At 40.5% G+C, this 101772-nt stretch overlaps 3 protein-coding genes across 8 annotated transcripts; 2 read left to right on the top strand and 1 right to left on the bottom strand.

Moving 5' to 3' along the window:
- Nucleotides 1-1369: 1369 nt before the first annotated feature.
- On the bottom strand, nucleotides 1370-3453 carry LOC139166665 (tigger transposable element derived 5-like). Its single transcript, XM_070750506.1, has 2 exons — nucleotides 2438-3453; nucleotides 1370-2016 (listed from the first exon to the last, which is right to left on the bottom strand). The coding sequence occupies exons 1-2, from the start codon at nucleotides 2844-2846 to the stop codon at nucleotides 1409-1411; spliced, it is 1017 nt and encodes a 338-aa protein (XP_070606607.1). The 5' UTR covers nucleotides 2847-3453; the 3' UTR covers nucleotides 1370-1408.
- Nucleotides 3454-3496: 43 nt separating this feature from the next.
- Nucleotides 3497-32979, top strand: RRP1B (ribosomal RNA processing 1B). The gene is made up of 16 exons (XM_070750504.1): nucleotides 3497-3750; nucleotides 4083-4165; nucleotides 7672-7729; nucleotides 8603-8688; nucleotides 11214-11275; nucleotides 13576-13705; nucleotides 20040-20104; nucleotides 20452-20618; nucleotides 23335-23426; nucleotides 24654-24751; nucleotides 24924-24943; nucleotides 26537-26662; nucleotides 28641-29338; nucleotides 30529-30663; nucleotides 31003-31069; nucleotides 31983-32979. The coding sequence occupies exons 1-16, from the start codon at nucleotides 3606-3608 to the stop codon at nucleotides 32171-32173; spliced, it is 2223 nt and encodes a 740-aa protein (XP_070606605.1). The 5' UTR covers nucleotides 3497-3605; the 3' UTR covers nucleotides 32174-32979.
- Nucleotides 32980-43539: 10560 nt separating this feature from the next.
- PDXK (pyridoxal kinase) lies at nucleotides 43540-95571 on the top strand. Of its 6 annotated transcripts, none has more exons than XR_011559012.1 (12): nucleotides 43540-43905; nucleotides 61177-61231; nucleotides 69754-69858; nucleotides 75392-75475; nucleotides 79493-79539; nucleotides 80610-80695; nucleotides 82531-82576; nucleotides 84977-85088; nucleotides 86176-86312; nucleotides 86820-86886; nucleotides 87987-88306; nucleotides 89663-95571. XR_011559012.1 is itself a non-coding variant. In XM_070750507.1 (11 exons), the coding sequence occupies exons 1-11, from the start codon at nucleotides 43813-43815 to the stop codon at nucleotides 88097-88099; spliced, it is 945 nt and encodes a 314-aa protein (XP_070606608.1). In that variant the 5' UTR covers nucleotides 43540-43812; the 3' UTR covers nucleotides 88100-95571. The 6 variants fall into 6 exon arrangements, 2 of the variants coding, with proteins under 2 accessions (XP_070606608.1, XP_070606609.1); XR_011559014.1 differs by having other exon boundaries at nucleotides 93051-95571; XR_011559013.1 differs by having other exon boundaries at nucleotides 87987-88282.
- The last annotated feature ends 6201 nt before the right edge of the window (nucleotides 95572-101772 follow it).

Here is a 101772-nt window from a genome sequence, read left to right on the forward strand (position 1 = left end):
TTATGGTGAATCATAATTACAAACAAACAAACAAATGAAGCTAAAAAATAATGCTTATTTTGAAGGAAATACAGTAATCCCCTACCAAAAAAGAACTTTGTATCCTGCTTTTATTAATGTTACAAATAACTGAAAGTGGCAAACATATTCAATACATCTTCCTTTTCCAGTTTCCCACAACTACACATTGGTTGTTGATATTTAATAATTCTTTGAAAACGGAAGTTTTGGATTGAGCAGCATATAAAATTTTATTCTCTATTTCAAATATTTATCCATATGGTATCCCAACTCAATGCATGATTAGAGTTTGTGTTGTACAAATTGAGAAATATTTAATCAAATCACTATAAAAAGCATTAACACTTCTTTTTCATAGGCCCATATGAAATTGTACTACATTATTTTTTATATACTGCTTTGAAAGTACAGTACTGTATATGGTTATTATAATACAAGAGGGATTTTTTTAGTTTAGATGTTTCTTATTTTGCCTTTTATCTAACTGTAATATATTGTTTCATTTATTTTATTCTGCAAAAGTCCTGCTCTTATAATTGCACAATTGAAGTACAGTGATCCCTCGATTAGCGCGGGGGTTACGTTCCAAGACCTCCCGCGCTAATCGATTTTCCGCGTTATAGTGGTGCGGAAGTAAAAACACCATCTGCGCATGCGCGCCCTTTTTTCCATGGCCGCACATGCGCAGATGGTGGAGCGACGCAAGTTCGGAGGCTGGCAATGGTGATTTTTCCGGGCTCCTCGCCACTACCCCCCGCCCGCCCGATTCGCCCCTCTCACCGGCTTTCTTGGGGCAGCGCTGGCGGCAATGGCAATGGCTTCCTTCCCTCCTTCCCTCCCTCCCTCCTTCCTTCCTTCCTTCCTCTCACCGGCTTTCTTGGGGCAGCGCTGGCGGCAATGGCAATGGCTTCCTTCCCTCCCTCCTTCCCTCCCTCCTTCCCTCCTTCCCTCCCTCCTTCCTTCCCTCCCTCCTTCCCTCCTTCCCTCCCTCCTTCTTTCCTTCCCTCCCTCCTTCCTTCCTTCCCGCCCTCCTTCCCTTCTCTCCCTCCCTTCTCTCCCTCCTTTCTCAAAAAGCACTTAAATACTGTACTGTACTGTGTAATGACAGAATAAAACCCCCCAGCCCTCACCTGTGTTTGAATTTCATTCACTCAGTCATTCATTCATTCATTCTTCTGTACAGTATGTACAGTACTGTATGCCACTCAGTCCCAACACTTTTAACCCATAAATTACCATTTCCCATCCCCTTAATTACCATTTCCCCTTCCCATTACTGTACCTCTACCTGTACCTGTACACATTGAATAAGACTCTTAAGTTATGAACAATAAGATATTTATTTACATTTTTTGGGGTGGGGTGGGGGTTAGCATAACTGGGATAACTAGGGATCTTCTTCTATCACCATTTCTACAATGGACGCTGCAGGTGATGGTGTGACAGACCTCTTGGTTTTCGTGACAAACATGGTCATGGGCAGTTGTTGGCGCCGTTTCTTTTTCTGGGCTAACATGGATCTGTATGGTGCAAAGATGTTGTCAAGGGAGGCGTTAAACTGTATAGAGCGAGTCATGTTGGGATCCCAAAGTTCCACCATGCGTTGTACATTTGAAGTAGCTCTGTTCAGTTCTGCAAGCCGCTCAAGCGTTAGGCCAACATCTTCTTCTTCCTCAGCTTCTTCAGCTCCCTCTTCCTCCTCTTCTTCACTCGCTGACCTGGTCAGCTCCTCCAGATCTCTGTCTGTCAGCGGTAGGCCATGCTCATCAAGCAAACCATTGACTTCCTCTGGTGTCATGTCAATGAAGCCTTCTCCACCCAGTGCCTGTGCCAGCTTCACAGAGGTCTGGACTGCAGCATCTTGGATTTCTTCAGGAGCAAATCCTGTACCTGTATCTGCTGAGGCAGCTTCTCCATGCAATGACACATTCTTCAGGCCATAGCGCCGTTGAAATTTCTCAAACCACCCTTTGCTTGCTGTGAATGTGGCTGGGGCTGAAGAAGCAGAAGAATGACAGGAAAGGGAGAGAGAAGTGACTTGAATGAAAGCATACAGTACAGTACTGTATGGTAAATGCCCACCTCCTTCCTTTCCTCCTTCCCTCCTTCCTTCCTTCCCTCCCTCCCTCCTTCCTTTCCTTCTCTCCCTCCCTCCTAACATCCCTCCCTCCCTCCTTCCATCACTCCCTCCTTCCATCCATCCATCCCTCCCTCCTTCCATCCCTCCCTCCTTCCATCCATCCATCCCTCCCTCCTTCCATCCTTCTCTCCCTCCCTCCCTCCTTCCATCCCTCCTTCCATCCTTCCCTTCTCTCCCTCCCTCCTTCCTTCCTTCCATCCCTCCTTCCCTCCCTCCTTCCTTAAAAAACACTTAAATACAGTATGTAATGACAGAATAAAAAACCCCAGCCCTTACCTGCGTTTCCCTCATCTGCATCGCCTCCTTCTGTGTCTTCAAGACGGTTGTACAATTGCTGTGCCTTGGTCCTTATGGTGTTGGTATCCAAAGCAATGCTCTTTTTGCAGCAGTCTTGTACCCACACGGACAAAGCAGCTTCCATCTTCATAAGGCGTTTGTTTCTAGGTGTCACCATTCTTTTTGCAGCCTTGTTGAATGCCATCAGAGAACTTTGCCTTATCTTTTTCTCGTCTTTCCGAATGGTTCGCACACTCGATTCGTTGATCCCATACTGCCGACCAACATCTGCATAAGAGCGTCCCTCTTTCAGCATGTCCAAAATGTCAATTTTCTCCTTAATTGTGAGTATCCTCCTGCTCTTTTTAGCGTCGCCGCCTCCACTCCGTGTGCAACGTTTAGGAGCCATCTTCCAACAAGTCTGAACAAGTTCCAACAGTTGCAAAGCTTTTTTTTGCGTTTGCAACGATTGGTCGAGATTTTGGCCAATCAGCAATGGCCAGTCAGTTTGGTGATGACGTATGACGTCATCGGGCGGGAAAAACCGTGGTGTAGAAAAAAAAACCGCGGACTTATTTTTTAATTAATATTTTTTGAAAAACCGTGTTGTAGCGTTTCGCACTAATCGAGACCGTGCTAATCGAGGGATCACTGTACAGTATTATTACTATTTACCTGAAAATATTTTCTCCAAAATTGAATTTCAAAACATAAGACTAATCTTTGGGACAATAAGGTACAGATTTCTTCCTAATCTTCTGACAAGAAATACTTAAGTCAATTTCAAATAAACAGTACTGGCATACTTCATACTTTTTATCTCCATTGTAAGCTACACCGTCTGTTAAGATAGTAAATATTGGCGCGAAACAACGAGGTATAAATCCCTGCAGTTTAAGAGTAACTACCAGCTCCTAAAAACGACACTGCCTTTGCAAATCGCGGGGCAGACTGCAGATTGCGGGGCACTTCTTCACTTCTCTTGATTTGCTAGGCTTATTTTTACGACTCATATCTTCAAGCCGCCTGGCTACTATTAATGTTACGTTAAATATGTGCGACACATTTTTGTCCGTGACGCCATTCACGAGCGCCAGAGAGCGTCTGGCTTCAGGCCGATCTAAGCGTGCCTCCTGTTCGGAAAGAAGGACGTGGTTGTTGGGGGATTATGGCTCCTGTGGCTGTCGTCCCTGCCGGGCACCCTCCTGAGATCCAGTTTGCTCAGAGGTTGGCCTCGAACGAGAAACGGATTCGGGATCGGGCGCTGAAAAAGCTACGCGGTTACATGACGCTCCGGAGCCAGAGTCAAGAGGGTAAGAAGTGCTAAGGGTGGAGAAGCACGTGAGACAAAACGTCGCGTCAGGCCAGTGGTGAAGACGAAACAACAGCGTGTTATTGATAAATATGAGAAAGATCTTCTCCAAAGCCTTGGGAGCAAAAGGATGCATTAATAATGATGTTGATATGAATAACAAGTGACATACCTACTACATTTTAACGCCTAATATGACAAACGGATATTTCTATGATTGCACTTAATTATACACAATTCTTGGCTAATGTGGGTATTTTCCCATCACCTGAGCAGTTGTAGGAAAATTTCGATTTACTTTTTAAAAAATAATAGTTTCTTTTTGTGCTATAGGTTGCTTCAGTCAAGAAGAATTGTTAAAAATATGGAAAGGATTGTTTTACTGCATGTGGATGCAGGATAAACCTCTCTTGCAGGTATGTTATATGGAGTTGGAAAGGATCACATGGACCATTTAGTCTAGGGGTTTTTCATTGGAAAGTCCACAACCCTTTAAGGGTCCATGGATAGATTTCACAATTTCTGTGAATTTATATGGGGAAAAATACAATTGTATGTATGTATAGTGGTATTACATGTTTTTTTAAAAATATTTGAGCATTGTATTTTAATATAATTGATCTCCATAGATTTCACCAGACTCTCAGAGGCACAAAAAATTAACAGCTTCCTATCTTACTATACAGCTTTTTGAAGGCCTTAAGAGATGGATGCTCCACAGATCCACAGATTATACATCCAATACAGATCTTACGAATAGGAAAATTTCTCTTACACTTAGACAATGAGCTGTAACATATATCCATTATCAGACCTAGTTTCCGTGTAATGTAAAACTTATTCTTTTGCTTGTCTGATTCTTTATATCAGTTTTCTTTTCTCCAGGCTGAACATCCCTGTTTTTTTTAAGTCTGTCCTTACAGGCATGTCATCAAGTCCCTATATCACTTTTGTTGCCCTCCTCTGAATTTGTTATAATCTATCAATGTCCTTCTGAAATAGGTTTAGAATCATACATGCTGCTAGGATGTAGTGATATCAGTGCAGAACTCAAGGGGGATAAGGACTTCATTACATCTTTGCTACAGTATTTCTTCTGATGCATCCCAGAACTGGGTCACTGCTTCTAGAGATTGCTTTACACTACTGGCTTATCACTTGTTCTCAATTCAGCATTTGCCTTATATTTTATACTCATTAAATAAAAAGGTCGTTCTTAACTTATAACCATTTGTTTAGTGACTGTTCATAGTTACAGTGGCGCATTGCCCTGGTCATGTCATCAAAATTTGGGTGCTTGTGTTTATTTCTTTTATAGTATCCTGGGTACATGTGAGCAGTAAGAATGCACACAAGTGGCCTGCTTTATTTGGTCTTATATCTTCCCAGGTATAACTGGAAAGTAATTACTCTTAATTAATCCCATTTAGAATTTCTGAGAATTTTTTTTAAAAAAAATTCATGGTCATGAAATTTATTTTTAAAGCTGTGCTGTGTGGTATTGTTTTTTTTTATTTTGGGAAGCCAGGGAGAAAAAAAGAAGTCAATGAATCTTAATTGCTTTATAGAGGTCATCCTCGACTTACCACTTTGGGACCAGACTTTCCATCATAAATTGTTCCAGTCATCCTGTGACTACTGGATTTTTTAACCATTCTAATGATGGCCATAAGTCAAGTTACATAATCACAAGTGCAAATCCAGCTTAACTACTGGTGGTTTTGCCGCTTTTTATCAAAAACCAGGAAAAACTTATAAAAAATTGTGCTGACGTGTCACATGACCATGGGAGACTGCATCTGGTCGTAAATGTGAGCTGGTTGCCAAGCACCTGGATTATAATCACATGATCAAAGAGCAGGGTGATGGTCGTAAATTCAAATTTAGATTGTAATTTACTTTGGAGGCTTTGTAATTAAACAATGGCTGTAAATTGAAGAATACCTGCAAAACCTTTTTGTTTAATTTTTTACAGTTAATGCAGGATATTGCATAATAGATGCTCATCTGTTAGTCATTTATAAATGTGAGGGAAGTATGTGTTCATTGGTATTCATAATAACTTACTTGCATTCTATGCCACCTATTCCATGGATTTCCAGGCAACAATAATATTGATGGGCTCAATAAATAGGTATTATCCAAACACTTTCACTTCCACGAACTAAAATAGATGGAATTTTTAATGTCAAAACATTGAATTCATACTTGAAATAGTATTCTTCTTGAACCATAATAAATTTGTCAGCTTTTTCAGACCTACTATTTTTCAGTTTTGTTTAGGAAGCAGCTCTTAACATCCTAGTTGGCATAGCTAGTGCCAATTTGGAAAGGCCCTCTGCAGTTGAATTATTAAAAGTATGGTTCATACATTTAAGCCATTTTATTTTTGTTTTTCTTCTTTAAAATGATTTTCTAACTATTTGTATAATAAATTATTTATTGATTCTATCATAATCTGTTAGCAGTTTTTAAAGTCGATAACCATTTTGGTATATTAATATCCTGATATACTAAAATCTGAAATATAAACAGTCTCTGAAGACTTTTCCACAGACATATAAATTAAGAGTCTCATAATCACATATGTGGTTGTTTAATCTACTGTGTTTCCCTGAAAATAAGACCAAGTCTGATTTTTGAGTGTGGGCCTAATATGAGCCCTACCCCAAAAATAACCGCCAAGGAAGGGGATGGGCATGGCTAGCACAGAAGACAGTGAACAAACACGGGCCAATGGTGTCTAGCAGTAGCACATGCAGCATAGGTAAGATGATTCCCTGTCCAAGGAGAAGAGAGATGGAAGACCCGCAATCTGGACAGGCCACAGGAAAGCCAAGAGTCAATGGGCCAGAGTAGCAGACGGCTGCAGGAAGCTCTTCTTTGCACGGTGGCACCAGCAGCAGATGGAGACAAAGGCATGAGGAGAAGGCAGGCAATCTGGATGCGCTGTGCGGGCCACAGGAAAGCTGAAAGTTGGTTGGCTGCCACAAAACGCTCATCTTCACATATTAACTGCAGCCTGCACAGTGCATCCAGTTCACCTGTCTTCTGCCTCATGACTCTGCTGCAGTCTGCTGCTTGGACAGGGAATCGGCTCACTTGTGCTGCATGAGCTGCGCAATTCCAGAATGCGCCAACCAAGGAACCATCGGACTGCAGCTGCTGCCAGATACCGTCAGTTCCCGTGTGCTTGCCACCTCTTGTGCACACGCCACTCTCAGCCAGGCTGATAACCTTGAAATTGATCACCCTATTGCGAATCTTTTTTCCCTCGGGTGCCGAAAGATTGTGCGCGCATGCTGTCGCACATGTGCGAGTGCCCACACCCATAATTCAATATCTGGGGAGAGTGAAAACAGTTTCCCCCACCTGTTTCCCAATTTCTGGTGGGCCCAGTAGGCTTGTGTTTCGCCCTTGCCAGGTTCCAAAGGCTTCCCTGGAGCAAGGGTAGAGTAAAAATGCCCCTCCCAGAGCCTCTGTGTGAGCCAAAAATCAGCTGGCCAGCACACACATGCACTTTGAAGCTGAGCTAGGGCAACAGCTTGTGTGCCAGCAGATATGGCTCCACGTGCCACCTGTGGTACCAATGCAATAGATGCCCTATTATGATCTCAAAAAATAAGCCCTAGTGCTAGGAGCTCCAAAAAATATAAGACCAGGTCTTAATTTCAGGGAAATAGGGTAGGAAACTTCTGCATGTTCTACCTTCAGTGTTAGGTTGTCTTTGCGTTTAACTATGACAGAGTAGCTCAATCAAGTTCAAATTGCATTGGTGCTTATATTATACCCATCATCAGTTTTCTATATTTAGAGAAGATCTGATAGCAAGGTCAGCTTTCTGAGGGGAATTTCCTGAATATTATACTGATGGGAATCTACTTTTGTGACTTTATTACTAAATAAAATTCTAAATTTCCAGGAGGAGTTGTCAAATAATATATCACAACTAATCCATTTAATCGAGAATATGGATACTCGTAAGTCTCTTTATTTTTATTTATTTTATGTTTGGGAGCTTGTAGCCAAGGCTTTGTAATCCAGATGGAAACAGTGCAAGGAAGAATAAGTTATGGAGCCAGAAGTTTATTTCCTGGACATTTATTAGAATTCTTAAACAGCAGCAGCAGCAAATATATTTCTAATGCATACAATTCTGCAGCAGAGTACAGAACAGCAAACTAATATTTACTATGGGGCAGTATATTACGGTAGTATTAATACAAAGGATTAAATGGCAACCAAATTTAGATTCTTTATAGCTTAATGGTCTGGCATAGCTGGCTGGAAAATTCTGGGAGTCCATAAGTCTTAAAGTTGCCAAGTTTGAAGACCTCTGGTCTAGAAAGAGCAAACAACAAACCTCAAATTTGGATGTTTTTAAAAAGGGCTTAAATATTGTAAGACAAAATTATTAGCTGCTGTTAGTCATATCTTTATAAGGATGCAGATCTGAACATGAACTGCTGAGGAGGATTCTGTTGTGCTTTTATTCTCCCTCTCCGTACTTTACTACCCACGGGGGCCTGGTTAATTGTTGTGGAGGTGGAATAGTAATCTGGACAGGCCTTTGGTGTAATGTTTTCTGAGAATAGATGACAAGAGAGAATACATTCTCAGCTTTGGCACTATCTATGCCAAGATTTCAGCTCAGGTGGATCAGCCCTAAGAGAATTCAGTGTTTAAGATAACCTCCCTCCCCCCAAAAGCAGGCTATAGATTCCCAGCCCTTTACTTCCTTTGGTGTGTCAGCTGCTGAGATTTTTAAAGATTAATTTATCACTTATGAAAGGTGACTGAAAATATTAAAGAAGAAAATATGGAATTTAAACATATTTATTATCTCAAAACAGGACACTTGTTCATTCAGACTTTCTGGCAAACTGTGAATCGTGAATGGAATGGATTAGATCGATTGCGTCTAGATAAATTTTACATGGTAAAGTTAAATTATTTTTCCCTTTTTAAACGTTCCTTGGAAAAAAGAGAACACGTAGAATCAGAAATCAGAATAGAGCTGGAAGGGACCTTGGAGGTCTTCTAGTCCAAACCCCTACTCAAGCAAAAGACCCCATACCAGTGATGGTTAACCTTTTCAGCACCGAGTGCCGAAAGTGGAGCACCAGAACCTGGAAGAGAGCAACCAGAACCTGGAAGAGAGCAACAGCCAGTTGGTCTTCTGGGTTCTTCACACATATGTGTGCTGACCAGCTGTTCTCTTCCGGGTTCTGGTGCACTGATGCGCTAATCAACTGTCCAGTGTGCATGCATACACTGAAACCCGGAAGAGCACCTGGTGATAGCGCGCATGCCTACAGACAGCTCTGATTGCCACCTCTGGCACGTGTGCCATAGGTTCACCATGATGGCCCTATACCAGATAGGTTTGAGTCCAGTCTTTTCTTAAAACCTCCAATATATCAAGAGATATATTGTTCCACAACAAAAGGTTCACTTTCAGAAATAGGATTGGTAATAAAACAAATTAATATCAATTTAAAGTGCATTTTCTCATTTAAATCTGCTATTGCTATATGTTTATATCCTTATAAAATAAACTTTCTAAGCAAAAGTACAACTTTGTTTGAAAATAACTTCTAAATCATAGTTAGCACATGTTGTTAATTTTAATCCAGGTTTCCATTCCCTTTATTTACTTGAATAATTAATCTACAATACATTTTAAAGTAATGTAACTTGGTTGTTGGGCTTTCAGTATTTTATTATTTAGTGAAATTATGTTTAGATTTTATTATTTATTGGTATGCCAAATATTTGTATTATAAATATTAATGCATTCATAGTTAATGTAGTATAAACCATTATGAATCTTTGGTAGGTTCTAAGATATAAAAATTAATATTCATGCCCTGCTGCAATTAAATTATTAATATTTTAGTCAGAATCAAGAAAAATTATGTAAAGTAGCCTACACAATTAAAATGTCTATTATAATCCTTCAAATAGGATTCCTAGTTCTTAAATGCTTGTTCTTCAGATATAGCAAGATAGATAATAATTTAATAATAATTTATTAGATTTGTATGCCGCCCCTCTCCAAGGACTCGGATCTGGAGTTATGATAGCTAATTCAGTGACCGTTATTACAATGGTACTGAATGAGGGAGACTTACACCATTATGTTGCAGTATCCCCAAGGTCACATAATTGCAATCTGGGTGCTCAGGCACTTGACTCGAGATTAGGACATTGCAGCAAACTACAGTCACAATTGCCTATTTTGACCTTATCTACAGCTTCCCATTAAAAAATCAACCGGGAAGCTGGCATTGAAGATCATAAATTGCTCCTGCCACCTTTTATCCCAAGGACCCCAAGGACCCCACTAAGGAATATGAGATTTCAAGAACTTCATCCTCTGTAGCATCTCCCATGCTCCATTGCATGCACCACCTGCCAGTTCACCTGTGCTCCCTGGTATCTGTTTATGGCTCTTGTTAGATCAACACTGGAAGTTTTTAAGAAGATGTTGGATAACCATTTGTCTGAAGTAGTGTAGGGTCTCCTGCCCAAGCAGGGGGTTGGACTAGAAGACCTCCAAGATCCTTCCATTATTATTATCTGTGCTCCCTCTTGGTGCTTGCAAACTGTATGTGCTCCTTGCCTGAGACTGAGGCCTATTGTTTTGCAAATAACAAGTTATTTATCAAAGTCATGGTAATGGGAATTCTAAACAAATGCTTAATTTGAGCCATAATGTTCATATGACTGCTGTGTAGTTCTGCTTTTTAGAGATAATAGGAATTATAGTCCAATGTATCTGAAGATGACAAATTTGAGAAAATTGGCCCAGTCAATTTCATAGACAGATTTTAGTGATACTTAGAGAAGTGTTATAAAACATGTCACCTAGAGCCCTATGCTATATCTCAACCTCCACATCATTAGTAAATTTAGCAGTTGGTAAAAAATACTTATTTGAGGGAATGGATTTTTATAACAACCATGTGATTGCTTAATGACCACCTGGTTCACTTAACAACCATGATGGCTGATTTTATGGCTGTCATAAAAAGTTACATGATTGCCCACTTAATGACTACAACATGTATGACCAAGAGTCTGGGCCCTGTTGTGGCTCTCAAGTGAGAACTACCTGTACCTCCTTTCCAATTGTAAAAAATCCTGTATTCAGTGAATGAACAAAACATTGGACTTGTCTTTTTTACTCCTGCTTTCTCACTTATGGACCACAACCAAGACATTTATTCCACTCAGAAACAGTGGCTGCACAGAAATTCACTGTTCATTCAGCCAACATAGCATGGAGTACTAACCTCATAACATGTGAACATACAGTTCTTCCATGAGGGGTAGAATTTAGCTTAAAATGTGTACAGAACATCTCTGTTTTGTTTTAAGTTCTTTTAATACATCAAGCGGTGTCCTATAAACTTAATAACATGGTTGGAAAAACTCTGTGTACCTTTTTTCCTAACCTAGTTGATCCGCATGATGCTGAGACGGTCCTTTGAAGTTCTGAAAAGAAATGAATGGAATGAAAGGTGGGCCATATCTGTTGTTTTTATAGTGTGCCTGTCTCGTGAGCTTTTGATTTTTCTCATCATAAATACATCACCATCGTGTTTGTAAATCATGTTTTATGGTGCACCTAGTTTTGTAAATCAGATTGTGGCTTAGTGTGATAGATATACGCATTGATTTCTATGAGATTAATATTTACCTGCTTAACTACCAAACAGCATTTCATCTATTAAAAATGATGTTGACGTGAAGTAAGTGTTCTATGAGCATCAATCATCTGCTCATTGATTTAATCTCATCTGATCTACAGGTAGTATTCATCTTATGATCATTCGGTGACCATTCAAAATTGCAATAGTGCTGAATAGAATAGAATAGAACTTTATTGGCCAAGTGTGATTGGACACACAAGGAATTTGTCTTGGTGCATATGCTCTCAGCGTACATAAAAGAAAAAGATACATTTGTCAAGAATCATGTGGTACAATACTTAATGATTGTCATAGGGGTCAAATAAGCAGTGAAGAAACAATATTAATAAAAATCTTAGGATACAAACAACAAGTCACAGTCATACAGTCCGAAGTGGAAGGAAAAGGATGATAGGAATGATGAGAAAAACTAGTAGAAATAGAAGTGCAGATTTAGTAAAAAGTCTGACAGTGTTGAGGGAATAGTAGAGTGATGGTGTTTAGGAAAAATGAGAAGTGGAAGGAAGCACCACTGGATTGCTCATGTTCTCAGTCCACAGTCTAGCTTGAAGCAGGTGGCAGCACAGCTCACATTGCCCTTTCCAAGCCCACTGTCGGTGAAGCTGGGTGCTGGTGAGGACTGGCTTTTTGCCTAGCTTTGTCCAGGTGTTGTAGGGGAGCCTGGGGCAAACTAGAGTGGGAAAGCTGGCTGTGAGAGGGCAAAAAGCTGGGTGAGCTGGACCCAGACGCTTCCTGAGTCCCCGAATCCCAGTTGCAGCAACCTCAGGGAAAAGGGAGTGGCGTTCCTGCATGCTGCCTTTTCTGTGTGCTAACGCTGCTATTCCCTGCTCGGGGATCCCATGCAAAGAAGGGAACAGCAGCATTAGCACACAGAAAGGGCAGCACACAGGAATGTCGCCCCCTTCTCCCTCAGGTTGCTTCTTCAGGGACTTGGGAAGCATCTTGGTTTGACTCATTTCTCTCCCTCTCACAGCCAGTTTTCCCAGTATAGTTGACTCCAGGCTCCTATCTGCTCCCCCCCCACACACACACACACAGGCAGGTACACAAAGCTAGGCAAAAAGCCAGTCCTCACCAGCACCCAGCTTCACCGACAGCAGGCTTGCAAAGGACAATGTGAGCTCTGTTGCCGTCTGCATCAAGCTAGACTGGAGAAGGAGAATGTAGGCAAGCACCGAGGAGACCATGGAGGAGGAAAGCCAAGCCAAGCCAAGGGATATCTGCAGCATGCCAGATCTGGCAGATTTTCTAAACCCACCTAAAGCAGGGAAGGAAAGCGGGGAGGGGGAAGGTGTTCCCAATCTAACGTGTGTGTGAAAGAGAGAGAGAGATCTTCCAATTTCGGAGAGTTATATCAGGGCTGCTGGTGGTGTTCTCTCTCTCTCTCTCTCTCACACACACACACACATACACACACACGCCCACCCATCTTGGATTTTACTTTCCTCCCATCCACCCCTTCTGCCCCATCCACCAGAGACCCCAGGATTCCCTCCGCAACTCTGCCTGCCTCATGCAGGTACCACCCACAGGCCTGATGTAGAGTTGGCCACGCCCATGCACCCACATGACCACCACCCCAGCCACGCCCACTAGGTGATTAGGAAGAACAGTTTGGCCCTTTGTGATAAATAAGTGGGGTTTGGGTTGCAGTTTGGCCACTCGGACCCGAAAAGGTTCGCCATCACTGCTCTATATCAAAGAAGACACAAAACTGAAACCAAGCAGGGAAGTTGCACTAATTGTACCATTAAAATGTACAACTGTATTTATAAAATACAGTATCTCTTCAATTTTAATTACGATACAGATACTAGTCAGTGAAATTGTGATACAAGACCTAGGATTGCCTTTTAAAATGAAGTTATAAAATCAGGTCTCCTCAGCTAACACTTTTCAAACAAGTGTATACTGGTGAGACATTTGGATCTTTGGATCAGGCACATGCACTTTTCTTATTCCTACACTGCATGGAGATGAAACCATTTGGTCTATGCTTTGCTAAATGTATTTAGATGAACACTTTTTGGACCTGACAAAAGATTTTATGATGTAATGCAACTGAATAGAATAAATGTGACTAACATTTTTTTTACTTTTCTTTCCAGTTTAATTGAACAATTTCTGAACATGTTGATAATGGAAGTTATGCATCCAGACAGCCATGCTCCCATTGGTGTTAAACTGCATTTCATTGATATCTATCTGGAAGAACTGGCTAATGTTGGCGCTAAAGAGGTCAGTAGCAAATTGTATGACATTTAGGCTTCTCTGTGCTGGCCCCAACACCTGCAAAGTATCAGGTTAGGGGAAGATTATTATACTTTACTTCTTTATAAAATATATGAAAATCAGTGGTGTCAAGTTTTTACTCTGTGATGCTTTAAAGCTCAGTTTATTTTATTTTGTGAACAGAACCCTGGTTTCCAATTAGTTTTTTTAACATGAAAGGAATAAAAGCAAATAAGTGTATAAACAGAAAGTACAAAAAGAAACAAATGTGAAAAAGAAGTTTGAAAAAAGTTAACTTTACCCATTAATTCCAGTATGTAAAAAAACATTTAATAGTTTGTCACCCTCCCTAAATATTCTCTTTTTCCTATTGTTTATCTTTTAAATCAAAAAATACAAATCCACAGGTTTCACCAAACAAACCTTCTCAGCAAAAGGTGTTCACATTGTCAAGTGTGTCAATGCCCTGTTTTTTATCACTATAATACTATACAGTATTTTAGTTTAAATTTCAAGTCAGTTTATCTGACAACAATATACAAGTGAAACTCAAAAAAAATAGAATGTCATGTAAACTTTCATTTATTTCAATAATGTAACTTAAAGGTGAAACATAATATATGAGAGATATTCATAACATGCAAGACAAGATAGTTCAAGCTGTGATTGTCATAATTGTGATGATTATGGAGTACAACTCATGAAAACTCCAAATTCCCCATCTCAGAAAATTAGAATATTACATATGATTTAAGTCACCATAAAGCTTGTATGCCTATGAACTTTATGGGGATGGTGACTTAAATTTTCCAGCAGGAATTGTCACCTGCCCACACTGCCCAAAGCACCAAAACCTGCTTCAGTGACTGTAGGATTATTGTCCTTAATTGGCCAGCAAACTTGCCTGACCTGAACCCATAGAGAATCTATGGGGCATTGCCAAGACACAGATGAGAAACATGACATGGAACAATGCAGAAGAGCTGAAGGCCACTATTGAAATATCCTGGTCTTCCATAACACCTCAGCAGTGCCATAGGCTAATAGCGTCATGCCATGCCACATTGAGGCAGTAATTGCTGCAAAAGGGGCCCAAACAGAGTACTAAGTACATATGCATATTTATACTTTTCAGAAGCCCAATATTGTTCTCTGTACAATCCTTTTTTTAGTGATTGCATGTAATATTCTAATTTTCTGAGATGGGGGTTTTCATGAGCTATATCCCATAATCATCACAATTAGGACAAATAATGGCTTGAACTATCTTGCCTTGCATGTTATGAATATCTCCCATGTATTACGTTTCACTTTTTAACTTACATTACTGAAATAAATGAACATTTGCACGATATTCTAATTTTTTTAGTTTCACCTGTAAATAACTATTTAAAATGTATATTTTCTGTATTACAAAGCTATGCTATTAATTTAACCAGTTCGTCTTTATTTTGGAACATCTTATGCCAATAATCAATATTTTCTCTGCTGGTAATGCTTTGCCCTTTTTGTCTACTATATATAAAAATAAGCTCCAGTTGTGCATGGAGCAACAGTAATAGAAATGTCTTTTCCATTTTTTCTGGTTTTGAATGTTTATATTTGTTCTGTCGAGCTCTCTGGTAGACTCCTCCCAAAAATTCACAGGTACAAATTTCAGACACACACACGTTTGAAAATTCAAAACATTGTTCTTTATAATGAAAATTCACTTAACCCTGCTGTTCTGTTTAAGAAAAGTAACAAATCTTCTGTTCCCGGGTCACCCTGACCCGGACCGAAAACTCTTCATTTGCAGTGCTTATGTTTGGTCAATTTGAATACTTTTTTCACTTGGAAAGTAGTCTGAACATTTCTGCACACAATGATATGAAAATTGAACTGAAGAAATTAATCCTTATTGGTTTATTTTGCACATAAATATGCCTCCCCCCCCCCCGTTTTTGTTAATTTTCTTTAGGTTTATTGATAATTATGCCTGCAAAATACATTCTATTTTACTAAAGTTGGTATGGGATTGGTAGCTTGAACATTTCTGAACATAATGATATGAAAATTGAACTGGAATAATTGATGCATATTGGTTTATTTTGTTGATGAAATGCACGCCCCCCCCGTTTTTTTAAAATAGTCTTCACTTTATGGATAGTTTTGCTAGCAAAATACATTCTATTTTACTAAAGTTGGTGTGGGATTGGTAGCTTGAACATTTCTGAACATAGTGATATGAAAATTGAACTGGAAAAATTGATGCATATTGGTTTATTTTGCACATAAATGTATGCCTCCCCCCATGTTCAATTATTTCAATTTATATAAAAATTATGCTGTTAATTTCAAACTTACATACTTTTTTTTAGTAAAATGGATTTGTTTCATAAAATTAGTTCTCTGGCTACAATGTGGTTGATTTTCAAAAGGATATTCCAAATATTTCTAGACAAATATGTATAAACAGTGACAATAATGGCACATAGCAAGGCCGGGGGGTGGGGGGTGGCCCTTTTGTGGCAAAAATAAACCAATAAGAACCATTTTTTTCAGTTCATTTATATTTTTCTTATATTCAGAAATGTTCAATTTAGTATATCAAACCTTTTGGGGGGAAATTCCTTAGGGATTTGTAGCCTTAAAAAATAGAAATTGACACGAAATTTAAAAAGGATGCGGGGAGGGTTTTTTTGATCAAAATAAAAATATAAGTCTCAATTTTTCCAGTTCAATTTTCATATCATTATGTTCATAAATGTTCAAACTAGTTTTCCAGTTGAAAAAGTTTTCAAAAAGATCAAATTCAAGTACCTAAAAAAATTATTTTTGGTCCGGTCATATACGAACAGAAACAGACTCGAAGTTATGATTTTTTTTTGCCCAGAAAACAATTAGCCACCACCCCAAAAATATTTTTTGATGATCAGCATTGTTAAATTGAGTAAATGAATGCCTAAGATTTTAAAGAATATTTCGGATTTGGAGCATAAAAAAATAAAAAGTGAAAATGGTTGCAAGCAGCCGAGGGGGGGGGGGAGGCCTTATTTCTGATATTAAAAAACCAATAAGAATCATTTTTTTTAGTTCCTTTATATTTTTCTTATATTCAGAAATGTTCAAGCTACCAATCCCACACCAACTTTAGTAAAATAGAATGCATTTTGCAAGCAAAACTATCCATAAATTGAAAAAAAATTCACAAAAACGGGGGGGGCGTGCATTATATCCGCAAAATAAACCAATAAGATTTACTTTTTTCATTTCAATTTTCATATCATTGTGTGCAGAAATGTTCAGACTACTTTCCAAGTGAAAAAAGCTTTCAAAAAGACCAAACTGCAAATGAAGAGTTTTCGGTCCGGGTCAGGGTGACCCGGGAACAGAAGATTTGTAACTTTTTTTGCCCAGCAAAAACTAAGCCCCCCACCCCCCAAAAAAAATTCTCATAGAGAGAACCCCTGAAATGATGAAAACTCATGAAATTTCAAGTTTCAGATATGCAGGGAAAATTTTTTACAGGGACTCAAAGTTGGCTTCGGGTCACATACGACCCGAACAGAACAGCAGGGTTAAACTAAGCCCTCTTTTGGTATAGCAAAGAGCACTCGTCTCCAAACAAACTAGTAATTTGTACAAGTCCCTTATCAGTTCTGTGATACTTAGCTTGCAGCTGTGAGGCAATTCACAGTCCTTCTTCTTTCACAAAGTGAAACACACCTTGCTCTGGTTTAGTTTTAAAGCAGGGAAAAATCAACACACAGAGGTCAAAGTCAGTAAAGCAGTTACCAAACACAAGGATCAGATAATCCTCCACAATGGCCAAACCCACAGGCTGCTCTTTATAGCAGCCTCACTAATTACCACAGCCCCAACCAACCACAGGTGGCCTCATTTTCTTTGATAATCTCTCAGTTGTTGTTGCCTATGCATCACTCTCCGCATGCATGGCTGTATCATTAACTCTTATTCTGAATCCAAGGAGGAGCTAGATAATTGATCTCCTTCTGAGCTGTCTGCCACGCTCTCCTCCTCCCTGTCACTCATGTCTTCTTGGTCAGAGGAGTCTTCATCATCAGATTCCACAGGGGGGGGGGAAACAGGCCTGCAGCATGTGGATGTCTCCCCCACATCCACAGTCCTTGGGGCAGGAGCTGGGCCAGAGCTAACCACAACAATATTCAAAGTAGTAAATAGTCATTGCAGTACTGATTATATCTATATGAACTCTGGAAACAGCAGGATTTAAAAAGGAACCTTTTATTGAAAGGAAATGATTGCAAGACAAAGGCAGAGCAGGCTCTAAGGTCCCCTTAGGTCAGTGTTTCCCAACCTTTTTTGAGCCGCGGCACATTATTCATATTTTCAAAATCCTGGGGAACATTGAACGGGGGGGGGGGGGGCAGCTAAAGAAAAGTTTGGACAAAAAAAAAATCTCTTCCTCCCTTTCGCTCTATTTCTCCCTCCTTCATTCTCTTCCTTCCCTTCTTTCCCTCTCTCCATCCCTCTTTCTTTCTTTCTTCCTCTTTTTTGCTCTCTCCCCGCCCTCCTTCCCTCCCTCTATGTCTTTCTCTCTCCCTTGCTCTCTCTCTCTCTCTCTCTGTCTCTCTTGCTATCTCTCTCTTGCTTTTTTCTCTCTCTCTCACTCTCTTCCTTCCTCTCTCATCTCTCTTTCTTTCTTTCTTTCTCTCTCTTTCTCTCTCCCCCTCTTTTTCTATCTCTCCCCCTCTTGCTCGCTCTTTTTCTCACTTTCCCTCTCTTGTTTTCTTTCTCTCTCTCTTGCTTTCTCTCTCTTTCTCTCGTTCTCTCTTGCTATCTCTTTCTCTCCCCCCTTTCTCTCTCTCACTTTCTCTTGTTTTCTCTCTCACACTCTTTCTCTCTCTCATTCTCTCTCTCTTGCTATCTCTTTCTCTACCCCCTCTTTGCCTCTCTCTTTCTTTCTCACTTTCTATCTTGCTCTGTCGCTCTCACTCTCGTTCTCCGGAGGCTGGCGAAAGGGATTTTAAATGTCGGGCTTGCGGGCCGGCACGCACTCTCTCCCGATCCCCCTGCCTGCCCGCCCGGAACATTCAAAGTAAGAAAAACCTTCGCCGGCTTACTTTGAATGTGGCAGGGAGAGGGGGAGAGCGCACGCTGGCCCGCACGCCCGACATAGAAAATCACTTTCGCCAGCCTCCAGAGAACGAGAGAGATCGCCTTCGCCGCCTCTCCTGCAGCCCCCTCGCTGAGAGCCCGAGACAAAAGTGCTTTCGGCAAAGGCAGCAGCGAGTAGCCAGGGGCGCGAGGGGGCTAGAGGCGTGGAGGGGGCGGCCGCGGCTTCGGGTGCGCCCTTGGAAAAGGGTGCGCGGGGGGGCGTTTTGGGGTGCGCTGGCGCAGGCGTGCGCGGCCTGGCACCCTCCTGCTCCCACCACCAGTGCCCTCCCTCCGGGCCCCAAAGGACATTGGTTGCCGCCCCCGCCAGAGAAGCTCCAGCTGGGCGGGGCGCTGCTGGTGCCTCCGCCCTGGAGCTCTTGCCACCGCCATCCCCCGGCTACTACCAGGTGCCGCTGCTGATGGCGCCCTCCTCCTCTTGCTGCCAGTGCGAAGAATGAAGCTCTCCTTTTTTCCCGCCTTCCTTCTTTGGGGCCCAGCAGGAGAGCGCCGGCAACAGCAGCATCGGGCAGTAGCCGGGGGGCAGCTGCGAGTGGGAGCTCCAGGTCGGAGGCACCGGCAGCGCCCCGCCCAGCTGGAGCTTCCCTAGGAGTTTCGCGGCACACCTGACCATGTCTCGCGGCACACTAGTTGGGAAACACTGCCTTAGGTAATTCTATTCGGATATAGGAGTTTGAAACCCCTCCTCTCAGTCTTATGTTGAATGAGCCAATCCACAGGTGTGAAGGTGTGATAAAGATGGATATCCTGGGAAGGAGATAAGGGATGGTTCAGAACTGAGAAAAATCAGATGGCCCTCCCCCTTTACACATTCTCCAATGGTAAATTAAAGCAGATATCAGAGCTAGAGTTATAAATTAAGGGGTTGCAGGAAATGTAGGAAAACGGGAAGAGAGTAATAAGTGAATAAATGATCCAGCACTCCACCCCACCCCCGCTCCCCACAGAAATGGCAATATCACAATAGGGATCTGACAATGTCAATGCTAATAACTTTTGAAATACAGTAACTATTGTACAAGATTTGGTCAAACTTCTGAAAGCATTTCAGTTGATTACGTAATCATTCCAAATAAGCTCTAATTTCTCATTTCTTTTTTATTCTGAAATAAGTTACAGTATTTCAGTTTCAGGTAGCTCTTGGATTTTGGATAATGATTTTGGAACTGACTGAACTAATTTTTGTATTTTATCTTTACAGCTCACAGCAGGCCAGAACATTAAGTTTATTGAACCATTCTGCAAAATCATTGCCAAGACAAAGGAGTATGTTAAAATATTGACAATATTTATGATCTACTGTTTTAGAAATAGTAAATAAAAATCTGAATGGAGGTGCAGAAGAAAGGAAAAGCTACTGTGAAGGATAGCAATATGCTATGAAAAATATTTTTTTAAATGCCTGAAAGTAGAAGTATTTGTAACTATAGCAACAGTTTCTATGTAGCCATTATAGAAATGATTGTTTTTGATCCTCCTGCAAAAATTAGAGAGCTATAATCATGCAATTGTCTGGTTTTTTCCTTTCTTATTTTCTGAATGACTCAGAACTTATTTAAGAGTTAGACTACATACAAAGAAGTTGTATTAACCACATTCTCCTCAATGTTCAGTCATCTTATGCTGCAAGCCATAATCTGTGGCATCTTTGAAACCATTGTGGATCAGTCCCCATTTGCCATAGAAGATTTAATGAAAGAACTAGAAACTGGCAGTGATATTGACAGTTCCTCAGAAGATGAAAAATGGAATGACAGAGAAGATACAGAAATGACCAGAGGTGAGAATCTCATTTCTCTGACACTTGCTTTGGAAAATTCTAGAAAAACTCTTCCAGTGTTTTCTGCACAGAGCTTTATTTTAGCACTTTTGTGAATCCAGAAGGAAATTGAAATTAGAAGAATCCATTATTGTAAAATATATTTCCTGGCACATTTATTTTCTAAGCAGAATTTAAAGTTTTGTTTTGTCTTCTAGTATTTATAAAAGACTGTTCTGTTTTATTTCCTCCAGCTCTTAACACTGATTTTAGATATACAGTGATCCCTCGAGTTTCGCGATCTCGAGTTTTGCGAAACGCCATATCGCGAGTTTTCAACCCGGAAGTAAACTCCACCATCTGCGCATGCGTGCCCTTCCACGCATGCGTAGATGGTGGAGTTTCCCCGCCGGGCAGAGGCTTCCCTGGGTCTTCCCCCTCTTGCCCTGGTAAGACAGCATCGGCGCGAGCAACGGCGTGGGCGGGCGGGCGGCACGCGCGCGGGAAACCCCACCTCCGCCTCCCAGCTGGGAAGCGGAGCCAGCAACAGCGTGGGCGGGCGGGGCGGTGCGCGCGAGCCTGGGGACACCCTAGCTCTGCTTCCCAGCGCGCGCGCGTTGCTGGGGAATGCGCGCGCGCTTGGGGACTCCCTAGGTCCGCTCCCCAGCTGGGGAGGGAGTCCCCACCCCGCGCGCGTTGCTGGGGAAAGCGCGCGCGCTTGGGGACTCCCTAGGTCCGCTCCCCAGCTGGGGAGGGAGTCCCCACCCCGCGCGCGTTGCTGGGGAAAGCGCGCGCGCTTGGGGACTTCCTAGGTCCGCTCCCCAGCTGGGGAGGGAGTCCCCACCCCGCGCGCGTTGCTGGGGAAAGCGCGCGCGCTTGGGGACTTCCTAGGTCCGCTCCCCAGCTGGGGAGGGAGTCCCCACCCCGCGCGCGTTGCTGGGGAAAGCGCGCGCGCTTGGGGACTCCCTAGGTCCGCTCCCCAGCTGGGGAGGGAGTCCCCACCCCGCGCGCGTTGCTGGGGAAAGCGCGCGCGCTTGGGGACTCCCTAGGTCCGCTCCCCAGCTGGGGAGGGAGTCCCCACCGCGCGCGCGTTGCTGGGGAATGCGCGCGCGCTTGGGGACTCCCTAGGTCCGCTCCCCAGCTGGGGAGGGAGTCCCCACCCCGCGCGCGTTGCTGGGGAAAGCGCGCGCGCTTGGGGACTTCCTAGGTCCGCTCCCCAGCTGGGGAGGGAGTCCCCACCCCGCGCGCGTTGCTGGGGAAAGCGCGCGCGCTTGGGGACTTCCTAGGTCCGCTCCCCAGCTGGGGAGGGAGTCCCCACCCCGCGCGCGTTGCTGGGGAAAGCGCGCGCGCTTGGGGACTCCCTAGGTCCGCTCCCCAGCTGGGGAGGGAGTCCCCACCCCGCGCGCGTTGCTGGGGAAAGCGCGCGCGCTTGGGGACTCCCTAGGTCCGCTCCCCAGCTGGGGAGGGAGTCCCCACCGCGCGCGCGTTGCTGGGGAATGCGCGCGCGCTTGGGGACTCCCTAGGTCCGCTCCCCAGCTGGGGAGGGAGTCCCCACCCCGCGCGCGTTGCTGGGGAAAGCGCGCGCGCTTGGGGACTCCCTAGGTCCGCTCCCCAGCTGGGGAGGGAGTCCCCACCCCGCGCGCGTTGCTGGGGAATGCGCGCGCGCTTGGGGACTCCCTAGGTCCGCTCCCCAGCTGGGGAGGGAGTCCCCACCCCCGCGCGCGTTGCTGGGGAAAGCGCGCGCGCTTGGGGACTTCCTAGGTCCGCTCCCCAGCTGGGGAGGGAGTCCCCACCCCGCGCGCGTTGCTGGGGAAAGCGCGCGCGCTTGGGGACTTCCTAGGTCCGCTCCCCAGCTGGGGAGGGAGTCCCCACCCCGCGCGCGTTGCTGGGGAAAGCGCGCGCGCTTGGGGACTCCCTAGGTCCGCTCCCCAGCTGGGGAGGGAGTCCCCACCCCGCGCGCGTTGCTGGGGAAAAGCGCGCGCGCTTGGGGACTCCCTAGGTCCGCTCCCCAGCTGGGGAGGGAGTCCCCACCGCGCGCGCGTTGCTGGGGAATGCGCGCGCGCTTGGGGACTCCCTAGGTCCGCTCCCCAGCTGGGGAGCGGACCTAGGGAGTCCCCAAGCGCGCGCGCGCTTTCCCCAGCAATGCGCGCACGGTGGGGACTCCCTAGCTCCGCTTCCCAGCTGGGGAGCGGAGCTGGGATGTCCCCAAGCGCGCGCGCACCCCAGGCGCGAGCAACGGGGTGGGCGGGCGAAGGGCGGCCGGCAGTGGAAGCAAAAACACCATCTGCGCACGCGCAGATGGTGTTTTTACTTCCGCACCGCTACTTCGCGAAAAATCGATCTTCGCGAGGGGTCCTGGAACGGAACCCTCGCGATGATCGAGGGATCACTGTACTATCTCTGCTGAAAATGTTACTTATAGACTGTCTTCATTAAAAGAGAAGGGTTAAAGGAGAAGAGGTTTTTTTGGTCATATATCAGGATTTCCCCTTATTTCCTCACATTACATACTCAGATGCTCTCTAAAGGTCCTCTAATAGATTTGGTCATACAGTGAAAAGACTTCACAAGATAAATTATGCAATCATTTTCCTGGAGATGGAGATACTCAGCTTCATTGACTAAATGAAGGCAGGAAATATTTCCCCCATGATGAGCAGAATGTGTAGGACTGAAGTGGATAGGGCCATCCATTTAATCTCTGACGCCTTATTTTTGTTTTTTATTCATAATATAGGCAGGAGCTTGTCAAACAAACAGCCACCAAATTCAGAGGCACATGATAATATTTCAGAAGATATAGATGCTAACATTGGACCTGTTCTTCAGGTAGGCTCAACCTTTATCGAACAATGCTGGTTGTAGAACTCTTATGGGACTTGTGGGACCAGATTGGAGAAGGCTGATGCAGAGTTTGAAAGCTTCTGATTTTTCCCTGGCTACTTTATTTTCAACACCTGAAAATTAAATCAAGCTATCAATTTTTCCCCCAGTACAATATTGGGCCGGGTGGTGGTGGTGATTGACATTTATAAGTTGTATGTACTTCAGTCCTGAGGAACATCAGTTGCCATTTAAGCATTTCGCCGTATATTGACTCTCAAACAGTGATGGTCCAAGCCTTCCTGAACTGTGCCTTTATATCTTACTGTGATTTTTTAAAAGAGAACACTTAGCGGTTCATCAAACCGAATGTGGTGGGGACCTGGTAGGAATTTGTGTGGATTTAGACTGGTGAGAAAAAGTGAATATTTTGGATGGTAATTTTAAAAAAAAGAAGGGTACAGTGGTACCTCATGATACGAACCCCTCGTTGTACGAACAACCCGAGATACAAACCCGGGGTTCAGAAAATTTTTGCCTCTTCTTACGAACTTTTTTCTTCTTACGAACTGCCGCCGCCGCCGAGAAGCCCCGCCGCCCGGCTGTCGCTTTTTGAAACAGCCGGGGGGCTTCCCGGCAGCCTCCCGAACCCGGACGTTCGGCAAAAGTTCAGGTTCGGGAGGCCGTTGGGAAGCCCCGCAGCCCGGCTGTCGTCTTCTAAAACAGCCGGGGGGCTTCCCAGCGTCCTCCTGAACCCGAACGCCAAACCTGAACTTCCAGGTTCGGCGTTCGGGAGGCCTCCGAGAAGCCCCCTGGCTGTTTTAAAAGGTGACAGCCGGGCGGCGGGGCTTCTCAGCGGCCTCCCGAACCCGAGCTTTTGCCGAACTTCCGGGTTTGGGAGGCCGCCGAGAAGCCCTGCCGCCCGACTGTCACTGTCGGCGTTCGGGAGGCTGCTGGGAAGCCCTCCGGCTGTTTCAAAAGGTGACAGCCGGGCAGTGGCATTTTTTTTGCAGCGTTTTTTTTTGTTGTTGCACGGATTAATTGACTTTACATTGTTTCCTATGGGAAATAATGTTTTGTCTTACGAACTTTTCGTCTTACAAACCTCCCCCGGGAACCAATTAGGTTCGTAAGACGAGGTATTACTGTATTATGATATTAACATTTTAGCATTTTTGAATGATATGATTTGTAAAACTGATCTAAATTGCTTTTTCTTTCTTTCTTTGACAGTTTGATTATGCAGCAATTGCCAGCACAGTCTTTGAGTTGAGCAGCAGAAAAAACACGCCTGCTTTTAATAGAAAGCGCCTCTACAAATTGGTTAAAAAGTATGTTTCCTGAAATTCTTATGATTTCCCTGGGTAATCTTTTTTTTTCTCTTAACAATTAAGTCTTTCCATTTTTTTACTTTTTTTCCACACAAATAAATACAGTACTTTCTGTTATAGAAGGTTTGCAGATGAGTAAAACAATATAATTTCTTTTCACTTCTTTTTCCAGATTTCAAGATCTTGCAGAAGGTAAGGACTTCATCATTTTGTTCAAGCTTTTGAGAAACCATAGCACGAGTAGAAAATAGACACTATTGCTGAATGTATTGTCCTTTGAAGGAATAAGTATGATTTTCCATTTCAATGCTTAAGTGAATGTGAAGTATTTTGAGTTATTTTCTAATTCAGATGGCTTTGTGGTCATGTCCATACAGTGTCATGGGAACAATATGGAAGTATTTGCCATGCCATTTTCTGAGATAATTTTGGAATTCTCAGACAACTCTAGGGTTTCCTGGTGGCCTTTCAAGTCATGCACAAACCAAGTCTGATCTTTCCTGAATATCCTGAACTGGACTTAAATTATCACGTAAATCAGATTATATTACTCTTTACAGCTGGAATTTGAGAACCTTTTCTCTTCCTTCATGCAAAACCACATAGTTGTTACATTTGCTGGAGTCAGTACCAAAGGCCAGCCCCTTTTCCCTCCACTTATTATTGTTTCTATAAGATGAAAATCACTGGCAGTCTCTTGTATTGTATAAAACGCAAGTAGTAGATTATATTGCTTGTGTGCAAAGATAATTGTATAGTACTGACTGCAGTACTGCATTAACATTCTAATGATTTAGATAAGGCGTCACCAACCTTTTGGACCTCAGGTATCACCAAATTCATAATTTTAAATCCCATGGACCACTAATAGGATCAGTCTAATGACTGATTGGGTGGGCTTGGCCAACCTGATGCCACTCACGTCAAGGGGCGCCTTGCCTGCCTTTATTCGCCCTTGCCCTCTTCTCCCAGCTTCTCTTTTCCTGTCCGCCGGGCTCCTTAGGACCTCAATTGTTGTTGGAGCTAAGCAGCCACCATGAGAAAGAGTTGCAAAATAGCTGGCTCAATTTAAATTGGATCTGACTGAGAAGAAGGCACAGCAGAAGCACCTCACTGAGGACTATGAGCATGGGCTTTTCAAACAGAGGGAAGACCTGCGGGAGTGCAAGGTTAGGTACTGGCGCCTGGAGGCTCAGCAGCCTAAAATGGTCAGCCAGTTCCTGGCTGTGATACAGTCTCACTGGAACAAGGCCCTCTGGCTCTTTGCCACCAGCAGCGCTTCCCTCCAGCCTTTGCCCAAAACTCCGCACCAGGAGGCTGAAGGAGACCCCAAGTCGGAATTTCTGCCCCCCTGCAACCCGTACAAAAAGACATCAAAGGGGAAGAGTCTTTGCAGCAACAAAAGCGTCCATTGCATATATCCGGCCAGGAGCTGTACTTTGAAGACTCCCTGATTTAGTGCAATACAAAAAATGCAAATATTTTTCTGTGGACCACCAAAAATTTCTCATGGACCACCAATTGGCAACCGCTAATTTAGATAACACATTTTTTCTTTTCTTTATTTTTATCTTTAAAGACTCTTTGCAATTAAGCCTGGATCCCTGATTACCTATAACTGATTTCAATTTTACTTCTTCCCTTCTTATTCAAGTAAATGCATTATTTACTATAAAATGTTCATGATAGAATACATGCATAAGTAAAAAAGGCATGGATGTTAATGTGGGTGGCGAATCTTTCCAAGAATCTTTGGCTTATGGCAGTTCTTATTCCGATTTTCAGGGAGTTTCCCTCAAGATGATTTCCCTGAAGATGTCTCTACAGATGAGGACGATGATACCTTCAGCAGGAGCAGATTAAAAAGAAAATCTGGCAAACCATTAGATAAAGCTCAGTCGGGGGAAAAAGGTAGGAAAAAAGAGATGTTTGTTTCCTGATGGCACTATAGCAGTAGCACTTGGACTTATATACCACTTTGTAGTGCTTTTACAGCCCTCTCTAAGCAGTTTACAGAGTTAACATATTGTCCCCAACAATCTTGGTGATCACACTAAACAATTATTTTTAATTACAGTTTGTTGAATCGGCCAAAGAGGTCTGGTTTGTACATAGCATGAAAATAAGCACTAGCCTGATTTGGGTGAGGACTAATATAGAACCTGCCCCCAAAATAAGCCCAGGAGATGGGCGTGGACAGCATAAGAGGTGGCAAGCGCATAGGAGCAGCAAAGGCAGCCTACCATCCCCTGGGTGAAACGAAGATAAGTCCAAGCAGGGGACAGAGGTGGGGGAGATAGATGATCCAGATGTGTGCACGGCTGCCAGGCTCACAGGAGGGTTGCCTAGTGGCACTGGCATCGGGGGGGGAGGGGGGAGAGGTGATTCTGATGCCCTGCATAGGCAAGCTGAGATATGATAGGGTACATTTGGATTGCCTGCCTTCCCCCTCCCCCCGTCCCTCCCAGCTCTGCAGGGCAGTTTTCACCCAGAGGGAGACGAAACTGTCTGCTTGCAAATGGGGTGCTTGGAAACAGAGATAATCGCTCTGTTTCAAAGTTTTCCATTTGCAAGGAGACAAAGCTTCATCTACCTCTGGGGAAAAGTGTTTGGGCACCTATGGGGTACTTGGGAACCAAGCAATTTGCTCCATTTCCAAGTGCCCCCAAACACTTTTCACCCGGATGGAGAAATGACAGAGACTCAAAGCTTAGCGATTAGCTCCATTTCAAAACGCCCCATTTGCAAGCAGATGTCTCACTCTGGTGAAAAGTATACGATGGAGCCAGGCGGAGGCAGAGGAGAGGAGGCAGGCAATCCCAACACATGTAGTTTTGTTTCAAAGCATCCCATTCGCAAGCAGATGAAGCTTCAAGTGTTTGTCATTTCTCCATCTGGGCGAAAAGTGTATCAGACCTGGAAGCCATTATGACTGCAAGGCATAAAGGAAGGCATGGGCCCAAAATTGACAATGTAATATAATTTGCTAATTTAGGCTGCTGGTATAATTATTTTCATGGAAGGAAACCCTATTGAACTAAGTATGATTTTGGTAACAAGCAGGCAGTAATAACTTTATTGTCAATAATAATATTTTATATTAAATTTGACTGAGTGCCCTCAGAAGAGGGCAGAAATTGTTTTCCTATTCAACTGTAAGTATTGGCTGAAACCCACAGAGCTGTATGGATAGACCTGGAACTTTTCCATAAGTATAAGGAGTTCAGATGTAAAAGTAATTCATTATAATGATCATAAACATAAATCATAAAATGCTCTCAAACAGTTTTTTCAAAACAAATAATTCCCTCAACACTGTCAGACTTTCTACTAAATCTGCACTTCTATTCTACTAGTTTTCCTCATCATTCCTATCACCCATTTCCTCCCATGTTGACTGTATGACTGTAACTTGTTGCGTATATCCTAAGATTTTTATTAATATTGCTTCTTCATTGCTTATTTGACCCCTATGACAATCATTAAGCGTTGTACCACATGATTCTTGACAAATGTATATTTTATTTTATGTACGTTGAGAGCATATGCACCAAGACAAATTCCTTGTGTGTCCAATCACACTTGGCCAATAAAATTCTATTCTATTCTATTCTATAATCATCCACAACTGCCAAGATCCTTGCTAACACAGCATGCTACTTATTAAAAGCATGACATTTGCCATAGAGGGTTCAAATGTTGTCTGTCTCATCTTTTCCCCAAATCGTTAACAAACTATCTGAAAATACGTAAGTGAGAATTAATGGCAGGATTAATCATGGCTTTTATAATCAGATATATTTTTCTCTTCATTTCAAAGTAAAATTGTCTTACCCACGTGTCACAGGAGATGCTATTCAACTTAATATCACTTATCTTTTCTTGACAGACAACAATCAAACGCAAAAGAATGATAATGAGGAAGAAGAGACCAACACAGGGCTACAAAAAAAGAGGAAGAAAAGAAAGAGAAAATCCAGTCAGAAAGCTGGTACTTGCACGTCCTCTGGAAATAATGAGAATAAACCAGTCAGTGTTGAATCCAAGACACCAGATGCAGCTAACGATTCCTCAGATATCAGGAAACGGCAGAAGTCTTCAAGTATAGAGAACAATGAAGTTGCTTCAGTGATTCCTTTTGAAGGACTTGGTGATGATTCTTCCTTGAAGTCACTTACTTGTTTAGCCAATGGCATAAAGAAGCCTTCTCCACACAAAAATGAGAGCCTGCCAAAAGTTCCTATTAAAATTGTGTGCCAGAATGGACAGAATTATGACGGTGAAGAGGATCCTACAGGAGGCCACACTAGTAAAATTATGAAGAGGCAGCAAAAATCAAAGCCAGGAGTCACTGGAAAGCTTTTGTCTGAAGAGAAAGTTAATCTGCCAGAGAAAAAATGCCTTGTAGAGTCAGAACCTATTGTGCTCCAGAAAGTCAAGTTGAAAAGAAAAAAAATGTTGGGAAATTTGGGGAGGATTATATGTTCCAGACAGAAAGCAACTGGCTTGAAAATGCAAAGAAAAAGCAAGAAACCCCCAAATTCTACAGAAAGAAATAAACTTGAAAACAAGAAGAGGAAGAATGAAGTAGGTGGATATACTCTGTTGAATTTTTCAAACTAAATCATTTTCTAAATTTCTTAATCTATTTTCTGAAATAGAAAAGAGAGCATTCTTACTCTAGTCAATTGGTTAGTGATAAAACAGTACAAGAATTGAGGTCGTGCAGTGGTTAGAATGCAGTATTGCAGGTTACTTCTGCTGCTTACTTGCTGCCTGAAGTTTGGCAGTTCAAATCTCACCAGGCTCAAAATAAAATTAAATAAAGGCTCAAGGTTGACTCAGCCTTCCAACCTTCCGAGATGGGTAAAATGAGGACCCAAATTGTTGAGGGAAACATGCTGACTCTGTAAACTGCTTAGAGAGGGCTGTAAAGCAGTATATAAATCTAAGTCCTATTTCTGTTGCTATCAATCTAATGCTATAATTTCTATATTCTTAGGCTAATCAATTGGCTAAATGAAAGGAAAATTGTTATTTAAGGCTAGGCCTACTAAGGCATTTTTCTGAATCACATGACAGCTAAAAGAAAATAAACAGATAAACAGATAAAGCCTATGTAACATGATTCTGCCCAATTTCTTCTTCTATTTAGCTGAACACTCTTAAATATCTCCTGCAAGTTTTATCTGATGTGCACAAAGGTCTAAAGGAAGAGCAAGCATTTAGGGATATTGAAAATGTATGTGTCCACCTCCTCTCTTATTTATCAGGGCTTCATTTAAGCCTTTCATCTGTTAAGCAAATGTGAATGGTTGGAGAAATAAGGGCGTGTGTGTTAAAAATAACATTTTAAATTGAACAACTTTTGTATGCCCTTAAATGTAAATCATTTTATTTGGAAATCCTAAATAAAATTGTTTTGTTTGGAAAAAGAACATCATTTTGCTTTTCAAAATACTTTTCTTGTATTCTTTAACCTCCCTAAAACAGACTATGCATGTTATTTCTTAGGTCTGTTCCCATGGAAAGATATTGATAGATTGGTAGCTGTTGATAGATTTATAAACCTCTCAACTTTGATTTAATATGGCTGTCCAAAAACAAAATGGGGATGGAGGGATATATTATCTGCTATTTATATTATTGAGTCTTCGGAGAGGGGCGGCATACAAATCTAATAAGTTGTTGTTGTTGTTGTTGTTGTTGTTGTTATTATTATTATTACTGTATTATTATTATTATTATTATTATTATTATATTCTCTGTTCTTGCAGGAAACTGGTGATATTGCCCTTCCGATAAAGAAAACCAAGGCAAAGGTGGAGAATGATTTTGTCCAGTTTGAAAAGACAACTTTACCAAAGCCAACCTTCTTTAGAAAAGCTAAAAGAAGCATTACCGCCATGCCGGTATGATGACCTTTCTATGGTTTATATCTTGAAAATGTTTAGAATAGTTGTTTGGCATTTTTCAAGATAGGATTGTGATGAATCATTGTATAGGAGACCTTGTTCTAAATTGCTTGTTTAGTTTAGTTCTGAGACTATTCAATTCTACAAACTTACTGCTTTTAGAATGGCTTTTGCAATCTTAACTGTGGGCCATCTGTCCACTTGCAGGACATTGGCAAATTGGATGATAGTGTATGTTGGCTGATGCTTTCTAACTATTCTAATAAGTATACTGAAAAATACTTTAAGCTATAAAGAATTAATTGGCCCAGGAAAACAACTATATTTGTCTTTTAGTTAATCAAGCTACAATCTTCCAGCTCCAAAAAGGTTACCTTTGGATTGAATAAGAATATGACTGCTGGTAAGACATTTTCTTTCTTGTCTGAAAGGCCTGTGTTGTTATATCATTTGTGTGATAAACTGAATGTTTAAAAAGTTTTTTTGCTTCCCAAAGACTTAACTTCATTTGAATTATTAAATACACATTGGTGTTGTTAAAATGGTAGTAATGCATGTACTTTACTAGAAACTTAAAAGCATATTTTGCTCTGTTGAGATCCCCATTTATTTCCAAGTAATATGTGAAAAATAAATTGGTTTAAAAATAATTTTAAACATTAAATCATTTTTGCAATCTGAAGTCTTTTGCTTCACGTATTTTGGGAGTATAAGATGCACCTTTTTCCCCCCTAAAAGAGGGTGGAAACGTTAGTGTGTATTATACACCGAATGCAGCCTTTTTTCTTTTTCTTTTTGCTTCCCGGAGCCCTGTCCCTGCACCCCATTTTTGCAAAAATTAGGTGCACAGAGGGTTTTGGAGGCCTGCAGTATGCTCCTGGGTGCTGGGGGAAGGCAAAAATACCCCAATTTTTCACAAAACAGGCTGTTTTTTTGCAAAAAACCCCAGAGGTGTTCTTGCCTTCCCCCAGCTCCCAGGAGCTCTCTGCGGGCCTCCCAAACCCTCTGCCCACCCCATTTTTACAAAAACCAGGAGAAAAATGGGTCCATTTTTGCAAAAAATGGGGTGCACCGAAGGTTTGGAAGGCTTGCAGAGTACTCCTAGGGCCGGGGAAGACAAAACCTTTTTTTCTTACTTACCTTAATGAGTCTTATATACCGTACCTATGTGTCTTAGTCCGAAAAATACAGTAGATATATATATAAAAGCACCTATTAGAATGATGTAGTTTTACTCCCTTCGCTTACACATAAGTACTTTACATGGGGTAACACAAGACATGTAATGTTTTTCTTTCTAATCTTTTGCTTTACAGAATTTAAGAAGACAGACAAAAGTATCTTAGTCAGTCCAGAGGGAGTCTCCCGGGTGGCTTTCAATCCTAGGCAAAAACCACCCCATGGGGTCCTGAAGTCTTCCTCTAGCTCTTTGATGGAAACCCCTCAAATAAAGAAGTCTCTTATAACTCCAGTTAGGAAGAGACCAACTGCTATGGATTTCTTCTAAGCCCAATAAGTGGGAGAGAATTTATGAAATGTTCTGATCATTTCAACATCCAGCTATTTTTGGAATAATTTTCAGAATCTTATTTTTCCAGCTAATATGATACTATACATACGGTTTTGATCATGTGGCCTCTGGTTCTTCAAAAAAACATCTATTTGGCTGCAGATTAGAACTGCTTTGTATATATTGTTAGCAATATATATATGATACATATATGTATATGATACACACACACACATATATATATACATATATATATATATGGAGTGACCTCATGTTTGAAAAATCAGTTTTTCTAAAATCAAGATATCTGATGAATATTTTTATAAAGCTTTATTTGAAGCTACTTTTTGATGTACACTTTATTATTTTAATCTGTTGTTTTCTACCCAGTGTCATTCCTCCCTCCCCGACACCTTCCATCTTTCTATCAAACCCTTTGGGTTAAAATAACAATATTTATTGAAAACAAATGTTTCAAAGAGAAAAGAAATCTTATAGTATACATTATAACTTACTATTCAAACACATGGCACACTTTGTATATACTGTAGTGCTTAAGCATGTTTGGTAATATTCTTAGCAATTTAAGAACTGCTCCTCTTTTCATAAAATGTGTGTATTCTAATCTGATGCCCCTCAGGTATGTTGTGACTAAAATTCCAAGCCAGCATGATCCATATACTTATGTGGAAGATACTGTATATTTTCCCCTAATAAATGCTTGTTTACGCAGTTTGCCTTCACAAACATATTCAATCAGGGCATTGTTCTTCTTCTATTAAAATGAACTAAATATCACTTTTGCAGAAGCCTCTGTGCCTTTTGATTACAGGGTAAAGATTAATAAGGCTATGTGAATCCAAAAGGGGATGGGAGTGAGATTCACTATATTAAAGTCCTGCTGATGCCAGCAGGATGCAAATAGTATTTTGCTGGGAATGTTTCTCCCATTTTCAGAGTTCCTGTCTTGTCAATTTGCCATACATGGAAACAAATAGATTTTACTGATTAGATTCGTCCATAATTTGAGATTAAGCTGAGGAACAGAAAGGTTTCAGTTGCCACTGTTAGAATTGTGTCACCAGTTTCTTCTTAAATGAATGGGGTTTTGTTGTTGCTGCTGCTGCTGCTTGTATTGGAGTTTCAAGGATAGATTCCCCCTTCTCCATCTTACAGAATGATTCAAAAATTTTATATAGAGTATTGAATAACGTCCCAGGAACCAGTGTATTCAGAATGTAATACAATGATGTTACCATGCCTCTCTTCATTTTGATGTTATGAAATTATTTTTACATCAAATAAGTTATTTCATTAAAAATCTTTAATCAACATAGTATAAAACATAGTTCAGCAAACAGTTCATAAATTGGAGGGGTGGATTAAAGTTTTGTAATAAAAATGTTATTCCTTTTTTGTATTGAAGTGAGTTGGCTTTGGTTGTGTCACAGTTTTAAGTAATGTAACTCAATTAAGAATTAAATAGAGGATTTTTCTACCATTTATATCAGATGCTGAATATATTTCTTGACACTTTCATGAAATATAAAATAAAAATGTGTTTGTACATTGTGTTAACACAATCTTATTAAATTGATGCTAATATATAAAATCAAGAAGATTAAGAAATTACTTTAAAAACAACTCAATCGAATGTGGAATTGGAAAGAATTCAGTCTAAAGTATCTATGGGACTATAATCAATTATATTCAATAAGTTATAGATCATTTTTGTATACAGGGTGTTGCAGGGCAAACCTTTGGGCCAGCACCAGCAGCTGCATCCATAAACAGCTGTCTGAACATTTCATACTATTCCACTGACTAGTTGGAATAGTATGTTATTTAAATCTAGGCACTGTTAGTACAGTATTTCTAAGAAAGCTTCTATTATACAGTATTTTACAGGCTACTGCTCAGTGGAAAAACATAGTGGATATCTAGGACATTGGGAAACTGTTAGATAAGACTGTCAAGGACCATGTGGGGGAAGAAGCTATCAAAATAGGCACTTTACATAGGCAGTTTTTAAACCTGGAGTTGACCAGGACTAACAAGATAACGTTGGCCATTGCAGTTCCCATAATGATTATAAAATTGAAAACAAGATAAATGCATCATCATGCTGTCTTAAACAGTATATTTTTTTTCTGTCCAGTTTACTTTATACACAAACATTCCATTTTGCAATAACTTTTCTGAAAATTTAACTGAAATACAAAAATATAACTTACATTTTATAGCTGTATTTAAAACTTTTTAACAGTATCGCTAATGGTTTCATTATCTCCAACTTTGAATTACAACAATTTCTACATGAACCTTGTTTCAGAATGTCATTTTTGACAGAATTAAAAGCAATATTTATACATTCTGCTTGTTGACAGAATTAAAAGTAATGTTGATACATTCTGTGTTAAGATACTTATTCTTTTTATGCAGCAATTTTAAACCTATTTTGCAACAAAATGTTTTCAAAATGCTAGTCAAATTAATCCATGGACTTTGTGATGGCTGTCCATGTATTCTCACAAACATCCAAAGTCATTGTAATGGGGTTTTGATAAAAGAAATTGAAATTAGAAGTTGATTTAGTTTTGTTTCTAATTGGAAGTTGTTGCCATAAGACTGTGATGGCAAACCTATGGCATGTGTGCCAATAGTGGCATGTAGATCACTGGGCATGTGCGCTGGAAACTGGAAGACCAACTGGCCTGTGCGCACATGATGCATCATGGAACTTTTTCTTATCAATACAAATTATCCCTCAAATTTAAAGATATGTAAGATGAGGCATTCTTCCAGCCAGGCCCAAGGGAAGAAGGGTGATCTGAGAAGATGTTTCCCCCTTTTTTTTTTGCCCTTTCTTATTTCTAAAATGGGCATAACTGGGGATTAGAAATAGTTGAGTACATACCTGTTCGAGCAACATGGTAATTTACAGGCATACACAATTAGAAAACTTAAAATATTCTGTAGTAGAGGGAAAAGGTTATCTGCAAGACAATTTAAAAAGTCAAATGACATTAAGTGAGCACTGGCAGTAAGTAAGTACCGTATTTTTGGAGTATAAGACACATCTAGATTTTAGAGGAGGAAAACAAGGAAAAAATATTCTGAACCAAATGGTGTAGTAATGTATTGTTTAATAAAATGCCAGTGTAGCAGAATGCGTTTTACAACCATGTGCACTTTTTACAAACTTCAAATTTGACATCTTTAAGACTAGTGGACTTCAACTCCCAGAATTCTTCCTCCAATCATGCTAGCTCAGGAATGGGAGTTGAAATCCACAAGTGTTAAACTTGCCAAGTTTGAAGACCCTTGCACTCCTAACCCAGGGTCTTCAAATTTGATAGCTTTAAGACTAGTGGATTTTAACTCCCAGAATTCCTCTTCCAGTCATGCTAGAATTAGAAGGAAAAAAACACCCCCTTTTTAATCTTTTTTTTTTTCACAAAAATGGGGTGGGCAAATTGTCTGGGAAGCCTACAGAGAGCTCCTGGGTGCTGGGGGAGGGCAGAAATGCCCCCCATTTGTGCAAAAATCGGGCCATTTTTCATCAGTTTTTTCCGCAAAAATGGGGTGGGCAAAAGGTCCGGGAAACCTATGGAAAGCTCCTGGGTACCAGGGGATGGCAAAAATGCCACCATTTTTGCCGAAATGAGCTGTTTTTACTGTTTCCCCCCACAAAAATGGGGGCATTTTTGCCTTCCCCCGGTCCCAAGGAGTTTTCTGCAGGCTTCCCAGGCCCTCTGTCCACCCTATTTTTGTGAAAAAATGGGCCCATTTTTCGCAAAAATGGGATGCGAGGGCGGGGCTTTGGGAGGCCACATATGGCTGTACTCATTCTATAAGACGCACCAACATTTTCATCTTCTTTTTGGGGGGGGGAGGTGCATCTTATACAGTCATGATCAGTAATACCTAAGAAAAATGGTATTGGAATGAACATGAAGAGCCATGGTGGTGCAGTGATTAGAATACACTATTACAGGCTACTTCTGCTGACTGCCAGCTGCCAGCACTTTGGCAGATAGAATTTCCCCAGGCTCGAGGTTGACTCAGCCTTCCATCCAAAGGTCAGTAAAATGAGGACCCTGATTGTTAGTGGCAATATGCTGACTGTGTACACCGTACACTGTGTACACTGTAAAAGCACTATGAAACAGTATATAAGTGCTATTGCTATAAGCATGTGCTATTACTATAATTATAGGTAGTTCTTGGGGCACCTCAGGTGGCCCATAGTACACTGCTCTTCCACAAACTGAACTAGCTGCTAGTTTGTTTCCAGGTACTATACTTGAATAGTGGTTATTACTTTTAAACCCCTTCATGGTATTGGTCCAGGCTATCTCACCCCAGTAGGTTTGGTCCGCCCACCCATGCCAGTAGAACGGACATGCCGTGGACCTCATCAATCAAGGGATTTTGGCTTGTTAGGTCCAGCAGGAGAGCCTTTTCTGCCATGACTCCTGCCCTTTGGAACATCATGCCTCTTGAGGTAAGATCCACACCTATCCTTCTGACTTGCCATAAGGGTCTGAAGACCTGCTTCTGCCAGTTGGATGTAACATGCCACAGGTGGCTGATGATTAAGAAAAGACCCCACCTTCCCCTATGTGCATCTTGATTCCTTCTTCCCCATCGGTTAATAGAATAGAATAGAATAGAATTTTTATTGGCCAAGTGTGATTGGACACACAAGGAATTTGTCTTGGTGCATATGCTCTCAGCGTACATAAAATGAAATATACATTTGTCAAGAATCATGGGGTACAACATTTAATGATTGTCATAGGGGTCAATAAGCAATGATGAAGCAATATTAATAAAAATCTTAGGATATAAGCAACAAGTTACAGTCATACAGTCAACATGGGAGGAAATGGGTGAAAGGAATGATGAGAAAAAGTAGTAGAATAGAAGTGCAGATTTAGTAGAAAGTCTGACAGTGTTGAGGGAATTATTTGTTTAGTAGAGTGATGGCGTTCGGAAAAAAACTGTTCTTGTGTCTAGTTGTCTTGGTGTGCAGTGCTCTGTAGTGACGTTTTCAGGGTAGGAGTTGAAACAATTTGTGTCCAGGATGTGAGGGGTCAGTAAATATTTTCCCTGCCCTCTTTTTGACTCGTGCAGTATGCAGGTCCTCAATGGAAGGCAGGTTGGCAGCAATCGTAATTGTAAATTATTATTAAAATTATTTATGGCTTCAGTGTTTTATTGGCTTTTAATATTTGTAAGCTGCCCAAAACCACTTCTTAGTGAGATTGTAAGCAAACAAATCAAATAAATCTGGAAATAACTAGGCAGAAACCTCTAACAGTTCTTGGTAGCAGAATTTCAGTTAATGCAATCAAATTTCTTAACAAGAATATATATTTTAAAAAGAATGAAAAAGAATTTGTGCACCTCAGTTCAATGAAGGTGGCACAATGCTAAGTATTAAACAAAGGATATACAAACCCTAATTTGACTTCCTAACAGAAGTCTGTGTGTGGGCATGTGTATGCATATGCAAGCAAATACAAGGGACCAAATGAACTGAATTATGGCAATTATGGAGAACATAATGTTGCAGGATAAAAAAGCAAAACTGAAGCTTTGAACTTAATCTTTAAGACAAGATGAACTGTATGATAAAAGTGCTCAATTGCTTTCCATTGGCCACTGTGTCACAGAATGCTGCACTATGGGAACCCATGACTTACATTTCAAAGGGAAAACATTAATTTGAAAAACTGTCTTGCCAGAAATTAGACTTAGGTTGGTATTTTAGAAAAATAAAACAAAATTATTCAATTGCTTATTCTTTTCTTCAGAAAAGATAAATAAGTTATCAATATCCAAAATTAATTTTAAAATGTATTACAAAGGAAGCGCATTATTTCAGCTTGCAACCACTAGTTATACTAGTGTTAAACCTATTTAATTTTTCCCGGATCCACAATTTTAAATGTTGCCAGGCATGGGGGGACTGATTCCCCCCCCCTGCCTTTGCTGATTATAGCACTTGAGAATGGTATGATTGTGTGGTACTGATTGTTTTTTAATATTAATGGATTTTAACTTCAGTTTTACTAATATAAGATCTGTACCACTGTTTATTGTATTTTATTATTGTGAGCCACCCCGAGTCCTTGGAGAGGGGCGGCATACAAATCTAATAAATTATTATTAATTATTATTATTATAAATCATGTAATAAGCTGCTCTCAGGAAATTATCTGCTATCCAGGCAGTAGAGTGGGTAAAGGAAGCATCCGTTAACAAAAAGAAAAGAAAAGGCAAAGCAAGCAAGAAAATTAATACAGGCAATAGCAGGATAGACAATCTTGAAGAAATATCTTGAAGAAAACTAATTGAGTTGATAAGTTAGTACAATCATTATATTACTCAATTTGATAAGTTAGCACAATCATATTATTCAAAACTACTTCTTATCTGCTCTCATGATATATATGTCTATTCGGTGTACAAATGTAAGGAATCCTCAGAAAACCAACATACACATATTTGTGTAATTTATTAATTACATGAAAATCAGTTACATTATTATGTAAAGTGGATAAATATATAGTCTGCTCTTGTTTCTAGCAAAGTACCTTTTTTCTTTCTGCAGAAGTGCCCATTATCATTGTCCATTTTTTATAGAATAGAAATGCACTTTATTAACTCTTTCAAGTGCTTTGGTTGCTTCGCTTGGAATATTCCCCTAACAAAGGACCTTTGATAAAATCCACAGAATACGCTCCACTAATTAAAACTCTGATTACTTTAATTGTTATTTTAATTGCTTTGCTTATTCCACATTTAATTTTACAGTACTTGTACACACTTAAACAGAAATATAAAACCTGTCTTAATTTTAGCTCTATCATTACCATAAATAATGATGCCATCAAAACCTCAGATCGTGAGCTACCTTTAAAAGTTTCTGGGCAACATCCATTCTTTCATCCAAACCAAACAAGAAGCAGCAGAATACAATTTCAAATTTGGTAAATCCAATCCTCCTTAACACATTCTTTTTAATTTTGTTTCATGCCTTAATATAATTGTTTTGAATTAACATGCAGTTCACATTTGTCATAATGATAACCAAGCATCTGAGGATGGAATAAGAAGCAATGGGTGGAAACTTAACAAGGAGATAAGTAACTTTGAGCTAAGGAGAAATTTCCTGACCGTCAGAACAGTTGATCAGTGGAACAGCTTGCCTCCAGAAGTTATGAATGCCCCAACACTGGAAGTGTTTAAGCAGATGTTGGACAACCATCTGTCTGAAGTAGTGTAGGGTTTCCTACCTATGCAGGGGGATGGAGAAGATCTCCAATGTTATTATGGTTGTTGACTATTAATCTTTAAAAAATGGTTAACATACCAATTCTGGATTTTTAATAATTTTTCTACAGTTTAACACAAAATCATCCACAAATGCCTTGTAATCCATAGTTAAATTTTGGAAAAGTCAATGCTTGTGGTGCCTAATGTGCAATTCTCTTCAGTCTCAAGCATTTGTTTGGTCTCACTGTCACTTCAATTTGCATTTCTTTCAGTTCATTTTTTAATTTTTACAAAAACGTTCTTGCTTTCTCCAGAATTAAATCTGAATCTCTGTTGTGTAAAGATAAAAATCACCCCTTCCAAGTTATCCCATCTAAATGAAATTTTCAATGCTCCCTGCCAGCTTCCATAAGCAGAGTCAATGGGAAGCCATTAGAAATAAGTAGTCACTCTAACTCCCACTGATTTTTTGCCATCTATAATCATTCTGATTATCTGTTTATGTAAGTAAACATTGACTTATTTACTGAAGTTAATTTGCTACTATGGTTATTTTTCTATTTATGATAGTCTTCTTAGATGATCATGGGACTACCCAATGGATTGTCTAATTTACACTTAAAATCTGCAGATATTTTCTGAAGATACCAATATTTTCACAAAATCTTAAACATGCTTTCTGTGGATGATTTACTGGATTAAATAAAATGTATTCCCTTGTACATTTTGTTCATTATACTTCATTTATAGTCTGCTTTTCTATTTAAAATGGCCAATACTTGCTTTAAATGTTGTGAATAGAGTTCTCCCTTTTCCCCTTTTCTTTGATTTTAAGTTTGCTTAACATAATAATCCAAGAGCAACAAAATGAACTGTAACCAAAGTAATAATTGAGATTAATAATCTTACCTTGTTGCTTGACTTCAGCAGAACAAGGTGAACAATGCCAAAAAACATAATCTGCTCTTGAAGTACATTTTGTGCATATTTTTTCAGCGCATGAAGCAAAGCCAAAGATACTGAGTTTAAACATAATAAATGAGTTACACAGGGAAAAAGAAAACCACAAAAATAAGTTCTTATACAGGTCATACTAAATAATAATAAAAATATTGGTTTTAGACACTGCTTTTTTATTTATATTTTTATCGCATGAAGTCACTAAATTGTTTTAATAAAATTGGTTATGATTAGTATATACTTTTACAAATCTGATGTATCTCAGAAAGTCACAAATCAAATGCAGATTAAATCATAAGATCTGGATGCAGGTTTAATATTAAGGTGTTTATAGTCAACCTCTGAAGTGAGTGGTTGATAGCCTAGAGCAGGTGTCAGCAACCTGGAGCTCCGGAGCCACATGCGGTTCTTTGGCCCTCTACTGTGGCTCCGTCGGGTGATCACTGGCTGGTCCCACCCTTCACTCTCCCCTCCCAGTCATTCCTGGCGTGGCCTGAGAAGGTAAGAGTGATGGGGGAGGAAGGAGAAATGGCCCAGGCAGAGACAGAAAGATACAGAGAAAAAGGGAAAGAGAGAGACTTAGAGAGGGTGGGAGGAGGGAGGGAGGAGGGGAGGGAAAGGTGGGCTACTGCCCGGATGGGGGGGGGCAGTGGGGTAGTGAAAATGGAGCTCCACCCTAGAGCACCCAATTTGCACTGAAAGGTGTTGACAGTAAATGACATCCTGCATAAGCCAGGCGCACAGTGTGGTAGTACAAATTTTGGTAGCCCATCACTGGAGAGAGATCAAAAGAGTGTTGTGGTTCCTGATGTTTTTTTATCAATAGGTTCTCTCTGCCCTAATGACTGGCTGGGTAGGCATGGCTTGGAGTGGTCAAGTGACTGATAGAAGTGAGTGATATTGAGTTGGCCACACCCAGTCAGGTTTTGTGGCTCCCTCTTATTTATTTATTTGTATTCTTATTTATTAGATTTGTATGCCTCCCCTCTCCGAAGACTCCCTCTGTTTTCTTTTTTGTTGGAAATGGTTCCAAATGGCTCTTTAAGTGTTTAAGGTTGCAGACCCCTGGCCTGGAGGTAAAGACCATGGCCTCCCATTTGGAAAGTTCAATCCTAGACAGCAGCAGATGTTTCTCTATCGGAGCATAAAGAGAAAAGATCTGCTACCAACTCTGCTTAGGTGTCAGGAAGGGCATCGAGGCAGTAAATGCTCAGCCCAACTCCACCTGAAAGGGATTAAAGGGCTATGGGGGGAAAAAGACAGAAAACTAATAGACCTCTGATGTGCAAGTTAATTTGTTCACATTCCAGTTTGTTTTAATGAGTTTAATGTAAGTAATGTAAGTACCGGTAAGTCAATCCATGCTGGTAAACTACAGTAGTACCTCTGGTCACAAATGCTTCTGACCACAACCAGGCTCCGACCAAAAAATTCACATTTTTTTCCCATGGTCTATTACCCCTTCTCCGCCATTGTTTTTGTAAGCACCAAAATTCAAAAATTATGTTTGGGTCACGACCAAATTGGTTTGTGGCCAAAGTTATGGAACAAATTATGGTTGTGACCAGAAATTCTCCTGTATCTATAAAATCATTGCAGCTCTTCAATCTTTTCTCCCTTAATATTGTTTCTTGAGAGAAAATGGTAGAAGTGGAGACAGAAGGCTACAATTGGAGGATGAATATGAGCTTCAATGGTGGGTTTTAAAAAATTACTGCTGCTTCTGAGGGCGTGGCTTGGGCATGGCTTGCCTTGATGGGTGTGGCTTGGTGGGCGTAGCATAGGAAGGATACTGTAAAATCTCCATTCCCACCCCACTCCAGGGGAAGATTACTGCAAAATCCCCATTTCCTCCAGATCAGCTGGGACTCTGGAGGCAGAGAATAGATGTGGGCTGAGGTGGTATTTACTGGTTACCCGTTCTCCAGAACTGGTCAGAACCTACTGAAAACCATCTCTCTTGAGCTTTTTGTGAATCAAGTTGATTACACATTCCAAACAGTTACCTGCCTTTTTCCCCTCAGGAATGGCTATTTATATACTACTTCTCTCCAAATCCTGGTAGTATTCTATGCTTAGCATGCTCAGTCCCCTCTTTCACTCCTGTTTTGTTTTCCCTTAATATTTGTCATACTTTGCAAATGTGCCAAATATTTAGTCCCCTAAATATCTCAGCAATCTCATGGTCCCTGAAATCACTTCAGTTGATTTTTTATACTACAACTTTATGATGAGTTTAACATTTTTCGAATCTAGTGATGCTCACTGCACCTTGTGACCATCGATCTCATAATTTATTTCTGCAAGGATTATCTATTAGTTCTTGGTCTTCAATCTATTCACTGTGGCCAAAGCAAGGATTTGCTAATTCTGTCTGTGCTTCCAAAGGAACAGATCCTTCATATCCCACCGTTGCTTTCAAAACTCATGCATGAGAGAAAACGTGAGTGCCTATTCCAATCAGAGCCTTTGTTTATTGGACACAATCTGAATGGGCCATCCTGCTAATATGTTTCAGTTCTCAAGAGCGCCTCAGATAACTAGGATTGTCAACTCAGGGCTACAAAAAGCCCAGACGACCTCTTGCTGTGGCAGCAGAGAAATAAACAGAGCCGCATTCCGTATCACCACCTGAAAAGCCTTGGTAGGTGTGTGTGTGTGGGATCTAATCTTGGCCAAAGCTCTGCACGGAAAGCACGGAGACATGCTGTGCCTTTCAAACATGTCACGAGACGCCTCTAAAATGTGGCTTCCCTCGCGCCCTCCCCCCCCGCCTTCGGCGCCGTCCACGAACAGCATGGGGAGCTTCAGCGCCGCCGTGACCTGGGAAGGTGAGGGCTGACAGGAAGCTCCGCATGGGGGCGTTTCGGCGTGAGCTTTCTGTTTTTTCCCCAAACGAGACGTGGGCACTTCTGCCGTAGATGCCGCACGTCGGCGGGTGACTGGGCACGCTGGCGGCGGCGGCAAACCGACGGAGAGAGGAGGGGGGTAGACACTCGCCGTTCCCGCCCCCCCCCCCTCGCGTGTCCTCCGAGGCAGCCGCCTTCTTGCTCGAGCCACTCCCTCCTCCCGCTGCAGGGCGGAGTGTAAGGGTGCCTTTAAATGGGGCGCGAGGGTGCTGCTGCCCTCTCAGTCTCGGCTGTGATGTAAGGAGAAGGTTTTAGGTGTCTAAGGCGATCGCCTGACTTCGCCTGTCGCTTTCTGCCGGGCACCCTCGTCTCTCTCTCTCTCTCTGTCACTCCGCCGCTGGGTCGATGTGCTCTTAAACCACTTCCGCCGCCGAGCAGCAGTTGGCCCGGACCTCGTCTCCTCTCTCTCTCTCTCTCTCCCTCTGCCTAGCTTGAGCTGCTGGTGCGCGCTCCCCTCTTGGCTCTCCCGGGTGCGCAGGCATGGAAGAGGAGGAGGAGTGCAGGGTGCTCTCCATCCAGAGCCATGTCGTCCGGGGCTACGTGGGCAACAAGGCGGCGACTTTCCCCCTACAGGTAGGTGGAAGAGCTGAGCCGGCTACTCACGCGAGGGCGGGCGTCTGCGGCGCTGGGCGAGCCTGGAGGGAGCGCGGAGTGCGCTTTCTGCCAGTGCACGTGCCGGGCTGTGGCGCCGTCAAAGGGAATCTGCCCGCTGTGGCCCTCAAGAACTCGCCTCCCGCCGTTCAGAGGGAGCGACCGAGTTTATCTGGGCAGATGTGTTCTTCTCTTTAAGGCGAGGTTTTAAATGGGGCTGACTCGAGAAGCCCTTGACGGGCCAAAGGCTTGCATCAGGCCGCGGACACCTCTGCACGGTGGTATCCAAAAGCCTTTCGCGCTTGGTTTTATTTTAATAGCATTTAGATTTATATACCGCTTCACAGCCCTCTCTAAGCGGTTTACCCAGAGTAAGCATATTGCCCCCAACAATCTGGCTCCTCATTTTACCGACCTTGGAAGATAAGATGTATATAGTCACGCCGTTTGTTTTTGTAGCCTTGCCTTCCGAGTTGTTGTTGTTGTTTTAATATGCCAACATTGTCTTCATCCCGAGGCAAAACAGACTGAGGTTCAAGGAGCCTGATAGAATAAGACTAAAGAAGTGGGCTTCTCTTTATTGTAGGGATCGCTAGAAATTTATCCGTGGTGGACTTGGTTGACCCTTCTGATTCCCTTATATTTTATGGAGAAGTAGAAAAAAAGAATTCCCTTATATTTTATGGAGAGGTAGAAAGAAAGAATTCTTGAAAATACAGTATATTAATTAGGGCACATTGAAGATTTGCCAGGATATGTCATCAAATTCTAGGAGATATCATGAGTGATACTTTGAAGACTTTCTCTTGGTAAAATTAATTATTTTATCATTTTTACATCATTCCACTTTATTCAGTATGGTCAAGTTTAGTGTTTTTTTTTTTCCAAGGTTAGGCTGGTGGCATCATCTTAAAATGCTGTTAATAATAAAACACTATTCACTTTCTGGAGTTTTAGATTATTTTAACATCTCTTGAACATTGCCTGTTCTAGGCGTGGTTTATGGAGTTGTAATCCAAAACTGAAAAACATCTGTTTGCTGCTCTCTGATCTGTTTATAACGGCACAGTAAATTGTACCCCTTTCTGCATTGCAAATGAAACTAATTGATCTGTTTCTACAGAAGAAAATAAACAGGACACAAATCTGACATCACAAATGGATATATTCAATAATTAGTTTTTTAGAAAGGCCTTTTACTTTCCATGACATTGCCACTTTACCAAGGCAGTCCATTCATCAGCAGCATTTTTATTAACATGTACTGCTTTCGTTTTGAAATACACTACAATTCGTGAAGCAGTTCAGCTTTTAGCTCTTGAAACTCATATAAAACAATCTGAAACGTATGTGATGTTACTTTTTTTAATCAGCTCACTATTATAAGGAGCTGTTCCATGAATCATGACAATTAATTAGGTAAGTTTGAGAAAGTATTGTACATTTCATTTTCTATTTTCATCTTCTTGAGTTCTATACTTTACTCAATTTGGAGTGGTGGTGGTTTGACTCAAGTTAATAATTTATGCTAGCTAAAATCCAAAAAAGTTTGTACCAAATAAATATGTTCATTTTTAAGGTGCCATAGTATCTTTAGTTTTTGTTGCAACAGATTGTTGTGATTACCTTTCCAAAAATGTAGATAGGCTAGAAAAATTCTATTCCCTGATTAAAGTACAATGTTTTTTTATGCAACTAAATTAATCATTGTTGCAATTTAAGCATTGATTTGAAATACATATTGCACAACACATGGACAGATTCAGCCATAGTTTCAACTGGGAAACTGAAAATTCTAGAGCAAATTAAGTCCAAAAATGCTAGAGAGTTTCTGGAAGTCTGGTACTCAGAGAAATAAACCATCAACAGGCACATGTCTGCATTATATGAAATTAATAACTGCAAAAGATAAATAACTAATTTGACCCCCAAAATCATTCGCCCAGAAGCAGACACAAATGAGCAGAAACATCATACATACTACAGGGACTTCATGGCTAGATGTTTTTTTTCTATAACTGCCTCAGTACTAGACATTTTATACTATAATTTTATGGCTTTTATTTTAATCTCTCCTTTTCAGTGTATGAAATAAATTTTAAAAACTGATTTTTAAAAAACAAACATACACCAGTAAAGGGTTTTGCAAGTACTGTACTGTTTTACATGAAAAACATTTTATGCATGCAGTGTGCAATAATCATGGATTTATGACAATCACATCAATAAAAGGAAAGCAATAAAATTACTGCAAATTGCAATGGGAAAATTGTAATACGTATTCTAAATAAGTATGTTTTTCTTGATTTTTATCATATTTATACATTTATCTTCTTATATCCCTTGAATTACAGAAAACATCACTTGGCTTCTCAACCATCACATAGCATTTCCTCATTTTCTTATTTTTGCAATTATAAATTATCTATACATTTAATCTGCACTAGTAATTTAATGAAATTTTACCCAATAAAATTTTACCCAAAAAAGTTTCTGTGGTGAAGATTAAACACTTTTATTAGCTATTGCAATTCAAGGAAGAGGTTAACTTTATAAAGTTAAGGTAACTTGATCTTAGAGTTCTGTGACTAATTTAATGGTTCTCAATCTTTTCTTCACCATGGACTCACTTTAAATATATTTTGTAGCCGTGGACCATGACTATGGACCCCCAATATTTAACTCAAGATTTAAATCATAACATTTCTTCAAGACTTTGTGAACTACCTGTGATGACATCACCTCCCCCCCCCCCTCCCGGAATCTGTGAACCTCAGGTTGAGAATTACTGTAATATTTGATTTTGTTGCAGAAAAAATGTTCCAAATTATAATTAGAAGAAAAATTAAACAGTAGAATTAACATTCTTCACTTTTTGAAATTTACATATTCAGAATTGGAAAAAATATTCTGATAGTAAAATGTAAAAAAATACTTTATATATAGAACCTGGGTATAAAACTCAGGGGCCAGATCCAGCCATCGGGGCCACCCTGGTAACAGCAAAGCACTGGCCTGTGTTCCATTTTCACTGGCAGAGGGTTGCAGAAGGCTATTGCAACCGAAAACGGAACACAGGAGCCAGTTTTCTCTGGCAGAACGCTTGGGTCACCGCAGGCACCCCCAACATGAGTGATGACATGTCCATTGGCCACGGCCACTCCGGTCTCCCAAGGTCAAACACAATCTTGATGCAGCCCTCTAAGAAAAAGAGTTTGACACCCCAGATATAGAATGTTTTAAAATTATCCAAGATTAAATGTCCTAAAATGCGACTGTTGACTGGCAGCAATACATAAATGTCTGGTTTACTATCTATGTTCCTATATACTGGTTGTCAAGGGAAAGCCTAGAAAACAATTCCTGTTCTGCAATTTTAGTAAGCTTTAGTAGCTTTTTATGGTAGAAAGGTAACAATATAACTATTATAGCAAATTAACAAATAGTATGGCATGAAAACTTTAGCACTGGTAAAAGTGCAGGAATCAAAATAGTATTTGCAGTGTGATAAATAGTTTATCTGGTTTGTTGACATTTTCCTGCCCCCGTCCCGCTCCCCCTTTGCTGTTACCTAAACATGGGCAACTTGGACTACTAAGCTTTGAAGCATATGTCTGCCAGACAAAAGATATTCCATATTCCTCTCTGGTTTTCAATACCAGTCACTGGAGTATTAGAAAGCAGTATGTAATAATCTATGCCAGTGATGGTGAACCTTTTTTCCCCTCGGGTGCCAACAGAGCATGAGTGCGTACTGTCGCACATGCATGAGTGCCCACACCCATAATTCAATGCCTGGGCAGGGTGAAAACAACTTCCCCCACCTCCCAGAGGCCCTCTGGAGGCTGGAAAAAGCCTGTTTCCCAGTTTCCGGTGGGCCAGGTGTTTCGCTCTCCCCAGGCTTCAAAGGCTTCCCTGGAGCCAAGAGAGGATCAAAGTGTCCTCCCCCATCCCCCTGGAGACTCTCTGGAAGCCAAAAACACTCTCCCAGGGCCTCTGTGCAATCCAAAAATCAGCTGGCCAGCACACACATGCATGTTGGAGCTGAGCTAGGGCAACGGCTCGAGTGCCAGCAGATATGGCTCCGCGTGCCACCTGTGGCACCTATGCCATAGGTTCGCCATCACTGATCTATGCCATTATGTTGCCTTTTATAAAGCAATTTTGTAGAAATATAAGAAACCAGTATGTTTTCTACTACAGACATAAACACATAATTCTACTGTCCATACAGAATAGTACAAGTAATCCTCAGTCAGTGACTGCTATGTCTAGTGACAGTTTGCCATTACAATGGTGAAGAAAAAGTAACATTTATGACCAGTCTTCACATTTATGACCTTTGCAGGTTTGTAAAACAAAGGAAAGCTGTACTAAGATTATAAGTACAGTTGCGATTTCATCTAGCAATCAATTCACTTAACAACAAAGTTGCTGGTCCCAATTGTGATTACTAAACAAGAACTATCTGTATTTGCTTTTCCTCTTGGAAAGTTGTCTTTCGTTTCATTGAAAATGAGTTCTGTAAAAACCAGTTGTTGAGTTGTTACAATGGCAAAGCAGTACTAAGGCTGGCCCGCAAGATCACATTGAAACAGTCTTCTGAACTAGATGGGCCATTGGTCCAATTCATCAGGGTACTGCTTATATTCTTATGTTAAGATTATAGGTTAGGATACTACCTGTATCCTCCATGTCTAAATTTCCTTCTGTATTCAGTCTTTATATTGGAAAGGAGCATCTTCAGCTAGCCTGTTAAGACATGTTGGTACAAGGAGTCAAAAATAACACATAAGCAAATAAAACATTGCATTGGATTTTTCAGCATTTTGCGTTGAATTACAATTGCATAGCATTATTGATACCAGTGCAGGAGCAATTCTTCTAGAGAATAAATGTAAAAGGTTGTCATTGAACGGGCATGGGGAGCAGAATTCAGGAAAAAGAAATTCCTATTTAGCTTACCATCACTTAGTTCAACAATAAAAGTCCTGGTGGTCAGTTAACAGTCCTAGCAGGATGTTTCTGCAGTTGTAGCATTTAATTGTGGAATTCTCTTCCTAGAGACATCAGCCTGATTCTTTTACTGTGAACTTTTCATTTAGTATTGAAAATTTCCTACAGGCATCAAAATTTAAATTAATTCCATATTCTTTTGCTTGATGTGAGAATTTGTCAACCAAAACAGAATATAAAAATATTAAAAGATTGGAGTTTATTCAATATATTTATAACTGAACTTTAGCAAATAGAACGGATCTTTTCTAACAATGGATCATTAAAGTAGTAGTTACAATATGAAGGGACAGACAAAATGGAAATGGAAATATGCACCAGAAACTGCATTTTATAAAACAGAGCAGCTAAAATATCTTGAAAAGCTCTCATAAATAAACCATAATTGGGAATCAGATTGTTCTAAAATCCGGATGCAATAACATTCAATGCCCTTTTGTGAATTCAACCTACTTAATCTATAAACATCAGAATACCTCATACAGGAGGATGTCTGTAAGATAACCTGTCCCAAACATTTAAATTAAAATTTGGTTACAGTATGCATCCTCTTAAAGTAATTATTAAAAATATCCAATTATAGGGAGTTTTTACCTACTCTAATGATTTGAGAGATGTATTTACAAAAGCCTATTAGTAAGGCCACCTTTTTTATATTCTTGGATTATGCAATTTATGATAGTATTCTGTGTACTTCTCCTTGTATTTTTAGTGTATGTGCAAAATAATGAAAAGTCTTATTATTTTGGATAGTTATAAGAAAATATTGATAGTAATAATCAATATTTATCTAACACAACAAGGTAGGTGAGACTTGTTATCCTACCTTGTTGGATACCTTTAAAGATATTAGAGTTTACCCAGGGTCAGATTTTATCTAACCATTTCCCAGTGCCGGCTGAGCAAAGATTCTACTGGAACATTTTTTCCCTTTAATTTTTAAATTTTTCCCTGCTTTGTATTTAATTCAGTCATGCTTCACTTCAATTATTAACATTAGGGGATGGGAGGGAGGAGGGTTTTCAGTGCACAGTGGAAGCACTGCCTCTTTGTACATGTCATATTGACATATATATTGTATGAAGCGGTAAGCCTTTGATTGCATTGCCAGGTCAGCCACTTTGGTTTTTAGATCCCCATTTCATGGACACTTTTGCTTTTAATCCTGGAAGATAGGCATCTTACCAGTTTTTCCTATTGGAACACAAGAGCAACTATGAATGGAACCAAGGTAAAATAAGAAATTCTTGGTTAGTCTTGAAAATCCCTCCATTTTTCATTTAGGAAGTAAGGTGCAAGTAAATTTTGGAAAACCATTCCTGCTGTTGAATAGAAGCCACTGTGGGAATATTAATTTGGAGAGAGGAATTTTTTTTAAAAAAAAAATCACCTGAAGAAAATTATTATGCATTTTAAGTACTGGAGCAGACGTCAAAGTATGCCAGAATGTGCTCCCTTGCAGTGTATAAACTGTGAGGTTAATCTGTGCCCTGTAGTGACAGCTGTTTCTGATGAGGGAGGTAAGTCGTGCATTTGAGCACTGGAACCTCTGTAAACTAAATGGCTCTGAATCAGAACTGAAAAACAGCATTCTGACTCATGCTGACGTTTTGCTCCTATTTATAGGAGAACATGAAAGCTGCTTTAAACATCCAAATTAGCCATAATAAAGAAGATTTTTGAAAAGTAGTCAAAATGTGAGTCTTATGGCCAAGTGAATCAGAAGAACGAAAGTAAATTGGTATCTGTCAGTGACAAATCTATTACATAGTTTAAAAATCAAAGCCCAGAGCTGTTGTCAGCCAAATGAATTGCATCACCCAGGATTTGAGCAAGCTTGCTTGGTTTCTTGCATTTTCCCTTAACTTAAGTAGGAGATATTTCATTTGTTATTTGGGGATAGAAATATTTTATTAAACTGCTATCCTGCATTGCGTATTGCTTTCTGCTTTTCACTTGGCTAATGGAAGCCACTGTTCAGAAAGTAAGACAGGAAATAAAAGCTTTCCCTTAAAAATTGGACTTCTTATAATTTCTGATTGCTACTAATCATCAAAAAATCCCATAGTTTTTCAGGTGGATTAAGTATTATGGTTGTGCCATTATTGAGATAATTGTCAGGTTAAACTAACACAGCAAAACCTATAATATCTTGCTCTGTTAGTATCTGTAGCTGCTGCCCTCTTCTCAATGGCTGACTTATTAGCTTAGCAACTGGTTCTCTTCACGAGGGAGCTACAGTCAGTCATGATGGTTGCTTCTCTTTGTGCCACAGGTCTTTGTAAGTGAATCACTTGGGAAATAAAACAAAAATAACAATTTAGAAGAAACTTTTCAATTAAAAAATGCTTCTCTCCTTTTGAAAGGCTATATTGTAATTAAAGACAACTGTAATTGTACTACAGATAGTCCTCGACTTACAATCACAATTGAGCCAAACATTTCTGTAAGTAAAACATTTGTTAAGTGAGTTTTGCCCCTTTTTAGGACTTGTCTTGCCACCTTTTTTAAGTGAATCACTGCAATTGTTAAGTTAGTAAAAGTTCTTAAGTGAATATGGTTTTCCCATTGATTTTGCTTGTCAGAAGGTCACAAAAGGTCAATCACATGATCCAGAACACTGCAACCATCATATATATGAGTCAGTTGCCAAGCATCTGAATTTTGATCGCATGATCTTTGGGATCATGTGACCCTGGGGATGCTGCAATGATTGTAAATGAAATATGTCACTTTTTTCAGTGGCATTATAACTTTGGTCACTAAATGAAGCATTGATAATCAAGACTTCATTTTACAGAACTATCTCTAATAAGAAGATCCTTTGGATGGACCTTAATCTTCAAGAGAAACAGGCTAGAAAATATTGTTGGCTGAAAAGAAAGATTGTAACAACTTCTATTGTCATCTGCCCTACTTGTATTTGTGCATTGCTTCAATGATTCTTTTTAAGTTAAGAACAGGAATCTCTATTGAGAAAGAGAATGTGAAACTGAAGTGCAAATTAGAGGTAGTATGGGATGGTGTGAGGAATTAAAATGAATTCTGCTGCAAATAGATAGGAAAAAGTATAGTGAACCTGTTTTAAAGATGCTCCATCCTTTTACACCTTTGTGAGACACTGATCAGAAAAATCAACCAGGGAATTTGCACTTGATAAGAAAAATAGGCTGTGAAATTGACAAAAATAAGTTTAGCTTTATAACATAATAATATGCAAAATTACTTAGAAGAAAAGTGCAATTAATTTTCCCTATGCTACTTCTCCCTCTTTAAAAGAAAATTGGAAATATAACATGGTTTTCAGAAACATCTAATTCGAACTACCAGGAAAGGAGTATGTGATGATCTGAAGCAGTGTTTTTCAACCAGTGTGCCGTGGCACACTAGTGTGCCGCGAGACATGGTCAGGTGTGCCGCGAAGCTCAGAGAGAAAGAAAGCAAGAGAGAAAGAAAGCAAGAGAGAGAGAGAAAGAAAGAAAGAGAGAGAGCAAGAGAGAGAAAGAAAGCAAGAGAGAGAGAGGGAGAGAAGGAGAGAGAGAGAAAGACATAGAGGGAGGTAGGGAGGGAGAGAGAAAGAGAGCAAAAAAGAGGAAGGAAGGAAGGAAGAGAAAGAAAGAGGGATGGAGAGAGAGAGAAAGAAAGAGGAAGGAAGGGAGAGAAAGAGGGAGGGAGAAAGAAATAGAGTGAAGGGGAGGAAGAGAGAGAGAGATAATTTTTTTGTCCAAACTTTTTTAGCGCCCCCCCCCCCCCGGCTCAATGTGCCCCAGGGTTTCGTAAATGTAAAAAATGTGCCGCGGCTCAAAAAAGGTTGAAAATCACTGATCTGGAGAGACAGAAAAGAAGCTTAAAGAGTTGAGGCCAAGGTCTACTGTCTAGAGTGAACCTTGTGAAGAAAACCCCTAACAAAACTACTTAGCAGAATCCTACTGTTAGCCGAGAGTGAAAAAATTGGAACTGGCCAGACTACGAACCCATTGTTCCCTTGCATTTATCAATGAGCGCTTTAAAAGCCCCCATTACAATATTAGAAGATTGACTAATGATTAAAAATGAAACAGCTTCAAGTGAAAAGTTCATTAACAGTCTTTTGAGTTACAACAAAGAGGAAGTAACTAAATGCAGCTAATTTAATACAAATGATGGCAATAGAGTATCTTAGTACAGGAGAGAAAAGATTTTTTAAAAATAGGTAAAATTTATTGCCTCAGGCTGGCACTTAAAAGCATATTCAATAGTAAGTACTGTATTGGCTTTCTATGTTTTAATGAAGAACTATTTTTAAAAGGCATGCTTCTAATGCTTTCATTTTTTCACACTTTGAAGATTAAACAGTTGTTTAGAATTAGGAAAATATTTCAGACTTAAAACACTTTGGCCTCTGCTCAAAAGTAGACTGCTTCAAAAGTGGGGTGTTTTATGACATTTTGAATCATAAACATGTTGCATGCTGCTACATCTTCTTTATTTTAGACGGAGTGGCTGTGGGTGTTGCCTCCCAAGGACAATTCCATCTGTCCGTCCATTACCCTGGGGGGGGGAACTACTGACCCCCTCAGAGAGGGTGCGCAACTTGGGCGTCCTCCTCGACCCACAGCTGACATTGGAACATCATCTTTCGGCTGTGGCGAGGAGGGCGTTTGCCCAGGTTCACCTGGTGCACCAGTTGCGACCCTATTTGGACAGGGAGTCATTGCTCACAGTCACTCATGCCCTTATCACCTCGAGGTTCGATTACTGCAACGCTCTCTACATGGGGCTACCTTTGAAAAATGTTCGGAAACTTCAGATCGTGCAGAACGCAGCCGCGAGAGCTATCGTGGGGCTTCCTAGATTCGCCCACGTTTCTACAACACTCCGTGGCTTGCATTGGCTGCCGATCAGTTTCCGGTCACAATTCAAAGTGTTGGTCATGACCTTTAAAGCCCTACATGGCATTGGGCCAGAATACCTCCGGAACCGCCTACTACCGCACGAATCCCAGCGGCCGATAGGGTCCCACAGAGTTGGCCTTCTCTGGGTCCCGTTGACTAAACAATGTCGTCTGGCGGGCCCCAGGGGAAGAGCCTTCTCTGTGGCGGCCCCGGCCCTCTGGAATCAACTCCCCCCGGAGATTAGAACTCCTCCCACCCTCCTCGTCTTCCGTAAACTACTTAAGACCCATCTATACCGCCAGGCATGGGGGATTTGAGACACCTTTCCCCCAAGCTTATTATAATTTATGTTTGGTATGTATGTGCTGTTTGGTTTTTTTTTTAATTGATAGGGTTTTTTAGTTTTTTCTTAATATTAGATTTGTGCCTGTACAATATTGTTTTATCGTTTGTTGTGAGCCGCCCCGAGTCTTCGGAGAGGGGCGGCATACAAATCTAATAAATAAATAAATAAATAATAAATAAATAAATTTTATCTCTACAGCAGAACCCTGGGAAATAAGTTGGGCTGAGACTGAGTGATTGATCTCAGTTTTAACCACCATGCACATCATTAAATGGCTTTTTCCTCTCTGAATCTCTTTTGCAGATGATGATAGGGCAGGCATGCACACTGCAATAATAAAGCAAAAATAACTCCTGAAAGAAGCTTTGTAACTCTTCATATTGTGAGTTGAGAAAAACTACAGTGATCCCCCGCTCGTTGCGAGGGTTCCGTTCCAGGACCCCCCGCAATGAGCGGGTTTTCGCGAAGTAGCGCTGCGGAAGTAAAAACACCATCTGCGCATGTGCAGATGGTGTTTTTAACTTCCGCAGCGCTAGCGAGGAGCCGAAGATTGGGGGCGGCGCGGCTGTTTTAAAACATCGCCGCCGGCATGGGGGGCTTCCTAGCAGCCCCCCAAACCCGGGTTGGGGGTCCGGGGGGTGCTGGCAAGCCCCCCATGCCGGTGGCGGCGTTTTAAAACAGCCGCGCCGCCCCCAATCTTCGGCTCCTCGCTAGCGGGCAGGCAGGGGGGGACAAGCCGTTCGCTGGCGCTCGCTCTCGCCGCTTTGGAGCTGAGTCCTGAAGCGAATTCGCTTCAGGACTCAGCTCCAAAGCGGCGAGAGCTAGCGCCAGCGAACGGCTTGTCCGCGCTCGCTCTCGCCGCTTTCGAGCTGAGTCCTGAAGCGAATTCGCTTCAGGACTCAGCTCCAAAGCGGCGAGAGCTAGCGCCAGCGAACGGCTTGTCCGCGCTCGCTCTCGCCGCTTTCGAGCTGAGTCCTGAAGCGAATTCGCTTCAGGACTCAGCTCCAAAGCGGCGAGAGTGAACGGTGTGGGCGGGCGAAGGGCGGGCGGCAGCGAGGAGTTTGCGTGGGCGGTGGGGAAACTCCTTGCTGATGCCCGCTGCTCGCCCTCCCGCCAGCAAGAGGGGGAAGACCCAGGGAAGCCGCCCAGCAGCTGATCTGCCGGGCGCCATCTACGCATGCGTGCCCATAGAAAAAAGGGCACGCATGCGTAGATGGTGTTTTGACTTCCGGGTTCAAAAATCGCAAATTACCCTGTTTGCAATGGTTGGGGACGCAATAACCGGGGTATTACTGTATTTCATACTGTTAGGAGGCTGACGTTAGTGTCATTATGCCTAGTTAATAATTTATTGTTTCAGAATCATGTATAAACAAATAACATATTGCGCTCAAGATAGTAATTACCTAACTTCAAAGAAAAAAGCCCAAATTTGTGATTTGTGTGCCACATTCGTTTTCTCAGATGCCAATAGTAACATATTTCTGGTTTACCAAAAAAAAAATCTGTTGTGTTGAGAACGATGTTCTCAATTCAAAATGTAAGAGCAGGAACATAACCCCAGGATTTAGTATACTGCAAACATTATTCCATAACTTTGCTCCTGACAGTACTCCTAGAAACAATCATTTAAGTACTATAGTACGAACATTACCCTCCCCCCAGTATGGAACTACTAAGAATGCATTCACATTTCTGATCTGTAAACAAATGATATATAAAATTAAATTTGTTGGTGAGATTTAAATTTGTTTTATTGCTTTATCCTCTTCAAGATCATAACAGAATACAGGTAGTCCTCAACTTAAAACCATTTGAGAGAAAAGTGATTTATGACCATTGCAGCATTCCCGTGGACAATGTGATGAAAATTCAGATGCTTGGCAACTGACTCACATAATGGTTGCAATGTTTGGGGGTCATGTGATCACCTTTTGCGAACTTCTGACAAGAAAAGTCAAGTGGGAAGCCATATTCTCTTAACAACTGTGTTACTAATTTAATAACTACAGTGATTCACTTAACAAATATGGCAAGAAAGATCATAAAAAGGGGTAAAATTCATTTAACAAATGTACTTATTTAAGGAGAGAAATATTGGGCCCAACTGTGGTCATACAGATGTGTATGTGCGATGGTATTATTTCTACTATTAGCTGCCTCAATATGTGCTCCTAATACAATGCATTATTGTTGCTTTGTTCCTTATCTGTTAGATAATTGATTATCCACCATACTGCATTATTACCAGGCAATATATCTCCAAATCTTAATGAGTTTTAGTATCTTTCTATATTCTTTCAAACATTGCTAAATTTCATAATTATATCAATTTGATGTACTGTATTAAATAAGAGAAAATAAGATATATAAGTTTATACTACCAGCCTGGGATAGTCTGACTTGTGCTGGTTATTACATTCTGATTTTTAGAGGAATTACCATATTTTTCAAAGTATAAGACACAACTGAGTATAAGATGCACCTTAGTTTTGAGGTAGGGAAATGGCGGGGGGGAATCTACCTACCAGGTATTAATCTGGCTAGCGTCCTCAATCTGGTCAGCTTCAACACATAATTTTGTCCCCTTTAAGGGTGTGAAAAAAAATTTTTTCAGAAGGAGTAGCAATGAAAAAAGCCTGCAAAGAGTTAGGGCTGGAAAAAAACTTTGGAATAGCAATGAAATAATCCTGCAAGCATGGAAGATCATTAGCACCTTGTTAGGGCTGGAAAAAAAGCTTTGAAAAGCTACATTGGTAGTATAAGACCAGTGAAGGGCTACCAAAATTTTTACTACCATACTGTGGGCATGTCTTATGCAGGGCACCCTGCATTTTCTTTCAACATCTTTCAGTTAAATTGGGTACTCTGGGGCGGAGCACCATTTTTATTACCCCACTGTGTCTCGTCCCGTCCCCCCATCCAGGCAGTAGCCCACCCCTTTATAAGACACACCCAAATTTTTAGCCTCATTTGGGGCGGAGGGGGAAAGGTGCGTCTTATAATCCGGAAAATATAGTATTTGGACTTTTAAAGTAATTTTATCTAAGATGAATTTTATTTAACATGTAAGTACAGTATTTGACTTGTTCTTGTTTTCATGAGGGTAAGATTTTCTAAAAAGGTAAGTCTCTAAATCTCTCTCAGTATTCTTAATCAAAATTTCCATGTTTTCTCTCCACAACATGTGTTGATGAGGTGGCAATTTTTTTTACCAACTGTTGCTTTTACTTTTAGTAATTTTTTCCATGTTTACTTATTTTTAATTGTGTTATAAGCCACTGAGGGTTATAACTTGTGGTTAATTCTTAGAATCTAATCCACTATTTACTGTAAATAAGTCCTTAGTTACATGGATCCTGGAGTTTCTCTTATTTGTTAGAGGAACTTTGGGGATGAAATGGCAGAAGCGATCAGAAGAGCACTGCTGCAATAATTCCGCCTGGTTACAGTGGTACTGGAACAACTTTAATCTTGTCTGCCCAGTTCCCCTTTTTTATAAAAGTTGTTGATAAGATGATTGATTACCAGCTTCAGAAGCCCCTGGAGAAAGCTGATTATCTGGGCATTTTTATTTGGGTTTCAGACAGGAATATAGTACTAACATGAACATTGATCATGCTTTGATGATCTCTGGTAGGGCTAGGGTACAAGGTGTATCTATCCTGGACTTTTTCAACAACTTTTAGTACCACTAAGATTTAGAAGTTGGGGGACACAATGTTCTTCCTCCTCCAGGGCTAGTTACAGTCACTGATTGGAGTGGGGGATGTCTTGCTAGAGCCCTAGCAATATAGGATCATCCAGGGGTTCGCCCTCTCCCTTAGTGTCTGCAATAGGGATTAATTTTTTTCCCCCACAACAGACAGAATCCATGCAAGGAACTGTGGGGCAGAGTAGAGGAAACAACTGGAGGTGGGGGAGAGAAAGGGCTCAAAAAATAGAAGCCGAGATGGGGTAAAAAGGAAAATAGATTGACTGTGTATAAGAATATTGAGTCCAGAGCTCTGAAATGTAAACGGATATATTACAGAATGATATAGATTTGGGAAATAAGATAGAACAATATAAAACAAAAGTAAAATTTCCTGGAAATAAAAAACCTAAGCCAGTTTACTGATGTTGAAATGCACTAGTTTATACTATATACAGGGTCATGCTATCTTCTGCTTGACACAAAAACCTTTTCACACTTCGTTCTATCTTATCTTTCCTTATGGTTTAGAAAAATCAGTTCCTTTCTCAAGGGAGAAAAAAAATAAGTGAAAGATATTTCTTGTAGTTTGTTTTTGTTCATCTGCTGTAAATGGAGCCAGTTGAAGGTTTAATCTGAATTCTTCAGCTCTCTTTATATTGTTCTTCCCTTTGCTTCCATTTTTCTGGCCAGTTAGTAATAATGGCACAGCAGGGTTCCAAGGGAAAATGAAATACTGTATACATAAATGTTTGTATTCTTTATATACTGTATATCATATCTCAGTCTACCTTACGCATTTTTTGATGGCTTCACATCCAAATATTAATCAGGACCGTCCTGCAGATCTTTAAAGCCCAACAAAACTGGTCAGGTGTTACCACTTATTAATACCAAGATAACTTCATCAGAACTGTAAATAGTTCTGATCCAAATACATCTTGATATATTTTCATTTTTTTTATGGAATTGTGAATGGATAGAACTAGGCTTTTTTAAAATTGGAGGTTCCGTTTGGCTTTCTATTTAGCTAAATTCTTTTAGCTTGCATTAAACAATAACATGAAGCAGTAAACCTATTGATGTACAACTGATAAATGCTCTCTTAAGGTAATAAATAGCAACAGGGCTTTAGCAGCTCTCTCTCTATATATATATATTACTATATATCGAGGAACAGGGTAGTATCTCAAAATGGAAAAATACTGAGATTTTGTAATAATGGATTCTGCATCTTGATGGAGCTAATCACATTCTCTTGGCTGTTTTTTTTCCTATCTTGTGAACCATATTCATATAGTTACATTGATGAGAACTATTAGGAGCAGGGTATATGGCTGTGATACAGTTTATACCAATCCTGTCCTTAGTTTCCAACAGATCCGTTTCCAGTAAAAGATAAAACAAATAATTCAATATTGAGAACACTCAGAGAGGTGAATATGACGGTGCCACCAAACTGAAACAATCATTACAGGAATCAGTTAAGGCTTAGAAACTCAAAGTCATGTCATTTTATATTGTCATATATAATGACACTATAAGATTGTTCTATAAAGATTGTCATGCTAAGCATGACTATATGTTTATTTGTTTGTTTGTTTATTAGATTTGTATGCCACCCCTCTCCGCAGATTCAGATTCTCTAAATCCTTTGGCCAGCTCCTGCTCTTCTTCCTAAGCAGAAGAAGATTAGTCCAAAGAGATTATAACTGACAAGGCTTAAAGCTGCTAACGGTGTAGTTTTAAAAAAACCCTCAGCCCCTAAAAGAGACAGATATTGTGTCGATTGGTCCTCTAAACTATGGATTTCCCCAAACAGTGAAGCAGATTTCAGAATCTGCTGAGATGTTCCATATGTGTGCAAAGCGGAGGTGTGTTTAGACCGGTTCAGACTGGTTGTATAGAACCAGTAATAACTTAGTGGCCTGGGTCACTGGAACCTGCAGCAACTCAGGCCTGCCACACGCCCCAAATCAGTTCTCTCGGTGGTGCCATAGGTGGACTTCAACTCCCAGAATTCCTGAGCTAGCATCATTGGCTCAGGAATTCTGGGAGTTGAAGTCCACAATTCATAGAAGAGCCAACTTTGCCTACACCTGTCACAGGTGCTGCCATCTTATTTTCTGGTTTTTGCTTCTGCTCATGCCCAAAAGCTGCGTATTTAGCACTGAGCATGTGTCACTGAGTGAACTGGCAGTGAAGAAAATTGGAACTCATCGCTGGTGCAAAGGATTCATTTTTGATACATAGCAATCTCTGACAAAAAGTGGAGAAAGGGTTACCCTGGCTTGGCATGTTAAGCAAACAATAATATGCCTCTGGAGCACAATGTGTCTAGCAAAAGAGTCATTCATTCCAGAAAATTACCTGTTATTTCTGTCTCCTTAAGATTCATGATGCTGTATATTATACCTTTTTTTCCTAAGATTATTTTATTTCAGCTCATAAGAACTGGAGATCAAATATATTAAATGTCAGATTTTTCTGTTATTTTTCAGTGTTTAGACTTTTTCTAGTAGTGGATTAAAATGTTCCAAGTCTGAAACATCAAAATATATTCAACCAACATTCAAGTGTTGTTTGTAAAGCAGACCTGATATTTACTAGGACTCTGTAGAGATCAAGATTCAAAGAGCCAAATGTAAGTTACAGTGCATAGAGGCTTATACAGTAGTAGCATCAGGACAACACCAACCAAACGTGTCTTCTGATCATGAGATCATGGATCAGCTCTGGAGAGCAGCCACAAACCTAGAAAAAGAAGCAGTTAGTTTAAAATCTTCCTGATACAGTAGGTTATGTTTGTGCCCACATGTACTTTAATTTTGTTCTTCACAACTAGATTTCTGTGTAACTCTAGTGTTTACTTCTTCCTTATGCACTATGTAAGTACATGAGCACACATTTTTATACATTGTAACTTGATAAAATAATGCTATTTCTTTTGTAAAATTTTATGCTTTTGTATACTGACTGATTGTAAGCTGCTTTACCTTTGGTGAGATAGGTGGTATATAAGATTTTTCTTTCAGCTGTCTGAATCCTGATTACTGAATTTTCCATTCTTATTATTTTAGCTGCAGTGTTGTTTACTTTAGGGTTAAACTTATTTCTGCAAATATTTTTACTATTTTTGTGAAGCCTGTATCTTTTTCAATTTAATAATCTGTTGATGTTTTCTTTATTTAAAGCATTTTCCTTTTTGATTTTGCTTATTCATATCTACTGTCAACTTATACTGAATACTGAGTCATAACAATATCTTATTACTCTTGAAAAATGAAAGAAAACTCCATAAACATTTTTTTCTTTTATTATAGGTGTTGGGCTTTGAAATAGACACTGTGAACTCTGTCCAGTTTTCAAATCATACAGGTAAGTGTGGCAGTAGTAGATTCTATTTTTTTTACTACCAGTTCTGTGGGTGTGACATGGCTTGGTTGACATGGCTTGGTGGGTCTGGCAGGGGAAGGTTACTGCAGAATTCCTTTTCCTCCCAATCAGCTGGGACTCAGGAGGCAGAGAGCAGATGTGGGTGGGGCCAGTCAGAGGTGGTATTTACCGGTTCTCCAAATTACTCAAAATTTCTGCTACCAGTTCTCCAGAACCTACTGAAACCACCTCTGAAGTGTGTGCACCTGTGTAATTTAATCTGTTATGATTCAGAACAAATTATGCCTGTAGAAATTCCTCTTAGTGTTTAAACCTGCTACCAGCCATATCCAATGAATGGTTGTAGACCTTTCTGTTCTCTGTGTTGAGATAATATCTCTGACTAAGCACTCTTAAACCAATCAGCTATGTACTTGTCAGCCTTTACTTACGTAGCATCTATGTCACACTCAAAGAAGGGAGAAGAGGCAGAGGTTAATTATCTTGAAGCGGAAACATGTGTATCCCCTGTAATTCAGTGACCTGGTCAGAATCAGAACCTTTTCCCACCCACTCTATGGAATCTAAAACAGAGCTGCAAGTCTTAAATCCATAAGAAAAAAGGTATCATTGTATAAGAGCTCCCCCCCCCCCAGTTGAATGTACCAAACTATAATGCCATGTGCGTCAAGGATAGCAAACCCCAGCTATGTGTTGATCTCTTGCCAGCTGTGCTTTTGGTGGAGAGTTCTCTTGGAAAATTGTTGGAATCAACATGCACATCTTGTTGATCCATGCCTTGGAATACCAGTGCAAACTACTCATTCTTTGATTCTTGTCTAACTATTGACTATATATTCTATCTGATTTCTTCTGTCTTGGTAAGATATAGTTACAGCCCTTTGCCCAGTTGATAATTATTGTGAAAAATTATTGTTGTGCTCCAAATTGGGACTGTCTGATTACTTATTTTAGTATCCCTGGAGCAGAACTATTTCATTCAGAAGCAAAATAAAGGATAGCATAGGCTACTTTTGATAGCAGGCCAGTCCAACACATAATATGTTATATGTTACAGAAAAGTCCAGGCCAAAGGAAATTAAATTCTTTTATCCTAACTACCATGTTTTCTTAAAAATATGATGTACCCCATAAGTAAATTCTAACTTGATTTTTACATGTGCACCCAATATAAAACATATCTCCAAAATAAGCCCCAACTTGCCAACTCTGGGGTGCACATGGGTAAAAATTAGAGTGGGGATGGGGGTGGAGCTGCCCTACTTACTAAGTCTTGCACTCAAACACCTACCTGCCTTGTAGGCCCTACTTTTTCTGCGGCTGTTTGCCGCCATTCATACGCATTGCTCCCTGCCTCATTTTGCTGTCATAGGTTTTCCGAAAAGGCTTCTGCAGATGAGAAATGGGCTCCTGATTGACATGCAAGGTACCTCCTGGCCTCATTTCTGTCATCAGGGGCCTTCCAGAAAGGCCTCTGCAGTTGAAAAATTGACGTCTGGATTCACTTGCACATCTCTCCCGGCCTCCATCTCACCATCAGAGACTCTTTCTGGAAGGCCTCTGCAGTCGATAAAAGTCCGGATCAATCTGGAGCCCTGTTATCAGCTGCAGAGGTCTTTCCAGAAGGCCTCTGACAACAAAATGGAAGCAAGAGGGTGCTGCATACGTCAATCTGGAGCCCATTTCTAGGCTGCAGAGGTCTTTCCTAAGGGCCTCTAATGGCAAAATGGAGGCCGAGTGGGATGCATATGAGTGGCAACAAGTGGTCACAAAAGAAGTGGGCTGGCAGTGGCTCCTGTTGGGTGGGGCTGTTGGTGCTGTCGCCACAAATTGAATCAATAATTACAAATCGCCCCAAAATAAGACCTGATACCTTTTTTTCTCATTTATTTTGGGGGAAACATGATAGTTGCTAGATAATGTATCTCCTGCATAGATGTTTGAGTCTGCTTTCTGAATTAGCTATGTTGCTATATATTTATTTGTTCTGGGGGAAAATCAGCACACAAAAGGTCAAAGTCAGCAAAGTAGGCACGAAACACAACGATCAGATAATCCTCCACAATGGCCAAACCCAGAGGCTGCTATTTATAGCAGCCTCACTAATTACCACAGCTCCACCCAACCACAGGTGGCCTCATTTTCTTTGATAATAATCTCTCAGTTGTTGCTGCCTATGCATCGCTCTCCACATGCGTGGCTGTATCATTAACTCTTGTTCTGAATCCAAGGAGGAGCTAGATAATTGATCTCCTTCTGAGCTGTCTGCCACACTCTCCTCCTCCCTGTCACTCATGTCTTCTTGGTCAGAGGAGCCTTCATCAGCAGATTCCACCGGGGGCAAAACAAGCCTGCAGCATGTGGATGTCTCCCCCACATCCACAGTCCTTGGGGGCAGGAGCTGGGCCAGAGCTAACCACAACATTTATTTATCTATCTGTCTGTCTATCTAGCTAGCTAGCTATCCATTGTGTCACAAGCAACTCTGGGCAGTTTACAACATTAAAAGCAAACTAGTTGAGCACTTAAAGCAAACTTCCCCATTTTTTATGTCATCTTACAAATGTGCAGATTATAGTTATCAGATGCTCTCCTTCAATGTAATTATTTGTCTCCTCTAATCTTAGATAACTGTTTAGAAAGGTCAATGTGTTCATCCATTTGCCAGGTTAAAAAGTAACACCTCTATCAATGGATTCCCCTAGGAATTGGCTTCTAGGCTTTTGCCTTCCTTTGAGTCAGGCCATTGTCTAGTTAGGGTGTCATAATAATGGCTCTCCTGTTATTTTTATCTGAAATTTGATATTTAGTGTTTAGAAAGGGTACATTAAAAAGTATTCTCATTGTAGAATAAACACTTTTTTTCAGTATCTCATTTGAATGCTACCTTACTATTCTAATGATCTTGGGATTTCTGAATTTACATATAATTACTTCTCTTCAAACATTCACCTAAAGCAGTGTTTCTGAACCTTGGCCGCTGGAAGATGTGTGGACTTCAACTCCCAGAATTCCCCAGCCAGCGGAATTCTGGGAGTTGAAGTCCACACATATTCCAGCAGCCAAGGTTGAGAAACACTGACCTAAAGATTTCAGGAATGTGTGGATTATCTTTCTTTGTTATTTTCCTTAGTGTCACTCTTCACAGAAACCAGGAATCAGGTTTCCTAACCACGTGGATAGTTTATTATTTGTTTATTTATGTATTTATTTGTTTGTTTGTTTGTTTGTTTATTTGTTTATTTGTTTGACTTCTATGTCGCCCAATCCCAAAGGACTCAGAGCGGCTTACAACAATAATAAAAAATACAATATAAATACATACAAAGAGATAAAAAAGGTACTTCATTTACCTTAATGTAGGTATGTTCAGATTGTTAGTGGAAAATATCAAGACCAGGGAAAGAAAACGGCAGTGCCTATGCCAGTGATGGCAAACCGTTTTTTACTTGGGTACCAAAAGGGTGTGTCTATATGCAACAATGCGCTTACATGTGCCCACACCCTTCCCCATGTATGCACACACAACTTACCCCACACAGCCCACCCTTGTGCATGTGCACAGAGCTCATTGAAGCCTCCAGAGCCTGTGGATGGTGAAAAATGGATTCCAGCTGATTTTCAGCCTTTCGGAGGGCGGGGAGGAGGTCGTTTTTGCCTTCGTCAGGTTTCAGGAAATCCTCCTAATGCCTGGGGAGGGTGAAAAATGGCTCAACACCCAACCAGAAGTTCAATTTTGAACTTCTGCTGGAGTCTGTTTTTCGCCATCCACAGGGTCCAAAGGCTTTCTTAAAGCCTGGGGAAGGCGAAAATGACCTCCTTCCGCTCTCTGGAAGGCCGGAAATCAGCTGGCCAGCATGCACATGCGCACTGGAGCTGGCATAGGGCAACACCTTGCATGTCCTCAGATATGGCTCCGCGTGCCATCTGTGGCGTGCATAGCATAGGTCCACTATCGCGGGCCTCTGCCCTCTTTTCTACCCAGTTTGAAATTGTCATATATTAAGCTAAGGGCCATCATGCATATTTCATCCAATGTTCACAAGAACATTTCTAAGTATTAAAAAAAAGACCTGCATTATGACCAGTGAAGGGCTACCAAAATTTTTACTACCACACTGTGGCTGTGGCTTATGCAGGACGCCCTACATTTTCTTTCAACACCTTTCAGTGCAAATTGGGTGCTCTGGGTGGAGCCCCATTTTCGCTACCCCACTTCATTCCCCCCTCCCCGGTCTGGGCAGCAGCCCACCCCTGATTATGACCAAAATCACAGGCAAAGTAATATTTAAGAAGAGGTTAAATTATAACCTGTGTTTGCTGCTGTGAACAGTAGTGTATTTGCCAACCTTTTGCAAGTCTTTGAATCTACATATTATCAGGGAGAGATGGTTTTTCTAGGCCAGTGATGGCAAACCTATGGCACGGTGCCACAGGTGGTATGTGAAGCCATATCTGCTGGCACGTGAGACGTTGCCCTAGGTCAGCTCCAACATACATGTATGTGCCAGTCAGCTGATTTGTGGCTCATACAGAGGCTCTGGGAGGGCTTTTGTGGCTTCCAGAGAATCTCCAGGGGAAGGGCGCTTTTACCCTCCCCCAGCTCCTGGGAAGCCTTTGGAGCCTGGGGAGGATGAAACACAGAGCCCATCATAAGTTGGGTTACAAGTTATTTCTGGCCTCCAGAGGGTCTCCAGGGGTGGTGGTGGAGGAAGCTGTTTTCGCTCTCCTCAGACATTAAATTATGGGTGTAGGCACTCGCACATGCACGAGTCTCCATAGAGGGGCGGCATATAAATCTAATAAATTATTATTATTATGATGATGATGATGATGATGATGATGATGCATGCTCTTTTGGCACCTAAGGAAAAAAAGGTTCGCCATCACTGTTCTAGGCTGTGTGCTGCAGAGGAAGTTGCAGGTAGTCTTTGACTTACAACAGTTCGTTTAGTAACTATTCAAAGTTACAACAGCATTTAAAAAATGACTTATAAATATTTTTTACACATGGCCAATGCAGTATCCCCATTGTCATGTAATTTACATTCAGATACTTAACAATTGGTTTACATTTATGATGTTTGCAGTATTCTGGGATCATGTGATTCCCTTTTGCAACCTTCTGATAAGTGAAGTCAATGAAGAAGCCAGATTCACTTAACAACTGTGTTAGTAATTTAACAATTGCAGTGATTCACTTAACAAATGTGGCAAGGAAAGTAATGAAGTGGAACAAAACTCACTTAACAAATATTATTTATTTATTCGATTTTTATGCCGTCCTTCTCCTTAAACTCAGGGCAGCTTGCAACATGTTAGCAATAGCACTTTTTAACAGAGCCAGCTTATTGCCCACATAATCCGTGTCCTCATTTTACCCACCTCGGAAGGATGGAAGGCTGAGTCAACCTTGAGCCGGTGATGAGATTTGAACTGCTGACCTTCAGAACTACAGTCAGCTTCAGTGGCCTGCAGTACAGCACTCTACCTGCTGCGCCACCCCGGCTCCTAGAAATATCTCACTTAGGAACATAGATTCTGGGCACAATTGTGGTCATAAGTCAAGAACTACCTGTATTCAATTTCCGAAAATAAAAAGTTTCATCTCTTAAAAGAAAACAAGACTAAGAAGAAAAGTTGGACATTCTGCATCCCATCTCCTCTGCATCTTTCATAATTAACTGATTGAAATATCCGAGAATCAGGAGGGGAGGTCGGGGTTAAACTGATCTGTTATAAGACTATGAATGTTTTGGAGATAAAAATAACTAGAAATAAGACATTGGATAACTAAGCAAGGTACCATTTAGAAGGTCTGTGAGTTTCTGCTTAGGAATTTGCCCAGCAGCATATATACTTTTTAAGGCAGCTGTAGATCAAGTGAAAGTAAAGTTGAGGGAATGTGTATCATAGTAAGGCGATTTTACTAATACAAGTAGGGGAAGCTCCATTTTAGTTGGTTTTTTTGTCATCTGTGAAAACATTTCACACTAAATTAAGTAAAATGTAAGTAAGGATACATTTATTTTTCTTGAGGGGTAAGAACATAATTTGGAATGTTTCCACAGATAAACATTAGTGTGCTGACCCACTTCTTGCTTACCCAATGCTTTCTGTGGTTCACAGTATGATACTGTACTGTGTCCTTGAATGCCTTCAAGTATTTGTTTCCTCCTTCCCAATGTTTATTCATAAGTATTCTTGGCACAACTGATGTGTGCATGTTTGAACTTTTGTACCATCAGGACCTGAAATGCAAATACTTTAATAAGAAGGGGGTCAGATAAATCTGGTAATTGAATTTGGTTCAAAAGCTATGGCGAATAATTATCATTATAAGCTGATGGATTTCATGGCTCATAAAACTTGAAAAACCCTTCCTTAAACTTTCAGTTCTGGAATATGGCAGACTTTCAATTTTTTAAATAACTCCAAAGAATAGCAGTGTTAACAAAATATGAATGTTGATTTATTTTCATTTACAAAAATAAATATATTAGGAGAGAAAGTATTTCTGGACATTATTATTTAGCAATATTAGTAATGGTACTGGGTTGAAATGCATAAAAATATTTCACAGGCTACAGCATCAAATAAAGATTTACTGAACTCACCCACATTCACTGTAAAAGAAGTAATCACGTGTGGCGTTAGCATATCAGTAGTGGTGAAAGCTACTGGTTCGCATCCAGCATGACTCCAAAATACAAGCAGGGCTCCTTCACCAGAAAAGTGGGCTTTCTTTCTGTAAGTTTTTTAATCAATGTGCTACTCAAATTCTTGTGTCTGTGTGTAATCTTTAACTGCACAAAACAGTGCATCACAGAGGAACATTTTTTAAATCCAGGTACCTCAAAAAAGTACAGAATATAGGTACACCCTGTATCTCAAATCAGAAAATGATAGCCCTTACCCATTGTCAGAAGAATAATTTAGGGTTGCAACTCAAGCTAGGAAGATTGGAAACAGTATAAAGAATAAAATAAATCCAGATCTGAAACTTCTCACAGTCGTCCCCTTATATATACACACACACAGAGAGACAGAGACAGAGACAGACAGAGAGAGAATATATATGTTCACCATGTAGTTTATAAGCATACTTTTTGTCTATTTGTAACATTATAAGGGAAGCATCTTTAGGGAAAGGGTTCATTAATTAATATTGTTAAAAGAAAAACTGATACAGTGCTTAAAATTATGCAATCCTATATTCTATGGGCTGCAAAATTATTTTGGGAGGAATATACTGTAATTTGAAAGGATCAGCACAAGGCCAATTATTCCCAGCAAGTGACAACCCTCACAATCTGCTATGCCCAGTCTTTCACAAGTTTTACCTGGAGTTTCACTTGATGGGGGTTTGTTTTGCACATATACATTGTGGACAAATGATATATTAATAATAATTGCATCTATTACAACATGCCAATAATTACAAATGGACATGCAGTTCCCCTGGGAGATCTAATTTAATTAACTGTTTGTGTTTGCAGTTCTTATCCTTTAAGATGTGGATTAGGTCTGGGTAACTTTTTGGAGGAAGTTTGCTAATTTTAGTTGATTTAGTTGACAACATACAAAACATTTGCCAGACCAATCCTTGAATACAGCTCATCTGTCTGGAACTCACACTGGATATCAGATATTAATACAATAGAGCATGTCCAGAGATATTTAACAATAAGAGTCCTTCACTCCTCTGCCCGCAACAGAATACCTTATGCCACTAGACTTGAGATTCTGGGCTTAGAAAACTCAGAACTATGTCGCCTTTGTCATGACCTAAGTGTAGTTTATAAAATTATCTGCTGCAATGTCCTTCATGTCAACAACTACTTCAGCTTCAACCACAACAATACACAAGCACACAATAGATACAAATTCAAAGTGAACCAGTCCAAACTCAATTGCAGAAAATACGACTTCAGCAACAGAGTGATTAATGCCTGGAACTCACTACCTGACTTTGATTTTCTCACAAACTTTACCCTTAGACTGTTGACCTAAGATATCATTAAGGGCCGTGCATAAATGCACCAGCATGCCTACCATTCCTGTCCAATGTTCCCTTTTATTTGGATACAGTGTATCCAATGTATTCAAATAATGTTATGTATATTATCAAATAGGTAGGTAGGGAGAGAGAGAGAGAAGAGAAAGATAAATAAATATCCTTGTGTGGTCTCTAGAACCTCCTTTTATTGAATGGCTCACATGCTGCAATTAAATAACATTTTCTCCAGCATTAACACACACAGTTTTTTCTCCAAACTCTGATGGTTAAAATATTTAAAGTCCCCCCCCCCCCGGCATTATTGTTATTTTTAGTATAGCAGTATTAATGCAATAGCTTTATTTGAAGTGTTCAAACTATATCCTATGTATTGTTGAGTGAGTGACCATTGTTACTTTGATTTCTACTTGTTAGCTTTAAATGAGATCCATGAATCCAAATGCCATATAACAGCACTAAGTCCCTGTTTTCTTTCTTGGTTCAGGTTATGATCATTGGAAGGGACATGTATTAAATTCAAATGAACTTCATGAACTGTATCAAGGACTGAAACTGAACAATGTAAATCACTACAACTATGTACTGACTGGTAAAGTATCTACTGCTTTGTTTTTTTGTAACAGTTTATTTACAATGATTAAAAAACTAGAAAGATTTAAACTAGAATAAAATTGATCAGTCTTATTATACATTAACATTTAAGTGGGATAAAGGCAAAAAGGATCCCTTATGTAGTGAGGGAGTTCATGGTCATAAATAGCTTTAACTGTACACTTTCTCTCTATGGATCATTAATCTGCTTTTACCTCCTTGCAAAAAGTAGAATAGGTTTTATTCATATTCCTTTCTGCAGTGATTAGACCTGTTTTAAAACTTATTAGATGAAACTGATTTATACATTGATTTATGTAACTTCTACAAGGTAAAGGGTGTTCTTAAAACTACAGAAAATATAATTATGTGGGTCTGGAATCATAATCCATAAAGGATTGCCATAAAGGGCAATTGACATTTTCCCCCTTCTTTGGTTTCCATGAAAATTTTGGATGTAAATGAATGAGACTGCCCTGTTCCCTATGGTAGAAATTGATTTTCAGCATAAACAAACCTTTTATTTGGGATACATTTCTGTTATTTTCCTTGAGGAAAATATAAGGGAGTGAAATATAAGAATAATTTCACAGGAATTTTGCAAGGAGACTGTTTTCATTTCCTGTAGCTAGCCAGATAAAGAATTTCTTAAGCTTGCCAAATATTACTAATCTCTAGCATGGGGTGATGAGCATTAGAGTCCCACAGGCCACGGACGGTTCTTTAGCATTTAAGAATTTCCCTAAATAAAATACCCTACCTTACAAAGTTACATGTTTTTTTAATTTTATCAAGAATTTTTACCTCCAATTGTTGATTTATCTTTCTTGACAGTATGTATCATTTCAGGTCGATTTGAAAATAGCACCTTTATTTTTTTGTTACTATGGATTGTTTTGGTAGCTGATCTTAATGAAGCAAAACAATTAAAAATTAATACTTTTGTTCAGTTCACATATACTGTACAGTATGCTCAATGTATATTCAATACCTATATTGAATTCTTTAGTGAACTCAATATAGGTATGGCAGAACGGGTATGTTATTGCATCCACATGAACTGATTGCACTTGTAGATTAATTCTGGTGGGACTGTGATAGAAGTGCTAATCCATCCTAGCTTTTTTAATCTCTTGGTGGTTTTCATTACAGTGTTCCCTCGATTTTCGCGGGGGATGCGTTCCAAGGCCACCCGCGAAAGTCGAATTTCCACAAAGTAAAGATGCGGAAGTAAATACACCATTTTTGGCTATGAACACTATCACAAGCCTTCCCTTAGCACTTTAAACCCCTAAATTACCATTTCCCATTCCCTTAACAACCATTTACTCACCATTATTACTGATACTCACGATTGAATAAGACACTTAGTGATCCTGATATTTATAAACATAATTATTTATTAACAATAGTTATTTTTTTGTTATTTATTTGCAAAAATTATTAGTTTGGTGATGACATATGATGTCACCAGGCGGGGAAAACCGTGGTATAGAAAAAACCCCACAAAGTGTTTTTTAATTAATATTTTTTGAAAAACCGTGGTATAGGCTATTCGCGAAGTTTGAACCCGCGAAAATCGAGGGAACACTGCACTCTTAAAAATAGAGGTACAATGTTACGTTGATTCCTGTCCTTCCTTCATGGCTATATCTACTCCATGTTTGGGGTGTGTGTGATCCAGCTCAACATCTTTCCATTATGGGTGTCCTCAGGTTCTACATAAAATCTACATCTACATAAAATCACACAGTGAGATCATCAGTCAGTATCAGCTCAGATGTTATCAATATGCTAATGATAGTTATGAATCTGTATCCTTTATTGACCAAGTGATGCCGTCTAGGTTCTTTCCCAGTGTCAGGAATCTATGGGGAGTCTGAAATGGGAAATAATAGTTTTTAGCTCAAACCTAGCAAGGTTGAGTGCCTGTGGGTTTTGGAACCTGGAAATTATTCACATTTGATTCTAGATTAAGTTTACACTTCACAAAACAAAAGTAGTTCAGGAAGGCATTGGCATCAAGCTAGCAACTGGGATTCCAAGCAAATATTTGGCATGAATTTGCACTGCTCACTTCAACCAGGTTGTTCCTCCACCAAGTTACCTCTAATGTTGCCCTTCTCTAGATTAGTGCTCTTCTGCTCAGAATCACAACATTGACACCAGTGTTCCCTTTAATTTTTTGGGGGGGTGGGCGGAAAAGTATAGTGTCTGAGCGGCAGTCCCTTTGGGACTGGGCGGCACAGAAATAATAAATAAATAAACAAACAAACAAACAAACAAACAAACAAATAAAAAACCCACCCTGTTTTGCCTCAGAGAATTTCAAAATAAAATACTGAACTGTGAGCTCATAATAGGGCAACTCTATCAATATCAAAATGCCACTTAAATAGTTGAGCTAGTTTCAAACTAGATTTTGATTTTCTTTCTCTCTCCCTTACTCCCATTCTTTTTCTTTCTCTTTTCCTTCCTCTCTTTTTTCTATCTGTTTCTCTCTCTTCCTCTCTTCCTCTCTCTCTCCTTCCCTCTCACTCTTTCCCTCTTGGCTTCTGGGCAGGTTTGGAAAACTCTGAGTTGATGGTGATTTTTAAGTGAGCGATTGCTCACTGCTCAGCTCAGAGGGAACTATGATTGACAGAACAAAACACCAAAGCTATAGAATATTTGTATATTTATTCATGTACATTACTGAAATGAATGTTATTAGAATCATAGAATGCTACAACTCTTTGTTCTTTTTTTCCTTGTTTATATTACGTACATACTGAAACAGCTAATATTTACTGATTGTTCAGGTTTTCCCTCACATTATCAGCTCATAGGCTGGTAAATTGAAAATGAATGTTGCACAGTGCACAATACTGTAAAAGATTTCCTTGGTTCATCTAATACAAATAGAATAAAAATAAAATCTTTTTACAAAAATCTTTTTATAAAAATAAAAAACAGCCACTTCTCCCTATTTATTATAATAAATCGTGCTGTAGTTTTCATTAGTCTTTCTTATAATATATGTTGTAGATGCATACTTAATTTGAATTAAAGAGGAATGTATTTTAATATCTTTTTCCAATATAGCCATGGATAATTTGACTTCTGTTTCTATATTGGATCATTATAATACACAGGTATCATGGACTTTATCTGTGGAATAAAAGTAAAACATATTGGTTGACAGTTTTGGAAAATTTGTAGGTAAATAATTAGCCACAATCCTAAACCCTCACTAGCCATGTTAACTAATCTCGAAGCAATAGTTTACTTATAGTTAACTATAAGTAAAAGGAATAAAGGTCATTCTGGTATATATGCTTTGGTTTAATGCAATATTTGTCTTTAATTTAGCCAAGGCAGAAAAGCTGGTCACATCTACTTTATTCAGAACTGGGGTAAAACAATTTTATCACTAAAAGGGAAGGGGGGAAAATCCAAAAGAAGAATCTCATGCTCAAAGCTCTGGTAGGGTGAAAAAAGAAGGGTTACATTTTTTCTTAATCACTTCCATTTGAAAGGTTGCCATTTGGAAGAAAACACCCTGTACAATACAAATAACAACCTATTAATTTACAGCTTCTCTAAACATATCCCTGGTGTTCTTCTTTTGGCTGTCTTTGATCCTGGAAAGGCAACCATGGTGCACAGAGGGGGCTTGAAAAGCTGGATCTCATTCAAAAAAGGCAGACTTGTTTGTCCATCCCTTTCCTAAATTAGCAGTCCCATTCTTTATCTTACAGGATGTGTCATTGTGGTTAGCAGAATTTAACTCTAGGTAGGTTGTTATCAATACAGTGTTCCCTCGATTTTCGCGGGGGATGCGTTCCGAGACCGCCCGCGAAAGTCAAATTTCCGCGAAGTAGAGATGCGGAAGTAAATACACTATTTTTGGCTATGAACAGTATTACAAGCCTTCCCTTAACACTTTAAACCCCTAAATTACAATTTCCCATTACCTTAGCAACCATTTAGATTATTACTCACCATGTTTATTTATTAAAGTTTATTTTTTTTAAAAATTATTAAAGGCGGACGAAAGTTTAGCGATGACATATGACGTCATCAGGCAGGAAAAACCGTGGTATAGGGGAAAAAGCCGCAAAGTATTTTTTAATTAATATTTTTGAAAAACCGTGGTATAGGCTTTTCGCAAAGTTCGAACCCGTGAAAATCGAGGGAACACTGTATATTTAATCAAGCTTTTAGAGCCCCCATTGAATATGCTATAAGTGACCGCATACATTAAATCATTGGCTCCCCAATTCTATTCTGTATAGTTTAAGTGAAGAATAAGAAAAGATTCAAGGTTCTATACAGTACTAGGTTAGTACACTATTTTGCATAATCTAGTAAGTCATAAACCATGATTTACAAACCACAGGTAATTCCCAAGTTACGACAGTTCACTTAGCGGCCATGCAAAATTGTGATATAACACATACCCACACCCACAGTACTTATGACACAGTCCAGAGGTTACGAATGTTCAGCACCATTGTAGTCATTCACCTTATGAATGACCACAGAGGCACTGCAACATTTGCCCTGCCTATTCCTCCCTCCGCCAGGCTTCCACAGGCAAGTCTGTGGACACTCATTTATCTTGCAAAGATCTAGTGAGCTGTCTCCTCTCCAGCCTCTCTGCCACGGTTTCTTTGCTTGCTCCTGGCCTCTGTGTGGGGCCGAGAGGCAAAAGGAAAGCAAAGTTGCTTCCTCCCATATTTGGGGATACCAGGGTTATTTCAACAGAAAACAATCATATAGCTCTTCCCTGCTAAAGGCTGATTTGGAGACTTAGAGGTATATATCCTGCCCTGCATGCAGAAGGCTACAAGTCGCAGTAAGAGTACGGCTGATGAGACCATAACAAGGTCAAAGTAGACCCTCACACTGGGACTTGAACCTGCAACCTTTGCCTTGTAAGGCAGAGAATTAACCTCTAGGATACAGTATCCAATCCCTTCAGCTATATATATATATGTGCATGTTGGTATACATACACACACACACACACACACACACATATATATGCATGTTGGTTTATTAATCTAGAAATAAGAACATCATTGCATATTCATTCGTATACAGAAAACTTGTCATATACAACTATACAATTGTAGGGCAAATAAAAGCATTACTAAACTAAAGCCAAGCAGTAGTTTCTCCAAATCTCAGAAACTTCATGATGGTTCACAATTTAAAGCATCAGTCATTGAGCTGTTTACTGTGGGTACAGATTAGTTTGTCATACTATTACAAATCCTTTGTAATGTACATTGAAAGGTTACATATTTCTTTAAATGTCTACAAAAAACAAAATGTAAGGAATAAAAAGAGAAGGAAAAAATAGAGGAAAAGAAGTGCAAAGGAATAAAGAAAAATCGAAAAAGGGAAACTTCTAACTTTCTTCAATACGGTTAAAATATAAATATGTTAATCTTTTGATTTAAAATTCAAAAGTGGTATTCACGTAGAAAACTAGACAAAACTGTTTTATATAATCATAATTTCCCCTTCTCAATTTATCAAAGGCTATACCCGGGATAAATCATTCCTTGCAATGGTGGTTGATATTGTTCAAGAGCTGAAGCAACAAAACTCGAATCTAGTATATGGTAAGTTTATGATACATAAGCAATTCATTTTATGTCAACCTTCCCATCCTTAATATGCCAACTGAGCATGATAGATTCAATTCAATTCAATTCAATTTATTAGATTTGTATGCCGCCCCTCTCCGAACACTCGGGGCGGCTCACAACAGTAATAAAAACAGTATAACAATGGAACAAATCTAATAATAAAATATATAAAAACCTCAACAATTAAAAACTATACAGCACATACACATCAAACATGAAATATAATAAGCCTGGGGGAGATGTCTTAGTTCCCCATGCCTGGCGATATAGGTGGGTCTTAAGTAACTTGCAAAAGACAAGGAGGGTGGGGGGCCGTTCTAATTTCCGGGGGAAGTTGATTCCAGAGGGCCGGGGCCGCCACAGAGAAGGCTCTTCCCCTGGAGCCCGCCAAACAACATTGTTTGGTCAATGGGACCCGGAGAAAGCCAACTCTGTGGGACCTTATCGGCCGCTGGGATTCGTGCGGTAGAAGGCGGTTCCGGAGGTATTCTGGTCCAATGCCATGTAGATACTGATGACTAACAGCCATGGAGAGCACTAGGTTGAAGGCAGCTATTCATTATATACTATTGGAGATTTCTCAATTTCTTAGACTTTTTTAGAGGTGTTTACTTTATAAGAAATTAGTATTAGTTTTTGGAGATACTCCTTAATTACAGTTCTCACACATTTCACTTACATTTCAAAAAACACATTCGCATAGAATGCCTTCAAAATATGATTTTGCAGACTTTGAAGAAAATGATAGTCCAGCTTCTCTTCAAGAAGCCATTGCTGAATCCAGTGGAATTGGATAATTTGGCAGAACTGGTTAATCCAGCTCTGTTCTCCCCATTGTTTCCAGGCAAGATAGCATTCCATCAATCAAAGCCAGTTTGCAATTTGGGATCCTCCTAGACCAGTGATGGTGAACCTTTTCTGGCTCAGGTGTTAAAAGGGTTGTGGTTGTGGGTGCATGATAGAGTGCATGTGGATGCCCACACCCATAATGCAATGCCCTCCACCAGTTCTGGTAGGCCTGTTGGGCCATTTTCCTGAAGCTTGGGGAAAGTGAAAACAGCCGAAAAGAAGGCCGAAAATCAGCTGACTACCACCCACATGCACACTGGAGCTGACATAGGACAAGGCCTCAGATATGGCTCCGCACCAGAGGTTCACCATCACTGTCCTAGACTCATGACTCCTACTTGAGGAACAAGTGGCAACTGCAACTCAGAAGGACTTTGAGTAACAACTCCATATCTTTTGCCAATTAAATTTCCGGATCAGGAGATCTAGTTATGGTCACTCTTGTCTTAGTCATCTCTTGATTGGATGTTGCAATGAGCTCTCATGGACTGCTCTTAAAGATCAACCAGAAACTGCAAATGCTCCTGAATTTGGTAGTTCTGGTAGTAATAGATGTACTTTGCTCTGCCCACATTACATCATATTGGTTCTCAATAGAGATTTGAGTGCCATTCAAAATACTTGTTATTATCTCTAAAGACTTACATGACATAGGATCTGGTTACTTGCAACACTGCTTCTACCTTGTGGTTTCTGAATGTCATACTAAGTGCACAGAATGGGCATGCGCCAGATCCCTTCTCTGAAGCAGTATCATGTAATGGGGCATAAGCTATGTGCCTTCTTTATTACTACAATCCCACCCACCCACCTTCTGAGGATTGGACATAGGCTTCAAAAAGATACATGGGTAATATAAGAAGGCACAAAAGCACTACAGACTAAGTTGAATTCATAATGTTATCTGGGACTTGAGATAAATCTGTTAAATTATTATCTATTTTTAACTGCTATTTGGTCATGAATACAGAATAGATAGCAAGACAATAACCTTATCTGATGTTACAAGAGACAGCTACCTGTTTATTACGTGCATTGGCTTATCTCTTCTAATATTAAAGAGGCAATTCAGTACCAGAACATCAAGTGAATTTGAATGCAGCAGTCATTGAGAGGTTTGTACTACACATAGCTATTACCTGCTGCCCTTAAGTTTTCAAAAAAGGCTGTGTTGGATCAAAATATTATTATTATTATTACTTTTGAAGAAGTAACATGTTCTATCGTGCTAAGACAGTCTTTCACAACCAATTTTCCTCCAGTTGTAATGAACTGGTAAGTTACCTCCAACTGTCATTAGCCAGGGAACAATAGCTCAAAACTATGAAAGGCTGTTAGAAATGCTGTTATATAGAGCATTGGACTGTTCTTGCTGCTGTTCTGGTCCCTTAGATCAGGGGTCACCAACCTTTCGGACCTCAGGGACTACTAAATTAATAATTTTAAATCCCGTGGACCACTAATATGAATCCAGTGCCTGGACTCCCAGTGATGGGATGGGATCCTTCAGGCATTTAGCTTGGCCACCTCTTTCTGCAGCCTTAGACACTCAAAGAGCCACTTTGACCTGTTTCCTACAGAAAACAAAACACCAGGAGCCACAAAACCTAGGTGGGCATGGCTAACAGACTGTCTGTCTGTCTGTCTGTCTTTGTAGCTGTCTCTTTCTCTTATCTCTGTCTCTCATTTCTGTCTCTCTTTCACTCTCATTCTGATTCTTTGGTACTCTCTCCATCTCGTGGGTGCTTCTTTGACCTTTGTTGGTACTGGATGCACCTTGGTCACTTGGGGAGATGCATGACCTGCTCTCCACCCCGAGGCACTTGCCCAACACAGCTGCAGCCAATGCTCCAAGTTGTAATGGGCTCCAGAAGGAGAAGGAGATGTTGCCTCCCCCATTGTGAAGCACACTAAATTTAAGTGTACTATGCAAGGTGCTGCAAGAGCAGTGGGCAGACCATGGAGACACCAACAGCAGTGGCAGAGAGAAACAGCCGTGCCGGGCCAGTGTCTTGGGACGGGGAGGAAGTTGCACGTCTCCCCAAGCAACTGAGACGTGCTTAAAACCAAAAAGGGCCAGAAGCAACGTCCACGAGATCCAGCGAGAGATGAAGCAAGTGCAGAGTTGCTTCCCTCCCACTCGGGAGTATGGGGCAAGTCTCCATCTCCCACCGTTACCTTCTGAGACCAAGTGAGGAGTGACTGGGAGGGGAGGGTGAGGGGCGGACCAGTCACTGGTGGGTTCAGCTGACAGTGAGCCATAGCAGAGGGACGAAAGAGCTGTGGGTTGCCAACACCCATTGCTTTGGCCAGTCTGCGCTGTCGCCCCCCCTTGCCACAACAACTCCATTACATCATTCTGGTCAATGAAGGCTGCACTATTCCTTGCATGTTGCGCCATCTGCAATGTTGCAACTTGTACGTACTTCCCTAAACTGTGGAGATTTCCATCCCTACCATGAGCTGCCTGACCGACCCCATATTCCAGACCTCTAGTCACAGGACTGGCCCATTGGTCATCCAGGAGCAGATCCTCCACCTGGGTGCACTGCAAACCACCAACATTGTTTCGCTGACCACCATTGGTTTGCAGACCACTGGTTGGTGATCTTTGCCTTAGATGGTTTGAGCTTGAGAAGTGCTTCTCTGGTTTTTAACTTAGACACACTACTTGTGATTGTGCTTGATTTCTTATGGACCCATGTAAAAATGCACAAATGACCATTCACACTTTCTAGAAAGAGAAAAGTTCTCTGAGGACGGACTCCAACCTAAGTCCAAAAGCATGGAGGAATAAACCTTCCAGTGACCAACTCGGATTGGATTCTGCCACAAATGATCACTTTCTATTTTTTGAGAATTGCTTTGGCAGATCACTTCTCAGGCACAATTTTTTAAAAGCAACGAATACCATTATTGTGTCATTTATCATATTATTTAATGTGATATTATGTCATTATAGAAAATCTCGCTTATATCCCATTTTTGTACACTACTGGAAGTGGCATTGAAATTTGAAACAAGACTGACAATTATTCAAATTAAAATTTGAAACAATTTTAATTGTTACTAATTTTAAAGTATCCTTATGTGCTACTACATGTTCCCTTCTTATGATTAAGTTTTAACTTTCTTTTGTAGTGTGTGATCCTGTGATGGGTGACAAATGGAGCGGGGAAGGCTATATGGTTGGTATTCCTTTATGAATTTGTCCCTTCTTTATAAACAAATGTATTATGCCAAAGTAACTACATGTTGCAACATATTGTATGTTTTAGGCATAATAAACCTTACAGTTTAGGGGATGCAGTGGCTAAGACGCTGACCTTGTCGATCATAAAGGTCAGCAGTTTGGCAGTTCGAATCCCTAGCACCACTAACGGAGTGAGCTCCCGTTACTTGCCCCAGTTTCTGCCAACCTAGCAGTTCGAAAGCATGTAAAAATGCAAGTAGGAAAATAGGGACCACCTTGGTGGGAAGGTAACAGTGTTCCTTGCGCTTCCGGCATTTAGTAATGTTAGCCACATGACCACGGAATCATTATTGGACATCACTGGCTCTCCGGCTTAGAACAGTCAGGGAGTTGGGAATGACTAGCAGGTATGTGCAAGGGGAACCTTTACCTTTAAACCTGAAAGAATACAGCATTCATCACAAATTATTAGGCCAATCCCCACACATGTACTTCCATGCTTATTATAAAATAAATCAAGTGTCAGTTTTCTGTGAAAAATACACATAGGCATCTTCTAATTCTTCAGAACATTTCTTAAGACTAAATTGCTTTTGAATAGAAAGCTAATCCCGAGTTTTCACGAATGGACTGAAGAATGAGACTACAGTACTTGAAGCATGGCTGCATAATGAGTGCTTCCATTGGAAGTGGCTTGTCAATGAATTTGAGTTATTTTCTCTATGCCACTCTGACCTTTTTACAATTTTGTATTTTAATGTGTGGATGTATCTAGAGTATTGCTGCTATGCCTCTCATATTTATATAAATTCATACATTTTTTGCAAATATACATGAAAAAACGTAGATATCTGAAGATTAGGAAACTGTATTGTACCTAGCTTGGATATTTATTTTGATATTCCTTCACATGGAAACTTTCTAAAGATACTTTACTTATGAGTTTCAGCTACCAATTAATTGAGTGGAACTGTCCTTGCATGTATTTGCATTTGAACCCTTTTCACTTTCCTAGAATGAACTGCCTAACCTTCTAAAATTATTATAACTTCCTTTGTTTTGCAGTATGTCCCAGAGGACCTCTTTCCAGTGTATAAGGATATTGTGGTGCCTGTAGCAGATATAATAACACCAAATCAGTTTGAAGCTGAGTGAGTGCTGTTACACTGTTACTGCTGTTAAGTTTCCTCCAAAAAATATTTTTAATTGTTTAGCAATGAATAGCAACAACAAAAGATGATGAAGAAGAATAGGCCTATGAGTTTTCTTGCCCTCTGAAAAATCAAACTTTAAAAAATGTTAAACTCAAGTTGATTTAAAAATAGTAAATTAGTGTCTCTTAAGGAAACAAGTACAGTAGTACCTCTAGATACGAGCTGCTCTACATGCGAGTATTTCAAGATACGAGCCACGAGGGGAGAGACATTTCTGTTCTAGTTCTGAGCTCAAATTTGGGATACGAGCCGAGCGTCCACTAGGTGGCGCAAGAATCCTTGCTTTTGGTTATCTCGGAGGGGAAAAACAACTTGTTCCAGATACGAGTTGCCTCGAGATACAAGCTCCCTTATGGAACGAATTATGCTCGTATCTAGGGGTACTACTGTACATTTCTCTCTTCTTTTCTGGATAGTTTTTTTAAACTATGATGTTGGAAGGAAATTCAAACATACTTTTATGTACTAAAACCATTAATTCTCTTACTTGCATTCAAGCTAAGATAAAAACAAAGCTATTATGCATTTACTGTTCTTCAGAAAATGCATTTTTGAAAATTACTGTTGCTAGTGGCAGTGTGTAAATAGTACAATATGTAGTTTTATCTTTAATGGGGTTGTTAACTAAGAAGATTGGAAGGATCTACTTTTTCATATAGATGTGAGTATTGGAGTCTACATCAATGGGTTTATTTTGGGACCGACATGTTTCAAAACATTTCATTAATCAAAAAGTGGCAAAATTACTTCTGAAGTAAATTAGACCTGCTTTTGAGAGACACTTCAGCAGAAATCAACAGAATAAAGTTAAACTTGTTCTGAATTCCTGAAATAATTAACTCAGTGAAGTGACTCAATCTCCGTTGGGAATTCTGCTCAAGCGCCTTTGAAGCTAAGGTAGCTGCAAAATTATTTAGAGTGGATAGTGATTCTGAACACTGGAGCAAAGGCTAAAGGAGACAGAATTAGAATCATACTTTGTAGAATTATGGTAAGCTTGTGGAGTTACTTTAAAAAATCCATCTTGAGCTTCCATTAAGCTAGGTTGTAGGCAGAGCCATACTTTGGCTTCAATAATATATACAGTGGTACCTCATCTTACGAACGCCTCTTCTAACGAACTTTTCAAGATACAAACCCGGTGTTGAAGATTTTTTTGCCTCTTCTTCCGAACTATTTTCACCTTACGAACCCAAGCCGCTGCTGCTGGGATGAAGGGGTTTCTTTTTTCCCCCTTTTTTGAAGAAAAAAGCGGCTTGGAGGGGGAAAGACTTTGCAGAGAACAGCCACAGGCACTGAAAGAGTGTCTTTTGAAGAAAGAAAAGGGAGGGGCGCCCCCCTTGCCTTGCTTCCTTCCCACTCACCCTTTAGCCTAGCCTTGCTTTTTCCACCCGCCCCCTTTAGCTGCTCCTCCCTGCCCTCTGTTCGCCTCCCTTCTAAAGTTTGGGATTTTCCTGAAGGATTTGCACGCATTATTTGCTTTTACATTGATTCCTATGGGAAACATTGTTTCATCTTACGAACTTTTCACCTTATGAACCTCGTCCTGGAACCAATTAAGTTCGTATCATGAGGTACCACTGTATACTGTATTGAAAAAATGGGACAAAATAGCAGTTAAATAGATTGGTACAATCATTTTTGTTTTGCAAATTTGTCTCATTTAGCACAAAAAGCAATTTCATTGATATTTTTCATCAAAATGTTCCATGAAAAACGTAGATGTTATAATGGGAAAAATACTGTTTTAAATTTTTATTTCCTTACTCTAGGCTACTTACTGGCAGGAAGATACACAGTGAAAAAGAAGCAATAGAGGTAAGTGTGTTGGAAGCCAGGTTTCTCCTTCAGTACTTTAACAGGATGATAGAGCTATGTCTCTTTTCTACTAAAATCCTCGTATCCATTATGCAGGAAATTATAAATTAGAAGTGACTGTGCTATCTGTCGTCAATTAATGAATTGGAGAATATCAGATTTGATCTCCAGCTGCTTTTTAGTACCGCTCCTGGTGTTTATGGCTTTTTTGTAGTAATAATGTTTGAGCTCCTGTGATAAACAGATTCCACTTTACTACAGAGGTTACTTGTCCTAGAACAGTGATAGCTGTTCAGGTTTCTGGTAGAAGTTTAGTAATTACAAATAACTCTCATTAAATGCATCATTTCATGAATAAAGCAATTCTGTTTATTTCTCTGCTCTCTTGTACTTTAACATATTCCAGACATCAATCGGTCTGTTATCTCTCTTCTAGCCGCATTTCTCACATTCCTTTTCCTGCTTCAGTTAGACAATATTTATTTCCTAACTACATAGCTATAAAAAACAGCAGCACTGACTAAATACAATACAAAATACTTTGGCTTACTTTAGCTTTGCGGAAAAAACCCTCCATATTTCTTTTCAGCAACGTTGAAACTCCACCCTTCTTCTCCACTAGCCCCCTGACGTGCTAAATACCTCACTACAATATTTAACCCATTCCTCTCCTTAATATCTTCTTCCTGACCTTTGCTCTCTACGTTTCTGAACCCTTCTGAATTTAGGGTTAACCCAGCGCGCGTCTGATTCTCCCTCGCTAGATCCTGAACTCATAGCCCCATCCTGTGGCTGGCCTCCCACCCGTTCTGCTACCTGTAACCCTGCCCCCCCCACTACTTTATAAACACTATCTGAATCTGAGTCCTCAATAAGTTCACCATCCTCCAACTGATTAAGAGTATGTACAACAATAGCGAACCTTATTTTCCTCAGGTGCTGAAAGTGTGTGTGCGCGCACTAGTGTGCATGCACATGCCCACACCCATGATTCAATTTTCCATAACATATTGGTTTATTGTTATACACTATTATAGGATGTAGGAAAACCTAAGCTTCAGCCAAGTATAAAACAGGGTTGTGGTAATGTCATCTCAGCCTTTTCATGTTCCATGTTCATTGGCTTTTAGAGAGGAACACTCATTTTGTGACAAGATGTTACTTGGAAAAGACAATTCAACATATTCTGTAAAGTGACCCCCAATTGCTTTGCAGGCTAGTTGTTATGAAGGACATAATCTTACCATCTCTGCCTCTCCTTCCATGTTCCTATTACTATATCTATATTACTATACTATATTACTATAAAGGGGGATATATTTCTGACCATTAAAGTTATGAGTGGGTATGATTGTGTAGTATCGATTGTTTTTTAAGAACATGGGTTTTAGCTACAGTTTTAATTATTAGATTAGATTTTGTATTGTTTTATTGTTGTTGTGAGCCACCCACAATTATTATTATTATCAGTACAACACAGCAAACGAAATCACTATGCTGGATTTCGTATTTCATCACCAGTCGGGCGCTTCCCAAGCACCTAGGACTGCGCGATGTAGCAGCGAATTATGTTTGCCGATCCCAGTAAAGCGTCCTTTTGCAATTGACAGATGGAGATTTTGTCAATTCCGATGGTTTTCAAATGTCCGCTGAGATCCTTTGGTACTGCGTCCAGCATGCCAAGTACCACTGGGACCACTTTCACGGGCTTATGCCAGAGTCGTTGCAGCTCGATTTTTAGATCTTCGTATTTCACTAATTTCTCTAGCTGCTTCTCCGCAATTCTGCTGTCTCCTGGGATTGCGATGATGATGATGGTAATGATGATGATGATGATGATGATTATTATTATTATTATTATTACTACTACTACTACTACTACTACTACTACTGTAACCAGAACCAAAAGCAGTTTTAACTAATTCAGTTGCAGCTGCTTTCTTAAAGTCGTTCTAAAAAATAATCTCACATCAGCGTAGCTGATGTGAGATTGTGTTGGTTCTCAGAAGGGAACCAACAGAAGTGTTGGTTCTCAGAAGGGAAATGACGTTGCATTTTGCCATCATGTGCTCTTTTGTTCAGATAGTCTCATTTTTTTCTGTTTCTTTGCAAAATATATCTTTCTTTCTGTTAGTGCCATAGATCTACTGACTGAATAAATCAGATCTAAGAGATTTATACAAGCCTGCATGCACTGAAGCAGTTTATTGCCAGAGCAATTTGACCTCTCATAGGAAGGACAGTTTTAAATAATTGAAGCTGCAAAACAGTTTTTACTTTTGTATTATATTTTATATAAAAAAGCATGCAGGTTTAGACATTTATGTCCCAAGAAGCATAGTCACCATCTCACAAATACACATATTAATATTAACATATTTAACTTATATATTTGGAAAGGTAATGGATATGCTCCACAATATGGGACCAGAAACAGTTGTAATCACCAGCTCGGATCTTCAAGCACCTTCAGGAAACGACTATCTGATAGCGTTAGGAAGCCAAAGGAGAAGTACGTATGTTTATTTTCAATCAATCGTCTTTCCTATTGTTAGAACATTTACAGGTAGCATGACACTTACCCATTTTTTCCCATTTCTCTTAATACAAAGTAAATGTAATGCTTTGTTTTCAGTTACTATTCAAATGTATAAAACCCAAATTGCAGAAACATACAAATAAATATCCTGTCTCACTTGAGAGGATTGAGTTTTGAATTAAATAGAGGGTTTTTTTGAGCAGGTATCACTTAATATGAGTAAATGATTTTCTGCTTAATAGAATATTGCTTTGTTGTTGCAATAATCCTATATAAAATAATATTATTTACAACATAATGGAAGACAGATTATGGAATGATTGTAATTTTGCCCTGTTCAATAATAGTGGCGATTCCAATTTTATTCAAGAAATTTATTAGCAATTAAAGAAATAATATTTTATGTTCTAATAAGCAATTCTTTTAGTGCTTACTTGTTTAAAATGGATGGGACTCACTATTCCATTCTCTAGCTCTCACTCCTTTTAAAACAATTGGTTATATTGTATACCTTTAGTATTTACTAAAGGAAGTCAAACTGTTCAGGTGCTGAATCACTTTATAAATGGGCATGCAAGTTGGATATATCACCCACATCATGCAGAAGCTGCACAGCATCCAAGATGCCAATTACACAAAATTCCATATCATAAGTAGCTATATGTTCTGCAGGATGAAGGAAAGCACTGTGAACCAAATAGCTTTTCAGATGTGCTCACTTATTGAAGCATGTTATCACAGTTCAAAAAGTGAAGCTGAGTCAATAGAAAGTGACTAATTTCCCTTCTAAACTTTTCATTCCATATTCTCCAAGTTTTCATTGGGGAGAGGGGAATCCTTAATTTTGCAAAGTGCACAAGCCCAATTCAGTTTTCTTGTGCTCCCACAAAATTGCAACATGCAGCCAATATTATTCATAGCTTTTTCACTATCTGCGCATCTAAATTCGGGCCCTGATTTATGGAAATGTATGACAAAGCCATGCTAAGGTGTATACTTCTATGTGATTACTGTACATAACTGAGAAGAATATAACTAACATGTAATAATGCCTTATTAGCTACAGCAGATGGCACTATAGTGACACAAAGGATCCGAATAGAATCTCCCAAAGTAGATGCTGTCTTTGTTGGAACAGGAGACCTATTTGCTGCTATGCTCTTGGCTTGGACTCACAAACACCCAGACAATTTTAAGGTATGGATTGATTTTTTTTTCATTTCTTCTCTCTATCAGTTACATAAAAAAAACATTTGCTTGTTCTCAATAGGAAAAAGAGATTGAGCAAAATAAGGCTATATACTGTATTAGGTTAGTAAAAGTCTGGGCGGTCTTAAAAAATTCTAAAATAAAGTGAGAGCCTTATCTGGAAATGATGCTATTTTTGTTTTATTTATTTTATTTCTGTTTTAACATAATAAGAATGATCCTAGATAAACTTTGGACTGATGTTAAATCCCAATCTATAGTTTTAGCCACAAAAGAATAAAAAACCCTAACAAACCAACTTCTGTCAGGCTTAGTATGGTGTGTCAGTCAGGACAGCATTTCTACAATAGGAAAAAAGTTTAAAAAGTAAAACACTTTGATTTGTATTACTTATCCAATTTAAATAATTATTTAAACTGTCAATCAATATTCAATGTGGTGAGAATCAAATAAATTGTAATATTGCAAAACTTTTTTTTCTTTTTACAATTGCAGACAGCCTGTGAAAAGACAGTATCAGCAATGCAGCATGTTTTGCAAAGGACCATCAAGAGTGCAAAGGGTAGGTCAATTTCACAATGATTCTGCATAATTATTTATTTATTTAGTATATGGTTCTGCAGACAGTATATTCATTTATTAGAAGGGTTGCTAAAAGGTGTCATTCTTGAGTGACTGAGCATGTGATTTGCTCAAGTCTCCAGTTCAGTTTCCTGTACCTCTAGTTGAAAGGATCAAGTGGTCAGATAATAACAAGGCAACTAGACTTCTGTACTGACTTAATGGTTCTATTCATATAACATAGTAACTCATGGTTAACCTTACAATTTGATGAATTATGGGTTTGAATAACACATGAAACTGTACTTTAATCATACAGACAAAACTCATACAAGGAGACCAAAACTCATTTAGCCCAATTTGTTAGATAAATCTAATAAGTTGCTGAGTCCTATTATGACTCCCACTAAGCCATAATGTGATTTTGGGGGGGAGACATTATATATTGCTTTACATTATGTGTAAAACAGGCCACCATGATTTCTTCACCAATAGTGATAACAACTCTTGCAACAACTATGTAACAATCCAGCCAAAATAACAGGTTTCTGTGCAAGTGTCATTGGAGGTCTGATTAAATTAATGTATTGTTTAATATGCTACATATATTTTACAATCCTCTTGAAGAAAGATAGCAACAACTCTGACACACACACAGACACCACAACTTCACTAAAACATAAATACAAATTGATTTGGTTAATGATTGAGTCATTTTATGACCATCACGATTTACAACTGCAGTGGGCAGGCTCCATTATGACCATAGGTCTACCTGTAAATAAATTGTTAATATCTTCCAACAGCTAGTGACAGCAGAGTAGATTTATTTCCCAGAGACAGCATTCAAAGATTTGGGGTCATCACAAAAAAACAACAACAAAACCCTGCATATCTGAGACTTACAGATTTCACAATTATTATTAATATTCTATATATTAAAAGTTCGTGCACTGATTTTAAAACTGTAGTAGAAGGACAGCAAAGTTTATTGATGATGGGAGAGTTGTAGGTCTAGAGGAACTGAGATTTTATTCTGTGCTGTTTTATACTAATATTAAATTTCCATGGTATTGTGTTTTCTGTTTGTTTTCTTTTAAGCCCAAGCTGGAGAAGGAAACAAACCTAATTCAGCCCAGCTGGAACTGAGGATGGTCCAAAGCAAAAAGGACATAGAAAATCCAGAGATAATAATAACTGCTACTGTGTTATAAAGGTGTATCTCCTAACAACGCACAATGTATTGATGTCCTCATTTTCTTTCCTGTAAATTGTGATGTTTGCCTTAGATCTGTGACAGAAACCTGACTTCCATGAAATAGTGTCCAGCATAGATGAGATCCACTACCAAGCACATGTGCTGGCCTTGCTTGAATTAAGAAGAGAAAAAAAGTTAGGTGTGTATTACAGCTCCCACCCAGGTATGAATACGGCTGTCAAATTAATTTAATCTCATTATAAAACCTGGGTATAAGCACACAAGGTTTCCTGCCTTGCCAAAGATTTCAAGACTGCATTTTTAGTGAACTGATTGACTGGAGTATATAAACTGTGGTAAAGTTCATGTGCCAATTAAGTAGTTTACCATTTCCCTTAAATGAAGAGGTTTGGTAGCCTGCTAAAATATTCAGTACCTCAATTGTCTGGAGAGGTTCAGGCAACATAAGGGGGGGGGGGCTTTTAGGTACTGTACACAGGCCTTGGAGGTATAATATGTCTGAACCATTCCCATCTGTGAATAAATCCAAGATTCCACTGTCCAGAGGTGCTAATCCTTTACTATCAAACTATTAAAAATATCCCATGTCATATTTTTATTTAGAAAGAAATGATGATCTGTAGAATATAATGGTGATTCTACCTCTGATAGAACAGGTTTGATTCAATTTTATCAACTGTTTCCTTAACCAATGCTTACTGTGAAATCTGAGTATCCCAGTTCATCTTCTGACAACTAGGAGTGACATGAAAGGCTATGTGTTACATATTAAGACCAATTCACTGTTTCTTGCTGCGAGTGAGGGTATTCCTGCTCTATGGGTGGAAAATTAAATTAAAGCACCATCTAATAAATCAGTTACACCAGAGTTTTAACACACTTATTTAACACATTTTAATTAATTGTTAATTGTAAAAAATTAATTTAACACAACTGCTGTTGCAGTTTCTATCCCTTTCAAAAACATAGCACATTGTATGGAAAAGAACAGATTTTTCTGGGAGTTTAATGCCCACTAATATTGATTAACCAGTACAGACCAATCTCATGAATTTACAGTTATTAATGTTTTACTCTAAAATAATTAAGTTGTACATTGCAGTGAAATGTAAACATGCCTAAAGACTTTGGAAGTCAGTAGAGTATAGGCCTTCTTTTGCATGCAATCTCTTTGAATATACTGGTGTAGTCTTTCATGGCCAGTATCTGTTGCGATGTGTTGGGCTCCAGGGTTCGGTGATGGTGGCCTAGACAACTGATTTTCTGATTTTTCACTGGCAACTGTGGTCATGGCCATCTTTGCCTGTGAAAGTATCAGCCATAGTTGCCAACTAAACAACTAATAACTAATTAACAACTAACCTGTTGTTAAACCTCCACCATTAAACTCTGAAGCCCCACACTCTTTGAAATTATTAAATTTTGATTTTCTTTACCTATTTGTCTTAAGATCATGCACTGTTAATTTTCTCCCCCCCCCCATTGTTGATTATTCCATAAGTAATATGAAACAGAAAAACAGGGTATCATATCAATTCACAATCCTTCTTCTTTACAGGTAACCAGGGTATTTTCATTATTTCTATTAAATATCCTTTTCTTGGGACATCTTTGAAACTCAGATACTTGCAAAAGTACTGTCATTAACATGTGAAACTCTTGAATCAACCTGTGAATTCCATTCTTAGAATCTTTACAACTTATTAACTTTCATTTATTAAAATATTTAAATGATCTAACCTTCATACATCTGAAAGGGTTTGTCTTTCCTTTCTTCAAAGTGGTCTTCAGCATCAAACAAGTTTCCCACTTGTGGCCTATTTTAGGGCTAGGGCAAAATAAGATCTTCACTGCCTTTTACTAAAGTGTAGGCATTAATGTCTTTGATAAGCATGACAGCAGCAAGGGCGGTAAACAGACTCCTACATCTTGCCTGCAGAAAAAAATTGAAAGGTAAACAACACTAGCGCATCATCAATTGCTTTCATAAATAAACTACATTGGCCAAATATTGTCTACATGCCCTGTCCCAGCCTTTTGGTATGTAATCATAGAATCTGTATTTCAAGCGAAAAGACCCACTTCTTAGACACTGTACTGTTTTGGAAGCCATATTTCCTTCTCTTATTAGAAAATGCCAGTATAAGCCCTTTTTCATAGCTTCAAGCATTCCATTAGATGAATCGACCTCATCTTGGTAGAATTTTGATTTCAGGTTTTCAGGTCAAAGCTCAAGAGATTCCCACACTGTCTCCCAAATCACTGTATCATCCAGATATATCTTGATTGGATACCTGGTTTGCTATAGAAATAATACCTTTAAGAGTTTTATTTAATAGTTTAGATCAACAGAACTCTTTTTTTCCCTTGGACTCTTTTTCAAAATGTTGACTTTGAATAAGAACTTCTTTCACCTACTCTTTTCAATTGTTGGAGGCAAAATACAAACATAATTTATGTTAAAACATGTTTAACAGATCTGAGAGAAATACGTTCCCTTTAAAATTAAATCGGAAGGCAAACTCTATCTAAAAAAGTATTTTGTATTTTCTTTTTGAAATATGAAAAAATTCTATAACTGACTGAAATTTGCAGTCATTTATACATTGTTACAGTTTCCATGAAATAATATTTAAGCAGTTAAAATGTAGGAACTGTGACAATTTACTGCCACATGAGATTCCTGCCAACAGAACCAAAGCAGTTATCTCAACAATTGCCATTTTAATTTAAAAAAAACCTGAATATCAGTGTTCCCTGCCTTTCCAAGGTCCAACATAGTATTTGGACTCGGGGAATATAGTTTTTTTGGGGAGGGGATCTGTTAAGCCTACCTGGACATTTAAAATAATATAGAACATATCAAGGATTAAAGTTGAATTCTACTTATAACACTACTCATAATTTGGGGAAATTTGAAAACTGGCAATCATCATACTTGCCCTGTGCTCTTAGTAGGTGAATTAGCGCCATAATATTCCTAAATCTAGGGCAACTATATTGAGGCTAATCATCTTTCATAGAAAAATAGATATTTAAAGCTGCAATAATCAAAAATATGCTACCAGTTGAGCTGGTAATTCTCTAGGAGAATTAACTTGTCTTTTACAAAATTAGCTGCCTTTTCTGTTGTCATAAGTTAACCAGTATGTATTAACTCAAATTGAACATTTGGAATTGGGGTTTTTTTTATAGATAAATGATAATCATTTTATTTTTAAAGGAAAAGTGAATGTTTATTCAATGTAGAATTGTAATTATGTCAAGCCTTCTCAAATGCCTTCTCTTGTAGAATAATCATCAAGCAAGGGTATCTGTAACCTTAGCCAGGCATCCAGCTAGTCTATTTCCTTTTGGAGGAAAGAAAAGATCCCTTCAAAACCAACAATTTTCATTTTATAATAAATTTTAAATAGTACTTTAAAATTATGTATTTTAATATTAAATATTATTTATCTGTGTTTTTAATTCTGTGCTGGCTAATTTTAATCATTCCCCTAATTTTGAGGAAAATTGAGCAAACACTATTGTTCCTGCTAGAGACATTAATTCTTATGTTTGAGACTCAAAAGGAGGTCACTAAAGAAAAGGAAATATAAAAGTTCAGTATGTTATCACAAATCATTGGTAGTTGAGATTTTTTATCCGATTATTTATACAGTAAATCTACATATTACATAGAACAGTGATTCAGTTTTCCTATGACTGTGGTTTTTTTTTTTAACAACCAGTTTGAAATATTTTTGGAATCATAAGTACACAAAACCACTAACAAATCAGTGATGGGTTCTAAATCCCATCAGTACCGTTTTGTGCGCATGCTCAGGTGCATTCATGATGCTTCTGCACATGCACAGTATCCAATCATCCAATGGTAGTATTCAATCATCTATCTGTGTCCATTGTTTCTCCAAAGAGCAGTAAAATGGATCAGAAGAGAGGCAAGGCTTTGCTGTAGCCATAGGTGGGAATGGGTAACATGTAGGCATCAAAAAGTCCAAATAAATTCTGCAGAATGCTACTTTTTTTTAAAATGCTGTGCTCTCACATGGAATCTTACCATTCTTCTGTGGGAACCCAGGATTAGATAATTGTATGTCATTTTGTCATTACAAAAATGCAGTTATGTGCTTGGAACTTTCACTATTGTGTGAGATTGTATAATGGTATCCATCATTTCTAAAGGTTACCAGTCCCTGTCATAAACCATAGCAAAATCTCTGGTTCAATTATACAAACAATAAAGTGGTTTCTTGACTTGGCTTTAGCGATTAGCCTAAAGTGTGAATCTAACTATGTTTTTCAGCATCAGCAATTTAAGATACAGTACTTTAATGCAAGAAACTCTCTCTCTCTCTCTCTCCATACACACACACACAAACTGGATAAGAAACATGTTGACACTAAAGAAGATAAATAGTATGTATTTTAATATTGGCAGAAGTATAACCATGTTGACATATAACACTAAATTGAATAACAACTGCTATCACTTTTTTAGTATTTCTTTGAACAAAAATGAATGGTGGTGATAATTTCTTGCTCATATGTATCCCACTTTTGGCAAAGATCATTTCAGCATATCTGTGAAATTAATTTTTATTACTATGGTTTGAATTGTTTGTGATTCACAAGAAGCTAATTATGTTCTTAAAAACCCGGGGAACTGAGTGGGGAACCTCTACTACATTCGCACATACTGTAATCTTTTACTAGCTCCCCAGCAGGACCAAAATTCATGTAAAACGAAGCTTAAATTAACTTTCATGTATTCAATTCTTTCTCACAACTTTGAACATAATAATATGTAGAAAATAAGTAGAAACATATGTGTGAAAACATACAAATCCTTGCATTTTAACATGCTTTTGAGAAGCATGTATATATATATATATTAAAACTGCTTTCTTTTGATATTTCTTTACCAAATTGTATTCAAAATGCAGCAAAGCTGATCAACGCAATACTTTACAAATAATTTAGAGGACCAAGATTTCTAGCTAAAGATACTGCCTTGTTGAGTTCCCTGATCTGTAATCTTGACTGGGTGGTGTTATTACCTTTCTGATACTGTGATCATACTTGTTTCTTGATTCATAAAATATAGCAAGAAAGATTGTAATAAAATTAACTTTATTCAATACTACTGTGCATAACCATAGTTAGATTTTCTTTTTGTTGTAAGGCACCTCAAACTTAAACAAATGCCTATTAGTTTTATAGTGCTGTTAAATCAGGTGGCCTTTATTTTTTTTTCATTGCTTGATGTGAACATGTGGATGATGATTGAGGATCATAATGTGAATGGTGGCAGTTGATCATTATCAGCAGTGAAGTGTCTAAAGAGAATCAACAATCAAATAACCATGAATTCATACAAAGGGCCCAATCTACCCTGAAGAATGAAAAATATATTCTAAAGTGGCATGGTTATCTGTATCCTTTAATTAAGTCATACAGAGGAGACCTATACAAAGCTTTGGATGTTTTATTTGAAATAGTCAGGAACACAAAGGTAGCACTTGTTTGCAGTACATTAAATCAGCCATTTTGTTTCCCAAAACTAAGGAGCTGTTTTAAAGCATTGCATGCAGGACCAAAAGTACTTTTTGGAGATCAATTCCAAAGGACTACGTAACCCTTGTAACGAGGTTTTTATCTATATAAAGTGTAGATAAAATGGATTATAAGCATTTCATTACATATTATACACATGAATGAATGAATATCATTGTTGATTTGGTGGCTCTCTCCCAGCAATAGCCCATGGCCTTTAGGAATAGGAGGTTGATCAGTGCTTGCTACTATATTAAATTACCTTTGCACTCTCACATTAAGTACGAAAATAGTTGGAGAAAAAGTATACAGAAACTGAGTATATTATTTAACAGTTATTCTGATCTGTGAGCTGCTTACACAAATATCTGCATTTACAAGAATTGGAAACTTCTAATGGGAAAAGAATACTAGAGCCAGCAATATCAACTAATTAATAGACCCCTCTCATTCCATTTTTTCCCCATAGTCTCCTGCTTTTAAACTTGAAATGTTGTGGACCATATCTGTTTGTGATGTAAACTGTGGCCTAATATTTCTCCTTTCCAAATCGATCATAGTAGTTCATCCTGTACAAATTTAAATCATAGGGTATTAATCGCAAGGTAACATAACTTGGAGTGCTAATTGAACAAAGTTGTAATTAGAGAATTTTATTGAACTATTTCATTCAAATGTAAGGCACTGTATTAGGTGTTGAGTAGTTAATAGATCATCTGCATGGGAAATGGCATCAGAATTCCAGCTTAATTAGAATACTGAACTTCCTCCTTTAGGAATGCAAATGCATTTATGCGTTCTCAGATTTTTAAGAAGTGTAAAATTTAGTCCTTAAAAGTAAAACCTAAAAGAATGGAAATGGCATTTACAGTGAAATTGGCAAAATATTAAAAAAAACAAATATAATAGCAAAGAAACACATTACCCACTTGCTTTCATTTGGATTAAAGTGAGGCTATGGAGAACGATATGATATTTTGGCCAACCGCATATTCTGTTTTCCAAAATTCTATTCCTAGGTCTGGATGATGCCATCCAAAGACAATACCTGTGTAACTGGTACTGGTACTCCAAGTTTGCCTGCCTTTTTGAGCAAAAATGTATTCTTGAACTTAAGACTTGTATTAAAAATCATGGTTTGGGTGCATTTAAAGAACACAAAGTAGAGGAAGCACATAAAAGATACTGCTAAATTGTGCCATATGTTAATAAGTGGAAATTATGTGTATCTTTGACATATTGCCTTTCATTGCGTTGCTAATTAGAATAATAGTTGTGTCTAGAAGAATGTGGCATGTGTACTGTGTGTGTGTCTTGAAATTCTATGTACATGAAATTAACGTAGAAATTGAAGGCTTAGCAGTGCAGGCCTTCAGCAAGGGAAATAAAATTATATATTTTTATAGACAGTTGTACAATTTTAGATCTCAGCTACAGTACGTCATATCAGCTTCTTCCAAGAATGTAAAGCTGCAAGATTGGATAGAAGACGGTGGCTGTGGAAATGAGAGAGTTTGATCAACCCCAACAGCCCTAGATGGATTTAATTAAAGATGCCTTTGAAATATATTTTTAGCTCTAAAATATTAAATGGAGAATATTTATGAGCAAACTTTCTATGTCTATGACATTTGTGTAGTGCTTTGTATTGAAGAAATCAAATGGTTCTATGTTTATACTTCTTATTAATTGTTCTTGAGTTGTAGGGACAATAAGTAGACAAATAGTTTTTATTCCAGAGAAAAAGAATCTATGTGATGTGTATAACTGTTAGTGGCCACTGTCCCTATGAAGAATGTTGTTTGTATATTTTCTGGTTTGGCACATGTGACTTTTATCCATTTTGTAGTAAAGTTTACATGCTAAAATATGTTATAAGTAGAAAGATAATAAAGTCAATGAACAATCTAAGTGAAGACAAGATTTAATTCCTGTTGAACAAGGTGTGATGATTAATCTATTTATGTACTTTAAAAAAGAGTTTCCTAAGTCTTATGCTTCATTAAAATTAAGCATAATAGGTGAGCTAGTGATCTTATGATTTTCCAGAAGGTCCCCTGTACATTTACTCAAATTAATGATGAACATACATACATTTTCTAAAAAGTATATAAAGAGAAAATTATTTTCTGAGAGAATATATTCTGTAGATGTAATAATAAAAGAATGGAAACAGTTAAAAGCATTTTTAAAAACCTCCGATTTTCTAGATTAGATTCTATAAAATAATAAAATGACAGCGCCGGACTTACCCGGCAGGCAGGCTTTGCTGGAGGGACCGGGAGACACGGTCCCTCATGGCGGCCGCCATCTTGGATCCCGGGCGAAGTCTCGCGATGCGAGACTTCGCTCGGGGGACTGGGGCCTGATTGGCCAGGCCCCTGATTGGTCCGGGCGGGGCCTGCTTGCCCTATATAAGGGCGAGCAGGCCCGGGGCTCTTCCTTTTCGCCCGGACCAAGCTTCAGAGCAGACGTTCGGTTGTCTGCTCCGGCGGCCATTTTGAGTGGCGACCTCGTGCGAGGCGCCATTTTGTGGCCTGCGGTCTTGCGAAGAGCCTCATCTTGCGTATAGCGGAGCCAGCATCGGCTGGACTCCGCTCCGGTTTGGAGCCTCATTGCCCTTTGGGGGTGGTGGGGGTGCTGCCTTCTGGGCACGAAAAGGATACTCTCCTTCCCCCCCTTTTGGTTCGAGGCCTGGGATAAAGGCCTAGGGTCGGGCCTTGTGCCCAAGGGGAGGTGGGATTAGCCTCCAGTAGGGGTTTTTCTTGGGAGGCCTGCGGCTCCAGGCAGGCTTGTGCCAACGCAGGCCGGGGTTAATTGTTGGGTTTTCTCTACTTTCCCCTTTGGTAAAAAATAGATTTAATTGTCTGTAATGGCCCCTAAGAAGCGGCCAGCTAAGGCTCTCCCGGCCCAACCTGTGGTGCGGCCTAGGAGGGCTGCCAGGCCGTCTGCCCGGGCTCGGGCGGCGGCTGAGGGGCCCCCGGGGGGGATCCCGGTGGGAGGGGTGGTTGGGTTTGCACCCACAGTCCCTCAACCCGCGGTGTCCCCTTCTCTCTCCTGGGCCAGGGTACTGGAGCGGCTCGACGAGTTGGAGAGGTGGCGGTCGGGGGCAGGCCCGGAGGGGCTTTCCTCGGCTGCCACCGCAGCATGGGGCGCAGACCCCGAAGAGGAGTCGGCCCCAGCAGGGCAAGTGGCCCAAGAAGCACAGATGGCGGGCACCGGACAGGCGGGCAGCATCGGTCAGACGGGCCACGCTGGACAGATGGCCCAGCCGGGGCAATGGCCATCCTTCCCGGGCCCATCCAGGATGGGCCCACCGTGGATGTCTTCTACCCCTTATGGGGCAGGTGAGGTTACACCACATACAGGCACATCCCCGCTCCTGCCCATACAGGGTCCCGGGTTCATCCCGCCAGCTATGGGGGGTGGCAACAGTTTCATGGGGGCTGCTGCAGGCACCTGTGGTCAGGTTTGGTCCCCGCCGGCTCCGCCAGCGGGGGCGCTGGGGGCGCCTGTCCCGCCTGGGGCGGGGGTGGGGGGTTGGATTCCTCCTCCACCGGCCATTATGCCACCGGTCCCATTCATGTACCCGCCGGGGCTTGGGGTGCTGGGCTCGGGGGCCACCACCGTGTGGGACCCGTTCGCCAGCATCAAGCCTGGGGCCATCCCTTGTGGGTTGCCCGCCACACCTTTGGGGTACCATCTGCACCCCTCCGTTAAGGAGGCAATCTGGCGGGGGGAATACGTTGATTTGTTCTCCCTCCTGAATAGGGAAGTCCCTAAACAAGATAAGGAGATTGTCCCGGGGGAGAAAGTGAAAAAGACAAAGGTCACGAAATGCTTCAGCTCGTGGCTGTATGCATTTCTGACCTTTGCGTCGGTGGTCATTCAGAGGCAGCCGGAAAGGGCCGCTGCCTTGTTGAAGTACATCGACCTGATAGCGAGGGCCCATTTCGAGTATGGGGGGACCATATGGAGGCACTATGACAAGGGCTTCCGTATGCGCATTGCTCATGAACCCTACTTGCCTTGGAATATGGTGGTTCCGGACCTGTGGTTCCAGGCCACTCATATGTCGGGGAAGGAGGGCTGTGATAGGACCGATAGCGGTCATTTTATGGAAGAGGAGCCTGCGACGCCCGCGCCGGCAAAGGCAGTGGCGGGTGCCGTTAGTAAGGGTGTCTCTTTAATTTGTCATGAGTTTGCTGCAAAGGGGGCGTGTTTTCGCCCCACTTGTAGGTTTCGTCACGCCTGCGGAGGTTGTGGGGGAAACCATTCCGCAGCCGTGTGCCCCCGCCCCAAGAAGGGGAGTGAAAAGAAAGGCTCGGGTCCCCCAAAGCCTCCCCCACCTGCTGGGGGAAAAGGGGCCCAGCCCAATTAATTTCGGGGTGCTTGAGGGTTGGTTGGGCGACTACCACCCTCGCTCGAGAGCGGCCGCTCTCTTGCTAGGTTTTACAGAGGGATTTAGGATCCCTTATCAGGGTGTTAGGAAGGCCTTCATGTCTGACAACCTTAGGTCGGTTGTTGGTCATGAAGACATTGTTAGGGAGAAGATTGGGAAGGAGGTTGCCGAAGGCAGGGTCCTGGGGCCCTTTGCGGAGCCACCCTTCCCGAATCTTCGTGTGTCTCCCTTAGGTGTGGTCCCCAAAAAGGCGAGTGGTGAATTTAGGTTGATTCACCATTTGTCTTTTCCAAAAGGGGAGTCAGTGAATGATTTCATTCCTGACGAGTTGTGTTCGGTCCGGTATGCATCCTTTGATGCAGCCGTGACCATGGTTAGGAAGTGTGGGGTGGGAGCCCTTATGGGTAAATGCGACATTAAGTCGGCATTCCGGCTCCTCCCCATACACCCAGACGACTTTGAGCTGTTGGGCTTCCATTTCGAGGGGGGCTATTACGTGGACAGGGCTTTGCCCATGGGGTGCTCTGTCTCGTGCTCTCTTTTCGAGAGTTTTAGCACCTTCTTGGAGTGGGCGCTCAGGAGGCACAGTGGCCTGGGTTCGGTCGTTCACTACCTTGATGATTTCCTTTTGGCGGGGCCTGCGCATTCGGAGCAATGTTTTGCTTTGATGCGGGACTTCGAAGCCCTTTGTGCTCACTTAGGGGTGCCTTTAGCCCCTGAGAAGACCGAAGGCCCCGCCACCAGGATTACCTTTCTGGGTATTGAATTGGACTCGGAGGAGCAATCTTCCAGATTGCCCCTTGAGAAGTTGGTAAAGATTAGGCGGAAGCTTGATGAGGTTCTGGGCTGCCGGAAGGTGACCCTACGGCAGCTTCAGGAACTGGCAGGCATTCTTAATTTTGCCTGCCGGGTAGTTGTTCCTGGAAGGGCCTTTTCCAGGAGGTTGTATGATGCGATGAAGGGGCTCCGTTTGCCCCATCATCGTACCCGCCTTTGCGCCGGGGTCAGGGCGGACCTCGGCGTGTGGCGGGATTTTTTGGACAGATTTAATGGGTTGTCTTTCTGGAGGCACGAGCTTCTTTTGGAAGCTGAGTTGCAGCTCTGCTCTGACGCCGCGGGGACTTGTGGTTTCGGGGTAGTGTTAGGTGACCAGTGGTGCTGGTCGGCATGGCCTCCGGAATGGAGTGCCACCTCGTTGGTTAAGGACCTTACGTTCCTGGAGCTCTTCCCCTTGATAGTGGCCTTAGAGCTTTGGGGGGAGCAGTTTAGGGACAAGACTGTGCACTTTTGGTGTGACAACCTAGCGGTTGTCCATGTGGTGAATGCCCTGTCCTCAAAGAGCGACAGGGTCATGCGGCTTGTCCGCCATTTCGTGCACAGGTCCTTGTCTCTAAACGCATTGTTTTTGGCTAAGCATGTCCCCGGGTTAGATAACGGGGTTGCTGATGCCTTGTCCCGTGGTCAGTTGTCCAGGTTTCGGACCCTGGCCCCGTGGGCCCGAGAACTGCCAGAAGCGTTCCCCAGCCACCTCTGGAGTCTGGGAGGGATTCAGAGTGGTGGAGAAGCGAGGCATCCCGGGCAATCTCCTTGTCTGTAGCGCCCGGCACCCTCAGGGCATACCAGCGTGCAGGTAAGGAGTTTGGGGAGTTTAGGCAGGGCAGGGGTTACCAGCTTAGTTGGCCTGTCCCTGTAGAGCATTTGGCCGAGTTTTGCGTCCAACTTAGGCAGCGTGGCCTGTCAGTTAGGACGATCCGGTCCCGGTTAGCCGGCCTCGCCTTTCTGTCCAAGGCGGGGGGGTTTGCAGATCTTTCGGGTGACTTTCGCATCCGGAAGATGCTGGAGGGCTGGCTTAGGGAGCAAGCGGGGGCCCCAGGTGACACTCGTCAGCCCCTGACGGTGGAGCAGCTGTCATCTATCAACGTGGTTTTTGGCAGTCTGTGTTCCTCATTGTACGAGGCCCGTCTTTTCAGGGCAGCGGCTTGTGTCATGTTCTTTGGGGCCCTTCGGGTCAGCGAGGCCATGGCTTCGTCTCAGGCTGACACTTCGCTCCGGGCCTTCCAGTTCGCTGATCTGACCTTTAGGCAAGGGGGGGTGTCCCTTGTAGTGAGAAGGTCTAAAACGGATCAGCTGCACAGAGGGGTTGCCTTACAACTTAGTGCGGCCACCGACCAGTCGGTGTGTCCGGTGGCCGCCCTACGGCTTTATTGTGGTATGAGGGGGTCAGGTCAGGGGTACCTGTTTAGGCATTGTGATGGTACCCCTCTGACCCGTTTCCAATTCTGGGCTTTAGTATCTAGGGCGATGGCCCAGGTGGGCATGGATCCCGCCGGTTATGGAACGCATTCGTTCCGTATCGGCGCCGCCACTAGTGCGGCACTTTCTGGTTTCCCGGCCCATCGGATTCGGGAGATCGGCCGCTGGCGGTCAGCGGCATATTTGGGTTATGTTAGGCCCGCTGAGGATCCCAGGCAGGGCTTAGGCTAGGTAACCTCTCTGTGTCTGTGTCCTCTTGCAGGTCCCCAGGCTAACACGACACCGACGGCGCTGCTGTGTGGCCACAGCATGATTTTCTGGGCCGGCCGCGCGGCAGCCAGGAGCGCCATCGGGACCCACCTGTCCCTGGGGCGGTGGGTCAACGTTACCTGGATGGGCCGGAGAGGTATGCGGTGGGAGGGTCTCCTACCGGCGTTGCTGGGCGGTCAGCATTGCGCTGCGCCCGGCAATATGGGGGGCGGCTCCTGGAGTCGCGCCCAAAGGGGTCTGAGTGGGCAGCGTCTTGTGGCCGCACCCAGGTGGCTGGTATTGCACTTAGGTGGCAATGACCTGTGCATGCTGGGAGGCCTGGCGCTGCTCATCCAGGCACGCGAAGACCTGCGAAGGCTTCGTGAGGTCTGGCCCACCACGCAAGTGGTGTGGTCAGACATATTACCTAGGATTGTGTGGAGGGATGCCTCTTCCCTTAGGGCCATTCACCGGGCTAGGAGACGGGTGAATAGGGCTATGGGGAAAACGGTTAGAGAAATGGGTGGAGTGGTAATACCTCATCCCCTTATATCAATAGATAAGCCATGGCTCTACCGTAATGATGGCGTTCACCTGTCTGACCAGGGGAACGCCATCTTTTTACAGGACCTGCAGCGGTCTCTGCGTGAGCTGGCGCAGCTAGAGGGGGGAGTCGGGGGGCCAAGATAGAGATCTGACCCCCGCTCCTGTGGCAGGTTAGGGGCGGAAAATTGGGTGGTTTAGCAACCGCGCGTTCTCCCTTGGGCATCTTTGGGGATGATTGACAGGTTCTTTGCAAGCTCATGGAGGGAGTTTCTGCCTGAGCAGCTGGGGGGAACCTGTCTTTGGGTCCTGCACCTTTAATTCCCCGATTCGGGTTAGCCGGTGGGACCCCCCTCATGCACAGCATGGCAGAAAAGGTCACAGGTGACGGCCTGGCCCTCACCTGGACCTTGCATCGAGATACGCCCATGTGTTGCCCAGGAATGTTTACTGGCATAACGTCATTTCCGCCCCGGAAGTATTTGTTTGACCCTGCAGGTCCAGTTCCGGGTCATAGTTGTTTATGCTAATTTATGCAAAGTATTTGAATAAATTATGCAAATTTATGTTAATAAAAATGACCCAATTTTAAATCCAGCTCTGGTGTCCGTGTCGTTACTCCGTCTCTCCAGCAATGACAGCGCCGGACTTACCCGGCAGGCAGG

This window comes from Erythrolamprus reginae, chromosome 4 (assembly GCF_031021105.1).
Source record: "Erythrolamprus reginae isolate rEryReg1 chromosome 4, rEryReg1.hap1, whole genome shotgun sequence".
Taxonomy (NCBI): Eukaryota; Metazoa; Chordata; class Lepidosauria; order Squamata; family Dipsadidae; genus Erythrolamprus; species Erythrolamprus reginae.

Excerpts from the sequence above, each read along its gene's own strand:
- PDXK (XM_070750507.1), top strand. The coding sequence starts at position 43,813 with ATGGAAGAGGAGGAGGAGTGCAGGGTGCTCTCCATCCAGAGCCATGTC. Across the intron at positions 75,476-79,492 it reads AAACTCGAATCTAGTATATG|TGTGTGATCCTGTGATGGGT; the intron begins GTAAGTTTATGA and ends TTTCTTTTGTAG. Across the intron at positions 79,540-80,609 it reads GGAGCGGGGAAGGCTATATG|TATGTCCCAGAGGACCTCTT; the intron begins GTTGGTATTCCT and ends TTTGTTTTGCAG.
- RRP1B (XM_070750504.1), top strand. The coding sequence starts at position 3,606 with ATGGCTCCTGTGGCTGTCGTCCCTGCCGGGCACCCTCCTGAGATCCAG. Across the intron at positions 11,276-13,575 it reads AGAAATGAATGGAATGAAAG|TTTAATTGAACAATTTCTGA; the intron begins GTGGGCCATATC and ends TTTTCTTTCCAG. Across the intron at positions 24,944-26,536 it reads ATTTCAAGATCTTGCAGAAG|GGAGTTTCCCTCAAGATGAT; the intron begins GTAAGGACTTCA and ends TCCGATTTTCAG.
- LOC139166665 (XM_070750506.1), bottom strand. The coding sequence starts at position 2,846 with ATGGCTCCTAAACGTTGCACACGGAGTGGAGGCGGCGACGCTAAAAAG. Across the intron at positions 2,017-2,437 it reads TGCAGATGAGGGAAACGCAG|CCCCAGCCACATTCACAGCA; the intron begins GTAAGGGCTGGG and ends CTGCTTCTTCAG.